Source organism: Mugil cephalus, chromosome 20 (genome assembly GCF_022458985.1).
Source record: "Mugil cephalus isolate CIBA_MC_2020 chromosome 20, CIBA_Mcephalus_1.1, whole genome shotgun sequence".
Lineage (NCBI taxonomy): Eukaryota > Metazoa > Chordata > Actinopteri > Mugiliformes > Mugilidae > Mugil > Mugil cephalus.
Genome location: NC_061789.1, coordinates 5,188,133 through 5,327,769, shown reverse-complemented (window position 1 = coordinate 5,327,769; position 139,637 = coordinate 5,188,133). Strand labels below are relative to the sequence as shown.

General features: G+C 41.8%; 5 protein-coding genes across 6 annotated transcripts; 2 read left to right on the top strand and 3 right to left on the bottom strand.

The window, feature by feature from the left end:
- Nucleotides 1–2,692: 2,692 nt before the first annotated feature.
- Nucleotides 2,693–4,910, top strand: prl (prolactin). The gene is made up of 5 exons (XM_047572388.1): nucleotides 2,693–2,823; nucleotides 3,473–3,585; nucleotides 3,730–3,837; nucleotides 4,307–4,489; nucleotides 4,589–4,910. The coding sequence occupies exons 1-5, from the start codon at nucleotides 2,781–2,783 to the stop codon at nucleotides 4,778–4,780; spliced, it is 639 nt and encodes a 212-aa protein (XP_047428344.1). The 5' UTR covers nucleotides 2,693–2,780; the 3' UTR covers nucleotides 4,781–4,910.
- Nucleotides 4,911–5,016: 106 nt separating this feature from the next.
- Nucleotides 5,017–9,704, bottom strand: mfsd6l (major facilitator superfamily domain containing 6-like). 2 transcript variants are annotated; one of them, XM_047572370.1, is made up of 2 exons: nucleotides 9,541–9,704; nucleotides 5,017–8,325 (listed from the first exon to the last, which is right to left on the bottom strand). In XM_047572370.1, the coding sequence occupies exon 2, from the start codon at nucleotides 8,256–8,258 to the stop codon at nucleotides 6,522–6,524; it is 1,737 nt and encodes a 578-aa protein (XP_047428326.1). In that variant the 5' UTR covers nucleotides 8,259–8,325; nucleotides 9,541–9,704; the 3' UTR covers nucleotides 5,017–6,521. The 2 variants fall into 2 exon arrangements, with proteins under 2 accessions (XP_047428326.1, XP_047428327.1); XM_047572371.1 differs by having other exon boundaries at nucleotides 5,017–8,318.
- A 6,077-nt stretch (nucleotides 9,705–15,781) lies between these two features.
- LOC124998162 (growth factor receptor-bound protein 2) lies at nucleotides 15,782–48,944 on the bottom strand. The gene is made up of 6 exons (XM_047572387.1): nucleotides 48,778–48,944; nucleotides 46,472–46,792; nucleotides 26,706–26,803; nucleotides 22,174–22,296; nucleotides 21,450–21,618; nucleotides 15,782–18,363 (listed from the first exon to the last, which is right to left on the bottom strand). Exons 2-6 carry the CDS (start codon nucleotides 46,547–46,549, stop codon nucleotides 18,178–18,180), a joined length of 654 nt encoding a protein of 217 aa, XP_047428343.1. The 5' UTR covers nucleotides 46,550–46,792; nucleotides 48,778–48,944; the 3' UTR covers nucleotides 15,782–18,177.
- Nucleotides 48,945–50,494: 1,550 nt separating this feature from the next.
- On the top strand, nucleotides 50,495–51,845 carry mchr1b (melanin-concentrating hormone receptor 1b). The gene is made up of 2 exons (XM_047571835.1): nucleotides 50,495–50,555; nucleotides 50,854–51,845. The coding sequence occupies exons 1-2, from the start codon at nucleotides 50,495–50,497 to the stop codon at nucleotides 51,843–51,845; spliced, it is 1,053 nt and encodes a 350-aa protein (XP_047427791.1).
- A 12,372-nt stretch (nucleotides 51,846–64,217) lies between these two features.
- On the bottom strand, nucleotides 64,218–130,380 carry usp43b (ubiquitin specific peptidase 43b). The gene is made up of 16 exons (XM_047572359.1): nucleotides 129,342–130,380; nucleotides 122,878–123,024; nucleotides 103,989–104,092; nucleotides 93,039–93,131; nucleotides 89,098–89,233; nucleotides 88,709–88,853; nucleotides 84,571–84,733; nucleotides 81,983–82,094; nucleotides 77,408–77,511; nucleotides 73,546–73,623; nucleotides 73,322–73,451; nucleotides 70,409–70,751; nucleotides 70,154–70,312; nucleotides 69,550–69,723; nucleotides 67,430–68,533; nucleotides 64,218–66,464 (listed from the first exon to the last, which is right to left on the bottom strand). The coding sequence occupies exons 1-16, from the start codon at nucleotides 129,963–129,965 to the stop codon at nucleotides 66,454–66,456; spliced, it is 3,627 nt and encodes a 1,208-aa protein (XP_047428315.1). The 5' UTR covers nucleotides 129,966–130,380; the 3' UTR covers nucleotides 64,218–66,453.
- Nucleotides 130,381–139,637: the final 9,257 nt, after the last annotated feature.

Below are 139,637 nucleotides of genomic sequence, written 5' to 3'. Positions count from 1 at the left end.
AGCGGAATAAGCTGCCACAAACCTAAAATCTAACGTCCCCATATGAGGACGCAGAGTCTCTTAAAGTGTTGATCAGTTCAGTTGATCCAGAAACATACAAGTCACAAATTGGACTGTTTTGTAACATCCTAACAAAGCCATCATGAGTAGTCATGTGTTTGTTTGAATGGAGGTACTGGACTGTCAAAGTACACAGAGAGAACAAACACATAATATACAGTTCAGAGGTTGGAGATTATCACAGCTGACCTTGAACGAGGAGGAGGGGACACGCTAGCCTAGACAAAGGGTCACGCCAACGGCCAGTCAGGAAAAACCAGTGAACATTCCTTCATTGGACAGTGGGAGAAAGAAACCCTTCCCAGTTATAGGTGACATTACAAAGTTTCCCACTTTTCTTTTATGTAGGACGTGATGTTCACCTTTACTCACCTCTTGAATAATTTGAGACCGAGGTCGACTTCATGAAAAAGCTCCAGCAACACTGGTAGTAAAAGGAACTTCTTTATGAGACGGCCACATATGCGCCGGTCTAATAAAGTTATTGCAAGTGCTGCTGGAGTCTTGACCTTCCTACAGTTTCTTTTTTCACAGTTTCTCTGTGCATGAAATGCTTTATGAAACAATCTCGTCCGTTTAACTATGATGCTTTAAAGTTAGGAAGGAGATTCAGGGGCCGATCCCCGAGGTTTAAACCAGGTCTTAAGTTAAAGGTCTAACTATGGATTGGGTTTTCTGTTCCCTAACTTCAGTAATAGCCTATAGCAGGACCTGGACCAAGTTGTTGCAGTCACTCGACTTTGTTTTCAAAAGGCAACGGAACAGTACTCTTTTAACCCTCTGGCCTTAAAGGTTTATTTGAAACCTTTCTAAGTTAAGTTCCCTGTCTCACTCCTGCGTTTCTTCTTCTCCCCTTGCCCTTATTTGGCCATTGCTGCCATTTTTGGGGACCTGCCATCAACTCGGTGTCACCTGTTGTCAAACATGTGGTTTGTGGGACAAAACCACACAGCCAGATGGTTTCAAGATTCAAGACTATTTTATTTATTTATTGTTATTTATTATACTTTTACACGGGCAGGGGAATAACTTAACTTTCTTCCTTAATCACCTGGGGCTTAACGTTTTGTACGATCCACTGTCAGTCGTAATGAATGTGTGTAAATGACAAACTGAGGGATAATATTGTTGATAATGTTAATGTTAATAATACATAATTCCGAGCTGTTCATATGTTTTGTATAAGGATATTTCATTAAATGTTAACATTTTCATCATCAGGTTATTAAATCATTATTTTACTTATTAAGTCACATTGGAATATATAAGCCTGCAATTCCTCTTTCGTCCACTAGATGCCGCCATTTAGCTCCTACCTCAGTTCGACCAAGCACCGGCTTGATAAAAGGGATAAAAAACAAACAAACAATTGTGAAAATTGTTCTTTTAACTTTTATATTGTGTTTACCCATTAAAATATGTAAAAAGTACCTTTTGCTTGTTTTTATTGGACCAAAGCTTCATGATATTCCCAGGAATCGCTGTGTTTACAAAGTAACTTTTCATCATTTTAGTCAATTCTGAAAGAAAAAAGAAATAATGAAAGGGACATGTGTGGTGTTACAGATTAAATATGAGCCGCCAAGAGTATGGGTAGTTGCATGCATCATGGATGTATCATAGATAATGTTTTTGGTGGCTCTGTGCAACATATTTGCCTCAATTTCAAACAACACTTTCAAACTTGCTCCCATCAGAGATATTTGAGACAAATGGGCGGATTACTTGCCATTTATGTACAATCCAGGGCCTATATTTATAATTTTGAGCAATTGTTAACCATATGTCACTATGGTTAACAATACAGAGTTAAAAAAAAACAAAAACAAAAGAAAATAGGCATTTTATTTCTGGTAGTATGTTCTAATGTTTATGTATTACAGTAAGATAATATAATTACCCATTGTCTTCACTATAACAAAGATAAAGAGTGAATTTGAATATTGTTTTTAGATAAAAACGAGCTGTGTATTCTCAGATAAAAGGTCAAAAAAAAAATTTAATTCAGTGCTTACGTGGATATGAATGCATGACAAGTTAGATTTGAGGGGAAAAACAAAACTGTTTGATAAACATTGAAACTTTTAGGCCTGGCATTAATAATACATGCTAACTGTTGATTGGTTATCCTTGAATATTAAATATTAGGGTTATATTCACATGTCTCTAAGTATCTAAAGAGCCTGAAAAGTGTAAGAGAACATTTTCAAATGGCTCAAGATGGAAACGAATACAACTGATGTTTCAAGATCAAAGACAAGAGTAGTTTTTACCTACAAGTCTGATAAAACGTATCAGCAGGTGTGCACAGAAAAGGTCAGCGGAATTAAAAACTCTATCAAGTGATGTAAAATGGATCGAGGCTCGTGTTACGACATTACCACCGACCATTTTTATTCATCCGTTCAATTAAGATTGTGGAAGGAAACTTTTTCCCCACCACATCCACTCACACACACAGTTATCAACCTGACAGTAGTAGTTTTGTTGCATACATTCAGATCTCCTCCACCAGGTTTTTCCATGCAAACATGCAAACAATTAGCGCACGTTCACCTGGCTGCTGCTGATGCTGCATAGTCAAAGGGTGGCGGCCGGGGAGCTATAAAACGGTGGCAAAAATGGAGCGAAAGGAAGAAACGACGACAAGAAGAAGAAGAAGAAGAAGAAGAAGAAGAAGAAGAAGCAAATACTGACAGATACACAGCAAAAGAACAGAAATGGCACAAACAAGAATCAGCGGAAGACAAGTCTTCATGACAGGTGAGATGACTTATCGTTTCAACGTATCCGACTAAAATATAGAGAAATTTATCTGAATCTGCAAGAGATGATAATTCAGGTGAGATCAGATCTGTGGCTCTAAACATTTTGGACCTAGAAGCGATGAATCCAGGAAATTAGGAAACTGATTTTTGAGTTTACTCTCCAGCGTTAAAATGTTCAGTAGAGATTTAGAGGATAACCTTTCAAGTCACCAATTAAATTGGATAAAATAGAAATAGAAAAGGTTGCAAAAGTAGAGAATGTTGTGCATCTTGCGATAATTCAATGTTCTGCTGGGAAACTTTCGGACCCGGCGTTTGTTCATGTGGATGTTACTTAGACATGTAGCACCCACCTAGAGAAGACCAGGCACCATAGCAACGACACTCCTTGATGGTAGCGACAGGATACAGCCACAAAAACGCTTTAGGAACAACTCAAAAAAACATGGACAGTATGAAAAAGGTGTTCACCTGGCCTCAAAATTCACTAGATCCCAAACTAATTAAGTATCTGTGGGATGATCCCTTACCTCAACCCATAGGACCCAAAGAAATGTGAGACTTTCATTGTCAGTCAAAGCGAAAAAGAAGCTACAGCTTTAGCCTCTTCCTGCAGATATTTAACTGTTAAACCTCTTCTCCAGTGCTCTACATGGTGGCCGTGTGCAGAGCCATCCCCCTCGGTGAACTCCTGGACCGAGCCTCTCAGGGCTCTGACAAACTGCACGCCCTCAGCACCATGCTCACCCAAGACCTGGTTAGTGACGGTCTTCGTCTACCCCAGTTTTCAGGATCTACGTACCACACGAGAGCAATCACATATAATAACCTGCACGCTGCATTATTTTGAAACTTGCATTTTATTTAAAAAAAGAGATTAATCACCTTCTGTCCCTCGCAGGATTCTCATTTCCCTCCTATCGGCCGGGCCCTCATGCCTCGTCCAGCCATGTGCCACACCTCCTCTCTGCAGACGCCCAACGACAAAGAGCAAGCTCTGCAAGTATCGGTAAGTTTCTCTGAACTTCTTATTCTTCTTATTTGCTTATCTAATCCTTGAAGAGATCTGAGGATGAAGAACAAATTGTGGACGTCACCCAAATAACAGAAAAAGTTCTAAAACTGACCGAGATTGTGGTTTTGTAAATGTAAAGCTACATCTAAATTATTCAGATTGCATTCTGAGGTCTTCATCAATTAAACTGTGCACTGAATCCATCCATTTTCATCCACATAGCCAAACTCTGAACGAGGAGGCAACAGGCTGTTCCTCTCCTTAGCATCGTATCACAGTTCCTTATGAAGCTTCCTAAAGTGTTCTCCTAAACCCTTCAACCTGTTCTGGGTCTGCCCTGGGATTTCTCTCTAGTTGCCTTCAAGCCTCCATGATCTCAGGTGCTCAACCTCTGCTAGCGCCCCAAGATCCAAAAGTCTTAGCTCGTAAAATCTTGGATCTCTTCGTCTGTTCTCTCCTCCAGGAGTCGGACCTGATGTCACTGGCTCGCTCCTTGCTCCAGGCCTGGGTGGATCCCCTGATGGTCCTGGCCAATTCCGCCGGCACCCTGCCTCACCCGGCCCAAAGCAGCATCGCCAACAAGATCCAGCAGCTGCAGGAGCAGTCCAAGATGCTCGGAGATGGCCTGAATGTACTATCTAGCAAGGTCTGCTACTGAAAATACTAAAATGATGAATACAAAGTGTGTATTAATAAGATTGTTTTAAGTGTATTGCCTAACTCTTTGTCAACCTTTCGCTCCCAGATGGGTCCAGCTGCTCAGTCCATCTTGTCGCTGCCCTACGGAGGAGGCAGTGACCTCGGCCAGGACAGGATTTCCAGATTGATCAACTTCAATTTCCTGCTGTCCTGCTTACGCAGGGACTCCCACAAGATTGACAGTTTCCTGAAAGTCCTGCGCTGCCGGGCGGCGAAGGTGAATCCCGATATGTGTTAACAAACGGAAGAAAATGGATTACATAGAAACCGCCCAACAGCCCCTGCTAGGAATCAGCTACCTTAGATGATATGCTATAGTTTTATGCATTTTACATTTTCAGAGTGAAAATAAAGTTATGCAGCACACACCTTCTGTTTTTCTGTCCTTTTTTTAACCATGACTTTGTGCAAAACACTGTCTGCATTGATCCACCTCTCAGTGTGAATGAATAGACGCTAAGACATAACGATGAATAACGATCAAAAGAAGGTTTATTGAAGGATTATTAACCATTATTTATACACAGTTCAAAGGTTCACCCTTGTTCCAGATGCATTACTCAAGGGTCTTAAGTGACGGAGCACCTCCCCTACAACTGATACGACGCTTCCCAACTGGTATTATGATCTGCCTTCAAATTCATTTACTAGAAGAAGATGACCAAGAGACCAGAGACATGTTTACAGGAACAACTCATTGTTTCGGCCTCTCCTGGAAACTCGTCACCTGATGTTTTACCCCACGATAGAGCAAACGTGCTCAGAGAAAGAATTCATTTAGTCCAACCAGAGAGAAACAATCAGATCAAGTGTTTACATGGTTATTGGGAGGTAATTTTAAAAGGTTCACACCATGACTCTCGATCTTCTGATCAGCCTGTTCTACCCGCAACAACTCTGAGATGACTCTAGTAAATACAGAGAATTAAAATTATACGACAAAAGATGAAAATATCTAAAGCCTTTAGTATTGTACCATCATTAAAACTGGTCAAGCATCTCTGGGATGATCCACAGATGCACCTCCCCTCAATCCATAGGACCCAAAAGCTCCCCACTGACAATATCAACCCAAGAAGCACACTCAGAAGGTCCATGTCCATTCTCTAATGAGTCACAACTGTTTCTGGAGGCACAAGGGAGACGTACACAATGTTAGGATATTAGTGGTCATAATGTTATGCCTGATCATGCAGCTTTATATGCATTTGACCATGAGTAGCTTCAGCTGCAGGACTCTGATCAATGCAGGCAACAGAATATTAAATTGCAGAACCATTAAATCTGAAGCTAATAAATAAGAAAGGCCCGGTCTGTTTTAACTGTAATTCTCCTCAAAAAACTTAAATGTACAAAGGTGATGAAGCTCCTCTTAAAGATACTAGGGTTAGGATTAGGGTTAGGGGGACTGGCTAGATGTGAGGTACGTTCTGCAGAACAACACTAATGCAACTCAATTAATTTATCCCATTTTAAACACATGTAAAACAAAAAGAGCTTTTTTTTAAGCATGTTTAATAATCTTTTGTTTAAAGAAGAGGCACAAACATGATATCAACGTGCTCAAGTGTAACAGGATGCCGCTTCAGTTTAGCCTCAGCTTGTGCGCACGCCTTGTGTTAACACTCCTTGTATGAGGCTTTGACTTTGACTTGTGACACTTAATGTTGTTGCAGTCGTCAGGTGTCAGGTGTGAAGTTCCTTTATCTGTTCACTCATTATCCTGCTGCCTTGTTTGCTTTATCAAAATGACAAACGCTTATGCAGATACACGAGACAAGGCACGGGAAGGTCAAAGGACGGGGAATACCTAAAACCCATCAGATGGCACAGACGGGATGAGATGTGATTTAAAAAGTAATGACAAGTCAACATTTATGCTGTATTTAAAGTTGTTGTAAATCAAAGATCGACGGGTGTTTTGCAGAATTCACAAGTTTATCAAATCTGGTCATTGTCCTGCTCACACACCGCGGAGCTCAGTGGATTGCGCTCCGTCCCCGGTTGATGTTGTTGTTGTTGTTGCTCCTGTCGTCTTCCATCGCCTTGTCCAACCAGTCTCTCTCCTGATCAGAATCAGTGTCGCTGGCTTCGCTTGCGTCGGCCGCCAGGAGGCGGGAGTAGTTGATGCGGCGCTGGCGGGGGGCTTTCCACTGGAGCAGGGGCAGACAGACGCACCACACCGTCATCACCAGCGCCGCTCCCCTGAACAGCCACGCCAGCCCGAACCTCTGCACCACGAACCCTCCCGCAACGCTGCCAAGTCCACTTCCCAGGTGCAGAGATAAAGAACTGTAGACCCTCCACACGCTCCTCTCGGCTCCAGGCGTGGCAACGTCCTCGCACTGGGTCTTCACGGCCCACCAGAGAGCACCGCTGCTGAAACAGCTCAGCACCTGTGCGGGCAGCGCAGCCCACGCTCCCCACAGGAAGGAGTAGTAGACGCACTGCAAGCTGAGACTCGCAGACGCAACTATGAGCACCCTCCCTGGGCTGAGGAGTTTGGAAACTCTGGCAGCCAGCAGGGGAAAGGCCGCCTGTGAGAGCAGAGCCAGGGCTAAAGAGAGCCCCATGTGCAGCTCGCTGCTGCCGTGATCCTGCATCTGCCACAGGAGGAAGTTCTCCACGGCCGAGCCGGCGAATCCGACCAGGAGGGTGGTGAAGACGCAGAGCAGAGCGCGAGGGGAGGCGTACACCAGCTGCAAGGCCTTCAGGAGACCGTTAACTTTGTCCCGCTTCTTGTTCAGGTAGAGAGGGAGGTAGGCAGCTACGGGCAGAACCAAAACAGCCAGACTGGCGTAGCAGTAGAAATGCACGGCGCTCCTGGACGTCTGAGCCACTATGACACAACTCAGCTGGCTCACCAGCAACCCCGCCCCCCCGACGCCACACGCTGCTCCGAGTAAACGCCACAGCTCGGTCATGGCGTGGCGGTCCGAGGCGTCCGCAAAGTCCAGGTACTCATACAGGCCGTCGTCCGCCGTCCACTCCAGGGGAGCCGACACAAACTCCAACAACGACACGATGAAGAGTATCATGAAGAAGAGCTGGTGGTGGGCGTCCATCCTCTTCAGGCTTCCCAGAAAACTACCCTCCTCCTTCTCCTCCTGCTGAGGCTGCTCTGATACGAACCTCTTTCTCCTCACTGGAGTCGAGGAAAAGCTGCTCGTCGTCGACTCTCCTGAAGCATCGCTGACCACGGACACGTTCTCCAGATGAGATATGTTCGTCATAACTCGGGTAGAGTTTGTATGTTCAAGAGTGGTTGCAGGAAAAGTGACAGCAGACTGGGAGACGAGGGATTTGTTTTGCGTCGGTGATGACTCAGGTCTACTCGTGAGCAGGATATCACCCGAACTTTGAGTGGGATTGACTCTCACGCTCGATGTGTTACAAGCGCCATGTGCATTTTTGTCTGTATGAGGGATGAGCAGCAGAAGCAGAGCAACTGCAGCAGAAGACACGAGACAGACGTTGATCACCACTCGCCTCTTGTTGTAGTGTTTTGAGAGCAGAGCGGCCACGGGGCTCCACACCAGAGACACCAGGTGCTCGGCACCCACGACGACGCCCGTCATCGCGGGGCTGAGGCCCAGCTGCCTGAAGTACAGGGTGAGGAAGGGGAAGAGGCAGGCTTTGGCGCCGGACCAGAGGAAGCTGAAGGCGCTGGCCAGAGCGACGGCTCGCTTGACGTCAATCTGCCGGTTCCTCCTCATGGTTGTCCTCCGGAGCAGAGCGTCGTCCGCTGACAGGTGTCACATGGAGGAACTGGCTGGCTTCAAACTGAGAGAGACACAAAAAACAGGGAAGCTTTACGGTATGCAGGTAGAAGAGCATGACAATGACTTCTGCAAATGTTTTGCTTGACTGGAAATCAATTCACAAATGATCTATGACAACAGCAACGTGTAAAACCTCAGGATAACCTGCATATTTTCAAATGTTTTTGTTTGAAACTGATCCAACACATTACTGAAAAGTAAATGGGTCCCAGTTAAGATAGGCATAACATTATGATCACCTTCCTAATAGTGTGTTGGTCTCCTTTGTGCCCACGCCTATAATAATACCAGGTCCAAAAGTTTCCCGGCAGAACACTGAATTGTCACAGGATGGTCAACGTTATTCACTTCTCTTGTCAGTGGTCATAATGTTGTGGCTGACTGGTGCATGTGGAAATAGATCTAATTCTGCTTCAGAAAGTTTGCTTTTCAAAGTATTTGCTTTTCATACTAAATTAGGGGCAGTTCTGAAGTGATCTGTAATGTCTGATTGTAAATTGTGAGATAGTCACACGAATAACAAGGATTACTTTATATACTTTATATTACTTTATGTAGCCAATAATATAACAAATAAATGAATAAATCACACATTTACACATAGATTATGCACAGATACAGCTGTTTTCATAGGAAAATACTATTGTTCAAGCTTTAAGGTCATTAAGTCATGGGTAAATAATTCAAGTTGAGAACAAACCTTTTTTTAATTTCATTAAATTCAAACATAGACAACGTTTCTGAGAGAAATCCAAAGATATTTTATATTTCTTCCAGCCATTTTTGCTTGAAATCTGACGACATATAATTAAACAGACACTAGTGACATGGAGGCTCTAAAACCGGAAAATGAAGTGTTTATTTAATTGTTAAAATAACTCAAGCTGAAAACATATCCTTGTTTTATTTTCCTTTTAACTCCACCATTAAGAAGGTTCCTGCCTCAGCTCATTAACATTTCATCAGATAAGAGAGGTGGGTTGTTTAAAAGTGTTTAAAAGTGTTCAAAACAGGACGTCTGAACTTTAAAGTTCAAAATGTGCCTCCGTGTTTTATTTGCAGAAACACGCGGATGGGGCAAAGCAGGAACTTGACGGTGAGTAACTAACACCTGTCGGGCTGGATGCACCTGTCTCTGCAGGATCCCGAGATGTGGGAGCGCTCACAGTCCACGTCACCGCAAGATAAGTTAAAGAACACGAAGAGAAACATTTACCTTCTTTTAGCTTCTGCTCGAGGAGGAAAAACGTCCTTATTCTCTCCCACGGCTCATTTTCCGCCTCTGATCCCGACGTCCGCGAGTTACTTTATCTCTTTCACTGTTTTTTCTTTTTTTTTTTAAAGCCGCATTCACCTGTTGCAGCTCTACGGAATCCCGAAAAGGACACGAAGAATAAAAACAAAAAAAAAAAAACACCAGGCTCCTCCTCCCACCGCTGACTGTACATACTACAGACTCGCTGTCACTACTTCCGCCTCACAGTGACGTCACAGTGACGCTCGGTGGCTTCATGTAATTTACACGTGACCCTATTTTTATTTATCATGTTGAACTGAAATAAAATAAAACAACATTTAAGACACATTTAAGCACTATCAGGACCATACGACCCCTTGAGGGAGGGTGTTGTTCCTGGGTTTGGGGGTCACTACTACCACGCTAGCCTTAACCTTCCCTGTCCATTCCAGCTGCTCTTTCAACTCTTGGTACTTCTTTTGTGTTTATTCTTTCTGATGTTGGCGTCAGCTGTTACTGTCACCACCTTCTTCTGCTCTTTGTCCACCACAACCACTATGTCCGGTCAGTTAGCCAGGACCTGTTTGCCGCTCTGGAAGCTGAAGTCTCACCGAACCTTGGCCCTGTTGTCCCACTGGGACTCGGGTGCTTCTATTCCATACTGGGTACAGATGTTCCTGAACACTATCCCGGCCATCTTGGCCTCTGTGGCTCTTGCACTTAGGGTCTGTTCTTGATGCCATGGTTCGTGCCTCTGTGCCAACGTTATCCAGTCACTGATTTTTTCTTGATAGCAGCTACTTTTTTCAATTTGACGGTGGTACAAGTGTGTGTGTGTTGGTGGAAGAGAATATGAAATCAAATCTCTATAGCATTTACACCTAGTATTTATATAAGATAGGAAATAAATGCCACATTTTCTCAGTTTTCAAGATTCAACATTTAAGATGTTTACTGTCATATGCACAGCAAAACCATAGGTTTAAACCATGCAAAGACGTATATTACTTTGCTAGTCTATCTAGCTAGCAGCACCAATAAATTAGATAAATACAAACATACAAAAAAAAACAACAAAGTGCAAGAGAAATCTGATAAGTTAAAAGCTAAAAAAACAAAACAAAAACAAACAAAAAAACCCTGTGCCTTATGCTACAGATATGGCATATTTTATTTTATTAAGCATTTCTGTCTCAAACTAAACAATTATATATTAGTTAGGAACAAAAATGCTGATTTAATGTGACAGAATATCTCAGATCTACAGTGTAATCTCAAATGAAAGTATTTCTCTTGGTCTTTTTCCAAGTAGTGACTTGTGCAGATTAGCCAGTAGGTGGCAGCATTACACTATAAATGGCTCCAAGTACAAAGTGAATGGAAAAACCGTCATAAACTATTATAAATATGTATGTTTGGGAAGTTTAAACCTTTATTTTTTTATTTTTTGTTTTAATGTAAGCGCATGAGATGATTTATTTGATCTGTTATGAGTTCTGATGTCATGTATTTATAAGCAGTATTAAAACGAGCAGTGCAGTACACAGAGTATTTGCATGAAGAGTGGTTCAACAAGTAAAACTATTCAGATGCTGCGGCAGAAATGAGAAATGAAACATGAATGAATGAAACTCCTGTGGTTTCCACGTGAATGTGACCTTTGAGCGTCATCTGCAGGAGGACTTGTTCGCTGGAGCTCATCCACCTGTGTTTTCCAGAGTGGAAAGTAGCAACCTTTGCGTGCCAGATAAATGCTGAAATAAGTGAGCCGATAACTCTATCGCATATCAGACACCTACACAGAGACACCTATTGTTTCCAGGGGTTCGTGATTTAGCGTCGTCTCGTTTTTCCCACTCGGGCGTCAGGGAAGGTCGTAAACAGAAAACAGATTTACGGCCCTGGTTCTTCACGTTGTTAATCAACTTTAAACCTTCTAATACGAAACGATGGCATTAAAAGGCTGTAATTTGTATCTCAGACTGTGAAACACCAGGGCTCTGGATGCATTCACGTGTATTTTGCATCGTTTTACAGCCATTTTGTGTCTCTACATAGTCAACTGATTGACTTTTCAACTTCCTGAATGTCTGGAGTATCTGGAGTCTGGGCTCAAATTGGCCTCAACGTGGCCCCCGAACTAAAATGAGTTTGACACCCCTGGTCTAATCCACCCATGACAGAACAAATCTATTATCATCCTGAAAGTCGTTGTGTGTCTTTATATTCTAAATAAAGACATTCTGGTGTGACCAAAAAAACAAAATAGAAACTAACAGGGACTTGTTGGTGTGAGAGTTGGGGTGTAATTAGGAAAATACGTGGGTGCTGCACACCTGAAACTTGCCTGTCTGTGGTCTGTTAACGACCAGATACTCAACTCGAATTGTGTTAGTTCCCGGAAATGTAACTACACACCACGATGACGCAGAGAACGAGAGCTGTGATTGGTCTGCTTGGTAGTAGCATGTTTCTACTTTAGCTTTTATAGCTGCTTCTCCATCTCTGCAATTTTACGATTTGATTGTTTTGGATCAATAAAGATGGAAGACATGTGGGAAATGTTAGTTGAAGTTTGGAGATACAAACATTTGTAGGACTTTTTTTTTTTTGTTGAAAGCGAAGCAGGAAGTAGAAACTGAAGTTAATCCGACTGGCAAAAAAGACACAGCGCCAACTAGCGTTTGAGAGGCGTTATTACAGAGAGAGTCAGACTGACTCACAAGTATAGATGACTCACACTGATGTAAACTATATACCAGTGATATTCGATACCACTGATTTCCTTTTAAAATTCAGGCTGGTATCGGCGATACTGATCCGATATCGATACTTTGTGATAATTCACCTAATGTGTCTGGTACACCTACAAAATGTATTTCAAACCATATATTCATAAAAAATAGAAGACATCAGAGTAATTTATTTATTTGTTTTAAACTCTGAAGTATATTGAGGCCGTGGCCTCATTTACTTTATAGCCGAACTAATAAAACAACAGAAAAAACAAACATAGACACAATCATACAAAGAGCATTAAATAAATTATTATTTAAGACAAAAACTTATTGTTTTCTACTATAAAATAAAACCTTTCATCTTAATTGTGGCCCTGTCCTCTCCTCTTCTGTCCTCCTCGTCATAAACGCCTCATATTCTGTGTTGTGGTTTAACCTGAGGTGTTTCATAAGGTTTGTTGTGTTGCCACAACTCAATAGTTTAGTTACTCTCCACTGTGTTCTTACATTACCTCGATTGACTGAAGTGTCAAAAGTATCGATATTTTGATTTGAGAATCAATTTTAGAGCATAAAGTCCTGGTATCTGAAGTATCGATATTTCAGTATCGATCACTACTACATAAGTACCTTAAATGAGCCTTGAGTTGGCTCAAGGGGATTTTTCAAAAGGCTGTTAAGGTTGTGGTAGCTTTGAGTGACAGGTGAGCATTATCAAAGGACCTGTCTGGCCTGCGTCACATGACTTCAGTTCCACGTCTTTGCTCATGTATCTCACTGCCAAGATGCTGGACACCCACGCATGATTTAAGATTCAAATTATGTGTGGGGCAAAGATGGTTTGTATATCTTAACATACAGTCAGTGGTTGTTAACTGTGGAACGACTCTTCTCTGCTAACGCTAAACCTCCCTGTCCGTTTCTAAATTAACCAGAAGTTCGGCCGAATCCGTCTCTGCCAAGATGGCTGCGACCGCATCCGACGCACTGAGCTTCAAAACCTCCACGGCCTTCGTTTTAAAGCCTTAAAGTCTTAGCGCAAATCTCGCTGTCACGTATTTTCTCACGACCAAATCCCGATTTAAAATACTCTATTTTTAATCTATCTACGAAACGACCGAGCCAATGCACGGGCGCACGTATCTGTGCTGACTTTAATAAAGAAGCCGAACTGGGCGCAGGTTTCTCATGCTGATGGTAATCTCCTCAACTCAGCACGAAACGTCCTCCTCACTTGCAAATCCTCAAATCAACTTAAAATGTCCACGCGGTGCAGAGAGGACGGGGCTTTCACGGTTGATTTTACCGCTCTGGGATAGAAGCACCATATGGTAAAAAGAGGCAAAAGACCCCCGGGGCAGAGTTCGTATTTTAAAATAATTAACCCAAGAAGTCGGAGTAGCTTATTAGCATTTATTGAGTTTAGTTTATTTTCAATAATCTGGTCAACAGAGGCCACGCTGTCAATGTTTCATTGGGTTATGTTAAGTGGTAATAGACGAAATAGATGCAACGGAGCGAGGTGATATCTTTCAGAAGTAGAACACATTCCAGATGGATGGGCTAGAAAGAGGACAGCTGATGTAACAGTGTCCGTTCAAGGCAAAAAAAAAAGAAAAAAAAAGGAAGGCAGAGAGGAGCCAGATTGAAGAGGAGAGCTTAAGTGGTGCTCTGAGTGCTAAATGTCAAAATGTGGAGCAGACAGAGCAGCAGACCGTGGCTAACGTGCAGTTAAAAGATCTCACTGCTGCAGAGTGCTGCATGCACAGCAAACCCGGGGGGCTTCTCGTCGAGGAAAACCAAATCGTCGGCTTCCTCTTCGCTGCGTCTTCCAACCGATACGTGCACATCTTCTGCACCTCCGGAGAAAAAACCGAGGCACTCGGATGGGTTTCATGATGAAATGTGGCCTGATGAAGTTGGGTTGGTGTTCGGCTGCAGCTCACAGATCAGAGAATTCCATTTGGGTCACGAGGTGAAGGTGTTAAATTCGGAGTGAGAGGAGTTTCTGTTTTAAGTCGTAGGACAATTTAACGCAAACAACACTTGACATTGTCTGGATGGAAAAACTCAACGGACGCTACGATGTTAAGGATAAACGTGTAATTTTAATTGATTTAATAAAGGTAAAATTAACTTGATTTTTTATGTCCCCGTACAACAACCATTTCAGTACAAAAAAAAAAAAAAAAAATGGATTACTCATTACAAGGAAGTTTCAGGTCTGCAAGCTCATTATCATACTGCACCGACCTGCAGGGAAACCACCAGCTGCAAAAGTACAAGGAAGACGTGCCACCGAATCAAAATATGAAACCGTAATTTTAGGTTTAGTATTTTAGCACATCGGAGGTTAATGTTTATTTAACGTGTGCATTTTTTGGGTTAATTACTACTTGTGGCCACAGTAGCTTGTTTTAAAGCTACAGTGAAAAGCTTTCATCTCCCCCTTCTGGCAGCGAGAGGAACTACACAAACAAGTTGACAAGTTGACTTGTTGACGAACGTCTACAGCAGGGGTGTAGTTCAGACATTCAGGATCTCATATCAATCTCACTTTCCCCTTGTTTTACTTCAGAGAAGAACATTATGAAGATGTTTAAAGATCCATTTAAAAAATATTTTTTCAACAAGCTGAAATTTCTTGATTTGAATTTTTTTAATTATTTTTTTTAATTGAAAAGAACAAAAAGTGCAGTTTTAGTTTTGAGTCTCAGTGTTGTGTTATGTCCACGATTATGACTAGATTGGCGCCAACCCTGTTGGAAAAATTTCAAATAGCTTCCAATTTTCACTCTTGGCCAGATTTGACCCTCTAGCGGGCCAGTTTTGGTCCACGGTCCGTATGTTTGACACCCCCGGTCTACAGTTTATATGCCCTTCTCTTCTTTCAGCACCCTCCAACAAAGTGAGAAATATTTAATTCCTCCTGATTGACAAAGATTGTAAACTCATAGAACCTGGTCACATTAGTAACCACTTTTTACTCCCATACTACTAAATCTCCAAAACTACAGTTAGCTGCACCTCCCTTCTGCTCTCGTATTTTGATCTGACTTGTGCAATTTCAACCCACAACGCGTAACAGATGTTTCGTGTGTGTAGAAAATATGTTAGCACAAGCTGGTTAGCTTAGCATCATGACTGAAAACAGGTCCACTATCACATCTGAAGACCAAATTTTATCTCTTTTTTGTAGTCGTAACTAAAGTGGTTGTCCCCCACGCTTGACCAATGTTGCGCCAATCACCTCATTTAGATTTTTACCCCCCCTATAGGGTCTGCGGATGTACTGCAGGGGGGGGGGTTGCAAATTCTTTGGTTGATTAGACATTTTTTAAATATATTTTTTAATGTTTACCCCACAAATATAAATTTCTTTAATTACACATTAACGCAAATCCAACATACTGCAAAATGCTAATAGTTGTGTATTTTTATAAATAGGCCGAGTTTAGAAATAAAATACAGACCACAAAAAATGCATTTTTTAATAATTGCATTTTATTAATTGAAAACAAAAAAACAAAACAAAACAAAACAAAAAAAATAAACAAATGCAAATAAAAAAAAAGAGCAAAAACAAAACAGTATCATTAGGTAAGACGAGGCGAGAGACACTTAAATAAGAAGAGTTCCATGTTGGTGAGGGCAAAGGTGGAGGTGAGTTGATGCTGGAAGGAAGGAGGGATCGAGGGAGGGGGCAGGGGGAGGCATACGGAGGGGGAGGGGGGCATTTGGTGGATGGGACATGTTGGATTATGTACACCGTTTCTCACTGCAGGACTGGCAGGCCCCCGTAAAGAGACACGAGGTGGGGGGCTGGGGGGGGGGGGGGGGGGGGGGGGGGTTGGGACTTTAGGGAGGTGGGGGGGGCTCAAAGTAGCAGGTCGGAGACACTGAAACACCAGAGAGAAAGGCACTATCCAGAGAGAACAAGAAAACCAATAACACTAACACAGTAAACAAACACACACTGGACCAGATCAAAAAAAAAAAAAAAAAAAAATTAAAATAAAATGACAAAAAAAAAAGTGCTTGACCACACGCCACATTGGACAAAAAGAAAGGAAGAGAAAAATAAAAAAACAACATGGTTTAAGCTGATCTCTCAACTTCTTTTAAGCATAAAAAGACAATCTCTCAGTTTTCTGAACTGTTAAATTTGTGCCAGCTGCAGGTCTCTGCACTGGTGATTACACAAAGTGATTATCCAAACTCAGCCCCGCTGCTACGTGCAGGTATAACAACGAGGAGGAGCGCGTATGCATGCACGTAATGAATGCGTCTTGAATATGCATCACGTTAACTACCTGTACACATCCTCGGACACCGCTCTGCGTGTTTGTTTTTTTTTCTTCTTCAGCATGTCACTTCTTTTTTTTTTTTTCCTTTTTTCGTTTTTTAAATGTTTGTCTGTTTTTAAAAATCCCTTGCGCGGTTCGTGTGTGTAGTTCAGTTCTCCGACCTTGCTTCCCTCATGTTTGCGTCTATAGACTCAGTCAGCTACATTCACTGCCCAAGTTTTTTTTTTTTTTTTTTTTAAATGGCTGCAATAAATACATTGGCTTTTCGAAAAAGAATAAAAAGCAATGAAAAGAAAAGAAGGTGGCTGCTGACCTTTGTACAGTTAATACAGCTGTTTGTGCCGTTTCATGGCTCTGCTGGTCAAACATTAAAAAGGTTCCCGACAGGAGAAACTCTCGTTTACTTTCATTGCAATCAAATTTTTTTATTTTTATTTTAACGACCCAACCCCTCCCCCCCATTTTCTTTCTTTCTTTTTTTTAATGTCATGCTTTGCAATCTGAGAGCCCTCAGATATATTCAGAAAGAAAAAATAATAATAATAATAAAACCTGACAATTCAGCACATTCTAGAGCTACTAGGTCTAGGAGAAGATTGAACATAATTTACATATGGAGGAAAAAAAAAACTATTTGTGATGAGAGGTAAAACAGACAAACATACAAATATATAATATATATTCTTAAAAAATGGATTCTCTCTATACTTGATTTATTTATTTATACAGCCGGGAGCTGAAGCACAACGCTCACGTGCCGATGATCTCAAACATGGAAACTTGTATCTGTTGATGGCATCGTTTTAAGTTTTTTTTTCCTTTTTCTCTTTTCTCTCTGTCTCTCTTCATCCTTTTTTTTTGTACATTATTTTTAAAACCATTTCTTCTTCTTCTTCCTCCTCTTCTTCTTTTTTTTAATATTTTTATTCATTTTTTTTTCTTTAAAACAGGATTTATTTATCGGTTTCATTTAAGTGATTAAAACAACATGCGGCAGAGAAAGGAACAAAAAAAAAAAAAAAAAAGAAACGAAACAAAACAAAAAAAAAAGAACTAAAAAAAGGAGAAAGGCAGAATGTTAAGAAGTTAAGGAGAGGACAGAAGCAGCTGTGGCAGCGGTGAAATCGTTTGGTTATCTTCTCGCTTGGTGCGCTATGCTTTAGTTTCTCGGCGTTTAGATTTCCCTCAAAACACGGTTGAGTCCTGGCTGGAGGCGTTCACGGGGGCGGAGGTGAACGTTCCCGTCGGTTTCTGCTCGGCTGCCGCCCACACGGCGACGCCTACCGCACAACTACTCCTGCTCATATCTCTCTCTTTCAGTTGCTTGCGTTCTTCCTGTCTGCTCCTGTTATTGTGGGATGGCCGAGAGAGGTGGTGGATGGGGTTGGTTTTTTATTTATTCTTTTTTTTTTTTATTTGAGGGGGGGGGAGAGAGGGAAGGGTGGTGGTGGATGTGGTGGTTGGATGAGGACTGATGAGATCAAGATCAACGATGATGATGATGATGGTGGTGGTGGTGATGTCGTTGTTGTTGTTGTTTGTTGTTGTTGTTGTTGTTTTACACGGACTGTTTACATGTTCCGGTTGACGGGTGTGACGTAGTTGCGGGGGAACATGCCCGTCTGGCCGTGGCAGCCTCCTTTCCACCAGTTGGGGTCGGAGTTGTCCAGGACTTGAATGAAGTCGCCGCGTCGGAAGCCCAGCTCCCCTTCCTCCTGGGGGTCAAAGTCAAAGAGCGCTTGCACATATGTGGGATGCTGCGGAGGAAAGAGAAGGAATAATTAACGCGTTAGCAAAAAGGAGCTGTTTGCACGGAGGCTAAATTAAAGACGTACGGCCCCAAACATCTAGTTCTCTGATTGGTGGTCAGCAGACCAATCAAAATAAACTGATAAGATACAGTTTACGTGCCCAAAGTACATCGTTCACGCATGTAGCATGTGTTTGCAATGCACCTTAATTTCTATAAAATAAGATTAAGAAATGTAGGTCTTTGGGATTAGCAGGACCTAAGATGTATAAAAAAAATAAGCATCGTCTTTGAAATGGAAGTAGTTTTTGAAACCAGTGTGAACCAAACTATAAATACTTGTTATTTTAACCTCCTGAGACCCAAAGTCCTCATATGGGGACGTTAAGTTTCAGGTCTTATTGCTGCCATCTAGTGGTAGCCAAGTGTAAAAACATGATTCATTCAACAGACGACCCACGGACAAAAGGTGGACGACGTAGAAAACATTGCTGAATTTTTACGGTTGAAACTTATTTATTCTCATCAACGTTTCTAGTTTGACACGACTCACAAATTTAACAAATTTTAGCAATAGCAACGAGCTGCAACGTCGCTAATTAGCAAGTACTCGTTTGAGGACGTTGGGACTTCATTGTTCCGTCTTTGCTCAGCCATGTTCAGGTGTTAAAATAAACACTTTTATATTTTGTCACACACCGAGTGACTTGATTAGAATATAAACAATGAAATAATCCCAGTGTCCACATATGAGGACATTGTTTTCTTTTCAAAAGCTACTACTTCCTGTTTAAAGGTGATGCTTAGTTTTTATACGTGTTATGTTCTTCTGACCCCAAATACCATCGAGAAACAACGAAATCCCAACGTCCACAAACGTGTACTTGTTAATTTGTTATATTTTCATGTCATATCAAACTAGAAAAGTTAATAAGCATAAATAAATAAATGTATTGAGCCTTCGCTAACAGTACATAGCAGACAAAAAAGATCTAAATGAAGCTAAAACATAACGTCCCCATATGAGGACGCCATACTCAGGAGGTTAATTTTCATCTTTTCACGTTTTTCATGTTTGTGGGTCAAACATGCTCCAAAAAAATTAGATTTATTCCAACTAGAGAGAAACCAGCACATCAAGGGTTTGCATGGTTACTAGGAGCTAATATTTTTATAAATTCAGACCTTTAACATTCAGCCTGGGTCACATGATCATTGACGAGAGCAACTTTAAGCATCGACTGTTGTTTCAGAACCACACTATTTTATACCATTTACTATAATGATCCTGCTGTTTTTATTTACTTATTAACAAAAGATTTTCGAGGAAAAACATCAACGTGGTCGCATCAATAATTAACCACTATTCAATAATCCCATTTTATAATCTTATATTTAATGATTATTCAGTTAACAGCCACAAGGACAGAACATCATAAAAGGCTCTCGTTACCAATGAACCAACGTCACTACCGCTTCACTAGCGCTTCTCGCCTTTTATCGTCATCATCTATAGTAGCAGCTGTTCAGAGTTTCCTCGAGGCGACCGAGCTGCGAGGCCCGTCGAGTTGGTGGTGGTCTTTAATGCGAGCCAGAACTCGCCGCGTGTTCACAGTTACCGAGGAGTGAAGTGAAAGGTGTCCCCGGCCACCCCCAAATCTGACCTCAAATCTGACCTCAGAGAGCATCCGGGGTGTGTTTCGCACGAGGCCACTCGCGCTCAGACGCTAATGCTAAGGTGTTACCGAGCCGACACCCTGAGCGGCTGCTTTAAAGTACGGCTCACTTAAAGCAGTGAATACAGTGTTCAGCGTTTAACACGCATGTTCTGATTCTCTCTCATCATAACTGCAGTTTTTTACCGTTTCCTACCAGCAGCGTAGCAGCAGCTGCTACGTCAGTGCCTTTCAGCTGCAGCACGTTCCCATGTGGTTAGGCCGACAACCACCACACGCTTTACCAGCTCGGCTATACTCGACTAGAGTGGAGGAGAAATACCTGCATGAGCAGAACGTGCTCTGCTAAATCTGTAAACGATCATATATCTTCACATGTTTATCTGTTTAAAGAGTGAATAATGTCACGGCTGATAAACATGTTGGAGCTCTTTTCAAAGCCAAGACTCTGAGGTTTCTATCACAAAAGCCAGAATCATCCTAAGTGGAGGTGTTGTTGAAGTTGCGTTGGTTGAATCCTGTAATGACTTTTATCAGTGAAATCATAACAGAACTCGTGCACAGAGCTCTGATTGGTTGGTTCATAAAGATACTGCTGTCCCGTACACCACCCACAGGAATGTTAAAGGTCAGAAAGTGGCGGGAACGTAAAGTAGTGAACGACACAAATCGCTTCACGACTGCGCTACATGCTACCTGAGTTGTCTGTGCCGATTCGATGTGTGAATATTGCAGAATATTTCCACACTAGTAGTAAAACAAGTTTGCATGGATCCAGAAAATGATGCAACTTGCGATTCTAATGAAGAGAAGAATCAAGAAGTTGTAGAAAACCAGTGCAGGGCTCTTAAGTTTTGAACTTAGCTTGGAGTTGGGGTGGGTGAAGTGTGTTTGAAGATAATTTATCTGCATATTACTCCAATAAAGGACAAATTTGTTGTAAACTGAATAAAGAGTTCTCTCTGTGCCAAAAAACAAAAATAAATGAAGCTATTCTTTGCATTTGCATTTGTTGGAGGCCTGGTTACCGTGCGTCCACTTTACCTGGCAACGATAAATACTATTTTCTGATTGGCTGATGGGTCTCTGATTCAGAGAGAAACAGACCAGCATTCATGCGTAACTACTCTGTTTGTGTTATTAATGTGCGGTAACTTTTACCACTTCTCAGCGTTAGAAACGTCGTGTGCAGCATAAAAAGTGAGCGCAACTTCAGCCCGACAAAACTTGCATAACATGATTGTTTGGTCGTTTTTTTGAAACTAGAAAAACCTCCAAACAACCGATGCAGCTCCTGTTTTTGCGCTACATCTCCTTCACTACACCTCGCTCAAAGACGCTCAAAAATTCCAGTATTTCCATTTCGTTAATGAGACCACGACGCTTCAACGTCACCAGCTCGGGTTTCGTCTCTCACCTGTGGGACCTGCTCTATGTCTCGCAGGAAGATTTGCTGATTGCGGGAGACTGAGGTGGAGCGGTGGTAGTCCACCAGCTCGTTGAGGGAGTTAAACTTCACCACCCATAGGAAATACTTCCCGGCTCCGTCACGAAGAACCTTGAAATGCTGCACGTCGTTTCCAAACCTGGGAGAAGGTCCACACAGAACACAAAGGGTTAATAATAATAAAAAAACACACACAACAAGCTGCTTTTGAAAGCACATAGTTAAACGAATGAGTCAAAGACTTCAGCCGGCTTATCAAACAGGTGTGTATCAGACAGATTACTAAGTATTAGTCAAATGACTCCTTGTTACAGACTGACATTCAGTAGGAGCTGACTAGGCTGAATCAGGACGGCACAGACAGTAATTAAGATCCATATCTTGGCAACAACTTTACATGTACGCCGGCTTTTGGGAAGGACAGATAAGAGGAAATGAGTTGTGTCTGTGTCAGCTATAAAAAAAAAAAAAAAAAGAAAAAAGAAAAGGACTTGCAGGGATTAAAACACTCGTCACTAGAGGGCGTCGCTGAAACTGAGCCTGAATGAGGAAGTGGCTTTGGTGATGACTCAAACACGCCAAGTATGGAAACATATGAACCCGATCGGTTTTGAGGAAACTGTATGCTGATATGGGGGACAATATTATACTGTATTTAGAGAGAACTGTGACTCATGTTTCCCTCCACACTTACTTCACGGAGAGGGAGAAGTCCCCAGGTGCACTCTCGCTCTCTCTGATGAGGAAGGCTCCGTCGTGCCTCTGTTTGTTGAGCATCTCCTCTGCTTTGGCTCGGGGGATCTTCCCGAAGAACCACCTGCAGGTAAAAACAGAACAGGGCTTAAGTGCGAGGCCGCCATCACTTCTGCTTAAACCTGCGGACTGGGTGAGGGAACTCGAGAGGCCCATATAAGAACATGAAAAGAGGCCCACAAACGTCGCGACACCTCCAGCTCGCCGGCCAGGTGTGAAATGACGAGGCAGCGCTGTTAACCGCACATCCAACCGAGCTGACCACGGAGCTAAATGCAACTCTTCCTTCATACTCTCACAAGGCCGTCCTTTCTGCTGAGTACCACCGACAAGAACAACAATATTGCTGTTGTGTAATATTTAATTAACATGTCAGGAAATAGGGAGAAAGTTACACAGGGAGCGTCCAGTCCAAAGACGCTACGCCGCCCCGTGCTCAAACCAGGAAATAGATACTCATCTCCTAATTATAGAGGAGGGGGGGAAAAAAAGCTGACATCATAAATAAATATTTTGCCTTCTGTTTCCCACATTTGCATCCATCAACGTTTACTTCTCAACGTGGAGGGACAAAAGCCCCATTTTACCTTCTGACATCCTGACCCGCGACGTCACATTCACACGGGATAAACAAACTCCGTGTTTTACTCAAATTTACATCACGCTTTTACGGCTCTACCACTTTCCGCCTCAGTCCACTGTGTCACAGAGGGTTTTATTTACTTTGCAAATTAAAATGGATAATATAAATACTATTTTATACCAGGAAGGAACTTACCAATGACCTGGTGGTATTTAAACCAGCTCCACATGTGCAGATAAACACATTAATGACTGATGTAACGGTTTCGTCCGTATAAACAGGTGAATAGTTCAGCGACATCTCGACTTCGCGCTCTAACATCCGTCCAAATTTTGAATTATAACACATCCTTCATAAGTGACAAGGGGCCGAAAAAAGCCGCAAATCAAGCAGAAGTTGTAAAAACTCACCTAACTCACAGAGATGTCGATTAGCACTGGATTCGCTTTATCAGAGGACGTCTCTGTGTTATGAGGTAGCTTATCTGGGGTGTAATTTTTAACTTTACAAATCACCTGACGATTCACACGGGGTTAAAATCACAGACAACCTCCGTGATTATCAGAAATCATCGGAGGTCTCCGTGCCGTGCGAACAGGGCTAAAGACGAATTAACACCGGACGTTTCTTGAAACTTAAATGAGGTTTATTTTTAACTTTTTAATACATCACTGGGAGAAACCTGGGACGGGATAGCTAAGGTGTTATAAAGATGGACGCAGAGAGAGAGAAAGAGACAAATGGGAGAGACAAAGCAAGCGAAAGCTCTTCACTGGCGTAAATAATTAAAAAGTACAGTCAGCCCAAAGATGGCATCTTGGCTCCTTTAAACATAGGTGAAAATCAATAATGAAATGGCCAACTCTTGGCAGGACAGCGAGCCTGCGCGCCGAGCCTCTTCCTCCCTCCTCCACCCCCGTTTGATAAAAGTGATAGCAGAGCAATTAATGGAGCCACGGAAACAGGAGGAGGACGACGATTGGATTTACTATCAGCAGCGCGGACATCTGACCCTGCGAGAGGAAATGAGCTGGAGCAGGGGTGGCAAACATACGGCACCTGGACCTAAACCGGACCGCTACAGGGTGGGGTAAATATGCAAAGAGCAAGATTTAGTTTTTTTAAATAAAACTAACTAGTAGACCTCACTTTTCTTGGTTCGTTTTAGTAAGAAGACACAACACAGAGACCCAGAACTAAGCAGCAGCAGCTGCACCTATTTGTTCATAAACGTTGATTGAATTGAAAGGCAAAAATTTGAAGTTGTCGTCATTCATAACTCACAACTCGATTGCGTTACCGGCCCCTGAATTAAAATGAGTTGGACAAGCCTCATCTGAAGCGTACGTGCTCTTCTGCCACACACATACTCTCCGACCTAAGCACTGGTCGAGAAAACACAACAGCTTCAGGGAGGGAGAAAAGATGTGTGTGTTTGTGTGTGTACACAAGCAGAGATGACTTAACTTGGAGCCACACTCTTATTGTGCGCTGCTATATAGTAGCACAGCTGTGTTGCTGTCTGGTGCTTTGGCCCTTCGCCGTCACCACCGGCTCCAGTCACACACATGCTACCATCAACACTATTTCCAGTTGCACTGCAAATTTAATTTAAAAAAAAAATCACCCAGATATAACAAAAGCATATCAATAAAGTTGAATTTTTTTGGGGGATCCCTCAAGGCTCTCGCCTAGGCCCACTTCTCACAGAATAATCTTTACTGTAGAGCCACGTCCACAGCAGAAATACCAAGATTTTTTTGGGGGGAAAATTACTAAAACACCCAAAACCAAGAGAGTGGAAACTCTCTAAATGGAGCTGAACTAAGTTGAAGGCTCCAGATAAAGAACCACAATGATTTACTTGATTAACTCAGATAACTGTCGTTTACCACACTTCCGCGTATTACAGCACTGAGGTCTCCGGCAGTATAAGTAAATCTATAGGGGCTTCATGTTTGCAACCTTTTGATCCTTTTCAACCGATTGTTAAACCAACACATGACGCAACCTAACACAGCCGTAATGCATCAACAGCTCAAAGATGAGATGAGCCCGAGGAGTCGAGGACGAGTTGTTCGGCAGAGTTGGAACATTTACGGAAGAAGCTGAGCATACGCAGTCAACATATCATGTCCAAGTCTATATTACTTACATTTTTATCATTAAAAAAGAGCAGTTTCTTTGAATTTCATGAAATCTTTCACCCGTTTAGTAATGCAGCCTCTTACTTCACCACCTGCATTACAGGAAAGCACCTTAACACATCACTGGTGGTGTAGAAATCCCACAATGTGCTTTTCAAATGGCACCTGACCTCTGTGATGTGGTGGCAACGCTAAACACCCTCGGTTCAATTCAACATTTAGCTAGAATACACTAAAATACACACATAGCGACACATGTGCGTCAATAAAAATGTGTTAAAGCGCTACAACTCTTGAGGTTTTTGTGGTTCTAACAGTTTATCCTGCAGAGGACGGTTGTACACTCTTTAAAATCTAAACTTATAAGCTGAAATGTAGAATTTTTTGGATTATTTAGTCTGAATTTAGTTACCCTAGGGTTAGGGTCATTGTTGTGTCTTTATTAGCCGTTTTTGAGAAAAGACTCGAGAGCAGATGCATCAAACATGGCAGAGATGCTTTCCAATGCGTTCATTCACAAGTTGTAAGCAGAGTAGTTCTGCACATATATACCTAGAAAACTAAATTAAGCTCTAAGTGGGTGTAAGAGGGTTTTAACAGGAGCATGAATGTTCTGACTCAACTTTCTTGACGTCTGGGGTCTAACCCAGAGTGTGAATGGTATTTTAAGTTTACCTAAGTATTTTACGTACTTTGTTTCTCGGATCCTAAGCATCTAATTGGTTTGCTCCATCTGAATTTCACTGTAATTGTACATTGGCAATAAAGATCTACATCTATCTTGTCGATGAACATATCTTCAGTCACTTTTTATTATATTTCCAACTAACCAAAATAATAATTGGCAGATTAATCAATTGAAAAATAATAGTTTGTCGCAGCCTTAGCTTTAAGAACAACTTAAACTGTGTATAAAACACTCTTGAGAACCTTCCGTATAATGATTGTGAGGGTTTATTCTGTGGTGCAGGTGCATCCGTTTTAGCTTTAACGTGACTGAATAAATAAATGTATTCCCCCCCGTAAACCACAAACAGCAAACACCTGAATATTATTGTAACGCTACTACAGAAGGCTGACGCCAACAATAACACGCACTACCCGCCCTGCTACAGAAGCTACACCTGATAGCACCACGGCAGTGAAGCACCGAGGTCAATATTCAATTAAACTTAAGAGGCCTCGAGCACGTTAATAAAGAGAGAGCTAATCTGGCACCGAGCACAGGTCCGGGGGTAATGTCCTCCAAGGATGCTGCCAGGCTTCGTCTAAAGTGGTTCCAACACACAATCTCCCTCTCTCTTTAACGCACACACATACACACTGAGGCAAGTCATCACAAACAAATCTCACCCGACTGCTTCGGATTCAGCTCGGAAACCAGTTTAAAGTTCCCTCGTCCGCCAAGTTTTAGTGGTGGACCTTTGATCTGGAGTCAATTCTTTTTTTTTTTCTTAGACCAATAAAACAGCTCGGGCACAGTTTTATGTTGTGACGGGCTGAAGAGTAACAGCACCATGCGTCGTAAACGTGACACATGAGTTGATGTTGCTTGGAAATAAAATGGATATTCGTCACAGAAGCAAGACGCTCAGATCCAGATATCGCGTCTCTCGCAAAAGATATTCAAAATAACTTTACAGCTAATACGGCCTTTGTCTCGGTCGGTGCAGGACTATACAAATGAGCTCCAAATGCTGCTTTGGTGCGGACTCATATGAGCAGAATGTGACGGATACTTACGGATGGGCTTTCATCTCTATGTAATTCTTGGGAATGAAGCCGTCTTTTCCATTTAGCTCCGCCTTGTACCAGTTCTGATCGCACTCTTCATTTAATACCTGGAAGAAGAAGAAGAAGAAGAAGGGATGTCACTCATTAGGAATCTCAAACAACAACTGCCTCTAAACTGGGCTTCGTGGCTCCTCATTTTAATTTCCTGTTACTTCAGATACGCGTGTGTACATTGCGTTAAAGAGAACTGCTCGGTAAATATTAGGAGACGACGCAGACGAATGAAGAAAGCGGCCCGGAAAGCAGAATTAAATTTGCAAAATGTTTAAGAATGGGCAGCTATTGCGTCCGTGAATGGTTTAATTAGCGAAAATCAGCGGGAAAAAGGTTGGGGGTGCGGTCATGTCTGACGAAATACAGCTTCAGCGAAGGTGTGTCGAACTAGCGAAGCATCCACGTGTGTCAATGTGCCATTTTGTGTTGAGAGACCTTCATGTTACAACAGATGAAAAAAAAAAACTCCTGTTGTTCCTACAGGACACACAATGTGACTTGGTGTTGCTATTTTATATGCAGATCATTCCTAAAAGCAGAAGGGTAAGAAAAATAAAAAAATGTTTTGCACCGTTGTCGTTACAGTTCATTGTACATTGTGCGTGTTATGATTTCAGACACTTCTGCTTTTCGGCGAGGCACAAAATTCAAAGGAAAATTAAGTAATAAGCACAAAGTGACAACATTTACTTGAATGACGCAGGAAAAATGACTGAAAAACAATTCGTTTTTGACAAAAACCTGCACACGTGAACACAACTCAGAGCGTCTTTCAATAAAGCCGCACGGGTCTTAATTCTGTTCTGAAGAACAACTAATGAGAATCAAGCCACTCCTTTCACTATCTTTGATCAGATCTCTGTATAATTTATTATTGTCTTGCATTAGTAACTGCAGCATCACGCAGGAAAAAAACAAAACAAAAACAAAACCGATTCTTCTCAGCGCTTTCCTACATTTTCCCCTCCGATTCATAATTCATCCAAAGCCCCTCCCAAGACAGCTGCCCGGTCGGTCTCCGCTCAGTGCGAGCGACCTGGGTCTGTTTGCTCCAGTGAGCTTGCAGAATGCCAGCTGTCCCTCGTCCTCCCCCAGCTGTGAGCCCTGCGCGAGACCGGCATTTACTGGATGAGGGAGTGGCCCCTGGCGTGAAGACAAAAAGTCGTCCCCGGCCAGGAGACCGGTAGGTAGGTAGGTAGGTAGGTAGGTAACGGTGAACGGGTCCGCATAACCCACGCGGTGGATTTTACACATGATAGGGAGGGTTTGTTATACGCAGCAGAGATGGGAAGCAGCAGATACCGAGGAGCTTGTTTACAGCGGTCAGCGTGAGCCAAGACTCAAACAAAAGGGCCTCAGCCTCTGGGCTGCGTGTTGACACACCAAACCAACCTTCAACACCGAGCACCTACAAAGGCAGATTGGTCTGACAGCGATGCAGCACGAGCCAGGAGGGGCAGGGCTGCACATTTCCTGATGCAATTCCATATCAATTTATTTAAGTCCTGCACGAGATTTCCACAGAACTTGCAGATATCTGTGTGCGTTTCCTGACTAACGCTCTTCTCTGCCATCCTACTTTTTTTTTTTAAATCCAATTAGCTTCCAGGCCGAGGCGACGCTCTCCAGGTTGTGGCTCATGTCGTGTTTTTCGGATCTCTCCCACACGTGGACTAATCTCATTGCGCGGTCTTGTGAGATTTGTTTCTAGCAAAACGAGTCAAGTGAGACTGCAGCGCGATTTCCAACGGGAGGATGCAGGGAACGGCGTGTGTTTAAACATAAAAATCTAGTCACAATCTAGAGGATTTTATCGATCAAATCAAGAAAATCTGTTTTTTTAGTCCCACTGCATTTGGAAAAAGACAAGACAAACAAGCCAATCAGATTTCTATATTCTAATAGTCTAATGTGAATGTTAATATCTATTCCCCGGAAAGAAGATAGGAGCCATTTCATCAAGTAAACAGACACACAAAGGTCATTAAGCTTCATGCTCTTGGTAGTTTTAGCATATTTCCTGACGATCTTTTTAACAGTTGTCGCAACACTTCATCTCGAACCACTGACGTCAACATTAAAACAGTGACAAAGGGAAAAATGAACATCTGAACAAAACGATGGCATCCAAAGCCCAATGTGGTGAACCAACAGAGCTTCCCGTTCCAAGGGGTCAAACCACAGCCAGACAAAAGTGTTTACCGTAAGGAAAAACCTAAAATAGCGCTCTGCTGATTTTCTACTTTTATTCATCCACATTAGGGACACAAGGCGTCTCACAGCGTTTTATTATTCCCGTTCTCAGTTGGAAAAGAAGTGTGCTGAGGAGGAGAATAACAGAAAGTCCCGCATGTGTAACGCCACTAACCCTGTGCTATGTTGTTTCAGTTCTTTATTATTTTAGGTGTGTTTACTTGCAGAACGGACTTGGCTTGAAGCGCCAAAACCTCCACTGGGCAGGTTGCTAGCGCGCGAAGCCTGCTGCTACACGCAGTAGCCGGAGCTATCGCGCACACAGATACACACAACGGCCGATCTCTGAGATCATGTGAACTCCAAACAACCCCGCGGAGCACGCTTTGTTTGTTATACATTCGTATCAGGTGAAGTGTTGGATTTAATTACGCCCTGCGTGTGCCGCTGCTGCTGCAGCCGCTGCTGCTGCTGCTGCTGCACTAAGCGCTGACTCATAGGAAAGCTTCCTTTCAGAAGAACAGCGCCCTGGGCCCTTGGTCATGAGCAACATGTGATGGTGCAAGTGACTGATGTGCTTGATCTGTGCATGCTGGAGTAAAAAAAACTGACCCGAGGAATCAGGCTCAACGCGCAAAGCGTGTCCTCCCCCCGGGGGGGCTGCTTCAGCGGCGAGGCGGCCGTGTAATGTTAGCTGATGAGAATCCCGAGGCCACAAAACGTCTTCATATATTTTTAAACCGACATAAAAAAAGCAACAGGCGCCGTAGGAGTGCTGCGGTACTCGTCGGCGGAGGAGTCAGAAAAGACGATGACTCATCTGCGCGGCAGGTTCGAGCCTACTTGTTGGCAAACAACTGCAACGGTGGAAGTGTCTTCAAACCCCGAAACGCGTCATCTTGACCCATTTTTTTTTTTTTACGAAACAGAAAAGAAACTTTGCGCCTTGGACACTTTGCAAGTCGACATTTAAAGCATCAAATAGATAAATAGAATTAAAAAACGTATTTGTGATAAATTAACTGATGGATCACAAGTCTCTTTCCTATCTCTGCGGTGACTATCTGCCAAACAGTGCAACCATTAGCTCTTCTGAACTGGAATAGCCTTAAATAATTACCCAGTCTGTGACCAGAGTTAATAATAGAGTACAGCGGGTGTTTGCCGGAGCTCGTGCTGTATAAATTACTAAGATGCTTATGTGAATTTTCCAGGACGTTTCTAATCCAAACAGGCGCCGTCTTTACCCCCCGAGACCCCGCGTCCTCATATGGGGACAGTAAGGCTTCGTCGCAGCTCATTCTGCTTCATTTAAACCCGTTGTCCTCAGTCGTGGACGCTTTGGTCGGCCATCTAGTGGTAGCAAAGGGTCAATACATTAGTTTAATCATTAGATTCATTCTACAGACGATCACAGGACAAAGCCCCATTAAAATCTACGGTTACAATGTATTTATTTATGCTTATTAACGTTTCTACTTTGATACGACCGACAAATTTAACAAATTTTATCAATAGCAACGAGCTACAACCGCTCTAACTAGCAAATACTCATTTGAGGACGTGAGGACTTCATCGTTTCGCAGTTCTGGTTTTGCTCAGCCATGTTCAGGTATTAAAATAAACAGTTTCACGTTTTGTCACACATCAGTGACTTTATTATAATATGAATAATGAAACAATCCCAGTGTCCACATATGAGTACAAAGAGTACTACTTCCTGTTGAAAGATGATGCTTAGTTTTTTTTATATCCTACTGATCCCAAATACAAAAGCTCGCGTCTCCGGGGGTTTAATTATAATTTCTCGATATCTGTAGGCACCGAATGACTCAATTTTTTCGATGCATCTGAATGTTTTATCTGTTAGGATCTTCACGATGAATCCGACGTGCATTTGCTTTCTAGACACACTCATATCTGCCCATAACGTACGGCTGAACATTATTTTTATCTAAAAGGTGAGAGACAGCTACCTCTTAGCTCTGCAATGTAGGGGAAGGCTAAAGGAAATAATGTGGTTCAAAATAATTTAAAATATTATGTAATGTGTGTACCTGGGCAACATTTGTTCAACTAGGTCAAAAGGACATCGAGCCTTAAAAGTAACAACGGCTTTCGTTCATAGAGAGAAGGCTGCAGACGTAAACGTGTTAAAAGCGTAACAGAAATAGCTTCCGAGTCTGTCTGGTGGCTTTCAAGGCTGAAAGAATGGCAGCCCACTAGGAAAAGCAGAAATAAAATATTTGCTTGCTTGGCAGTTTTTTTTTTTTTTAAGCCACAGAGAGGAGACAACGGCAGCATTTTGTCTGACTGAGCCTCGGCCTCTGTGTTCCAGGCCTGAACCAGCATTGTGCCGCATTTCTGTGGATGACAAGCATTCCCTCCCTCTCTGTGAAGATTTTTTTTTTTGTCTTTTTAATCTGATTGAGCCACAATAGTTGTAAGAGTTTCTCTCTGAGAGGCTGTAAAGTCCAGGCTGGGGATTATCTGCCTTCACAGCTGCCACTGCAGCCTCCTCCTCCTCCTCCTCCTCCTCCTCTTTCGTTCTCAATCACACTCTCTAAAATAACACGAGCCCACGTGTGACACTAAACATGGTATATTTACCACACAGATTTGTGGTTTTACAGACTTGCTGAATAAATATTGACCGACGTGCTCAATAAACTTTTGTTAATTTGACAAATAGATGTGTTTACGTTGCTGTAGAGAAGCTAATGCGGCATAAAGGGATTTTCCCAGCACCTACAAATGAAAGGTCACAAACTCTTCTGCTGCGAAAAACAAAAAAAAAAAAACAACTTACTACGTGTTGCACAATGCAAGATGGAGGCGTAACGTGAGGACAACAGTTTAAAACAAGATGCTAAATAAACCACGCGTCTGCACGGTCCAGAGCGGATTGCGATAAATCAGGAGCGGGGGATTATACTCCGGAGTGAGTTAATCTGAGCGGGCGGCGGTTCAGTCAGACAGAAAGACAGACCAGCTAAAGCTTGGTCGGGACCTCCGAGGCCGAGGCCGAGGCTTCCTGGATCCGCCGCTCGTTTTAAGTGGACCTCGTAGAGCCCCGCCTCCTCCTCCTCCTCCGCCTCCTCCTCCTCCTCCTCCTCCTCCTCCTGCTGCTGCTAAACCAGACAGCAGCCGCGACACACTTGCTTGGTTATCTAATCGGACCGCGTCAAACTCTGAGTTGCGACATCTCAACCGTTTTAATATGCAAAGTCAAAGGCAGCCACCGTTGAGGAGAACCAGTCGACCACAGACCAGTCAGAGACGTATAAAAATAAAATATACACATGTAAAACTTCCATTGCTGCTACTTCTTTGTTTTTTGGGGCGTTCACTCCTGATTTATAACCACATTCAGAAATGAATTGGTTTTCAAACCGGAGCTGGGAATCAATACCATTATTTATCACCAATATTTCCTCTATTGATTCGATTCCGATTTAATTCGATGAACTGTTTAAGAGATGTTTCAGCTTTGAAACTGTTTTACTCGTATCCAGCGATGACTCGATCCAGGAATTGTTAAAATGTCTGAATTGGACCGGGACCCAGACAAGTCTGATATTTAATCTCTTGTAATTATTTGTTTTAGCTTCGTCATGAACCAAAACTGCGTCAAAACCTGTTATTTTCCCTCCGTCTTAACGGTGGTTGGTTAGCATGAAATCTGCTTAAAACCAAAGAAGAAGAAGAGGGTGAAGATGAAGACGAAGAAGAACGTGAAGACAACAAAGAGGAAGAAGTAGACAACAAAGAAGAAGAAGGGGATGAAGATGAAGAAGAAGAACAAAGGAGGCAAACGTGTCAAACTACATGAAGACAAGTAGACAACAAAGAAGACGAAGAAGAAGAAGAAGAAGAAGAAGAGGATAAAGAAAATGAAGGTGGTGAAGACACAAGGACCATGAAGATGAAGACGGCGAAGAAGAAGGTGAAGAAGAGTGCGAAGAACAAGAGGAAGAAAATGACATCACAGTAGTTGAAGCAGAAAAAGACAAAGATGACGAGAAAGAGGATGAAGAAGACGAAGAGGACGTCAAACAAGAGGAAGAAGTTAACAAAGATGAGGAAGAGGACGACAAAGAAGAGGAAGAAGACAAAGAAGGAAAGAAAGACAAAGAAGACGAGGAAGTGAACGAAGATGACGTCAAACAAGATGAAGACGACAAAGACCGAGAAGATGAAGAACAAGAACGAGACAAAGAAGACGACAAAGATGAAGAAGAATAAAAAGAGAAAGAAGGGGACGAAGACAAAGAAGGCGGTGGAGACAAAGACAACGAGCTGATGAAGATGTCAAAGAAGAATCACATGACTAAACATGTTTGCACTGTGGAAGCTCATCACGCTGGAAAAGGAAGTGAGTCATTCAGCTGTTGGTAATTGATTCAATGTAGATGTGGATCATCATAACTCTGAGTTTACAAGGAGACAGAGTCTCCATATTACATAGAGGGTCACTGAGTCCTGTAGACCAGATCCCAGAACAAAGACCCCACCAAACCCCCCATCCACCCCCCCAATGGAACCGTATATAGGACAGTGGCATATTGGTCTTTAAATAACCTGAAAGTGTTTCAACAGACGTTTCTAAAGTCCTATGGAAGCGTGGATTTAAAATCTCAAGAGATTTAGGGACGAAGGAGGAGGAGGAGGAGGAGGGGGGGGTTTTAAAAACCATTAAAATGAATTTGACCTGTTTTGCTCCCAGCAGGGAAGCGGCAGACTTAGACCAGGACAGACCAGAGCCAGGGAGGAAATGAGTGCCACCCCAAACGCAGAAAGACACCAGGAAAGAGATTAGGCTGGATTCTAGTAAACTGAGCCGTGTAATGCTACAGTAATTAAAATAATGCTGGGGGCCGTCACCACATGGGGGGTAGCATCCTTACAGAGCAGAGACGGTGGCTCACAATGGTTCCTCCGACTCAGAAAGACGAACTGAGCGGTCGACCAGAAGCGTTTGGGCGAATCTTCACTTAGTCTTTGTTAGTCCACCAGCTCCTAAACAAACGTCGCTGCGTTTAACGGTAATTTGCACCGGCTACGTCGACTATAGTCGCCAAACCACGATGGAAACAATTGGGAAAATCGAGTTTTTTTTGACATATTTCAGAGAGTTTTGGCTGATTCTTTACTAATCGGTGCTCAGGAGTCATTGAATCCAGCTTCTTTTGTCTGAAACAGGAGACTGATGCAAACACAACCTAGACCAGATGCTAACTAGATGCTACCGTACTACATCGCTTTTGTAGTGCATTTCCAAGCTGTACACAGTTGGTTCCTGAACATACATATATCCCTATAAAACTTAGTGGCATAGATTTAACTCTTCTGCAAGTTGCATGAATAAAACAGCGTCAGAAAAGTTTTGGACGATGTTGGATTCAATAAATCATGAGAGGGTTTTTTCTATTTAGCTTAGCTCACTGCACTACAAACAACGAAGACACAGTTAAATCCACAGCTCTCTGTTATTATTATATATAGTTATTAATGTAATTTATTAAAATAAGACTTTAAGTTGAATGTTTTCACTAGTGTATGCAATGAACTGTTATTTAAGGCTTGTTAACTAAATGTCTACGTAGAAAATAATCTATAGATCATTTAAAAACAAACATGCAGCCTTTTGTCTATGGGAACCATTAAAAAAATGTAAACCGTCCAGTACTAAAACAAGTTTTTTACTCCGAGAGGTCTCGACTGGTTGAACGTTGCGTAAGTTTTAGTATATAAACTATATAAACCAAGAAATTAAGAGAAATGAATCCCAGATAGGAACACATTTTTAAAAATACATTTTTAAAAAAATTGCAAAAATGGGATTAGCTTTGAACAGATATAACCAGGATAAGTGTCAGCATCAGGGACAACACAAGCAGATCCGACGTTAATCCTGCATTTGATCGTCCCGTGATGATTAAACAATAATTCACGCTGCCTTGACAAACTGTCAACACCGAGCGAAGCCGGCGCGCTGCAGCTCATTGAACGGTTCCAGCGCGATTACCAATATAGAAAAGATCCTTTTTTTAGGGTTTGCTCTCCTTTCATCTCCCTAAATCAATTTGAAGCAGGCAGCTGGGGGGCGGGATCCTCTCCTACGTCACCGTGTTGTTTATCACGGCTTGAATTCTCGGGACAGTTTATCTTGGCAATAACCTCTCAAAAAAAATAAAAAAAATAAAAAAAAAACGTCTGTGCAGTCAACAGATGTGACAAGATTAGGCAATTGTTTGTATTTAAGAATAACTGTTCCACTTATGCAGCGTTAAGATGGAGCTTGTCTGATGTCTGGGTGGTTGTTGTTTTAAGCAGAGCCAAGATAAAGCAGTCGGCGTCGGATTACAGCGCATTAAGCGCTCGCCAATTAACTCGTGCTGGACCCGTTTTTCATTCGTAACCGACTGCAGAGTGTGAACTAAAGTTGAGCTGAGAACTTAGAAAAAAAGAAAAAGAAAAAGTGGAATTATAAGTTTTGGTTTAAATACAGTCGTCTGTGTCTTTATGGCACATCAGCAGGACGCGATGGTGAGAAGAGAAGACCTAATTACAGCTCTGTGACTCAACACTCAGAGGGAGATGAGTGGTGAGAAAGAAAGAAAGAAAGAAAGAAAGAAATCCAAGGTACAGGCGACGACAGGAGACGACAGGAACGGCAAAAAACAAAGCGACACAAGCCGAGAGAGAGAAAGAAGAAAAGAAGAAGACAGAACCACTTTGAAGAATCACACTCCTTGTGATCAGCTTAGGAAAACTCCTGGAGGGCGAATAACATAAAATGAGGGCACTTCTTTTTCAGAGCAGACGAGCTGCGTTTGATTCTGCGGCGTCTTCCATCTGCGGCTGCTTCTGAGCTAAATGACTTTTTCTTCTTCTTTTCTTTTTTTTTTTGTTGTGCGAAACCCTTCCCGCCGCCTCCCCCCCCATCGATCCAGTGAAAGTTGTCGTTTCGGTCCACACGCCTGCACATAAGATCTGACGTCTAAAAACCTGCACGAGCGGTGAATTATGACTTTTTCCCTCCTTCTCTTAATGGGTCTTAAGACGCCAGAAAGACGAACGTCAGAGAGATGTTCCCGGAAAGCGAAGACAGATTAGTGGTGATAACGTTAAGTGACCTCACGGAGGAGGAGGAGGAATTAAAGATGCACAGACGTGACGTGGAGAAAGGTCGGCCATTGGCGAAGCGTCGGTCAGTCGAGACCCGGACCAGCGGGACTATTGTACTATTTGGACTTTTTTTTGAATCGTTTTTCCATAAAAGACCGATCACGCTGACTGATTGCATTCCTTTACGCGAGCTAATCCAGAAGAAGAGAAACTAAAGTGGCGCTTGTTGTTGAAACATTCCAAGACAGAAATATTTTCACAACGTGGTCATCTGGCGCGACCAAACTTTAAGATCAACAGATCTGAGTGGATTCAAGCCTTTATTTTTTTTAAAAAAAAAAAAGGTCAGATCGAGCTTCATCCAGCACCGATCTTTTGTAGTTATTTGTATTATTAGGAATAGGAAGTTTAGACGATGCGACACAAAGACGTGTTTTTGGTTTTACGGCAGCGTAGCATCAAAACTTCTTCCTCTTCTGGTTTAATGGACGTCAGCAAGTGTCAAAGCTGCTAAAACGACTCATCTTAGTTAATTAATAACAATACTAACAAATGAAATGATGTGTTGGAGTAAACACTGCGCTACATTGTGGCCTAAACGTTCAAAATTTCCTGCGTTCTCTTGTCAGGAGCCTCGTTAGACTGGTTTCATAACGGTTTCAGAATCAGTTCAGTCCACACACGTGTGTGCGAGACGCAAACCATGACGGCGGCTACAACCCTTAGAAAGTTCGATGACGGCACCGGAGCCGTACAACACAAGGAATGTCGACGTGATCTGATAATGAATCAAATCAATTCAGGAAATCAGCAGCGAGACTCGAAGCCAGATGGTGTCGGAAGAGTTCGAGCTTCTCGGCTGCTTTTGTTTTAGCGTCGATGGTTAACGCTGATCAGTCAAATTACAACTGAAAACATGTCAAAAACTTCTAAAAATATGTGTTGCACCAAGTTCTTTTCAATACCAAACAAATGGTTGTAAAATTGACGGTGTGAGTTTAAGCCTGTTTCAGCAGGCGTGAGTTCAGCCACATTAAACTCTGCCCAGTTGAGCAGTCGTTCGCTGGGACAATCGCACGTCCGACCACTGGACCCGTCGCCTCGTGTTGACTCTGAGCGGACGCCTCGAACGCAGACACGCAAAATAGCACAACAATGAGAAGGGAAGAAGACAGGAAAAGGCTCATGCAAACACACTTTCCTCCATTACTAGGCTGAGGCAATATTTGCCCTTTTCCACATCTCGTTGTACTGGCGATGGGAACAGATGAATGCTGGTAGTGGTGTCACAAGTACAAAAAAAAAAAAAAATGCTGCTATTCTTAGTGCTCTAAGCTCACCACATGTTTGCCCCATCGACTCTCATCCTTCCTGGCAACTAGCGCTTCACTAACCAGAGCTTTTACAAGCAGAGGTTGTCTAAAAAAACAAAACAAAAGGGTCCTGAAATAGTCGTTTAAATTTAAATAACCAACCATTTATCAGATACTGGGGTCTGTAAATGTGAAACTAAAACATTCCTTTGTTAAACTTTTGATTGGAGCTGATGCATTTGGCATTTTTAAAACGATTGGAGTGGGATTCAATCAAGTCTGAATTTGTCGTAGTTATTTATCTTGGGTTTGTCGGCGTGAACCAACGCCAGCTACTGTTAAAGCCACTTTAAGACGAAAAAAAACCCCAAAATCACACGACTAAAAAACATCTGCTGTGTGGAAGGACTTTACTCTGGAAAAATAAAATCAGGCGGAAAGGCAATTTGTAAATTGCGCTGATGAGGTGGCAGTAGGAGGATCATCACCATTCAGCGCTTTAAACTTGGGTTTGCCAGGGAAAACGTTACAGACCACGTACACCAGAGCAAAGGCTGCGTCAAAACCACAACAACAAACACTGTGCGCCGCCGTTTTTCCAAAGAAAAAAGGAAAAGCTTGTCGGATGACGGCGTCAAGTGAGAGGTTTATGACGTTGCATGACCTGCAAACACTTGTCTTCTGGGAACAAGACGCGAGCTGCCCTCTCCACGTCACATCACCTGTGCCAGAAATATTTACCGGACTTAATAAAGTCGCACCGCGCACATGTGATCAAGGTAAACACAATTAAGTGTGTGTTATCTGAAACGCTTCAGCTGCTCGTAATTGAAAAGAGCTTTGGCAAATAACGATATGACACAGTCTCATTATCAGAATCCATCGTGCTATGACTGTGCGATTCTTCAGCAGAGTCTGAACGACGCAAAGTGAAGAAAGAGTAAAGAACAGAGTCGGAGAAAATGTACTTATCCGGACTCACTCTCTTTTTTTTCTCCCCCCCGAGAGATTCAGCATTTAATTAGAAAATCGTCCACTCTTAAGCAAACGTTACCATCGCACAGTCTCCCAGACTCTGTTGGCAAAGAGCAAAGACTGAATCGCATCTGTATCACAAAAACTGCACAATGAGCAATATAGCGATGGGGGGGGGGGGATTTATTGACACTTCACATAGTCTCCCCCACTGCTGCCTCGCTAAATACAGTCAGGAGGTCCAGAGAAAACCGCTGCCAGCTTCAATTTTATGCGTTTGGAAAGGAAAGGGAAAAAAAAAACGAAACAGAAGTTGAGAGCTCTGATTCGGCTTAAGTTTTCAAGACATGGAGGAAAAGCTGCATTGACACAAATCTGTCCCTCTTCGGCGGTTTGAGTGGACGGATACCGGAAATCAATGACCCATGCGCTAACGTGTGATGAGGACACCATTAATCAGGCGTTCAGAGTGGATCTTAAAGAGAACCGACTAAAAGCTCCATATTCCTCAATAATGCAACTCCCTGAAAAGGGAAGTCGAGATGTTCCCTTTTCCAAGAAGTTTTTTTTGGTGAAGGGTAAATCGTTTCTCTGACATGTTACAGCTACGGCGAATTCGAAAAGGAACCCGGGCGCGTGCTTCTCTGTGTGAATTCAGTGCTGTTGTGCGGTGTGTGCAAAAAAGTGTTGCTGGAGTTTGCTGTGGAGACACAGGAAGTTGCAGGGGGTTGGAAGACACATCAGACAGGATGTGAAAAGGCTGCTACGCCATAGCATTGACACGAGCACAGATACGAGGACGCGCTAACGTTCGGGACGGACTTCACCGCAGGTCTCAGGTGGCGCCAAATGGGCAGGACAATCATCGACAATCCCGGTCTCCTAAGAAAACGGGGTTACGTAAATATATTTCAGACGTTTAGCCGCAACAAGACGCTGCTAAACGCTGAGATGTAAATACCACTTAAATACTAGAAATTTGAAACGGAGAACAGAATCAAACCATTTCCAATTGCTGTGTTTCCATTACCCTTAAAGCCTAAATATTGTAATAAAATGGTTAATGGAAAAACATGAGGTGGTTTTGTGTTGAATTAAAAGTTTATCACAAAAGTGCAACAGATTTTCGCAAATTCCCAGTCACCTGGAGACGATTCAGGGGGTCATGTGACCAGAAATTTCACCAATATCACTTTTATTTTGTGAAAAAGTGCAACAGAAACACGGCTCCTATCACCTATGGTTCTTTAGCCAGGTTTAAATGTTGGATAAATGTCTATAAAGTGGGATATATACCAGCTCTGCTTGCAAAAAGTCACCTTTTCCGCAAATTCCCCGTCACAAATTTCTGGTCACATGACCCCCTGAGTCTCTGGAGATGACTCAGGGGGTCATGTGACCAGAAATTTCACAAATATCACTTTTATTTTGTGAAAAACTGTAATGGAAACACAGATAGTGGCGTAGTTCAAACGTATGACCACCTATGGTTCTTTATCCAGGTTTAAAGTGGAATATATACCAGCTCTGCTTGCAAAAAGTCGCCTTTTCCGCAAATTCCTTGTCACCAGTGTCATTGGAGACGACTCAGGGGGTCATGTGACCAGAAATTGCACAAATATCACTTTTATTTTGTGAAAAACTGTAATGGAAACACAGCTCCTACCACCTATGGTTCTTTATCCAGGTGTAAAGTGGAATTTATACCAGCTCTGCTTGGAGAAAGTCGTCTTTGCAGCTTCGTGTGGAGTAAAGTTTTCCCTTTATACTTCAAGTGTCGTGTTGTATCTTATCTTTCGTTGGTCGACATTCACCTCCCTTAACGGTCATCGATTGTCCTAACAATCTTATGTCCAGTGATGGTTGGCGAGCTCTTACGAAGCTCTCTTTCATTTCCGGAATTTAAATGGATAATTTCATGGAGTACTATTTCATTAATGGCTGCAACGCAATATAAACAGAGTAAGTAACGAGACTAGGGCAGTTTTTTTTTTTAAATAAAAGCTTCGACTGCGTCGGAGGCCGTTTGAAGACGCCGGTAACGGCGGCTCTGAGATCACGCTTCATGAGCAGGGTTCAAAGATCTGTTAATAGGAGCGACTTCTGCCAACGAGAAGGGCTGTTAATCTTTATTTATTTAAGAAGGAAATGAGAACAAGTGTGTTGCGCTCAGGGCAACGAGCAGACCCGACTGTGGGCGACGCACGCCTGCTGCTTTGCCTCCAGATCTACTTTCTGACACAGAAAAACGGGTGAAACAAGGCCGGGGTTGAGCTGGATGGTCGTTCCAATCACACGGACGGGGGGGGATGAAATTGAAAGCAAAGAAAAACACAACTCTGGAAACAGCTGACAGGATTATAAAACTGGTTCATAACAGACCCAGTTACCACTTTTGTATGGCTGTTTGACTTGGATTAAATTTAAGCCCTCGCACTCATGTGACTCATGTGTATCTATGTATATGAGTCACTAGACAGCTGTGATTGGGATAAACGACGATTTAACCCTGTGCTGATTTATTTATTTATTTATTTTTTTCTTTTTTACAGTGTCACCTTGCTCTGTTAAACGACTCGTGGAAAAACACCCAAGTTCTCAGAGCGGTTTTAATAAATAACTTAATGGGAAAAGAGAAAATGTATGAAGTAGCGATAAAAATAAAAAGTAAAGACCTAATCCTTCTTATATAACCAAGAGCAAAAGGAGATAAAACATTCAGTGAGATATATATATATATTAAAAAAAAAAGAAAATAAGATCCTGTGGCCACCAATGGCACCTTCCTCTTTTTTGTGTATGCATGATGGGAAATCACACTGTGAAACTACACTAGTGTGCATTATGCAAATTTGTCATGAGCCCACACTCCCAACATTTGTGCTCAAAAAAAAAAGTTCGACACGTTCACTTCCACGGGGGCAAGTTCTTTTTTTTTTTTTTTTTTTTATTATTATTATAAACCGTGGCTCAAGTTCAAACGACAACAAATCTGTTCTTACATCCAGATTCCGTGAAAAAAGGTTCAACAGTTAACTTGAAACTGTGCGTAAAGATAAAACAGGAAGGCTGTCGCAACAGCTCTGTGTGCCATGTACTGATAAGAAGCAAAAAAAAAAAGTGATATGTAGAGCAAAAGCAGACATACCTAATTTTATCTGTATTTAATATTAACGGCGCGTAGGTTGAAGCGCTGCATTTTTAAAAAGCTAAGGCCCGAGCGGATCGCAGGTTGTCCGTCTGCTTCGCTACTCGATAACTAGCAAATGAGACGACCAAATGTTGGTGTATGACTCAAGGCTGCAAATTACAGGGAGGCCTGGTCCGGTCGACCAGCTGTGAGTCACGGCGACGCGGTGCGTGATCGCTGGCTGACAGTTTGTCAAATCTGAAGGCTGAGCATCTCTGGAAAACACGAGCATCCTTTCATGTGATACCGATGAACAACGTCTGCTGTGAAAAGTCTCAAATTTCTGATTAAAAACAACCAAAATAAATGAAAAAGCAACTCTTGGGTGGATGGAAATAAGTCTCCAAAAGGTCAATTCAATGTTAAAACAATGAAACACAACTTATTTGTAAGTAAGACATTACAATTAGCGATTAAAAGTTGGCAAATGCTTGTATCATAATGATTCAATGAGCTGATCGGTTGGTTTCACACTTTCAGCCACATATTAGCAGATGAATGACGACATAAAAAAAAGGGGCCTTGTCTGAGAGCAAGCTGAAGAAAAATGATTTGTGGCATCGTGCCAGGGCAGAGGCGACCTAACATTTGGGGTTTTAACCCCGTGACTCTTAGTGAGTCATTCAAAGTGTAGCTGCTTGCGTCAACCTTTATTGCCAAAACAAAGCCAACCCAGTGTCTACAGTAGCAAACCAACGAGGTTGTTGGCAGCAAAACGTCGATTCAGAGAGGTACTAAAAAAATCAACCAGTCCCGCAGGGCTTGGACCAAAGTTGAACCAAAAATAGACCAATGTTTAAACAAAGCTACTTAGACCAAGGTTGGACTAAAGATAATTAGAGCAAGGTTGAAATAAATATGGTTAAACCAAGGGTGGACTAAAGACGCTTATTCCAAGGCTGAACTAAATATGCTTAAACCAAGGTGGGACTAAAAACACTGAGACCAAGTTTGGACTAAAAACACTGAGACCAAGGTTGGACTAAATAGGCTTAGACCAAGGGTGGACTAAAGACGGTAACACCAAGGTTGGACTTAATATGCTTAGACAAAGGTTGGACGATAGACGCTGAGACCAAGGTTGGACTTAATATGCTTAGACCAAGGTGGGACTAAAACACTGAGACCAAGGTTGGACTAAATAGGCTTAGACCAAGGTCTGACTTAATATGCTTAGACCAAGGGTGGACTAAAGACGGTGACAACAAGGTTGGACTAAAGATGCTTATTCAAAGGCTGAACTAAATATGCTTAGACCAAGGTGGGACTAAAACACTGAGACCAAGGTTGGACTAAATAGGCTTAGACCAAGGGTGGACTAAAGACGGTAACACCAAGGTTGGACTTAATATGCTGAGACCAAGGTTGGACTAAAGACACTTATTCAAAGGCTGAACTAAATATGCTTAGACCAAGGTGGGACTAAAACACTGAGACCAAGGTGAGACTAAAAACACTGAGACCAAGGTTGGACTAAATAGGCTTAGACCAAGGTCTGACTTAATATGCTTACACCAAGGGTGGACTAAAGACGGTGACACCAAGGTTGGACTAAAGATGCTTATTCCAAGGTAAGACTAAAAACACTGAGACCAAGGTTGGACTAAAGACGCTTATTCCAAGGCTGAAATAAATATGCTTAGACCAAGGTAAGACTAAAAACACTGAGACCAAGGTTGGACTAAATAGACTTAGACCAAGGTCTGACTTAATATGCTTACACCAAGGGTGGACTAAAGACGGTGACACCAAGGTTGGACTTAATATGCTTAGACAAAGGTTGGACGACAGACGCTGAGACCAAGGTTGGACTAAAGACACTTATTCAAAGGCTGAACTAAATATGCTTAGACCAAGGTGGGACTAAAACACTGAGACCAAGGTGGGACTAAAAACACTGAGACCAAGGGTGAATTAAAGATGCTTAGACCAAGGTTGGACAAACTATGCTGAGACCAGCAAGGATGAACCAATGCTACACCAAAGTCTGGCCAAAGCAGCACATTTTAGATCTAATTTTATTGACAAAAGATGTGTTTTTTAATGACAGAAAAGCTTCCTTTGAATGCATTAATGTCAGCGTTTGGTTGTTGCATGGCGCCCGGAGCTTTGGTGTCTGCGACAAATCGTCCTTAAACGAGATCAAAGCCATTAACAGACACGACTCTGTGGCAAGTGTGTGAGACGAAGGAGTGATAATGCGAACGCGAGCAAGACCCGTCGTCTGAAGCGAAAATTCAAACCAGAAATCACAACAGATCTCACAGCATGTCTCTAGCCACCATCTCTGAGTGATACTGAAAGTGGTGAAAAGTTAAGGATGCAAGCGGAGCCTTAACATGGGGGTGTTCTCTCATGAGAGGGACTCTTTGTTTGGACAGCGGAGCTGTTTAGTATTAGTATCAGCAGACAGATAGCACTGGCGATGGAAGAAAAGGAGCCCACAGCTAAACACAGTCCACCTCGCGTAGGTTTTACATGTAGCACGCAGCAGACTGCACAGAATTAAGGGAAAAGCCACGCACATCGGACGTGAATTAAACTGGAATCGCCGTGGACCATTTTATCAGCGATAACGTCGTCGGTCGAGAAAGGAATTTAATGTTATTGATGTTTAAACTGTTACGTAATCAAACTAACTGGTCTAGAAAACTAAGTGCAAAGAGCAAAGCGAGATAAAGAGAGGCCACGCTGATGTGGCTTTATTGGGTGCTTATTTTTCTGATGCTACTTCCTAATGCAGAAGAACGGCAGCATTGCAAAAAGAAGCCTGACATTTGGGAGACTTTGAGATAATTGGTTGTGCGAGTTTAATAGCACAAACGTGCTAAACTATCTCTTTTTGAAAACAGCTACTTGGAAAATAATCGTTGGGTCAATCAATCATAGTTGCAAAGTTCAATTTGCACTATAACACCAATCTAATCGACACAGTGCTTTTATAGAAATAAGACGGCGAGATGCCCTTTTGGTGCTACTCACAGTGACGTTTACACTGTTGAGATATTTCCCTAAGTTCTGCCAAGAAGTAGAGTGTACGGTAGATAAGACTGTAACTGGTGAAAGTTGGTTTCCGGTACTGTGCATCTTACTACTAGAATGACTTGCAACAAAATCTGTGGGTTGAATGAGGTTAAAGAACATTTACAGCTTAAACACGAGCTCATATGTTGTATTTTTTTTTTTTTTTTATTAGATTAAGCTGCACTTTGTCTTCATCTAAATGAAATTCCCTGACAATATAAGCTTAAACTATACTAAATAGCGCGAGCACGGTTTAGCCAATGATAAGTGAGCACGCTGCATCCCGTTTCTCATGAAATGCCCGGGCGTTCGCTGTAATGTGTGTGTGTGTGTGTGTAACACTTATACAAAGCGAACAAACAACTACATATAAGGAACTAAAAAAAAGAAAAGCAGACCAGGATTTTAATTTGAATAAGTCCTTTTGCTTTTTTCCATCTGAACGCTGTGACAATGATGACATTATTTCAGTCATTAGCGGAAATAACTTAACACATGCCTCGTGCGTGTCTGTGGTTTAGACGTACAGATGCGCCGAATGACAGAGCTGCAAGGTTTTTATTTTTTTTTTTGAGGAAACGACTCAAGAATGGGGTAAAAAAAAAATAATAAATAAGAAAGGCACATGAGGAACTGAAACGTACGAGTTGGGCTTTAGAGTTAGAAAAAAAAAAAAAAGCAAACTTTCCGATACTCACCGAATAGTATTTAGTTTAGTCTGAGCTGCCCAGACGCCAATGGGTGCATCTCGTTTTGTAATGATATCAATTAAGGGAGGAAAAACATCTGTGGTATTTCCCATTAACTTCTGGTTGTGATGGAGTTGTGCCATCTGCTGAAAGGCTCGAGATTTCCACCCACCCCAACAAGACAACCGGCAGCTTAAAATCAGAGGAGAAGTGCAGCACTTTCTCTTGTCATATGCAAATTTAACAGAACTCGTATTTAGCTCAGTGTTTCCTAAGCCCAATCTCTCTCCCTCTCCCTCTCCACCCTCCTGCTGAGATAAGAAGTCCTTTCAAGGCTGCTTAAATCTCTCCCTTTTTTCATCCTCCTCACCCTCCCCGGGTAAAAAACAGCAGCCACCCCATCGACAGAACAGTCGCACTTTTAAAAAATGTTGTATCAGACACAAAAATTGCGTGTGTGTGTGTGTGTGTGCGTCGCCACGTTGATTTTCCGTCCACCTGTATGCGGAGGTGAAGCAGATGTTGCGCGTAAAAGCAGTTCTGTGTTATGATGAAAACAGGATGACAGGTCGCGCCGAATATGCGACGAGGCTGAGGGTTTGGAGCGTTTGACAACCGTCACAAAGAGTTTAACTACACGTATATATTCTTCGGAGATACGAAGGTGTATTTAAAACCTCCCGTTCTAATCTCACCGGGGAGGATTGTAATGATTGCATTTAAACCCAAAGCGAAAACCGCCGCGCAGGAAAATTGCAGCATCCACCTCCTCGTATCTCGGCCCTCTCATCAAGGTCGAAGGATGACAAACACTTTTCAGGGAAGCTTTGAATAAAGCTTCTCGGGTCCAGAGGATCTGGACGTGGCTTGGGGGGCTTTCAGGGTAAAGCTCTTTAAATAGTTCATAATGGAAAAACCTTGCAGATTTCGCCTCTTTAATCAGCGAAGCCTCTTTGCGGCGTAACAGTAGCATTGTTTTTCCTCTCCTACGACGGACCGCAGCATCAAAATGTTATTGTTCTGTTGCCACACGTAATTACCATCATCACATGACACAACGGCTTCTTTAGAAAAGCAAAAGTATTTACCGTGCACATTTGTCACAATTGCGCAGAAAACAAACCGGCGGCGGCGTGAAATCTTCCAGAATTTCATAGCTCTGAGTAATACGGACAAGTCTTGACATCGAGCGAACACTTCACTTACCTTGAGGATCTCTCCACGCTTGAAACTAAGCTCGTCATCAGCAGTGGCTTTGAAATCGTATTTGGCAATGGCCTCCATGGTCCTTTTTTTTTTTTTATAGCGAGCAGGGAATCTGATCGTCCGTAGTTGTGTCTCAGAGACTGAATTATATATATATATATATATATGTGTATATAAAAAAAAAAGAGTCACAAACCAAAAAAAAAAAAAAACTCTTATCCAGGCGTGTGTGGTTCGAGTGTTTTACTCCGAGTCTCTCCTCCCGTCAGTGACCCGTTCCTTTAGGGCTTTAGACCTCACATAAAGGTCAGAGTAAGGAACCTGGAACAAAGCAGAGAAAATGTGTTATTACACAATGTTTAAATGTATATTACACTACTGCCGCCTAAACAACAACAGGAATGATTTGAAAATGACTCGGCTTCATAATCCTGCAAGACGCTTTGCTCTACAAGACCCAAACCCTGCTGTCCGTGTGATTAAATAGTTAGAAGTTGGGTGTTTTACAACTGCTCTCCTCACTTTTAATGGCAACTCGACTAACTGACAACACGCAGCCCTTTTACTGCTGTTATTCCGGACAATAGTCCTCGAGGTGACAATAAATCAAAGCCCAGCGTCAATTCCTACATATTTCCTGGATGCCGGTCACCTAGCCAAACCAAAGATTAGCCTTCATTCACTTGAGCTGGGATAAACCTGCAGTTAAATGCAGCTAGGTGATCCAATTAAGCTGTTTGCTAATAAACCGGCGTACAGCTCTGATGGGCTCACACTAATGCCCCGTGTCTGACATGAGACCATTAAAGCAGGTGACAACGCTACAAGAAACTTCTCCTAAAGCTGGTAAACACGTCGTTTGGAAAAATGCAGCTTGATGTTAATAAATCCCAACAAGGTTAGTGCAGCTGCTGTTTAGAGCAACACAACTCAAAGCGTGAGGGATATAATGTCGTACAAAAGACCAAGAGTAAACATCAACGAGGGGTGGATTTAAAGAGGGAAAAAGAGGAAGCTGGAGTCCAGAGGGAGTGTTTTCTACCAAAATAATGGCAGACTTCAGCATCACACGCTTTCACACTAATGCACCGTGTCCGAATATGAGGCCATTAAATCCGACTGCAAGCCAGATGACAGGAGCGGTGCAAGAAACTTGGGGTGAATCTGCAAAACTTCACCATTTTCATGAAACGTGCAAACGCACCACGAGCTAGATAATCGGAGGAAATTAAGCTTTTTTTTTTTTTTTTCCAGGATATGATGCCTGCAAATCTAAACATATTACCGCAGTTGTTGTTCAAAGCATAGCAACTCAAAGTATGAGATGTTATTTAAAACGGAAAGACCAAGAGAAAACGTAAATGAGAGGTGGTTTTACAGAGGAAAAAAGAGGAAGCTGGAGTCATTCTACCAAAAAATGATGGCAGACTTCAGCAACACAACCTTCACACTAACGCACCGTGTTTGAATATGAGGCCACTAAATCTAACTGCAAGGCAAGATGACAGCAACTTGAGGTGAATGTGCAAACTTCCTGATTTTCCTGAAACATGCAAACACACCACGAGCTAAACAAGTACAGTTTTTTTCATGACATGATGCTTATAATTGCAAAAAAATAAAAATAAAACACTGCAGCTGTTGACGAGAGCATAAGAAGTCGCAGTATAAGACGTGTAATGTCTTTTAAAACGGAAACACCTGAATAAAACATCGATGAGAGGTGGTTTTAATGGAGAGAAAAAGGGGAAGCTGGAGTCCAAAAAATGGGGGAGATCGGCCCTCGAGTCCGGGTTATTTTCTACCGAAACGATGGTACATTTAAAAATGTAAAATACAAGGAAAATCTGGCTATTTATTGTGCAGTTATTGTTGTTTTTTGTTATCTTTTTTTTAGTAGGATCGATCCGGTCCCAGCTAACAAGACTGCGCCCACTTGTTTCCAGAAAGCAGATAGCATGCCAACAATAAACCAGTGCGATTTATCAAACTTAGCCCCTCGAAATGTACAACAACAAATCAATTAACCACTACTTTAACAACAGGGGTGCGTTTTAAGATAAATACATGGGTGTTTAATGAAGCCCGGGGCCTAGTTGGTAGCTTCACAAATGAGAAAAGGAAGAAAACACCTCTTTTTTTTCTCTCTCTCTCTCCTCCTCATAGATGCTAATGTTGTTGCTACCGCTAGTTAGCCTAGCCTCGGCTAGCTCCACTGCGTCGCGACGTGAAAAACGACACGAGTTGTGTGTGTATGTGTGTGCGGGTGGAGGAAAAAAAAATCCCCGCGGATAATAAAAACTCACCACTCGAGATGTTCCGTTTAAGTGGAGCCCCGGGCGACGAACTCAACTAGTTGGTTTTTATCCGCTCCCCGCTTCCCTGTAACACCGCTTGTTTTCCACCCCGTCCTCCGAGCCTCAAACTAGCGACTAGCCTCAGGTTAGCAGCGACTATTTCCGCTTCCTTTACCCCAGAACTGGGAGGGTCTCACCGGCTCATGGGGCCGGAGCTCCTCCCTGTCAAAAAAAAAAAAAAAAAAAGTCTGCACCCCCACCCACTCACAAAAAAAAACATCAATTAATCTTTTATCATTTCAGTCTTTTTTTTTTTTTTTTTTTTTTTGTTGCCTAAAACTCATGCTCGTGAACATTTAGGAGCTCGCGCACGGTGTCATGTCTTTTGAAAGCGAAGCCACTGAAGTTTCTTTTCGCAAAAGTCAGAATCACTCTCAGTGGTGTTGTTTTGTGTTGAGTCATAATGACTTTTATCAATGAAGAAAGAAGGAAAATGACATACTGCATGCAGCACAAACACAACTCGTGTACAGAGGGGTGATTGGTTCAAAAAAAAAGCTACTGCTGTCCCATATACCACCCAGATCAATGTTAAAGGGGTTTAAAATGCACCTCGACCCACCTTAAAGCATTAAATTAGCTCCACTCTATGTAGATCGTGTTGCATTCCAGCATTGGGTTGATTTTGTGTTGATTTTGCCTAACAAAGCTACACCCGAGGATTCAATAGACTGTTGTGGACTGTACTGTGTGTGATATGCAGATACCTGTGTAACGACAATAAAGTTTAATCTAATCTCATCTAATAAGACTAATAATAGCACATAGCACAAAGGGTAAAAAAAATAGAAGCATAGGCGTATAACTGAGAAAATTAAAATACAGTATTTTTTAAAAGAGTTTAGCAGATACGTGACATGGGGATAGAAACTCTTCTTCAGCCTCTCAATCAAAGACAAAAGTGTGAAACTGTGTTTCAATGAAAACTTTTAACTTTCATTTTTAAGAAAAATACTGTGGTAAATATTGTTTGGGACAGTTGCACATCTGTTTTTAATTCTCGCTTATGAAAGAACTTGACAATGCTGCCCCCTAGCGGATGGATTTAATCATAGCAGCTTAAAAGATGACAGCAGCTCGCCATCTAAGCAAAACTTCATACGGAAAATACGGAAATGTTAAGAAAGCAGTATTAAAGCAAGGCGCATTTCAAATATTTGAGTTGCAAACTCTGTTTATGATGTCAATATTCAATTCGGCTTTGTATAAGAGAACATATGTGCCACACATTTTTATTTAATACGTAAAAATTAAATGAAACTAAGTGGGGAAAACAAGTAATTTCAGCCTCGCTTATTGCGAAATAAGAACGACAGAAGGAAATATCCTCTGCGCCTCCTTTAGTAAGAGTCATTACTGACCCGTTTCCTAGAATGATATTCCTATAATAATAGAATGAGGCGTGTGCAACGTCAGCTGCGTGGATTTCTCTCTTTCTCTTTAAGGCGCGTTGTAGTAGTCGCGTGGAGTGGATCCCAGCACCAGCGCGCGAGGAGCGTTTCATCCCTGCTATAAACTCTGTTTTTTTTATATATATATAAAAAAATCATATATGATTTTTATAACCGTATTATGACTGTTATTATTTTTAATTACCTGTTTTTCGCTTTATTAAAATATGGTATAATTTAGGGTTATGCAATTAAGTTTCCTCCTGGTACTGGAGATGGATACCTATTATTTGAATTCTTCTTCGTCCTTCAGTTCATCCGATAATCTCGAAGAAGGTAAGTTATTTCAGTTTTTTTTTTTTTTAAATATTTTTTGAAATAAAGTCTGAAACTATTTCATGGCCACAAATGTAAAAAAAAAAACAACAAAAAAAACTTTAAAACAGAAGATATTATATATGATAGAGCATTCATATTTAAGATTCAAGTAGAGTGGTTATAGTAAATTAAAAAGGTGTAGAAAACCATTTAATGAGATTTTCATTGATTAAATATTACGGTGCAGTTTGGAGAAAAAAAATGCAAGAAAGGAGTTTTATATTCAGTGTGTCACTCTAACTTTCCCTTTTCCCAGACTATGAACAGTATAACACTGTGCTCATGCCGAGCATCTTCGGTGTCATATGTTTCTTTGGCATCATCGGGAACTCTATCGTCATGTACACCATCGTGAAGAAGACCAAGTTCGGCTCCCACCAGACCGTGCCGGACATATTTATCTTCAGCTTGTCCATGGCGGACCTCCTCTTCCTGCTCGGCATGCCCTTCCTGATCCACCAGCTGGTCGGCAACGGCTCCTGGTGCTTCGGTGGCACCATGTGCACGGTCATCACGGCCCTGGACTCCAACAGCCAGACCGTGAGCACCTACGTCCTGACCGTGATGACGCTGGACCGCTACCTGGCCACCGTCCACCCCATCCGCTTCAAGCACGTTCGGACGCCCTTCATGGCGGGGGCGGCGGTGGCGCTGGTGTGGGCGTTCTCTCTGGTGTCCATCACCCCGGTGTGGATGTACACGGGCCTCATGCCGCTCAAGGACGGCTCGGTGGGCTGCGCCCTCCTGCTCCCCAACCCGGCCACCAACACATACTGGTTCACCCTCTACCAGTTCCTCCTGGCCTTCGCTCTGCCCTTGGCGATCATCTGCGTCGTCTTCTTCAAGATTCTCCAGAACATGTCGTCCACGGTGGCTCCTCTGCCTCAGCGCAGCATCAGGGTTCGTACCAGAAAGGTGACCCGCATGGCCGTCGCCATATGCCTGGCTTTCTTCGTATGCTGGGCCCCCTACTACATCCTGCAGCTGGCCCACCTGGGAGTCCAGCGGCCCAGCTTCGCCTTCCTGTACGCCTACAACATCGCCATCAGCATGGGCTACGCCAACAGCTGCATCAACCCCTTCATCTACATCCTGCTGAGCGAAACGTTCAAGAGGCAGTTCATCGTGGCGGTTCGACCGTCCCGCAGGGGCTTCAGGGTGGCCCCCGCGCTGACTGAGGACGGTTTGAGGGCGGCGCCGGGGGAGCTGCTCCAGAGCATGCTGCCCGTCACCGTGGCCGTGCACTGAAACTATTCCCGCTAAATATCGCAGTGAAAAACTGGTAATGAAAGCACAGACATTCCGATAAAACTCTCAAACATCTAAAGCTAAAACACTTTTACGCTCTCTAGATCTCTATATAAGGGTTGTTGCAAAAAGTGCAAACGAAGCAGACCTTTCAATGGAAACACGTACAAAGAGAAATTTCAAAAAATAGCGCTTTTATTTTGAAAAACTGTAATGGGGGGGTGATAGTCAGTTTACATGCACGTGAAAAAAAAATGGAATTATTGTCTTAATAGGACTATAACTGGAGAAGTTAAATGCATGTAAACACGTTACTCCGACTAAAATCGGAGTTGTCTTTATCCGATTAAGACACACAGATAATGCGATTGGAATTCAGTTTTCTCCACCATATATATACATTTATTGGACAACTAACAGGATAATGCGCATGCTCCACAACCGCTGCACTGGCGTGTGACCCCGGAACAAAAACATCCAAGAAAGCCGGTCACAGAAGAAGAAGGAGGTAAACAGAGCCGCTAGAAGAACCATCTGAGGGATAGCGCCATTTTATCTTCACCAGAAGTAGCGCGAACATTACGTACGGGATTTAAATAAAAGGACTATTGTTTGAAATGTATATATGCATGTAAACTGGGACAAGGACTGTGGTCAGAAAGTTGAATTTCGAGCATAGCACGATTAAGCTCTGCATGTAAACACACTGACTGTGAATCTTGGTATCGATCTGATACCAAGTAAGTACAGGGCTGGTATCGCCGATACTGGTTACTGGTCAGTTGATAATGATAAAATACGGGACAAATATTTAGGCAAATGAACTTATTTTTCTTACTTAATACAAAACTATTTAACAATATTTAAATAATTCCCCTTTTACTACACACAATTGTTAGAAAAAAGCCATTGTTGCGCAATAAGAAAAAGGAACAATGCAACAAAAATATAAATATAACAATGTAAACAACACAACAACAATGGGAAATAAAGTCAGTTGAACAAACAAACTTCAGAGAAGCCGCGCTCGCATGAACGTATAGAAGAGAAACTGTGACAAAAGTCTCGATCTCATCACGTTAGTATCGATTCGATACTGATACTGGTCTTGGTATCAGTGTTATCAATTGATGTAGTTCAAATATACGAGAGCCTATGTTTCTTTAGCAAGGTTTAAATGTTTAATAGATGTTGTTCAAAGTGGACAATATACCAGCTCTGCTTGCAAAAAGTCATCTTTGTAGGATGAAGGTAGACTTTAAATATTCTGATTTTGATGTGTTTTCTCATTTCTTCTCTCACATTAGCCGACATTTGCCTCCCTTAGCGCTCCTCGATCGCCCCTGTAGCTTGACCCTCACGGACGGCTGGCGAGCTCTTACTGGGCTCTCTTTCATTTCCTGAATTTTAATGGATAATTTCATGGCGTATTTTATTTTGCGAAGAAACTGTAATGGAAACGCAGCGACCGGCAGCTCTCGTTATTACGAAATCTGCTGAAATCAAGCATACACGAGGAAGCTTCTGCCAAGACGTGACCGCGAGATAGATTCAGTTTAGCTTCATCGAGCTGCAAAACGAGAGGAGACAAACAAATAACAGCTCGATTAACCGAAATTATTGCTCCGTGTTCTTTTCCCCAAATAGATTTGACTTCACACGCATCGAATGTGACACATATTTTTTAAATGCTTTGCCAATACGTCCTGAATGAATTCATTTGTGTCGCTGTCTGCAGAATTTTAAGATTCAAATGTGTCTCACGCAGTAACATGACGTGGGATCTGGACCCCACGTGGCTGCGAGGCTAACACCAGGTCATCGTCTAAACAGGAAAATTATCCCGTGTGTCTTTCTCAGAAACAGTAATTTCCCCATCCAGTCAAACTTGGCTGGCAGCTTCTCAGATGCTGTAATTTGACCTATTTTGTGGCCAGTGGGGGGAAAAAAATAAAAAATGTAGAGACTGTTTGCGGGAACACGTTTGAAAGGTCACGATAATCGTATTTATCAGAGGAGCATGCGGCTGCAAGAAGCGGTTGTGTTAATTAGACGCAGAGTGTTAGAGCTTCACTAGAGGACACGCTGCTTCTCATGGACCTGACATGACCCGCGCGCTTCAATAACAAAAATCAAAAGGACAACAAGTGTGACTGTCTGAGTTGAAAGTTTGAGATAATGTAAAACCAGACCAGATGAGACAAGACTTTAAACACCTGACATGTAAGAACCAGCACTATTATTCAAGTTAACGAAGACAAAGTGAAGGTTTTTGAGATGAAACACTTTTATAAACGGGCCTTTCCTGGTTTTATCCGAGAATGTAATTTCGGTTTTAATTGTATTTATTAACTTTGTTTTATGTTCCTGTTTTTAAAATTGCAGACAGTCTGATTTGAAAAATGCAGCAGAAATAGAATATTATCACATTCGCTGTTGAAGAGGTTACGAAGGACTCTACTGTGTCTGTGAGGATTCATGTAGGATCTGGTTTAGACGTTTTCAGTCCTCATCTGAGTGGCTTAGATTTGCTACCGCGCTTTGGAAACGTAAACTTTTTGCACGTATGTTGTAGCTTGATGTATAATTTAACGAGAGCAACAGCACTGTTATACCCCTCTGCAGGAGCCTGATTGTCTGGCAAATGTGAAGGGCGATAAGCAATAGATTTAGAAACAAAGAACTGCCTGTAGGAGTCATTTAGCTCGTTTTAGTTTTTAATTGAATTTCGCTTTAGCCAATATGTCAAGCCAATAAAAGCCTGCACATAGCATTTCATTTTGACAAATCACCCCGATCCACTGTATGTTTTCCAACCATCGATTTCCTGCCTGAACAAGTCGATCGATGTGTTCATATTGAGGCGGATTCCAAATTACGGAAGCCCTAAGCGGCCATGTGTTCACATATTATGTTTTTTCTCCCCTTTTTCTTGTGATAACGAGTTAATTTCCTCTGTTTTACTCAAGACATTTATCTCGTTATCTTGTAAAAACAAGTTTGGCTCACCTTACAGTCGACCTATCGCATTAGGCTATTATTTTACTACCATATAATGTTAGCATCATGGAATTAAACATATCGAGATTGAAACAAAACCTTGTCTTCCCGTAATAACGACATAAATAACTTGAGATCTTGAGAAAACAGAGGAAATTAACTGAATAACTAAATAATATGTATGAATGCATGGCAGTTTAGGGCTTACATAGAAATGAAAGGAAGTAGCAAACAAAAATTAACCCAACTAGCAAAAATGACACAGCGCCCCCTAGTGTTTGGTGTGGTGTTGTTACAGGGCGAGCCAGGCTCTAAAAGAGCTTTTACAAAAACAAGACAATACAATAAGATTGTCTTTATCATGTGTGAACCTCAATTTGCATGGTTTTTATTTGTCAGCAGCTAATGTTTTGCTTTGTGAAGTCCATTAAGGAAACTGCCATTGTCTTTGTAATAATTTCTGATGTCTTTGCAAATTTTTGTAACCGCGCCAACAGAAACGTCAATAAAGAGTTGAATTTAACTGCATCACTTGAGACGAAGCTGTTCTGTGACGGCATGACTTACTGTTGCATCCAAATGTCAGAGGAGAGTCGAAGCATCCTCCTTCATCTTGAAAACAACAGGGGAGTGCAATAAAAGCTAGGATTACTTCCCATCCAACACACATTTGAACACTTGAACATGAAATGACAGCCAATTCATAAACACACACTCATTATGAAGCGGCTTTGGTTCCTGTTAAATACTCACAAAGAGCGAGGGAACGTAACTGTTCCTATGGCAGCAGCGTGATTTTTACTTTTCTGTTGCGAGTATAATTGCAGGGCTTTATCAGAATTGCAGACAAGTGCCATGTGTAGCTTTCATAGCCCTGCAATCACTCCCTCTCCACTGGACTGTAAAGCTTGACGTCAATGTGAGCCATAAAAAAAAAAAAAAAAACAGCAGCACGTCGGGGAAGCCTTACGCAAGCAGGGCTTTTGTTAACAGAAAACAAATCTTAGGATAAAATCCATCAAATAATGACACAAAATAAACATGTAGATATGCACTAGATAGACTTTATTGATCCACAATATAAACTGCTTGGTTTACAGCAGCTCAGTGGCAAATAAAAAAAAAAACATAACATAAAACCAATAGTAAAAATAAAAAATAGGCGTGGGATAGTTAAACCAATGAAATACTAAAAATAAATATGTATTGCATATGTACAAATCAACAAGAAATACAAATAAATATACCTGATATATAAAGGAAAGTACGGAAGCCCTAAATGGCCATGTGCGCACATACTATTTATTTTTTTTTTTTTGCGTTTTCCCGTGATAACGAGTTAATTTCTTCTGTTTTCTCGAGATGTTAAGTTATTTCATTAATTATTATTTCAGAAAGGATAAACCATAATCTTTAGAAGACGGAAACAAAAGAGAGGACTGTACTGTGTTTATGGCATGAGCGCCCACATATATGACTTCCCTAGCTAACCCAGGCTAAAATGTCGTTGTAACTTTACTCTGACGGGATTTTTGACGTCAAACAAGCCTCGTCATCCTCAGAAATCTCTGCGTTCATCAGAGTAATGTTAGCTAGTAGCAAACTATTCCCTGATTATATGTAGTTATTTTTACCTGGAATATGCGGCTTAGTTTTTCTGCAGTCACGTCGTCTTCCCTGAGACTCTTTTATTGTTTTCGATAAACAGTGCACTGATCCATATCCATTAAATTCTGTTACAAAGCACCGTCCTCATATGTGCTCTTACTTTCAAAAAGGACAACTTTTTTGTTTCTGTCTTCTAACGATTTTATTTTTTTGTTTTTAGAAGCAGAAAATGAAAATCGACGTTTTTTTAAAGTTTTATTAGTTTATTCTCGATCCTGCTAAAGAAAAACGCCTTGAATTTCAATTAAAATTTTGGAATTTTAAAATGAAAAATCAAATAACCGTTCTTTTTTATTTATTTATTTATTTAATTTATTTTAATATCCTTTTCGGAACAGAAAATCCAATGTCCAAAGCAATACACGGATTGAAGACAGGTTGTTTTTGTGAGGGTGTTGAGGTATGTTATTCAGATTTCTGTGCTCAGAGGTCAGTTCTTTCTTAACCCCTCTTTTTATCCTGGCGCAGCTTCATCGCAGCAATTTTGAAAATAGCAGCACGCCTTATGAAATACTGAATTTCGATATCCGGCTGACACGACGTGACCTTAATTTCTTTTTTGCATTTTGTACTTTGCAGTTTGTGCTCAAAAAAAAAACCTTTAAAAAATTCAAACATTGAAATGTTTGCTCGTCCCTCGTGGTTTAAAGGAGGAAATCAATACTGGATGCCTTCATTCCGCATGTATTTTTTGTTTATTTGTTTATAATGGATTTCATATTTCTGGCACCACTTAGTGTTTTTCATTTTGCATAATCGATGGAGATCTTCTCAGGTAGCAGCAAGCGTTCCTTAAAACTGAACTCTTTACCACAGCCTCATTACTTTTAAATTCCATATATACTCAGTAAAAAAAACAAAAACTAACAAACAAAAACAAACTGCAGGCCATCAACTTTATGACTGAACACGATACTCCGGGGAGTTAATATGAAACACAAGCAGGCGTTCTCCTTATCTCTGGGTCTAAGCGAGAGCATCTTTCAAAAAAAAAAAACATCACCAGCCATCAAACCGATCTCTGCATGTGAAAAGACAGCAATTACCCTCCCCGTAATGAGTCCGGTCCAACCTCAGGGACTCATCTTCGGGCTTCAAACACCCACGTGACGCGGCTCGTCGTGCCGTCGCCCTAATCAGGGGACAGATATGAGTCGCCCTGCCCATTAGGAAAATGATCTCATGCCATGTGGATGTCAAAACGACGAACAGAGGATAGGCTGACATCAGAGGTCCCTGCCAGGTGGACTGATGTTACAAACAACACCCCTCCGCCTTCACTCTCGCTTTCTTCCTTTCAGAGCAGAGCTGCTTCCTGTCTGTTTTATGCATCACACAGGGCTGAGTTTCATTTAGGAGAAGTTTTCCCTCTAGTAATTTAGCAACAGGTGTGCAGGAAGTTGATAAAAACTAACTGCGTAAACGTCCTCCGAGATGTGCTTGTACGAAATTGTGAAACAGTGATGTCAATGCACACGTATTCAGGATGAATTCAGTTCTGAAAAAGTGGAAAATACATTAAATATAAATGTGTTGTTTCTTTTTTTATTGTTGCTTTGAGTTGGTTGACAAAAAAAAACTGATATCTGTGCAGTTAAGCTAATATGACGCCAATAGCTGGAGCCAGAAGTGGTTATCTTAGCTTATCTTAGCTTAGCACAAAGGTAAGATCAAGGGGAAACAGCTGCCATGTCTTAGCCTAGTAGTGCTCGACTACGATCACATTATTTGTCGTGTGTGTTTGTGTCCTGATAAAAAAAAAAAAAACAAGATGTGTTAATCTAAAAAAAAAAAAAACTAAGCTAACAAAGCTAGCTGTGTAGCTAACAACAACACAATTTCTTTTGAGGACATGAGACTCGTATTATTCGGCCAAGGTGGAAAAAAGAAATAGATTTGCTAACAGAAAGACACAGTTTTGAGGTAAATTTCACTACAGCTTAGTGGAAAGCATTGATGGTCTCTAAGCTGGAGCAATCAAGCAATAGACTGCCACAATGTTTGTCTGGATGTCAGTCACGGTTGCTGTAGTATCATGTCTTACGGGCTACTGCTGGTCTGCCAATTTCAATATGGCTGCAAGCCGACCTAATCTCTCTGATATCAAGGCTGTTTTCTCAGATTTGCATATTGATTGGGTTCCTGGGGGGCTACATCAAAGACGATAGCTAACAATCTAAACATCCTTGTGAAACCAACTAGGGAATGGAACGTCTGAGCTACGGTCACGTGTTTCATCAGCGTCATGTTTGCTACATCTAACCAATATTCACCCATAGAGAAGTGTCAATAACAGAGAATAAAGTTGGATTAAAAGTTAAAATATGCCACAGTGCTCAGCATAGGATCAGGAAAACACGGAGAAAACTCCAACATTTCCCCAGTGAACAAAAACATTATGAAGCAGAAGATTAAAAGGAAGAACTAGATGTCAACTGATTTCTCCCTATTATGTGATGAGGTAAATATCAATGTCTCTCTTTGATGTTTTTTAAGATTTTATATAGAAAAATAAAGTCATACCATCATTAATGTGTAGCTTACTCTCAAAATGTCCAATAATGAATGAAGTTTGAAGATTACCAAGCCTTACGCTAGCCTTATGCTAGCTACTTATCTAGACTAAAGGCTTAGAAAGGTAGCAGCTAGCATCATATATACTGTGAAACTCATGTGTGCATGTAATTTATGTCCATGTAGATAAGACAAATTTAATTCACACATAAGTTTATCTCGGTTAGTTATTATGGCTAGCGTGCTCATGTCATAATGATAATACAAATGATAATACTAAATAACAGTAAGAACAGTTTAATTTTCTCTATTTCTGAGTATTTATAATTTTTCTGAATAATTTCAAACTTTTAACGGTGATGGATGAACATGGAGACCGAGGAGAAGGTGAACACAGCTCCATGACTGATGAGGTCATTGGGCTACAAATCATTTTACAGCTCATTTAAGATATTTTTTATATATATATCAGTAATTGTCAGACGTTGGTAGTAACATTTATAGGCCTATTAATAGTAAAAATAAGACATTTATTTCAACATAGCACATCAGACGGCTCTGTAGAAATCTTTGTTATGTTGCCATCTAGTGGTCACTGGTGGTATTGCTCCCTGCGTCAGACTACAAAAAAACAAAAACAATGTGACAATGTCCAGTAAACCCACTGTTAATTTAAAGTAAGACCAACGTCCCTTGTTCAGAAGCTGAAGTTGAAATTAGGTTTTTACTTGTTGCCGCTACGTTCGTACGTACGTTCTTGATTATGGTAATGTGCTGTACATGCATGCATCTCCCTAGATAAAGAGATTTTTAATCTCAAAAACACTCAAACTAAATTATTCACTTGTTTGGAAACAACAGCCACAACAGCTGCACCATTTTAAATGAGTTCCACTTTAAAAGACAGTTTGCAGCGTTAAGGTGTTCACGAAGACACTGCATGTGCATTTTAGCTTTAGCTTTGTTGAGAGTACAGTAAACATACCCATGTGTGTACTGTCACACACACATGTGACTCTTACAGTCTGATCAGACGGACGAGGGAGGCCAAAGCCACGGCAAGACATCATGACGTATCCTACACTATCGCGGCTCGTGTCTGCAGAAATAATTCAAGGAAAAATTATCATTCTATGCAGGTTTCCAGTCAGCGGCCGCATCTAGGCCGGGACGACATGCAATGAGACGCATTAAGACCGTGCTATTAATGACGCTCATTTCTGTTTCCTCATGAAATCATTTGATTGACACGTGAAGCAGTTTTGTCAATTCTAAGAAAAGGGGGAGAAATAGTCGCACGTCAGTTAACGGGAACGTCAACGTCAACGGGACGCCGCGCAATCCACGTGGCTTTTCCATCACGGTTGATGAAATAAGCGAGAAAATGCAACAATGCCGAGAATCGTTTTAAAGTTTCCAATAAGGCGCACTCTCTGTTTCTAACATTAAAGAAAGCACCACGGAGTGAATGTAGCAGAACAGAGCAGAACATCTTCATATTGCTCCTTGGTTGTCAAAGGAATGAAATGACCAGACAACGAAGCTCCAAACAGTTTGTGTCAGGACTCCAGCCGGGTGCATAAACTCACTAACTGCTGGGTTTTCTTCACAGTGAAGGGGCCCGTGCTTTTATTTTCTTGAATAAAGAGTGTATATATGGCTTTGAATACACACAAACAGACACACACCTCATAAAATCCTGCTAAGCTCAATAACGCGAGCACAAAAACTAATAAAATAACAAACATTTCATGCATAGGCCCTATAAGGAGGAAATGGCTTTTAGTGTTTTAGTGCTGAACACTAAAAATGACAAATTTGACAATTTTTCAGAATTAATGTGCCATGACTGAGAGATTAAAAAATTTAGTTTTAATGGAAGTCAATGGGACATCTTTGTCCGCTTACAAGAGGGTAGTAAATTTTATATCTGATGCTACACAAAAACTAACAATGCAATCAGTATTTTAGATAATTGTGGTCATACCCAAGACTGATGTGGAAAAAAAAAATTAAAAATGCCCCAGCCACCCAAAACCAGTTTTATAAAAAATAGCAATTTTTTTTATTTCTTTTTCGTAAAAAAAAAAGTGACTTCAAGTAATCATACTGACATTTAAAGGGTTAAAATTCCTCAAAATGACTAAGTTTACTGGAAGTTTTGTAAAGAGCTGAAGTGGTTTAAGAGATTTATTAAGAAAAAAAATCAGAAAAAACATTAAGTTTTTATTGAAGTTTTTTTGAACAGGGATGTTTTTGTCCGCTGAGGTTAATGAAAAAAATGACCCAAATGTCCCTGAGAGTCAAACACCTTGCTGCACACATCTGCATAATAAGATGTGTTTTAGCCCACTTTGCTTGCTCTGGTAACTCAAATTAAATAAGAAACATAAACAGAGCCTTTGGTTGGAGGCTCAATCAGCGATGTAATAACTGACAATATCGTCTTATTATAGGCTCAGTGGTTCGGTCGGAGCCTGCCAGACAAATAATACAGACCGTGGTAATTGCTTTGCGGGCTCATGCAACTGAGTAAATTGAAACAATCAAAATGAAAATCAAAGAACTTGAATCGGCCTTAAAATAGACCCACTAATTTATGTGTCTGCCAAGAAAGGAGGAGACGGCCACTAGCGAGAGCCCTCAAACAAACAGATCATGCACATTTACAGGAAAGTTTGACATTTACAACAGATCAATCTTCCAGTTTAACCGGTTTAAGTTCAGTCTCACTTTAGCAAGTGTCAAAAAAAACAAAAAAAAACAACACTGTAAAGTGTGGTGGCTGTACCGTTCAATAGCAATAAAAAGATTGATGGGGTCGTGATTTTACGAGTGGCGTTCGAGTCAGCTGCTGGTCAAACTGCAAACTCAATTATAGGGTGAGAACCGACGGCTCATGTGCTACATATTCAGTGCTGCATATACTGTGTGTAGAGCCTGTTATAAAAAAAACAAAAAAAACAGGCTGCAACTCAGCACCATCAATCAATAGCATTTAATAGTACTCCACAGTGTGTTGGAAGATGGGATAGTGTAGCTTGGATAAAAAATAAACAAATAAATAAATAAATGCAGTATTTCTCTGGAGTGTTTTCCATGTACTGAGGGTTTAATAACATGGGTTTTCTCTGGGTACTCCCTGTTTCCTCCCACCATCCAAAAACATGCTTATTAGGTTAATTGGTAATTGTAAATATGCCGCCGTCTCTCTGCTACTTTATTTGTATCCATGGGAAGATTTGTTTTGGAGTCAGGTGATAACCCTAACCCCAACCCTAACCCTAATCATAACCCCAACCCTAATCTTAATCTTAATCTTAATCTTAATCTTAATCTTAACCCTAACCCTAACCCTAACCCTAATCCTAACCCTAACCCACCAATAAGTCTATAAAAGGTCAATACAATATAGAAAGGAACAGCTGTGGTAAAAGATTTCTTTTTTCCTCTTAACCCTAACCTTACTTTACCTTAACCCCCCTTAGAGGGACTACTAATCCCATCATGATCAGTTTTTATGAATATTTGTGTTTTTATCTAAGTGCTTCTTTTACTATGCGCTTAATTTCATATGCTTATAAGTTCGGATAATTAAACACAAATTACTAACCCCCATTCTCTCTTTTTAAGTACTTTGATTGGGAACAACTCCAATAACTCCAATACCCCCCCCCCCAATTTACACTTTGATATTCCATATTCCCTACCTAATCCTGCCAGGGCTCTAAATCATAACCCCAACCGTAACCCACCAATTAGTAAATAAAAAGTAAATAAAATATGGAAAGGGAAGAATAACAGATCTTGCTGAAGTTCAAACCGACCATCAGAATGGGGAAGAAATGGGATTTAAGTGACTTTGAAGGTGTTGTGGTTGTTGGTGCCAGACGGGCTGGCCTGAATATTTCAGAAACTGCTGATCTACTGGGATTTTCACGCACAACCATCTCTAGGGTTTACAGAGAATGGTCCGATAAAGTGAAAATATCCAGTGAGCGGCTGTTGTGTGGACGAAAATGCCTTGTTGATGTGCGAGGTCAGAGGAGAATGGGCAGACTGGTTGGAGATGATAGAAAGGCAACATTGACTTAAATAACCACTGGTTCCAACCAAGGAATGCAGAATACCATCTCTGAACGCACAACACGTCCAATCTTGACAACTGGTCAATAGAAGATTGGAAAAACGTTGCCTGGTCTGACGAGTCTTGATTTCAGCTGCGACATTCAAATGTCAGGGTCAGAATTTAAACCACATGAAAGGATGGATCCATCCTGCCTTGTATCGATGGTTCAGGCTGGTGGTGGTGGTGTGATGATGAAGGGGGGATATTTTCTTGGCACACTTAGTACAAACTGAGCATGGTTTAAATGCCACAGTCTACCTGAGTATTGTTGCTGACCATGTCCATCCCTTTATGACCACGTGGACCATCTTCTGACGGCTACTTCCAGCAGGATAATGCACCATGTCACAAAGCTCATATCATCTCAAACTGGTTTCTGGAACATGACGATGAGTTCACTGTACTCCAATGGCCTCCACAGTCACCAGATCTCAATCCAATAGATAGAGGAACCTTTGGGATGTGGTGGAACGGGAGATTCTCATCATAGATGTGCAGCCGACAAATCTGCAGCAACTGTGTGATGTTATCATGTCAATATGGACCAAAATCTCTGAGGGATGTTTCCAACACCTGGTTGAAAGTATGACACCAAGAATTAAGGCAGTTCTGGAGGCACTAGGGGGTCCAACCTTTTACTAGCCAGATGTACCTAATAAAGTGATGTTGCAAATGTCCCTATAAGTTTTGCAATGTTGTGACTTTTCTTCTGCATGTCGCACCCAACCCAGTGAGGTCTCACAAAGCTCCCCGGATGTGGTCTGGCATAAAGTCATCTGTGAATTGAAAGGTTGTTGGTGGTTTACCCCGATCGATGGCAAGGCAGATAAGAACTTGAGAGGAGTTCTTATCTGTAAAAACTTAATGTTTCAAAGCCCTCGCCAACAAATCAGCAAGCAGCTGCACTTTCATGGACGGGTCAGGTTGCTGCTACTCCAACCGTCTGGAATGTCTTGAATTCTAAAGAAAATTACCATCGCTGTGAGGCACAGAAGGAGGGGGGAGGTGGTGAAAAAGAGAAATGATGAGATGCCATAAATCATTGAGCTCCAGCGCAGTGATTTGTGAGAAAAAAGCTGTGTTTAATTCGCAATCCGTAAAACTTGCAGTACATTAAGCAGACATTACAGACAGTCCAATGCAAGAACTTTAGTGTGTCGTGTTCAATTCAAACTCATTTATTACTATTCTGACCTTACAGTAACCTGAAACATACACTCTCGGTCTTAAATTACATATAATTACAAGTCAGGTACAAAATATAGGCTTTTAAAAAAGTTAATAAAATATAGTCTAGCCATATATTTCTCAAATAAAGTCTCAGACACAACCTTCATATGCCTTCACTTATGTTTTGGTGCGTTGTTAAATGGTTAAATGACAAAAACATGGAAGGTGAAGACAGGTACAGTGATATGGAAAAACCAACCAAGCAGCTGAATAGTTAAACAAGTGGAAACTAAAGGAAAATAAAAACAAGATTTAACGTTTTTTTTTAACGCTTCCTCCTCCCCGCGGCTGTAAATGATACACGAATGGTGATTTTGACTGATGACTGTGAATTAAATATGCATGAAATTTGCAGCAGGGTCATCAGCTGCTGATTCAGTGGCTTTATTACAGTTTAAGTGAACTGGTCTCATCATCACGTCCTCGTTGCTGCAGAAAATAAATCAGTGAATTCCAAATGAGGGAAAAATGCGTCAAAAAAAGAAAGAAAAAAGAAATGAGAGCTTCGCTTTTCTATCCGGTCGTGATAATGTCGGCGTTTTATTCTTTCTGTAGGGAAAATTCTAAATCCAACCTCAGTGTGGAAAACAATATTTACATTTTCACTTCTCACACACCCACACACCGGAGCAGCAGAGGAGGACGTATAAAATCTGTTTTTATTGCTTTTAAAAGCTACTGGGACACGTAATTATTTCATATGGTTGTGCACACATGTGCCGTGTGTTCATGTGCATTTTTATTGGTTTATATATCCACTTGCTTCTTCTCTGGTGTCGCCGTAAATCCCTCTATGAAACACTTCCAATCAAAACCCACAGGAGAAGCTTATTGTGATGGGACAGGGTTTTTTCTACGGAAGCCCAGAACGGCCATGTTTGCAAATTTTATTTTTTAATTATACAGATTTAAAATGTCCATATTAAATGTTTCATTAATTCAGTCATTTTTTTTCTCTCTTCTTCTTCTTCTCCATCCTCTTTTTTTGGTTTGATTAGCAACAGTCAAACCAGTTTGCAGGTGTATTACCGCCACCTGCTGGACCAGTGTGTCTTTACAGCAGCCTTCGTTTTGTTTACATCTTCTTCACATGGCATCATTATCTAAGCATTATCCTGTACTTGAGTTTAATGCTTTTATTTTAAAATCTCCTAGTGTGGCCACATTTATTATTTCTCCTCAAGTGTTTCTGCTGATTTCTAAATGAGCTTTTAAACTTTAAATCCACCCCGACACCGATGATGTGGAAGGAGGAAATCAGGTGGTGGTCTTCAGATAACGAGATGAATTAAAATAAGAAAACGAGCTCTGGTAGAACGTCAAACGTGGTCGTCCTTGGCTTCCGTAGGTTTCACAACTCTGTCCCATTACACATTTCACCTACTGTCAATCCATAAACTTCTCCAGCAGCTTGCAAAAAATAAAAAAATGTAATAATTTAAAGAAACATAATGATAAATCTGGTCTTTTTTTTTCATTTTTGGCAAAATGCAAAAAATAGCATGTATGCTCTGGTCATGTTGCAAAAATATTATTTTGTTTTACATAAAGAAAGTGCATCAAAAATATATTAAAAATAAAACTAATAATAAATGATAAAAGCAAATGAGTTATGGTCTCCCACTTACAGTGCGGTGTTAGTACGTTCTGCAGAGTTTTAGAACAATTTTTTACATGTCTTAGCCTGTTATCTGCAAACTGCATTCATCCTGTCAGGGCATGATTTCAGGGCCAGTTTCAAACTTTTCAGATAGACATTGGTTTCATGTACAACAGACTTTTGAAAAGAAAGAAAAAAAAAAACATGCACCAAATCAGGCTCCACTTTCAAACTCAAACATATGCCATGTTGTAACAACTCGTTTGGGAAAAGGGGGACGAATCTGATTATCTGATTACAGCAGTATTTTTTCCCTCAGTAATTCAACTCTGCATAGATTTAGTTTAAGACACACACAGGTAAGAACTTATAACAGTACTATGAAGGGGGGGTATAGAAGATGTACTTTGCTCTGTGGACGCCGTGTGAGAGAGGTCCTGGTGTTCAGCAGTCATTCTTCTGGGCTGTCACAGAGGCACTTATTAAGGAAGAAAAACACAAAGAAATTAGTTACAACTTTATATATTTCTATAAAACTCCATATTTAAATACACACAATATAATCTCCATGTTTATTCCATATGTTATACTCTTATATGTTATATTACATCATGTATCAATAAAAATTTGTCAAAACATCAGCATAAGTATTGAAAGTAGACAAAAAGAACCCAATTGAACAAATTAAAACAGAAATATTATACTTGTACATTTATTTATTTAAGAAAAGAAATCACTTGTACATATCTCTGAGGTGCAAAAATAAGTGAACCCTTGTTTTCAGTAACTGCTGTAACTAAATATTTTCGGTAACTGCTGATCTGCTCTCTATCAAAGGTCTTCATTTATTGGCCATTAGTCGACTTTGGAGGAATTTTAGGAGACAGAACCAATTAAGCGCTGAGATGTTGGTGGGTTTCCTCACCTGAACAGTTTGCTTCAAGTCCTTCCTCAACAATTCTATTGGATTAAAGTCAGGAGTTTGAAGTTCATTTTGTTCTTCTTACCTCTAACAATGCTTTTGTATAAAGACTTGAGTGGGATCATTGGTGTCATTGTCTTGCTGCATTACCTAAGGTTTTTCTTAAGGTTTTGGAGTGATCTTTGTTGGTTGACTACTCCTGTGAAGGGCAATCGTCTTAAATCTCCTCCATTTGTTCACAAATCTGTCTCACTGTGGATTTATGAATTTTTTATTTTTATTTTTTTTATCCAGATTCATGAACAACAACTCTTTTTCTTGTCAGAAAGCTCCTTTGCCTGTAACATCATACACTTCTACAAACACGGGATTTTTGAATTTCATTACATTTCATGGCCTTGAAATTAACCAAGAGGTTCTCTAACTTTTGCTCCTCACTGTCGGCTCATTTTCTTGAATAAATAAATACACAAGTATAATATTTACGACTTAGAGAAACTCTACCACTGTGCGGTGCCTACCCAAGGAGGTGGTGCTGTATCGCGTCCGCTGCAGAGTGGCGTATCCGGGCTTGTCTGACAGCAGGACGCGGTGTGCTGGAGGGAGCGTGACTTCTCCGTTCCTCTGCAGGGACGCGCACCTGCGAAAAGTCAAGTCCAATTTTGTCTGGATGTTGCTGGAGCTGTGGGCACGCTTGATGTCCACTGGGTCGTGACTCCCAGCTTTTCCGTTGACGAAGTGCACTCTGCGGGTGTCGTTGCTCTTCCTCTCGTCCAGAGCCACTGCGGTTAGCGTCCCGTTTGAGAGGGACAGCTTGGCTAAATTTGTGCTGGCTAGCTTTCCCAGCTGCCCGTGTCCATTCACGCGCCTCTCTTGCCCCCTGTTTGGTGACCTAGGGATGTCTTTCTTTACGAAACCAGACTTGAAAAAAGACAAAAGACTGTCTTGACTCCGACCCTCTTGTCCCTTCTGACTGGTTCTGTCTTCAGCTTGAATGAAGTCTTTTTGTGCCCTGGAGGGTACTCCTGTCTGGACCTTGGATCTTCTCAGTGTAGAGTCTCTGCTTGGGGGTGCACTGTGGCTGATCTGCCCTCCTAAAATTGCCCCTCTCATCAGCTGGAACTCCAGAGTCCGGCCTTGCTCCGGCCTACCTCTCTTAGAGGATCTCTGCTTCAGGGAATCATCATCTCTGCCTTTGCCATTGGTCCCGTTGCCGATTCCGTGACTGCTGTTTCTCTCCATACAAGATCTGCTCTGTCCCTCCGGCATTTTCGGGGAGTAACAATTGTCGCAGCTGAGTCTTTCTGTACAGCTAAGGCTGCTGCCGCTGGGTGAACTGCACTCCTGTCCTATCTCAAAGGCTCGTCCCTGGGCACTCCTCAGCGGTGGAGTGGCCACCAGTGTGATGATAGGGTCTTTGGTACATCGTGGCCGGCGCCCGGACTCCAGATACTCCACCAGCTCTCCAGACTGGGTCTGGGCTGAGTGCTTGACGCGGTCTTTGGGCCCAAAGGACCACCGCAGTGGGAGAACTTTATTCAGAGTTTCCTTGGGCCTAGTCGGTGACCTCATGCTTACACTCCTGCCTTGTGTCCCTCGAACAAACTGCCGGGTTTCAGATCCAGCTATAGGAAAAAAATGGGACGCATTAGCTTGTCTGAGCAAATACTGTACAAACTATTTGCAGATAACATATAAAACATTAAAAAACATGCCCATTAAAGTTAGTTAAATAAAAATATGCCTATTTTCCTGCATCTTGTAAGTTTAGTGTAGCTTCGCATAAAGACTGGAAACTGTGTTTAAACAGACTTTAAAAAAAAAAACTGCACATAAACTCTCATGTGGCATGGTATTGTCACCAACAAAGCCAATTCAATATACTGTAACAATTCAGAATTGTTAAAAATATATATATATAAGCATTGCATTTATGAAAAGCAGTGTACCTTAAGTTCATTTATTTTCTTATCCCTATTTGCATGGGATTAATTTTACCTGGAGACCAAAGGCAATTTCTAATAATCACGGAGGTCATCTGTGATCTTTATCCCATGCAAATCGTCGAGTGATTTGTAAAGTACAAATTACACTGCAAATTACCGTCATTAATTCTTGTAACACAAAGGTCCTTTGATAAAACGAAACCAGTGTGAATCGACATCTCTGTGATTAAGGGGTAAGTTTTTAATTTTTTGTGACTTTTGCTTGACTTGCAGCTTTTTTTCCTGCATCTTGTCTCTTAAGAATTATGAAGGATGTGCTATAATTCAAAGTTTGGACAGATGTTAGAGTGCAAAGCCGAGGTGTCGGTGAACTATTCACCCGTTTAGACTGATGCAATCATTAAATTAACCATTTATGTGTTCATCGGCAAAGATGGAGCTGATTTAAATAGAGCCTGGTCATGGGTAATTTCTTCCCCGGGATGAATAGTATCGGAAATGTATTTTTATTATCCATTATAATTTCTAAAGTAAATAAAACTGCATCTGTGAAGTGAGGTGGAAAGTAGCAGAGCCACAACAACGGAACGTAAGTTTGAGTAAAACACAGAGTTTGTTTATCACAGGACAACCAAGGTAAAACTAATCACGTGCGAATAGGGTTTTATACAAGAAATACTATGTGGAATACGTACATGTCTCTGCTGCTTTTTGCGGTTCATCTCCAAACACTGGCAACTCAGGGGACTCTGGGGCCTGTGTGGGCTCCAAGGGCACAGGGATGGGTCCACCTGACACCACGCTGCCCCTCTTACTGCCCCCCGTGAGTCGGACCAGCCAGTGGTCAGAGGTGGACGAGCTGGTGGAACCTACGAGAAAAAAATAAATAAAAAATGACGTTGTGGTCATCAACATGCACGCCTACACAAGAAACTAAAATATCCTGCCGAGAGTCGGCCTTATTACGGATCACAAGGCATTATCAGTATTTCCATCTGACTGTGAAAGCTCTCATTATGCCGGAACCAGGAAGAAGAACGGCTCTGTGTCTGCAGGAAAGGTCAAAGAGGTCAGTTTTTCCCTGCACTTATCAAAGGTCTTCATTTATTGGCCATTAGCCGCGGGCAAAATGCAAGGTCGTGATACCGAAAACACACGATCGCAGGACAAACTGTAGATAATGCCGTAAGGTGTAATGATACTCCCACGCCCTCGTCATTATCTCCACATCAAAGGGTGAGAATGAATGTGACCTCGAAGCAAACAGGCCGCCGTGTGCCATTTTAAAAACGGACTAACCGGTGACGGAGGAACTGGCCGACCAGGGGGGGATCGTGTTTCTTCTCTGGTAGAAGAGGATGTAGGCTCCACGTGTGCACACCTCCGCCTCTGGAACCGGCTCGGTGGTGCTGTCATCGTAACTGTACCACTGGCCGTCGACAGAGTTCCTACAGAAGGCTGCAAATCCCAAAAACAGTGAAGAGACATATATCAAGAAAGTGACCTCACACATACTAAAACATTATAGGAAACTTTTTTGGCAGTTATTCAGACCTGTGTAATGTCCACCATGCATTCCACCATGGTGGTTGCACACGGCGTACAGGTCGTACAGGAAGTCGGGGGGAGCCAGGTCCGGCCGCCTGGGCTGCTTCCAGCCCGGCGGAGGAGGGGGCTGGTGGGCGCCGTGGCTGCGGTGCACCATGTGCGGCGTCATGTCCAGGGCCGCCAGGGGGAAGTGCACGAACGTGGTCAGCTTGTTCCTGCGCTCGCCCACCTGCCTGAAGCGCTTCAGGTGGAGGATGAGGATGTCCGGCAGCGTCCAGAGGCTCATCTTCACCATGCCCTGCTGCAGCTGCTTGCAGTGGGGGCACTTCCAGGCGTCGTCCGGGGCTAGCTGGGGGGAGGGAAGACAAAAACACCTTCCTGAAACACAACCACGTCACTCCTGTTCTGGCTCCCTGTTAAGTCGATTTTAAAATCTTACTCTTTGTTTTTAAAGCCCTAAATGGTTGAGCTCTAGAATATATCTCTGACATGCTATTTAATGCCCAGACGTCAGCCTCCAGGTCTGAGCAATGAAGCCCATGCAAAACTGCAGTTCATCGAGTGGCCACTTGAGGCTCCAAAAAGGGAGCAAATCCCCACAGACCCCCATGTTAAAAAGACTATTTAAACTTAAAGTTTAAAATTCTGCATAATTAAGGGCGGCCCCGCTTTGAGTGACAGGTGGTAGCCTGAGCTAACATGTAGTGGAGAGTTGAGTGGGTGGGTCTCAATGTTCAGACTACTTTAGCTCCGCCCCACCTCGCCTCAACCCCTCCCCCCAATGACCATATTTGGAGTATCCAAGCGTGGGCTGAGTAAAGCTCATCCAACATGGCAACCACAGGCTCTGCCCACTTTGGGCTTCATTTTTGAGGTTCAGAATCCAATGGGTGATTTCACAATGGGTTTGTCTATAGAATAAACAGTCAGTGGTCTGGTCCCACCTATTGTTTAAATCTCAATTAAAGTGCTACCTTTTTTTCTTTTGCCTTCAGTTCGGTCTGAGGCTCTGTCTGGTCCCTTTTAAAATTAGAATTAGAATTAGAAAACCTTTATTTGTCCTGCATTGGGGAAATTGCAATTTGAATTGCAGAAAAATAACAAGAGTATAGAGAGAGGACTGCATTAAAGATAAATAATAAGATAAAATGGAAACTGATTTTATCGTTCTCCTATTGTATTTTACCTTCTCTTTTATTGTACTTTTAGTTTATTATTTTATTGGTGTTTCGTTGTTATTGTCATATATATATGATCCATTGTCATATATATTATTGTGGTTGTAGTTGTATGGAGGCAGATGCTTTTTCTGCTCTGACTGGAAAGCACTTTGTGTCTACTTCTGTTGTTTTTTTTTATCTTTTTGTTGTTTTAAATAAAGTGACTGGACTTCCTGTAAAACCAGAGTCTGTAACTGCTGACCTGCACCCCTTTCACACAAGCACAGGAAATGTTGCAACCTTTTATTTTTCAACTTTTCCTCTGCTCACCATCCTGAATAGTGGGAAGTGATGACAGGTTTTATCCAGCAGGGCCATTTATTTATACCCTCGCAGAACATTTCACATTTCACAGATGCATCGTCAGTGACTCGGTGATGAGATCTACAGAACTGTGTTCATGGTTGAGGCGTTATAGATGTTTAGATTTTAAAATTCTGCATTCTGACTCAAATATACACACTTCCTGCATCTTCACTTTGCACTTTTTGATAAACCATTGCAAACTTTGTTATATTGTGTAAATGCAAATGCAAAAAACAAGAACATATATGAAAATTAAAATATATTGTTATAAAAGCAAAGATGAAAACTTACAATCAACACAGACACGTAGAACGTAGAAAGGCTGATTATTTGGATAATTTAGAGCAACATTTATCAGCCTGAACATGGCACAGATTGATGGCTGCAGCTCCACCATGTGGTAACAGAAGGTAATGTCATGTGTGAGAAGAAAACGGAGACAACTGGACTTAACTGAGTTTTCCCACTCATCCAAGTAAAGCAATCCACCAACGTAAAATTGGAAACCCCTCTTTAAACAGGAAGGGTGGACTGAGACACCACAGACTTAACATCTGTCCTCAAGACGTCCCAGCTAGATTTAGTCTTTGGAAGTGTGGAAGTTCTGATCGATAATGGGTTATCACCACCTAATCTAATTTCAACAACTTCCTCTAATTGCATTGCAATGTGAGCTTAAGGCAGGCAACCAATAACAGATTCACCAAATAAAAAATCCTACACTTATCAGCCACAACATTAAAACCACCGACAGGAGAAGCGAATATCTTTGACCATCTTGTGACAATTCAGTGTTCTGCTGGGAAACTTTTGGACCTGGTTATTCATTCGTGTACATGTTAGAGCAGAGCAGGCACCCCCACCCCATAGCAATGACACTCCCTGATAGCGCACAAACAAAAAAACATTAGGAACAACTCAAAAACATGAAGAACAGCACAATGTGTTGACCTGACCTCAAAACCACAAACTGATTAAGTGTCTGTGGGATGATCCACAGAGCCACCTCCCCTCCCATGTCCATACTCTGATGACTCACAACTGTTTTGGAGACACAGTATTAAGAAGGTGGTGATAATGTTATGCCTGATCGTTGTATAACTCCCCACGTGTCATTTGACACTGTAGAGGATAGTTGGTCCAGTTAGTTTCACTTTATTTTACTGAAAGTTTGAAGGTTTGAAGTTTGAAGGCTACACTATCCCATCTTGAACGTGCTATTAAATGTGGCTGAGTTGCTGCCTGTTTTTATACAGGCTATACATATCTGCAGCACACAGTTTGTAGCGCATGAGCCGTCTGTTCTCAGCGTATGCATTCAGGTCAAGAATATAGATTTCTTCTTTATTTATTAAAGACCTATTAAACCTAAGCCTAAGCTACGGGTCAGTACCTGCTCCTCTTTGGTGTAGAGCTGGAAGCACTCATCTAACGTGCAGCTGTACTGCTGGACGTGCTGCTGCTGCTGATTCCTCACGCTCTCTGCGTCCTTCACCACCTCCTCCTGAATGTTCCCAAACAGGCTACGGTACAGAAATGGTTTGTTATATAAAAAGAAAAAAAAAATATCAAGGCTGATACAGAAAAAGAAAAGCAATGAAGCCATAATGTACCGACCAGTCTTTAATCCTGTGTTCCCACTCGATGATGAGCTTCACGTGGGGAGGTCCTCCTGAGCCGCAGAGTTTCAGGACTCTGAAAGACATTAAATAAGACACAGTCCAAAATTATCTCTGTTTACTTCCACTTTCTAGCGACTGTTGCAATTTTTAACACATTTATAGTTGATTTGCTGCACCTCCAAACTTGTCTGAATACATGTGTTGGAGTTTTTTAGCCACTAGGTGTCAGAGTTGTAGAGTTTAATAGAGCCTGAGGGTGTTGAGACATACAAGTTTGAATTAGATAGGAGCAATTACACAACAATACACAATATTTCCCTGTTCTTTTTTTTTATATTATAAGCCACAATACTTTTACCTTTTACTTTTAACTCTTTAGTAACTAGCACAAGAAGGCGCACAAATCAAAATAATCTTTACCTACTTTTACAAACTCAGGAAAAACATGTTTTATTAGTTGAATTCAGAATATTTTGGTAAAGACAGAACTTTCATTTAGAGTCTGGTTACTGGTTTGCTTAACAAAATTAAGGAAAAGCCCAAGGAACCAAGCTAAATTGAAATCTTGAACCTCATATACAGTTTAATAAAAGGAAATTAAATAAAAAAATAAATAAAAAAGCAGAACTTTACCACGTGTGATTTATGAGGCCGTAAATCAATTCCCAATTTAAGACTAAGAATCTACGGCCATGCTAGCAGCTCTGCAGTTAGGAAAAGAAGTGGTTTCAGCTAAAAAAATAAAATAAAATAAAAAATAATTTTAGTTTAGTTCGGTCATATTCAGAATATGAATACAGATACATTTCCCCTCAGACCTCCACACAGTAAGTTAAGTATGGTAGTATGAGGGAATAACACAATATTTGCAGCAAATTTCTATTAAGAATCTCTTTAGCTTTATATGAGATGCAATAGACTTTGATATTTGTTTTTTAATATAATCAATATGCGGTTTCCAACATAATTTAGGGTCAATAACTTTATTCCCATAAACTCTTTCTATTTCAATTTCATCCATCATAATTTTAACCGTATTATTGACTTTACGATTTCCAAAGATTATATATTTAGTTTTATTTACATTTAATGACAATTTATTGACACCGAACTGCAACTGCATTGCTAATTATGCTAATTAATCTGACTTTTCCAACCTTTGGTGGCACTAGAGTAAAATTCTGCAGGATTCATCCTCTGGGGGCCATGAATGCACAAACAACATGTCTCAACAATCCATAGTAGTGACAGTAGTTGAGGTATTTCAGTCTGGAGCAACCGCACAGACCAAGCATTAGCATTAACAGATCCGAGCTAGCATGACTGAAAAGGCTGCCAACGAGACACTCTGTGAGTACAAAGAAGGGATGCCGTCAGTATGTTCTCTAATTTAATAAAGATATGAGCTTGACATTACACATAAACAGTTTACAGAGGCTGACAGAGGTGAACAAAGTAGACTTAAAGACTGGGACTGTGCATTCTTTGCACCGTTTGATGTGGGTTGACTTGGGGACAGAGCATATTTCTGAATCATTACAGTTCAAACTCTATCATTACACAAGTTTCTAGGATACAGTGTGCCGTGCATTTGCATTTCAAAAGATTTCAAAAGCGTTTGCCCCCATCAGCACCATTCAGCGAATGAATGAACTGTTCTTAGCAGCCACACAAATGGAAGCCCTTTTCAAGACTTTGCCAAATGCCTCTTTGAAACAGCAATTCACTTCTGCAACTGAAAGATGTCAGACGTGTGTTTGTGAAGGAGGACAAAATGACTGCGCGGTTTAGTCGTTGCCTGTAACAAACAGCGGCTTCGGAATGTCTCCAGTTAATCATTAAAGAATTCCAGATTTAGCTTTAAGTCGCGTGCTAGTGTTTGACATTGTTATGTCTCAACACTTCACGGGAATTGGATTAGAGTAAATTTAAATTACATTAATACATTAGATGAAATTTGAAGACCTGGGAGGACTCGGTCTTTTAAAGAACACGTCAAGAACAATCTAATTATCTATTATTCTGGACTGTTGGTGTCACGATTCTGCAAAGACGTTCTGCTCGGTTCAAGTCTGGGTGATTTGTCTGAGCCGTTTAATCAGTTTAATCAATCTCAACTTTTTCCCCCTGTATTTTGCTGCATTCATTCATTCATCATGATGCTGCCACCACCGTGCCTTACAGTGTGCATCTCATCGTGACATATGACATAGTGTCCGGAGTTTTGGCCAAACACATTTTGCATCTACTGTATATATGAATGACAAATATAGCTGTTGAGGTTCTCGCTTCCTTGTGAAGGTTTGTGTACGTCCACATTTTAGACAGAGAAGACAGAGGGTTTTGAGTTAAGGAAGACATCCATGTCAAACTGGAAAAGCCGTCTCTGAACAGGGGAGGCGGCCATGAGTCTACAACACAGTCTAAACATCTAAACTCAAGAAGTTTATGACTTGAAAGTAAAACTGAGTCAACATGGTTTCACCTAATTAAAGGTTAAGTATCTGGTCGTTAGCAGACCCTAGTAATGAGAGTTTCTGATGGACAACCCCGACAAGAGTTCCAATTTAAATCCTGACTCCACCTCCAGTCTTTTAGGAATGAACAAGCTGCTTGGATGAAATATCATCAAGAAACCCTACAAGTTCAGATGCCCTAATTTCAGCTAATTTCTTTCTAGATGTTTTGCTGCCGTGCAACTGTGGAGGAACTGTAAGCACAAACAACAGCGCAGAGTTAATTAAATTTTAATTAATTAAAGATATAAAGTGTGTGCTAAACTCTGGAGGGAGAAATATCAATTAACACGTCCGGCACAGAACAGCAGGTCTAGTTTGAACATGTTTGGAGACCAGAGATCATTTTGTGTGATCTCAGTCCTCCATCAGCACTAACATGAAGGAAAAGAATGTTTGGATGTGTCGTGATCCATTGGTGCAAATGGATTATAGTATTAATCATTATGTTTTCATTAGTTTAGAATCATCTGTGACTGCAATTGTTGTGTTTCTTTTAGCTTGGCTTGAGCTATTCACGACACCTGAGCCGGCATGTGCTGGCAAATTTTGTAGACTGAATAGAGGGTATGAACGTGACATCACAACAAGCGGACGTCTCCATGGTTACAGCCACTGTGTGGCAAAAAGTGGCAGTTGAAAGAAAGGAGAAGTAAATATATCATTGCATTATGAGGAAATAACTGGAATCCAGGCACAGAAACCTTGTGTTGTGGTTCACATTTAGTGTAATATTGATTTATGCTGTATTTTTTTGATGAAGTCAAACCTTAACTTACGACTTAAGTTACGTTCTGGAGGAATGTCAGATAAGTTTGTGGATGTTGTTATTTTGTCGTAGTTACAGTCGACAGTAACTATTTCAGTTCAAACAAAAAATAACAATAAATCAATAAACAGAATATTTGCCATCACTCCTCATCCTCCTTTTAACGCTACAGTATTATTTGGCTAATGTCACTTCTCAGTAAAGCTCTTAGCGTTAGCATCTTTTATTTAGCTACATTTATCATAACTGCAATGACCTAAAACTAACTTAAACTAACTGAAACTGGAGCTAATCCACTTTTCCAAATCCATACTAGTTCGTATAGATCATTGTTGAGTCCAATTGTCCTTCAATCGATCTGATAATCTACATCTTTTATGGGCTCGTTGTATTTACTGCTACTATTCACCGTGTTTTGCCACTCAAGGGGGCGTGGCCCCAGGTGGCAGTGACGTTAATGCATAACGCAACAACACTGTTGCGTTGGTTGCAATCTACAACCACACCACTAGAGGGCCTCTAAATCTAACACACTGGTCCTTTAATGTTTCATGCATTTTTGACCCCCTCACCTGTCCACAGCGGGGTGATAGAGTGGCCGTCCATCCTGAGGCGACAGGTAGCTGTAAAATGCCGATCCTCCCACCACGCGGATGTTGAATAGCACTCTAGTATTCTGAAAAAAAAAAAAAAAGACATTTAAGAGGACGGCGTAAAGACATGGACAACATCTGGGTTTATTAGAATGTTAGTTGCTATTTGGACTTCATTATGGTGCGTGTTTTAAATGACACAGTAGACAAGATGGGGGATTGGCTTTCTGTAGCATATATACATACAAACGCTCTCACGTTTATTGTCGCCGTGATGAAACACAGCAACAACAGATTGTCATTGGTTTCCATATTCATACGTTTTCATGTTTTGCAGAATAAATCATTAATGGTGCCTCCGAATAAACCATCTTTAAGACTTTATGGGAAACATCAGGGTTGCTGATGTGGACAACAGTGGCCAATTTCTCCAGGCTTTAGGTCTTAGGCCTTTAGTCTTTAGACTGAGGCTCTATCCACATGTAGCACCTTAACTTGATTTTCCAGTAGAAATATTAATAAAAGCCAAGATAAATATAGCTCTCTCATATCCCCCACACCTGGATTGGAAAGCTGAGAAGCAAAATGAAATAACAAATATGCTACCAATATCTCTGTCATCTGCTGAAACACAAATATATTACTCTGAGATCTGCTTAGATCCTACAGTTGCTCCAGGAACGAAGGAGCGCTTCGCAGAAATGAAACTGATTTCCTCTGGTTCTTGTATGAAGTAGAATATAGCTGCTGGCTGAGCTCAAACGCAAACATGACTACTGTGAGCACAGTTCATGCTGCAAGAACCCAGTGGAATTCGCAACACATCTGAATTATTCTCTCACACATGCAATATGCAGCGCTATTTAAATGTTGCAAGAACATATACTGAACATTTTTGCACTATATTATCCTCTCTCCTGCATCCTGGTAGCATGTGTTTGGATACCCCGCAGGCATCCAGATTCCCTGAGGCGCTCAGGTGCTTTTCAAGAGAATGAATAAACTATCTCTGTGCGTTTGTTTTCCATGTCTTGCACTGAAAATGAAACTGCGCATGAGCAGAATAAAGCCAAAAAAAGTTTTCTTTTCATTAAAGACTTTTGTCAGGCTTTTTGCATTGAAAGGCTTGCGTGTGCATGTGGAGACCGTCCAGCTCCAGCTTCTCGTTTCATGAAAGAAGGGGAAGCACCTTCACAGACGCATAAGATACATGTATTTGCATGTACTTCAAAAGTTCTACAGACTGCTTAAGTAATATCAACAGGCCTGTGCATTAGATAGCTGAGGTTAAAATACCCCAAATACCCCACTGGACTTGTAGAGTTTCTTGACTTCTATTGTATTGTATTATTTGTTTTTGCACCGTCTCTTGTTCTTGCACTGTTGGCACCCTTGTCTGTACCGTTTGTACTTTTTGATCTGGGTCTGGATTGTAAGAAACCTTTAAATCTCCCTGAACACCAGAGATTGAGGTTGAATTCATAGAACCCAGGTTGCATTAATAACTACTGCTTCAGACTACATCGAGTTGCTGTAGTTGACTCCATCTTTGTCTGTTCCAATATTTCATACCTGGCAAAAAATGCTTTCATATCCCTGGCTGACGTCGAGCCCTTTGCGGATACGTTGACACAGACCTTTAGCCGATTAGCTTGATTAACACTGTGTGTCAACTTGTTTAGCAAGGGTTTGGATTTATCAGATGTTTGTTTTATTTGTGTAAATCCTGCACTAGAACATTTCTGCAGAATCCCTGTTTTAAAGAAACTGTGATGGGCAGCATTTCAACAAACCCATAAAGCTAACATTAGCCTAATTAGCCAGCAGGATTACTACAGTGGATAAAACCTGTAGTCTAAATCGATTGTCAAATGCCGCAAATTAAAGGCTTGCCACTTCGAGCCTGAAATAAGCAATCCGTTCTTAATTTAATTAACATTTTTAGGGATAGCAATTACGGTAACTTGAAGTCAGAAACGCAAATGCTGTTGGTATTTATATCCCCACCCTTACAGGGCGACCTGAAACAGGGACATTATTGGGTGTGTGCAAAAGGCAGTGAGCTTGAGGTAGGAGAAATAATGAACAAAGGAGTCATCTGAGTCTGGTTGGGCTTGTGGTTAAATTAAATCCAGTGTCCTCTCAGACGTAGACACTGGTGAGGGGAAAATCCCCGTTCTTGCTTTTGAACAAGGTTAATCAGCGAGAGTAGTGTTAGTAAGTGAGGAATGTTTGGGCCCGACGATGCCAAAGATCTCAAATTACAAGCCGTGAAAAGAGCACAATTTTTATTAAGATATGTGTCTCACACCTGGCAGCGGTCAGGGCCGGTAACGGCTCCACAATGAATCCCATTTGTTTCTTTGATAGAGTCCAAATACAAATGCTCCTCTGTTGGTGTCGGTTGAAGGTCTTAAATCGTATCAGGAGGTCTGCTTTAGAAAGCATCCAGGAGGACACTGTAAAAAAATTAAGCTGTTGAGCAAAGCTGTTTTTGAACTGCATCTTTGCCGAAGCTAAAATTAGACAGAAGGGGAAATATCCACTTGTGAACGTAATTTGACTACGGATCCTGTTGAGATGAAGGATTTGGAGCAAACATCTGCTCTGAGAGTCGCTCGTTTATTGGCAGAGGTGGGCTCCAGCAAAGTGATTATACAGTACGAGTCTGGCTTTAATTAAACGGCTGACAGTGTAGGGAGGGGGAAGGGGGGGGGGGGGGCAGCACAAAGGAGACAACATATCTCCAGCAGAGCCGCTGAAAACGTTGCACCTGACTCTTCTCAAAGAGCCGGGCGTTGAGCGAATCAACAGTTTGAACGTTGACTGAAGGAGCAAGAGAGTGGACAAATTTCGCCGCCGTGGACTCAACGATCAATTTGAGCGTCACGCAGCTTCACGTTTCCACCGGTAAACAAGCAGACCTCATTTCTTCCTCAACTCTGGCCCAATCAAATCTCATTAACATGCAACGCGCGGCAACTGTCACGGCAATATATATGCAAATACGTCCTAATTTACAATGAGGGGATGAAATTGGCGGCGCTTAAAGTGACCCCATAAATTAAAAGTTTATTAACGCAGAAGACGGCGGCTGACAAATGACCGTTTTTGTGTGTGTGTGTGTGTGTGTGTGTGTGATCCCCCGCGATTGAAAATATGCCGCAGCGTGAGGGATATTTGCTTTCTAGCTAACCCTAAACCTAGACTCACTGTTGGTAGATATAAAGCCACGACAAGCTGCTATTTGTATGCTAATTATGGAGTAATCGCAGAGTGCAAACTAACTGGGGTACGCCGCTTTGTGCAACATGGCGTCTTTACCTTTAGCCCTATTGGTCACATGCATTGCAGTCATTTGGCTACGTTTCTTACCTCTCCTACCTTTTCTAATAATCATCTTGCATTTGCATGTACAAATGAATTCTGTGTCATACTAAATTACATAGCAGTGTGGTTATCTGAACACGGGGCTGGTGTAAGTGCTGCAAGCGGGCCGCAAATACGCACAACTAGCCTGAAGCTACGGTGTCTGTTTTATTGGCAAATACTGTTTATATCTGAGCTGTGTGCATCCAGGAAACAAATCAATGTCGCATTTGAAGGCTGAGTGAGTTTTTAATATCCCCGTCTGTTGAACAGCTTGTAAGAATGTCCAGTATGATAGATTATTAATCCCGCGAGAAATTCGGCATCCATTAGCTTAATCGCACAGAAACAGATATAAAGATATCAATACGTAACGCTGAGGGAAAAATATAAAGCACTGACACTAATGACCACAGTCCAGTTGAGTCTTATGTCCTGAGCAGGGTTGCCCCAGTTACCTCGAAAAAGTAATCTGATTACTCCTTTAAAAAATGGCTCTGGCCTTTTTTTTGTAAACTGAGTCTATGTTAGCCGACTAGTCCAGTTTGTGATCCAGATGCAGACCCAGGTACTTATAGGACTGAACCAGGCACCTCTACACACTCCCCATTAATGGTAACAGGCTGCAGATGAGGCCTGGACCAATCCACTACCATCTCCTCGGTTTTTGCTGTATTGACCTGAAGGTGGTTCGCTTTGCACCATGAGACGAAGCCGTTTACCATATTCTTGTCCATCTCTGACACAGCCCACAACTGCAGTGTCATCTGAGAACTTCTGCATCAAACAAATACACAAAATGTACACATGACCCTCACCACATGGTTTTGGGAGCAGTGAGAGGACACCAGCTTTTCTTTGTCTGCAGCTTGTGCTTTGAGTTCTCCTAAAAAACACACCGTCATTGTGTGGGCATGCTTCGCTCCGTCTCGGGCCAATAAACCTGATTTGGAACAGGTGCGCCAGCCGGCACGGCAGGAGGGAATCTGTGTCCGCTCTCCTGCCGGTGCCCAAAACACACCCGCCCACACGCTTTTACTTCTTCTGTATCATCATTATTATTATTATCATCACTGCACAGGTTTGCATTGTTACTTTTTGTTTGTTTTTTTTTGCATTTGAGAACAGAAGAACTAATTTTTCATCGTCACATTTCACTGTTTTTTATTAGCAGGCGTCCGTTACCTGCGCCGGAGCTCCGTTGATCATCAGGTAGTAAAGTTTGCTGAGGATGCTCTGCTGCAGCTGGTCCCAGGAAATAGACCGGTCCTCCCTCATTAGAAACGGAGGTCCGAACCTTAAAGGAAATTTGTCAAAAAGGTGAAAAGTTTAAAGCAGTTCAACCGGCCCTCATAAACTCCAGGACCAGCCTTCCTGTCTCCTTATCCTGCTGCAATGTGAATTATTGTTATTATCAGCAATAGTGCAGAACTCCTATAACGGCGCAATCTATGGACGGACAGATGGAGACAATAAGCGAAACGATAGATCACTTAACTATGATATAATGTCTAATTAATGGAAGGCAGTCCTCCATTGTACACACGTGATTCATTGTTATGGGACCACGTGAGCGTGCGTGCCCACAAAGAGACACAAAGAGAGAGGCATGAAAGCCACAGTGATGCACAATAGAAGGATAAAAAAAGAAACACGAGCTTTGCTGCATTTTTTTTTTTTTTTAGATTCATGCAGAGACTCTTTTATTTTATAAACCACATTTTCCACAGGCTATTCAAGGCTGGATTTTCTGTTCAAGAACCTAACCGTTTACATTTACTGTAAGCTGTACGTGGCATCAAATGCAAATCCTACGACATGGGAAGGTGCAAGGCATGAAAACTGGGCTAAAAATGAACTTTAAATTTAGTTTAGTTAAATTTAAATTATTTAACTGGAAACTGTGAACCACATTTTCCACAGACTACTGTAGGCCGGATGTTCTGTTCAACTATTTAGATTTACCGTTAGCTGTGGCGTGAGAAAGTGTGCTGCAAAAGAAACCAGGAAATGAAACTAAAAATGTACTTAAATTTAATTAAACTTAAATTATTTAACTGGAACCTGCGAACACTTTTCAAATCAATATGTTTCTACAAAGACAATTATAGGATTGTGCAGTGCAATATTTAATTTTTTTTAACCTGCCTCCAGACATTCGAATGGGCATCGAGGTGGATGAATGAAAGCGACGTGGATGAGAAGCTGCAGGAGTCCTGCAGATACTCAGACTCTTTTATAGCCTTTTATTTCATAAACCACGTTTTTCACAGACAAAACCCTAAACGTTAGAGGAGTTAAGTGTAAGCTAATTCTGTGCATATTTTGATTACTAGCTAATACTTATTCTTTTATTTATTTTATTTTAATCTAATCATTTTATTTTATCTTTCTTTTATGTGCAACTAAGCCACTGTGACCAGGTAATTCCCCTCGTGGATCATTAAAGTCTGTCTAAATCTGACAAATGATGCAAATACAACAACATGGCAAAGAGTTGGAGAGAAAAAACGAACTTTAGATTATTCTCGATTTAAATGCAAACCGCAAGCACATTTCAAATCAATACCCTACTACAAAGAAATGTCAGGGACTATGTGGTGCAGCGCTTATGTTCCTACATGCATAAGAATGAGCATCAAGGTGCAACAGAGGTGTACTATCATAAAACCAAACCACAGAGAAGTGATGCAAAAAAGATTTAACATCACATGCATGTATCTGTGATGCTATTCTACACAGAACTGAAAGTGAAAAACAAGCATCCGACTCCAATGTCATCCTCTTGGCAGGGCCCGGTCCTCCAGCTGTTGCCTGATGAGAGTGGGACAGGTGGGTGGTTTGAGCGGCGGCAGTGGCGGCGGAGAGGCGTTTGAAGGAGAAATCAACCCCCGCGGATGGGATCGGACGTTCTCGCAGCCTCTATTGATCTCTCTGGAGAGGACGAGGCAGGATGGATCTCTGCATCGTGCCAGATGTCAAGAGTCCTCGGTGGCTTGGTTTGAAACTCGTCCCACCGAATTAAAAAAGGCTTTTCTCTAACGTGACCTTGATGCGCATCATGTCGGTGGGTTCAAAACATGCACAACAACAGCACAGATTTTATTATTTTATTTAACCTGAGCGTCATAAGCCTCACCAGACTCAATACGCTATCTGTTTTTTACTATGAGCTGTGTATTCTGTATAAAAATGGACAGTGGATCAGCTCCTCAAAAGTGAAACCCAAACAAGTAGAGCTCCCCCTGGTGACTGGCTGCAGTATAGACCCCTTCACAGCTTGTAAACAGTGTGACATATTTTGAGGGGCGGGGCTTAGCTGGAGGCAAAACATATCAAACACTCTGATCGTACTGCTTAGACCTCCTGTAACCTTGGAAAAATAGCCTCCATTTGACCAATGCAAGGAAGTGGGGACATATTGTCCATATTTACATGCAGCCTATGGTTACAGAGAAATACCACTGCCTATGATTGGATAGTCCTACAACCAATTAGAGCCATGTTGTTGCATTTGTCAGATGCCATGTATGACTACGTAACTGCCAAAGCACACCCCAACAATATGATTGGGTGTGAAATGAAGTCAAAAGTCTCCAGGCTATACAGATTCTGCACTTTCATATCCAGAGGTTTAGGTACCCCTTAAAAGCTAAAGCTTGACAGATCTGCCATGCCTAGTTTCTATCTTATTTATTGCATTCTAGCTTATTTATTGCTGAAGGTTGCTGTGTAAAGACAGGGTTCAGCGTATGGTCAAATGAAATAATTACCTGACAGCCTGTTGGCCTGCCCCTGCAGCGTTGCACACCAGTAGCAGGATCTTGACAGGGAATCCCTGGTTGAGGAACTCTGACGATAAAGCCCCAGATGAAGGTAACCTCTGACCCTCAGGACCAGTGGAGTATGGAGAGGACGGCAGGCTGTGATGGTACCCTGGAAGAGAATGGAGGAGATAGTCTGAGATACTAAAATGAATTGAATAAAAAAAAAAAGAGAGAGACTGAACACTGAAAATGTATTTGAGAAACATTCTAGACAAGTCTAGCTGATCACGTTTTCCATTTTTCTGACAGGAGTCTCACTTTCATCAACTCTGTGAAGAAAGGTGAACTGATTTCTCGCACTGGAATTGTAATCATTAAACTTAACACCTCCAGCAAGACGTGAGGGGCAGAATAGGGGCGTATGAAGTGGCGAGGCATTAGCTTTCTATTCGGGGAACGGTGATTCAGAGGGGAGAACAGATGGACCAATGGCTGCCTGCACTCTTAGCAGGAGGCACTATCTGATGCAGCTTCTGCTCCACATCATATCCTGGTGGGGTGCCAAGCGACAACACTCCCCTCGCGCCTCCATCGACGTGGAGGAGTGCGACTGACTGACTGACTGAGCGAAAAGCTGAGATTATAAGACCCCCCCCTTGCGAGATGCAACGTCAGCCGACAGCCTCTAGGCTCAGGTCGGACCTTCATGTGTCCGTCGGTGATAAATCACACGGTAAATTAGACTCCCGGACTCAGATGAGGGGTTATTGATTGACCACGGTGGCGCTGCCTTACCCAGCACCGATGCTTACACCTGAGTTACGATTCATCACTGACAAAAGCAAATGCCACTGCTGAGCGTCACGTTCCTGAGAGCGCTAATAATTGGGGAGTGAAAGGCGTTCAGATGTGCGCTGCAGGAAGGGCAAGACCTGTTCAAAACTAATCACAGTCTACATGTAAACTCCCCAAAGCTGCGACATTAAACCTCTGATTGCAGTGTCTTGACCCTGAGAACGAGAGCAGCCTTTTCAATTTATTAATGTCACTCTAATCAGGAGAGTGATAAAACTTGCTCAATCATGAGCTGTAATTTACATGAGCGGCGACCTCTGACAATCGTGGGGATGATTTATGGGCGAAAATCTACTTTTTCTAAATTCCCTGCGAAACATGTTTATGAAACGGCGGCGAAATGGAACCCCGTCCTGCTAAGATTTAAACTGGGATGATTGAGTGGAGGCCGACCTCTCGCTGCTCATTAAATCACAGTATTTTTTTTTTTCCATGGGCAGCTTTCAAATGACAGTCATCTGAGCTGTTTCTAGACATATTTCTCAAGGCTCCTGCCACTGCTTTCACCGTTTCCGTGATAAATAACGTTCCAGGGATGAGATGTGTGTATTTCCTTGTGTGTTTTTAACAAAATGAGTGTATTCCCACCATGGAATTATTTCCCCAAGGTTGTATACCTCTGCCCACCAGCTAAGTTACAAATTATGATGTGTGATGATATGACTTTGAAGGACTGTATATATGTATATATAATTTGTAGGAAAAACAGACAACTTGAAAGTTTGAGACAAATTTGAAGAAATTTCCTCCAGGTGTTCTCGATTATTCATGGGCACAAGAATGGGTCGCACGTAAGGCTGCAGTCACTGTTGACTTTCTAATTTTAATTGGTTCATCTTTGCGTCCCAATGAATGTTTGTGCCAAATTTGAAGAAATTCACTCAACCATGTGAAGCCTTAAGTTCGGTTTATACTTCTGTGAGACATAGATGGCGTAACCTACTTATGTAGCCTACACCGATGCGAGTCATTTATATTTGTGGGCTTGTCAGTCTGGCTCACTCTGCAAAAACTCCATCCAAACACTAGTTGGCGCTGTGTCTTTTTTGCCAGTCGGGTTCATTTTTGTTTCTACCTCCTGCTCCACTTTCAACAATATCAACTAATGTTTTTGCTGAAATTTCGCCAAAGACGAGTACACCCGAACCTTCACAGTTAACCTTTTCTTGATGTGTTCCATTGTTTTTGATCCAAAACAATAAGCAAATATCAAATACTAAAACAGAAACATGCTACTACCAAGTGCACCAATCACAGCTCTTGTGGTCTGTGTTGAGACGTGTAGTTACATACGTAGTTAACATCTATGGAATTAGGATTCAGGCTGTCGAAATTGATCTATTTTTGTAAATGAAGTGAACCTGGCAAACAATAAATAGATAGTCCCACAAAAAAAAAACTAAACAAAACTCCAGCTAAATTATGTCATTGTGAAGAAAACTGGCAACAAATGAAAAGAAGACAGATACTGTTTTCTGTCTGTAACAGAGATAAGAGCTCATGAAATGGATATTTAAGAGCGAAAGCCAAGTATCTGTTCCAAGTTTTGGCAGGTGATTCGTCATTCAAGCCTCTCCCTTGGCACGGATATTCCTGACAATGATATTGTGCTTATTAATAAAACCCAAACAGAGAAGATCTCTCTCTCTTACTCTGGCATTATTATTTCATTAGTATTACATTATAAACACTGTAATCAATTAACATGCATCGTTATCATACGAAAGACTAGGATGCAGATGGGAAATTAAGTCGTCAAAGTCAGGCTGACAGAAACCTCCACATTTCCATCGTTATAGGGAAGGATGGCTAATGTGTTTAGCGTTCTTTGTGACAGAACACGATCATACGAGGAAAAAGATCGACACGATGACTCAACTGTGCAGAAGAATCTGCAGCGTCGGGGAAGATTAAGTTTAAATCTGCTGCAGAGAAGTTGTGCAAAGGTCACGCCGTCCTCGGATAATTCTGGGATTTATTTTAACTCGGGACTTATTTCCGCATATACAGTATAAATGATGTATGGAGCTGCAGAACGGCTGAAATGTAATTGGTCGTTGCTGCAAAGGACTGACAACCTCATGGAAAGGATCGTTATGGAGATATACCCTGATCAGCCATAACATTATAACCTATATAATCCTAATATTGTGTAGGTCTATGCCTCCAAAACAGTTGGGACTCATCAGAGAATGACATGGGCCTTATGAGGGTGTCCCGTGGTGTCTTTTGTGGGGGCCTTCGGGGGCTTACGTGTTGAGGGGAGGGGCCTCAGTGGATCATCCAACAGAAACTTGACCAATTTGGGATCTAGTGAATTTGGAGGCCAGGTGAAGGTGTTGCACTGGTCTTCATGTTTTGTTGAATTGTTCCTAAAGCATTTTTGTGGTTGCATGCCGCTGGGGATGGCCACTGCCATCAATGGGGGAGCAGTGGGGGTGCCTGGTCTGGTCTAGGCGGGTGTTACATGTCTAAGTAACATCCACTTGAATGAATACCATGTGCAAAAGCTTCCCAGCAGAACACTGTATTGTCATAAAATGGTCAACGTTACTTCCCCTGTCCGTGGTCATTATGTTATGCCAGATCGGTGTACATACAGAGGTTCAAAGCTGCTAATAGTGGCATGCTAGCAAAGCTGACAAGAAGATGATGTGCCATCCAGTTACTTCCTTATAAGATGACCACGTCTTACATGTATTCTCAAGGGTCAAACATGTCACCGTGGCTGACGGGTCAATCTCGTGCACACTCACAAAAAAGTGATGTACTGAAAAGGAGGCATTCAGTCTGTGGTAGCAACGCACAGACTGTCACCTGGGCAGAAGTCTCCCATGCAGCTGTTGACCAATAACTTTAAATTAAAACACTAAAAGTCACAGTTTTCAGCATCAGTGCTGACAGTTCTGGGACGTGAAGGACAAAACGCGACGCAAAGAAACAAAGGGGCACTGAAGCGGTTCTGAGCACACATTTTATATTTTACACCGTTTTCAACCTCAGAAGCACATGAAAAGAAAGCATAAATCAGAGGGAAGGTGTAATTCACTGATCTCTTTATGAAGCTATATACTTATTAACATGCTCCCCGAGGGCCCCCTGCAGAAAGGTGCATTCCCTGAAGGTTTCATTAAGCAAAGTAAAAGAATGAAAAGCGCTTTGTTTGCTCGCGGATCTACGAGCACGCCGACATTAAAGCGCCGGTAAATCCATTCAGCTAATTCTCAACTCAAAATAGCCAATGAAGATGAAAACCGATGGCAGTTTCCATCCGCGGTCGCGTGGCTACCTGAGATCCGCGCAGAGCCTCCTCTGATGTAGAGCGGCGGAGCCTGGAAGGCGTAGATTACGTCATTCTCAGATATGCTAGTTAGATCGTCCTCATCAAAGAAGGAGCGCTGGAAGCCTGAGGAGTAAACTTCTGTCAGGATCACCTGGAGATAGACACACAAACACCAGTTAGTTCCTTAAAGCGGTGCCAGGGTAAATCCTATAATGCAACGGGTGAACCTTGACTCCACCTCTGCACTTTTATTCCCCCTAATCTCAGATCAAGCTGAATGGAAAATGTGCCAAGACTAAATCCAAGGTATGCAATGAAAGGAAAGAATAAGCCTCTATAGTGTATGTGGAAGCTGTGTACGGTTCAAGAAGTGGTTTATTCCTGCTTTACGTTACCTGGTCTGGGGAGATTTTCCCCTCGTCCGCCACCATCCTCCTGAGGCAGGCCACAGACCCGAACAGAGGCACGGCAAGGCCGACCCGTAGGTACCTCTGGCCTTTGGTGCTGAACACCAGGATCACACAGAGCGGTCTGACGGGAGACAAAAGCAAAGGCTAGCAATCAGGCGCGTCGGGAGGCATTTCCATTTTGATTTCTGTGCCATTTCTCTACCGCCGCAGCGTCTTCTACGGCCGAGAAGGGACAAAAGAAGACCTTCATGAATAAAGCAGCAGATTTTAACATTAATAATGGATCATTAGGACTTGGTTTTATGTGTGTGAAATAATGGAATCCCTGTTGCATTTTTAAAAACGGGAAGCGCTCGGCTCTGACCTCTCCAGAGGCAGCGCTGACATGAGCAGGGTGCTGGGACATAATGGCTTCTCTGGACACGAGGAGGTAGAGGAACTCTGTCAGGTACCTGTGGGAGTCTTTAGACTGCAATCTGTCGCTGGTCGCAGAGAAAGTCGCAGCCAAGAGAAATTACAAAAGTTCAACTAGTCAGGATTTCGGCATTGGGGCCGATCCAAGCATTTTAAAAAAGGACTGGATTGGCCTGATCCTCGGTAGTTATTCGTTTTAGATCTGCCATAAACCAAAACCATGTCCCTGTAGCGTCAAAATGTCTTGTTCTTGTTCTTCTACAACTTTTTTAGATGACTCTTGAGCACCTTCCTTTGAAGGTTTATGGGCATGGCCAGCGTCGGAAAGAGACGTCAGGGACTGGCCCCTTTACTTGTTGGACGGATTATGTATCATATCTGACCCGGGGATCCTGCAGGAAGAGCTAGAGTTTGTTGCTGGGGGGTACATCAGGAGTTCCTTGCTTAACCTGTTGCCACCGAAGCCTGGAACCACCAAGCTGACAGATAACTCTTGGACAGCATCTGGATTTTGGTGGCATCGTTCATGCTGAGAAGTTATAGAAGAACTTTCTGTCTTTCTTTGTTTCTTGAAGTTCTTTAATGTTGGTTTTGTGTTACATAGCCTTAACTCTTTAAAATCAAATGGGTCATCCCAAGCGCACTTTTGATTAACGTGATCACGTCATGGTTTGGGCCAAAGACTGAATAATTCCCTTGCGTATTTCCCAGAAGGTTATTACACTCTTATAACATGGAGTCAATTGTAAATATATTTAAAGTTCTCGCTATTCTGGGGAATAAATGGGCAAAACCAGTCACTCTCAGGATGTTTTCTGACTTTTTTTTATAGTTTAAATAAGCAATAAAAGTCCCAGGGGACATTGAGGCTGTGGTGTAAAAGGGTTAATGTTGTTTCCGTGTTACCCTTGGTGGGTCAAAACAAGAATAGAAGATGTCAGAAATTTTCCTACCAAAGGAAGTTAGAATCATTGGCCTGGCTTTTGGTTGGGTCCCAGTTTTTGAAGTTTGTGTCCTGCATCGAAATACTTCAATACTTTCACAATAACATTTATGCTAGCTTCCTAGCCTCCCGTCTAATCACTGTTCTTTCGGTTTCCACTTTTGAGCAACAAATACAGACTACTGCCCCCTGCTGGTAAGAAGAGTTATTTATTGTCAGGCATGTACCAGATTGATGGTGGCTGTGGTCTTTGCGGCCCGTTCAAGTGCAGGTTTTTGGTCCATAAACAGGCGATCAATGTCACAGTCGGCCTTTGTCACCAGTAGTCGATGTTGGTTTTGTGTGTCATGGCCTTAATCTAAAACCTTAACAATTTGCGAACATTGGTGACAAGTGTGGGAGTGTCCTTACGTTTCCCTTTAGAGTGACTTGTTTGATTATTGGTTTCAATTATGAAAGAAACTAAGGTAAATTTTATGTGTTCTCTGGGTTACAATAATCACTTATTATCAAGTGTTTTATCAACCACTGGCTTCAAAAAGTCAACAATTTCCATGGGATGTACTTGGTTCTTTTTTTCCCATGACTCTATGTATAGTGCAAACAAAATCCTCTAAAAGGAAAAGAGTGCATGATTGCCAAGGGACAGAGTCCGGTGTTTGGATTGCCAAGCACAAATGCTGGTTTGGTAACAAACACTGTGTGTTTGTGGCTTATGGACATGATGATATGGGTGTGATAGAGCTCAACTCTTCACACGGGGAAATATAACTGAAAAAAAAGAAAGAAAAATCCATCTGTTTTCTCCTCTGTTTATCCCTCCAGAAGAGTTTCTCTTCTCTCTGCCACAGACAAAAATGAAAGAACGGCAAATGTGCTCCCGCAATCTGGCGCACCTTTCAGGACGAAGCGCTTAAGAACAATTTTCCCAATTAGTGAGGACGTTGGCTGAACTTTTACGAACCTCTTCAAAGACTAAGTACTGACAGGAAGGAAATAACTAGCAAAAAAAAAAAAAAAAGATACGCCTGGACCTTAAAAGATCTGCCAGTCTGATCCTTAATTTTATGTTTATGCAGTAGGTTTGGGCAACTTGCAGACCCGTCCTTTCAATATGTGCCTAGTTTAAAGCCAATTTGCAGATACCCAAAGGTATATTTGGTTTCATTCAAGCACAAACCTGGAAAACTGGAAAACTAACACGCTTTGCGAAAAACTGCAGTTCCTCTAATGGCCACTTGAGGCTGTCTCCAAAAGTCAGTCAATCCCCATGAAGCTTCTTGTTAAAATGTCCGACTTTACAGCAGAAATGAACATGCTAACCACCCCTAAGGCTAATTTCTCCATTTGTGATTTGTTATTTGTAAATAACTCAATTGTTTGAATTCTATTAAAACTTAAACTAATGAATAATCAAAGACGGGGCTGTATTGAGTGACAGGTGGCTAGATGAAGCTAGATGAAATAGAGCACGGGCAAGATGGCGACGGTGTGTGCCGCACATATTGAGCTTCGAAACTGCCCTTCAGAAATCCCACGTGAGGATTCATTCGTCTTTATACTGTGTTATACTTTATACTGGTTTGGTTCATTGTTCAGCCTTTTTTGGGGATTTGGCAAAGCTGAATGGGCAAGAACGGCCTAATTTGGGCCATGAGTACGGGCTATGTTTCCAGCCTAATATTGTGTAGGTCTCTATTATACCTCCCAAAAAAGGGTGTAAACTTGGAAATCCAGCTAGCAACTTCCAAAGTAACAAAATCCACCAACAAGCACCTTTATAGCTCACAGATTAACACTGTAAAATGTTTGTCTGGTACATAATCCCCAGTAAAACCCAGTTAATTAGTAATTAATTGGCTGCTGGCTCCAGTTTTATATCAATCAAACACATTTTGCACTCTGTCGGTCTGATAATCCAACTGTCCTCTTTGGCTTCTGGTCCACCACTCTAAAAATCTCACCTTTTAACAAGACGACACATGAGAAGAGGCCTGTTGTTGGAGATTAAATCGTATGTTGTCAACACATCGGCAGCAACGAAGGCCAAAAACAAATACTGTGAGCACGTTGTGGGTAATTAAGTGAAAGCCGGATCTCTATTGAAAAGCCAGATGTTTACATGTGCAACATTTGTGCCAAAAAAAAAAAAAAAGAAAGAAAGAAAGAAAGACGCTGGCACTGATTGATACAAATAAAAGGCGTAGTGAGGTCTCCCTGTTTTAAAAATGTCAGGATTTCCTGGACAGGCTGACCCCTCGTGTTAACCTGACACAGAGGCTGAGTGCTTATTGTGATGTAAAGTTGAATAAGACATTGTTCCTCGATGCTGGGAGGCTTTTCCACCACCTTTAAGATCTCTATAAGATACCAGCCCCCTTTCAGCTCCACAATGACTAGAGTTCCTACTGTATGAACAAAGCTGGGTGTTGACCAGTTTGTTTTCTCACTTGTTTTTTTACAGCCTGGAGAACTAATTTGACATTTTGCAATTTGGCCGGGAGGCTGATGTAAAGCTGAACGGAGCCACCAAGGCCTGATTTTGTTCGATCGAAGCGGTTGTGCTCACCTGGTCTGCCTCAGAGGGATGGGTAGGGAGATGCAGAGGAAAGGGTCAAAGGTGTTGCTCTGCTTCAGGCAGTGGGGGCATGTCAGCGAAGATCTAAAGAAAAGGAAAGAGAGGACAGTCAAATCACTTGACACCACAGACAGTATGAAGACGGACGGCGAAACAGCTCCTCCAAAGCGAAGTCAAACAATGTAGAGCTCCCCCTGGTGGCTGGAAGCTGAGGTATATGTCATAAAACTAAAAACCTAAAATCGACCAAAAAATCATTTTTCAAGGGTTGTTTCTGTCTTTTTAGGTAGCCCCTATCACTGCTGAACCAATCACGGGCCGAGAAGCTATTCAGCCCCCCAGGTGAAGTTCCAGACGCAGGCTGCAATGTAATATTAGCAGAAGAGAAGCTAACGGTGCAGCTAGCTTCCATTAGCCAACTCCTGAAGCCGACATGGCTGGTGATTCACAGTCGCTACTACATTAAGAGATGTTTAAAGTTAAAACTTGAATTATTTTCTTTATCTGTCAATTATATATGACCTAAATATATATATATACTACTTAGGTATGTTCATTTCAAGTATGTTTATGCCACATGTTGCAGATGTTGATAAAAAACTAAATATTTGAACCTGTGTATTATTTGAATAGCGTAATATTGAATGCAAAATTATAATAATAATGTATATTTATAGTTTAATATAGTAGGTAGGGGGTCCCTGCATAGTGTCTCCATCAGTTTGGGGGTCCTTGGCCTTGACTTAGATGACAGACCTTCAAATTAGCCTCAGAGTCCTCATGATTAAAGCCTGGCAGGAGAAGAGATGGATTTATCTTGTTACACAAGTGATCAGCGCGAACACAGCGAACCATTCAGACGCCTTGATCTGTGAAAAGGAATAATTGATGTAATGTGGGATAGAAGAAAGGAAAGATGAGTGATGTAAGGGGGGTAGAGAGGATACCAAGGAAAAGATTAGGGGGCAATGTGGGTGTAGCAGGTGATCACGCTAACAGAAGGGTTTCAGTTTGTTGCGCACGTTTTTGTCGTTGATGCATTTAAAAGGATGAGAAAAGTGAGGAACTACTTTAAATTCTCATTGTGCATCGAATGCTCAGAAATTACATAATGCAGTGATTTTTTTTTTCTTTCCCCCCGCCAACTGTGACTCCCTTTTGTTCATGATTACACTTCTTTCATTTAATCCCTCCTGATCTGTAGGCGTAACTTATTCCAGTGAGCTAATTGTCTGAACAATGAGTCAGAGAGCCCGCTGAAGTTAATGGGCCGATTGCTGGAAGCGATTCTACTAAAACTGTCCTGCTGCCACTAAATTAAATCTTTTCTTCGGTATTTTCAGCTAATCTGGGAAGGATTTCCTGGATATAGCTTTCCATAACACAACCAAATAAAAAAAAAAAAGGAAAACGCCATTTGCTGTATGGATAATTTGTCAAAATGTAAAGAAAAAGATATTTCTTTAAAGATGACGCATGGGCCTCATCTGTTATTTGGAGACTTTATATAATTCTCTGTAAATACTGTTTAAGTGCTGCTTAAAAGTTTCAGAAAGCCTCAGAATGTCCTGAAAGTACAGAAAGAGAATACAGTCATACAAATAAAAAGCAGGAAAATATAGAAATATAGAATATAGAAACATTCAAGATGAGTTCAATTTGACCAGGAGGACAATAGGAAGGTAAAAATATTTATCTCAGTTTGATTTTCACATATTTATTAAAGTGTATGATGTCGTGGACGAAGGAGCTTCAAGAAAACCTCAGAAAAATACTTTTTGTTGTTGCTAATCATGTTATAGAGCACAGGTCTTCAACAGGGGGTCCGTGATCCTTAGGGGGTCCACAGAGGTACTGCAAGCGGGTCACAAAATTTTTGGTTGATTAAAAAAATATAAATATATATATATATAAAAAGGCCTAATTTCCCCCCTCAAATTAAGATTTATTTAATCGCACATTAACATGAATCCTAATGGATAAAATAGCTAAATATTAAATGCAAAATGATAATAATAAAAATGTATATTTATAAAAGCACTAGGCTGAGTTTAATATAGAACACATGTAGTAGACAGGAGGTCCGTACTTAATCTCTCCACCAGTTTGGGGCCCTTGGCCTGAAATAACGCTGAAGACCCTTATCTGGAAGCCGCCATGTTGGAGGCACTCGACAAAGGTAAACAAAGCACATGGACTGAAATAGATGGTGGAAAATGGTGAATTATTGACGTGTTTTTGGCTCTACCAATTGGGCAGACCGTGAAAAACATTTCTGCGAAATAAACATTTGGAATTTTATTCACTGCCAAAAGTTATCAGAGTTAAGGAGGCGCTTCTGGTTAACGAAGCCAAAACAGGATCTAGGAGGCAAAACTTTGGACAACATCTGAATTTATTCGGCCTTTTTCTTGGCAGGTAATTGACTCTTAACTAATTTCCAAATGTAATGATAATAATATAATTCAGATGATCTTTGCTGATCTGTCATGTGAACAGATTTCACCCAATCTGAGTCATACTTTCGATAAAGGTCAGACCTTTTACCTCGAAAACAAAACAGCAGATTTTAGCTCTACGTTTTAAGAATGGTGTTGCTACTATAGCAGGCTATTAAATGTGATCAGAGTCAGATATAAGTCAATAATGCCACCTATGGTAGATTGATATGAATTATATTAGTCAACATTTCAATTACCTGACAAGGAATGGGCTGAAGTTTTGCCTGTAGATCCTGGTTTAGCTTCGCTAACCACAAGCGCCTCCTTTAGTCTGATTTTGGCATTGTCATCTCTGATTTGCATCTATAAAATTCCAAATGTTTTTCACGGTCTGCCCAACTGGTAGAGCCAAAAACACGTCAATAATTCACCATTTTCCACCATCTACTTCAGTCCATGTGCTTTGTTTGTTGACTGCCACCAACATGGCGCCTTGAAAAGCCTTGATAAAACCATCTTAAAGGAGTTTGGAACCCACAAATCCACAGCCAGACAGATCGTGAACAAACGGAGGAGATTTAAGACGACATCACCCTCCACAGGAGCGGTCCACCGGCAAAGATCACTCCATTATAGTCCAGGAGGTCACAAAGGATCCCAGGGAGGGGCCCCTCATGAGCCATGGTGTTTTCACGTGAGGAAACCCAGTTGAAACCTTTAGTTGTTGTTACTGAAACAATGTTTCACTTCACTTTTATTTGAGCAAATCTGCACAAATGATTAGTTTTCTTGACTAATTAAAAGCACAAGATAAGTGTTTGTTTTATTTCTTTATCTGGGATCTATTTGTCAACCGTTGAGTCATTTTTGAAGCAGAAATGTCGAAAAACGTTTAAGCTGCATTGTATACCTACTGAGACACCAAATCACCAACACCAAATCATCATCACAGTCATGTTCTGCCCCTTCAAGTCGGCGTAAATCACCTCTATTAGCTGAATTTAATCCAAAACATCAACCAATATGGCACATACAGCCATAATTATTATAATGGCTAATTAAAGAACACTTAGTTTTACAGATGCATATCCGAAAATAGAAGTATGACTAAAAAAAAAGGATATTTACCAATAATTTGAACTTTATTCAAATACAAATAGTAGATGCTTTGCGCACGCCTAGTATATGTATATATACATATATATATATATATACACATATATATATGTGTATATGTATATGTGTATATGTGTATATATATATATATACACATATATATATATATATACATATATATACACACATATATATATATATATATATGCACTCCATGCATACAAATCATATATATATGTGTGTGTGTATATATATATATATATATATATATATATATATATTTCAGTTTAACTCCTCAAAAACTGTCAATGTAAAGCTTGTAACCTGCACTTTATGCCCGTACTCATCATAAAAGTGTGACTTGAATGTATTTTGATAAATGGACCTAATTGAACATCAGTCTATGTACAATGACTAGATTCTAAACTTAAAATATAATTTCCTTCCTTGGTGCATAATTGAAGCCAGAAACCATTCTCCAAAAAATATTCCTGATAATAATAATGATAATAATAAAGTATGGTTGTAATTTGCAGGTGTGACTGTGTAACTGGATTTTTTTGGTTCGGGTACAAACATTCCCAGTGATTTAGCTTCACTCTGAGGATTGAAGCAGAACAGAACACATAAAGAAGAGAAACCACCTGGGTTACGGCGCTAATGTCACCGCTCTGATTTAGCTTTTCATTTCTTTTATTATCAGCTCGGCGGATATAAATCCCAAAGTATGCGAGCAGGAATAACTTTTTTTTTTTTTTTTATTGCTGACATTTTGATTTGCTGCCTCTTTTGCGACAGTATGAGACACACCGAGTTTGAACCTAAATTGTTAATAGACTCGTGAAAAAAAGCGTTACCCGGCAGCGAGTTTAAGTAGGAGAGACCTGGAGCTCACATGAAGGAAGAGGTTACTCAAAAAAAAAAAAAGAGGTGTCAAATAGGGTTTAGATAAAACAAATCAACCAATTTCAAAGATCAGATTCTGTTTTTGTTTCTTGCCATGGGAAAGTAAAGCACAGATGAACTGCTCAAATGTGTTTTCCTTATAGGAAGGCACCTGACAGACCCAGCAGGGGAGGGGGAGGAGGAGGAGGAGGGGGAGGAGGGGGAGGAGGAAGGGGGAGCGAATAAAGCCCTATTCAAGCAAACCCAGCTGACACAGGCTCTTAGTGGATCTCTCCCTCTTGGCAGAGTAGAATGGCTGCCCTACGGATGTCTTATTCTCGCCAGGAAACAGTGCGGGCAACTGCACTCCATGCATACAAATCACACTCTGCCTCCACTAAAACATAGATGCGCCCGGCGCTGCTGCTCTAAAACACTTAAAAAAGAGAAAAGGAGGCGAAGGAGGAGGTGATATTCTGGTCATGCTCTAATGGAGGAAGCGTGCAAAGGTTGAGAGGTATCTACCCCCCTCCAACCCCACCCTGTCTGGGATGGAGCCCTCGGCCTCGATGCTTTCCACTACAACGCACTGGTAAAGCTTCCTGAGGAACGCATGCAAAGAAGATGACAACAAAAACTCGCAGGTTAAAATGAGTTAATTTATTATTCACCGACTGAAATCACAAAGTAACTAGATGGAAATGGACACTTGGTGCCATTTGAGCTGGGTTCCACTTTTTTTAATCGCTCCACTCACGCTATCATGCGTCAGACAATCCTGTGTTACATGTGGAGTCAATGTCTCCATTCGAAGACGTCTTTTTTTTTTTACCTTTATAATCGGTTCAGTCCAAGTCTTTGGCAGCTTTGGAGAAATTCCCAGAAGGTGCTGAAGTTGTGTTACAGACCAAACTTTTTTTTGTTTGTGGTTGCAGAATTCTTTGACCTTTCAGCACCAAATTTGGATTCATCGTTCCTCGAGTACAGAGGATTTTTGTTGTACCAAAGTTTATAAAATTTCGCCCGGGAATTCTTAACATACTGCATTCAGAAAAACAGTCAGAGATCAGTGATAACATTATGACCACTGACAGGTGAATTCAGTAACTTTGACCATTTTGTGACAATTCAGTTTTTAGCTGGGAAACTTTTGGACCCGGCATTTGTTTGGATGCTACTTAGACATGTAGCCTCCACCTACACCAGACCAGACACTAGGATAATATAGGATAATAATATAATAATATAATGTGGATATGGTTCAAATATCATAAGGTGGATGTAGAACAGACTTGTCCCATATGCAAGGTTTGCAAACAAAGATAATGGCTAAGGGATAGAAACACAACAGATTTATTCCACCACCTGAAGTACAACCACAAGCCGACGACAGTCAGCAAATCCTCCGGTAAATTAGGGTGACCAGACGTCCCTGACTTCTGTGGACAGTCCCCGTTTTACATGACCTGTCCCCCAGTTAAAGCTGTCCCTGATTGTAGCGTTTTATGAATGAGAAAAAAAAAGGTTGTGCACAGACTACAGTTATTAAGGTAGTCGGTCGCAGACACAGCCGTTTAAATACGTTTAAATATGAATAAATATGTAAAAATAAATAAAACCGTAACTGTCCCTTGTTCTGTATTTCATCTTGAGAACAAATTTAATAATGTTTTATTGGTTATTGTAGTCCATTCCATATGAGAGGCAAAGCAAGTGATGGAAAGATAAAGGGATGTTTTTCACATTCTACAGTTTTCTCAACAACTTCCAGCTGAAACCTGTAGTTAAGCAGATTATTTGACTATGTATGCACAGAGAAGCCAAAAGAAATCTCTTGCTGGTGCAGAGTGCAGACTGAAAGGGTCCCACACCGGGCTTTCAACATTTCAAAACACCCAAACCTTCCTCGTATCGAAATAAAGGTCACACGCTCTGATTTGATGATGAGACAGAAGGGTCTCAGAGAGTCGGGCCGGCTCCCCTCCCGCCGAAAATGCACCACGTCTGTAATCTGAAACGCTCGGCTGCCCGTCACTCGGCTCCTCTGCAGTGCTTGACAGACGAGACATTTTCACTGCAGTCTCCACCAGCTCCAACTCAGCCACACACAGTGAAACACGGCCACCTTTGAGCTAACACTGGATTTTGACGTGACACTAAATTCAACACAACATGATGGAAAGATGTGTCTTTTGATCACCTCCAGAATGTGATGACACATAGCATAAATTAACACCGGAGAACGACTTGGCTCGGCTAAGTGGGACGGTGACTCGTCTGAACATGTATAATGGCCGTGATGATTGCGTAGTGACAAACAGGGGCTATTACAAGGATAATTCTCCGGTCTGTCAACTCTGGATGCAGGATTACATCGGACACCGCGTTGCAAAGTGTTGCACAGGCAGTGCTGGAGCCTCGGGACTCGTTCAGAGGAGAATGGAGGGAGAAGAGTCAAGAAATATTTGTTTAAAGTCTGACTCCAGCGGTGGTAATACATTCATAGAGAACTCATGTCCGTTTAGAAACCTCAGCCTTGTGATTCATGAAGTCTGCACGGCTAAAATAGACGGCGCACCAGCTGTATGTGCTGGAGTTCCTTTTGTAAAGTGTGTATTAGGGGTGGGACTCGATTAAAAGAATTAATCTAATTAATTAGAAGCTTTGTAATTAATTAATCTAGATTAATCACATTTTAATCGCATAACAATTTTAGTGGACGACTTAATCAAGTAATGGACGCAGACATTAATATTGTAAATTCAAGATCTTTTAATGTTTAATGGAAAGTGCATTTAATGGTATTTCAATTCAAAACAGTTGAAAAGGAGATAAATAAAAAATATCCCTGGCAAAAATTGAATGGTCCAGAAGTTAAAGTGCCATTTTAACTTCTTTAAGTACTTTTTCAGAACAGTACTGACTTTAAATGGTAATAAAAAACAAAACAAAAACAACAATTAAACACAAAGTACAACTTTCTGCCTCTTTCTTCTTTTGGTGAAACAACCTGAAATAGCAATGCACTTTCATCCGACTCCATTTTAGTCTTAGTTAGCTGCTGTTAGCTGTTAGCTGTTAGCCGTCAGCCAGAAGTAAAAATAAACACGGCGTGACTATGTGTTGTTATTTGCTCATTAATGTTATTTTTTTCTAAGCATTTGTCTCAATTAATTAACACAATACAATTAACATAATATATATCCCTATATATATATATATATATATAGAAAGTCAATAATATGTCAAAAAGAAAAGTGCATCAGCTACAGCTAGCTGCTAGCACCTGTACATACACTGGGTCTTGCTATCAGTGCAGGAGGTTGCGTTGACGCTGGCTAACACCCAGGTGGAGGCCAAGTGTTTGCACTGGTTATTTAATTCACTGCATACTTTTAGGGTTGTTGCTTTTATTACCATATAAAATGTTTCTGACAGTATTAATCACATTGCTGCAGAAACAGTGTTTTCCTCAGTAACCGTGTTATTGTCCGCACTTGGATAGTTAAATGCATGTGAATTGGAAAGTCGTGGGGTGCACTGTAAATTATGGCTCCCACGAGAGCTACCGTGTAATCCGAACCCTGTACATGTACAGTATGTATATGTATATTCTCCCTGTACCATCTCCTCACCCACTCTCTCTGGCTGGGACGGCGTTCGAGAGAAGAAAAGAGATTTTGCCTGCCAGGCTGCTCGGACCGCTGCTTCCTGCGCAGACACACCCGAGGTGTCACAGCTGAAACATTTGACAGTGAGGGTAGCAATTAAGAGATGCGCTCTGACAGACGTATTACTGGCGCTCGCACTGAGCTGCCAGTTTTCCGAGGAATTAGCAGATGGAGGGAGGTACTAGCGCCTCAGCCCGGAAGGACTACACTTTGGACGTTTTGTTAATAAAACAAAGAGTCTAAGAACTTGACAATCGGCCTGTTTGCTATTGGTTTGTGGATGGATGGATGGATGGATGGATGGATGGATGGATGGATGGATGGATGGATGGATGGATGGATGGATGGACGGATGGACGGACGGATAATGGACGGATGGATAAACTCTACAGCTGTCAGATGTGTAGATTATATTATTTATCTCTTGGATGACTGACCGATGGGAGTCACGAGGACTTCCAGCTGCATGAGGAATCTTGATAAATACAGAAAAAAAAAAAAAGAACTCATACTGTGATTCAGAATACAACAGAGAAAAATACTTTCCATTGGCACAGCTAACAACCCTAATTATTTCAGCACAAAAGGTAAGCACTCTAAATAAGTGCTTGTATAAAGGGATTTCTCTCTTCCCTGACAGCCACCGAGGTTAGTGAACCAGGGCAGTTTTTCATCAGGCCTTTTCAGAATTACTGCTCTTGTCTGCTTGGTAATTACTGTGTGAGAGTGCAAAGATTTATTGTCCTTCTAGCCTGGCACCTGTGTCTAAGGCGACTTCTTCTCTGTAAAGGAAATAACGACATCTTCATTACATCTGCTGTATTTGGCCATTACGGTCAGATCTGATCAGTGAATGCCACAACACATATACGCCTGTAGGTGGATAACGGATAATGTGGCCCAGTCACTACACTTGTGTTTATCCACTGGACCGTGCTTAGGCAGATGTGTTTGCAGTAGCTATTTAAGCTCTGACCTTTGCGCTGCAGGGCAACTTGACATTTTTGAACATCTGACAGCGTAACTTGCAGAGTTGTTGTACTGTAAACAAAAACTGCATGACACCTAATGATTCTTCTCAAAGATCTCGGGCAAAAAAGGACACGGTGCATCCAAAAAGACAAGCTGATTCTTTATTTCTAAAAACACCTGGTATGGAGTTGGGGTTTTGTCAAGACAGAAATGTCAAGATTTCCAGGTGACAAGGGTGCAGATGACCAAGGGCTCTAGAGCCCTAGGGTTAGAGCAGTGCTGTGAGCGCAAGCTAACATGGCCATGGGGGTGTTGAGTCAAGGGGAGGTTAGGGTTGGGTTTTTCATTCCAGAGAGAGAGAAAGCCCTGAGAACCAAGCCCCTTTCACACTACACGAAAAACCTGGGTCAACCCGGAATTTCCACCCGGGTCAAATGACCTTGCAGTCAACCCCGGATTTTATTGGCTTGGATTCAGTGATTCAGTTGATGTACCTGCTCTGTTTTGGTCTACTCCCATAAGATCAGTCTTCCTGTTAGTCTCCCCGAAACCAATCTCTGAAGGGCAGAGATTTTTCTTTATTTTTTTTTTCGAACAAGCAAATCAAATGTGTTGTTACACAATCTTCAATAGAAACACAAAGGTGAATTAGCCCTAGTTCATGTTCGGGAAATTGCACCGATTGCTGAATGCATGTACAACACTTTTTTTTATTGATCATGGCAAGACTGTGAGATCTGGGAGCTGCTCTGCATCTGAGGAGAAGAGGAGATTCAGCAGCAGATATCAAGCTCTGTGCAGGACACAGTGATTTATTCTAATATCAGCAACCTTTTGAAAGAACGGGGGTTTGACCGGTCCATTCTTCAGATCATCAACCAACTGAAAGGGTTAAAAAAAAAATAGGAGTGGCATGGGACGTACCATGCTGTCCATTGTTTGCATCGCAGTGTTCCTAAATGTGTAATGATGATGTTGTCGATGCGACCCGGGACTGAAAATCTCATGTCAACTCAGTATTTTTGATTTTCTTGGCTTGATGTCGTCTACTCCTACCTAGATGAACAATTCACCAACCCATGATTCCTGTTATACTCACAAACTGTCACATAAGATCATCAGCTATGATATATTATTAGATTGTACGTGTTTCCTTCAGCTTGATATATGTATCTATGGCAGATGTTTGTTTATCTTCTCTGTTTGTACCCGTCTGGCCTTTGGCAGATGGGTTCCTCCATATGAGCTGGCTCAAGGTTTCTTCCTGTTCAAAGGGAGTTTTTCCTTGCCACTCAGTTGCCCTCAGGCTTGCTCTGGAGGTTGCAGGCCGTTTTTTGTAAGGCATCTTGAGACAACTGTATTGTTGTATTGTTATTGGTGCTATAGATAAAACTGAATTGAATTGTCTCATCTGTAAATGAAGCAAACGGTTTTGAATCGTAATAACTATTCAATGGGTTGTTAACGTCACCATTTATTGGGGAAGGAAACCACAAGACAAAACCTCAAGTCTTTAACGAACTGATTTGGATGAAAATATCTTCAAGAAACTAAAGCTGACCTCAAATATATATGTTTCCTGTAAAAAACAAAACAAAACAAAACAAAACAAAACAAAACAAAACAAGAAGCTGGGCAGGCTCGGTAGTCTTTGAGAGGAAATTACAGGAAGCTACATTTGGCTATGGCCTTTAGTGCAGTCAATAATCTTCACATTACCGTCATAAAAGTTCCAGATAAATCTCTGTGAAGTCTTAGCGGTCACCAAGGCTTCAGAGCGCTGCGTCTAATTCGTTGCTAATGCAGATTTAATTTCTAACACAGGCAAGGGTTGCGTGTTTAGAAGACAAACTCACTTGTATTGTGCCTGGAAATGTTCCTGGACAAAGCTGTGCTGGACTCTGGGCTGCTGGGACTGGAACGAGTCGGGACACGGCACCTCCTCAGCTCCACCGGGACCCTGCAACACAGAGAGAGGTTAAACAGATCCATCACACTCCGCAGAAGGCTTTGAAGCGTTATCCGAAAAATATAGAGGAAATTCGTTCTGTTCAGACAGGCTGAGCGAGAAACAGTTTTGCAGTTTTAGCACTTTTTTTTTTTTTTTTTTTTTATTTGCAGTAAAGTCACATCCAGAAGTGGTTGAAAGCCATGACCTAAACATAAACCCATGAGAAGCCCCTGTCTTCATCCCTTTATCCATTCACCTACAACAGAGGGGAATTGGGCCTTGGATGAGGATAAAAGAAGAGGAAGAAATGTTCAAAAACAGAGTCTGATCCCTGAAAGACTAGCAAGGTCATGAAAAAAAAAATGTGTGGGATGGTACACACAGGGAGTGCCTGAGGAACACGGCTGTCTGCAGAGCTGATAGAATTAAAGCATTTAAGATGGCCTTAAAAAGGACAATTCAACCAGAACACATTAAAGAATCATTTTCAATTAGTTTACCTCAACATTCTCATTGAACAGTAAGAAAAAAAAATAGTACATATCATGTTAATTAGCAAGATTTAGAGGATTTAGGAGTTAATAATTCATGCATTTGCAGAGCCAAGCTACTTCCCTGTATGTTAGCTAGTTAAGCTAAGGTAAATAGAATAACATTAACATTAACATTAACATTAACCATTAGCTAAACAAAAGATAATAAATCACCTTTACATTTTAATCTAAAAAAAAAACTAAAAAAAAAACATTTTGATTCGATGCTCTCCAGATTTTAATTTGTTCTTTAACATTAGAGAAAGTTCTTGTATCAACTTCAACCATTCATAACTGTTATCAGGTTTAAATGCATCAGGGAACATGTTACCTGTTCCAGTTTTTTCGCCCCAAAACTATGGAGGACCAATGCTGTCGTAAATTCACTTAGAATTTTGTCTTTTCTTTTGGATAGAGTCAAGCTAGTTTCCTACTCAGACTATGAAGCTTAGCATTGCTAATTAGCTTTGCAGAGATTAACAGAAAGGTAAAACTGAAGTAAATTAAAACAGAAATATTAATGTCACATTTTATAGACGGATTGATGCATTTACTTTTGGCTTCAGTCAGTCATAACTGTCCTATGGTTTAAATATTTGTCTCCAAACTGTGGGGACCAAAGCTGTCATAAATTTCTATGTTATTAGAGGTTCTTAGTTTTGTATTTCAATCACCATGGAACAGTCAAACTATTTTTGCTATGCTTGCAGTGTAATTAATTCAATTCAATTCAATTTTATTTATATTTTATTTATAATAACAACACAAATTGTCTTTACAGCCTGAAACCTTCAAACGGCACGGCAGCAAGGAAGCTTAGAAGCTTAGCACTGCTAACTCGCTGACATTGCTTACTAGCTTAACTGTAGTTAACAGAAAATTAAAAGTAAAAATGGAAGAAATTTAAAACAGAAATGTTAATTTGTGTCACTTTCATTTATGATGTATTTTTGATGCATTTGATTTATTTTGTTGTTGATTATGACAGTTTAGGGCCTCCATACAAACCAGAGATGCTAATCTTTAGACTATATGATTATTTAATGTTGATTTAACGGTGTATGCTTCCTTCTAGTGCAAATAAACCCTTCTCAACGTCATTTATTTCCTTTATTATGCCTATAATAAATATGGAGATAAAGCACTGTCATGTCAAAAAGTCACATGGACATGACATCTATGCAAATAAGTGCATTTAACATGTGCTTTATGTCTTCGAACAGTATCGACTCCATTTACACCTTTTCAGTCAGAGAAAATGCCCCGACGTGCATTCCTCCCGTGGTTCTGCTTAAAAGGCCATCACATGACATACAAGCACCTTGTTAACATTTCCCCCCCTCCTGCTCTCACACAATCAATCCCACAATAGCTCGGTGTAAAAGTCTGGTACTTGAGAACGCATTAAGTCACATCATCTCGGCTCTTACGGCAGGCTGGCCCCTTGGCAAACGGAAACGCACCCGTCCGTGTTTGTCTGTTGACACACGCTCCGTTTGCTATTGCTCAGATTTCCAGCCGCTGTTCCCAGGCTGGCAGCTCGACCATGACCCGCGCACACAAACGGAGCTGAAAGGGGGTTTTGAATTTCTTAACCGGAGCGGGAAATGGAGCCTGAGAAATCACTGCGAGGTGCACACAGACAAACAGACAGAGGAGTCCTTTGCCACTATTTCAAATCCTGAGTCTTCTCGAAGCTTTTTTTTTTTTTTTTTTTTTTTAGCTTTTTGCGTCCGAGGCTGAAACCTGACCTCTCTGCTGCACTGTGCATCAACAGACACATACAATGACAAACTATTCTCAGGCAGGTTCAGGGGGTTTTCAACATTTGCGTCATAATTACCTCCTCTCATGTCTGGAAAAAAATAAATAAATAAGGAGTTCAAGCCGACCTTCTAGTTACGAGCTCAGCTACAAAGTGCAATTTAAGGTGAGAAATTACGTGAGAGGTAAAGAGTGCAACCCTTCATAGTTTTTTAATCAAACACACCAAGCCCAGGCACAGCATTTCACCCCCTCTTTCCTTTCTGCATACTTGGTAATGGATTCCATTGCTATCTCTATGTAGATAACAAAGCAGTGCCGAGTGCAGACACAGTTGTTCTTATCACCTCTGAGAAATCCATGCCCAGCTCTGCCAAGTGAACAGACTGCAAGGTGTCAGCTGAGTGTTTACAGCAGCGTTTAAGCTCAGTAAAAAAAAAAAAGAAAAGTAAACGGCCCGCTGTCATGTGATTCTGACGAGTTTAAATAATCATAGCCAGATATCAATTCCCACGGAGTAAATCTGCGACTGCCGCCGGCCAAAGAAATTGTTTTATAAGTTGCGACCTGACCCCGACAGAACAGAGGGTGCCATCTCAAGAGATGCCAAGCGCCGGTTTGAAACTGAGATGCTATCTTTGAAATTGCTTGTCAGAAAAAATATGCCAACGTCAACCTGATAAAAACGTAACTAAACAGTCTGGCCGCGGAGAGAGAGAAAATATCTGCGGCGCTATTTATAGAGGAGGGGAGGGAAAGGAGAAATAGAAGAAAGCGCAGGGTGTGAAATTCCAATATTTTTTCTTTCTCTCCTGCACATTCTGTGCAACGTCTAAATACGGCATGAACTCTGGAGGAGACAATATTTTTGTTCTTGTGCAGACGGCGAAAATGCACCTCACCTCCACTCCTGAATTCTCATTTTCAGTTCGCTCAAACGCTATTTATTCTCCCTTCCCTATCGTGTCAATATTTCTTGGTTAGCGCTTTAACTTTTATTCCATTACCACTCCCACTGTGAGCCGCTTCGTCCCAGCTTGTTCGGGTTTAAAAATAATTCGACAGGCGAAAATTAGCTTTGGCCTAATCTTGCCGCTTTGATAATTTGACCTGTTGCTAGCGCCTGCGGCAGATTTGTCTGGTTTGTCTTGGACAAGGGGCCTTGCAGATTGGTTTGTTGTTCTTGGCATAGCCATCCGGCGGTTATTGAACGACATTTCTGGAAAATAAAAATGGCAAGTTCTGGTGTTCGTGCCAGTACATGGAGGTATTCTGGAGACATGTTGGGGCATAACTTACTTTTAGCAGCAGGCTCTGTTATGAGACTACGACTGACCTAACCCTGGTGTCAATAAAGTTGAGCAATGGTGGTTTCCCAACAAATCATTTAAGTTTTGAGAATTTTGGTCCATTTAGAGGCTTTTTGTGTGTGTGTGTGTGTGTGTGTGTGCTATAAATATATTAGACCAACAAAGCCTGGAAAAGATGGAAAAGAGGTTCTCAGTCAGCTTCCAAGTGGCGTTGTTTGTAGGTTGGCTTCGACTAAAAGGGACAAACTGTGATGCTTTGAAAAGCTAAGCTATTACTCGATTCCAGCTATAACTGTATTGGGCTGTAATCATGTAACTCTGAAGTCAAGTTGGCGGTATAAGAAACAGAACACCAAAAATAAATCGTTTGCCAACAGACAAGGAGAAAAAAAATCCATTAGTGTTAGTGGTGGTGCATATAAAAACAATCCTATGACAATGATGACTGCTAAACTTCAAACCCAAAAACGGTGCAAGAGGTGAAGATGTGCAAAGTCTATGCGAAGAGTTAGCAACTCGTGAGAGCACACACATGTCATTCACAGTGACCACATCCTTAATTACGCCTTCAAGCCTTCAAATAAGTTAAACAAGTGAGTTAATTATAAAACTGCTAATGTACAATTGTCATAAATGGAGAAAATAGCTATGGAGATCAAAACTATTTTTCGTACCAGGTTGTAAACATGCTAAACGTTGGACCTAGCCTCAAGTGGCCATTTGAGGAAGTGCAGTTTGTAGCACTGCGCCGATCCGATCAAAAAATGTTTATGAAGATATAGAGTTGATGAACCCTAGCTCAACTTTCCTGCTTCTCAGGCAAATCATTAACTTTTCTACATCAGAGGTTTAAAATAAGATACATGTAATAGTGAGGAATGCTGGCAAAAGTGACCGAGAGGAGAAAATGTCTCAGAATACAATGGAAATAAAACCAAGGCCACTCAGAGCGGGGGAGAAACATAAATACAAAAATGTGCAGCTGCACAATATCCAAGATATGTAAAGCCTGAGAAGTGTCTACCTCCACCTAATCCTTAAGCCTCAATGCCAAGTAGAGGGGGCATGTGCCGGCGGCCGAGGAGCAGGGAGAAAATTAGAACTCAAATCCCTCACTCTGGCTGACACCTTAGGGTGCTGTAATTGATTTCTGGGATTTAGATAAATGACAAAGATACAGCGTGCAAGTGATTGGTGGGAAGGAGCCTGGCCGCTGACTCAGTGTTGTCAGGAGGCCAGAGTTCACAAAGTCTGAGTTTTAAAGCAGAGCGAAGAGAAAGAGAAGGGCCAGAACGATGGAGAGAGCTAATTGTTGTTCAGTTAGCTTCTTCACGTTGGACAGCTGCATGAAAATGGCAACAATAGAAACTATCGACCGATTAAAGCAAGGATTCAAATTAACATGAACATTACTTGCCGTATGAGAGGTGTGAAAATTATCGCTCATGCCGCTATCTACCACGAAATCACTTATATTTTTTGCACAGACGGCTTCTCCTTAGTCTTATTTGAAAAGGGTTCTGGCAGAATTGCAAAGAGCATCTCCCAAGTCTCTGTTAAATCCAAAACTGTTGACTCCTGGACATCTGTACTTCAGCGTGAAAGCTCGAAATCGCAGAGATTAGCGGTGCACTCTGTCCCATCGGGGGGAGGCTTTCAATAATTCACCTAAAAAATGTTGCTGGGAGTGATTCATCTCTGCGAGTAGATTCACTCCAAAGGAACTCGGGCACTCTCCATCCACTGTGGCGAAAATCCAGGAAATATGGACACCCCCTCTCGTCCTTACAGACCACCTGTCTCATCCTGATGGGTTTTCAGGAACGTTGGCCTTGGAGGGGGAGATAGATCGTAAAGGGGGACGAGTGTTCTTAGTAATGGCCCTGATGTGAATAATTTAAACAAGCTGTAGAAACGCATAGGGGATGAACATGGGCTGCTAGCGGAGAGAGCACTACAGCGGAGTGATTGAGAACGAGCCCCAACAGCACCTCAATCCCCCGGTCATCGTAACAGGAGCAGAGGTAGATGTAGATAGACGTAAGATATTGAGTAAGTAATGGACAGTTTGTCTCAGCGCAGCATTATTTAAATAGTCCCCATAATACTGATGATAGAAGCTTTTCTCGCCACGTTTCTAACCCTAACCCCTGGTGATCACTCTGGATGGTGTGCACTTAAATTCAAACTTGTGGTCTGCGTCGTGTAGTTACATTTCTGGGGAGGTGCACGTCAGCTACGACGTTAGTGTGTGTAGAGTCTACGTATGGTCTATATATGGACATCTATGCATGATCTGCATATGGATGTCTACATATGGGCATCTTTGTATGGTCTATGTATGGTCTGCGTATGGTCGTCTCTGTATGGGTGTCGTCTAAGCATGGTTGTCTACGTATGGTCTACATATGGTCTATTTTATGGTCATCTACATATGGTCTATGTATGGTAATTTATGTATGGGCATCTATGTATGGTCTACGTATGCTCTGCATATGGTCTACGTATGGTCTATGTATGGTCCTCTATGTATGGTCTATGTATGCTCTGCATATGGTCTACGTATGGTCTATGTACGGTCATTTATGTATGGGCATTTTTGTATGGTCTACGTATGGTCTACATATGGTCTATGTATGGTCTATTTATGGTCATCTACATATAGTCTACGTAATGGTCATCTACATATGGTCTGCGCTGTCGCCGTAGATACAGCGTCAAATTTACGCAGAAGCCTAATCAGACCAGAATCAGAAGAAAAGGCTTTATTGCCAAGTGTATTTTTACATACAAGGAATTTGCCTTGGTGTTGGTTGCACAAAAATATAAAACAAGATCAAATAAAATAAATCATACACATATACACACTCAAATATACAAAAAATATATTCACTGTATAAACAACAAAAGGAACATTTACAGTGGGATGGTGTTGGGTTTGATGTGTTCATGGGGAGGTTAGGGTTAGTCTGTATCCATGGTAAACCACCTACAAATGTTACAGAATTAAGTTTGTTTATTGGACTTAATCCAGTAGCGCAGTGCTTACGTGATCTAGGAGATCATAGGGTAGATGAGGAAAAGTACGCAACATTAAAAGATCAATATCGGATCAGGGGTCAGAAACACTTGTTCGGGACATCCCCTTATGAAAATAATAAACTTCAACATGATGATGGTGTTGCTGATAATGCCAACTGTAAACTGCTGTTACCTAAAAGAATGCAAAGTAATTATACGCTGACACCAAAATTATACGTCCGGTTTGCCTGATTAGAGCTTTGTTGAAGCAGCTTTGGCACCTTTGACATTTCAATTGACCCATGTGACAGTCTGGAGGAGTCAAACATTACAATTCAAGGACAATGCACTCTACTACTCCTACTCCTTTAACCATGCATACAAACATCCTCAAAAAATATTCAAGACTGAAGTGTCAGCCAAATCAAAACCAAGTAGTGGTTTGACCAGTAGTAGGTGGTATTCTGTTTATCACATTAGACCAGTCCCTAATGCCAGAGAGATCCATCGTGAGGCTGCCGTGAGGGCAAAAACCTCAAGATAAGAGGTCTCAGAATGAATTTCATAACCACCTGATTAAAAAGGGCGAGCTTTCAACAAGAGAGGTGAAGGAGTCAGAGCAGAAACCAAGACAACGAAATGAGAAGTTGATCTGGCTCTATTCTTGTGGCCTTAAAAGTCTCGGTGCATCATCAGCTCCACCCATAGCGTGGTTAAGTGCTGTATGTCCACCAACCACACTGAGAACTGTTTCAAACGAGTCATGTTTTAAAAAGAGCTTGTGAGCAAAGTGAGTGACACTGAGTAGTTCATCAACGTGACCAGAAGACTGACTCATAAATAATGGACTCTGACTAAAAGAAAATGAACCAGAGTTTGAGTAGAGTAGTAACAGATAGACGGAAACGTTACGACGAGTCCCGGTTCCTCTACAATAGTCTCCTCTATCCCATCTATTTTTGTCCTCAGCAGTTTGCCGCTTGCAGTAAGAATGATGCTGGCTTTATTACCTGCCACTGCATTTTCTCTGAGTTTAAGTCTCCCAGTGGGTTAATTCTGTTCCTTACCAGGAAACAGTCTGAAAGCTCTAAATTGCTCACAGGTCTAAATGTGCCTTTGAGTGATTGTCTGCCTGTAGTGGCCTGGAAATATGATCGGGACTGCAGAGTGACATTCTGCAGCTTCAGGGATGTACGCAGGCAACTTTCTGGAGCCAGAACAAACCCAGCTGGTGGAGGTTTTGGGAATTGTTTGTTTTCTTGCAGCAAGTTAGAAGAAATGGTCAATACTGTTTTGGAAAATCTGATGCTAGAACACAGTGTGGAAACTGTAAAAGAGCTTCAGGGAGTTATAATACCGCTTATGATCACAAATCGCTTATGAACTTTGTGTCAAAATATTCTGGCGTTGTTTTTTTTGTTTTGTTTTTTTACAGGAGATTATGTGACAGACGATTCTGGGTCAAATGCATTGCATATTGCTGGTAGATGGTAGTACCACGCTCCTAGACAGACTAGTGAGCAGTGCTGACCTTCTTAATGTCTACTCAGGAGCTCAATGTCTATAGTTGATAGGGGTAAATTTAGAAACAGCAGTTCTGTGAATGGCCACTAGAGACTGGTTCCAAAAGTGAGTCAATTCCCATAATTCTCCTTGCTAAAATATACCAAAACTTTATAGCCTACGCATCATTTGGTTTTCATCGTGGGGCTGGTTTAAACTGAAATGGAGAAAAAAATACCTTTGCACAGTTGGACAGACCTTCAACCAATCACAATTAAGGCTAACGACCAAATGCCCTAATTGTTCTTTGAACTGGCTCTTTTAAATTACTATCCCTCCATAAAGCCCCGCCCAAAGGATTTGATTTGCCTGTAGTAGTAGACCTGAATAATCAGTTCCCAACGGAGAGACTCCTTATTCTTTTGATATACATTACATAAATATGTATATATTATATTCATTCCCAAACACAAAGAACAAAAAAACTAATTTTAACCTCAGCTTCTGAACAAGGTCCAGAATACAAGGTTTAAAAGTAGGACTGTCATCTACTATGATACCAAGACACTTATGATTGCAGTATCTTCAAGATTCAATTGACAAAAGGTATTTTGCACAACATCAAAATTGATGCAGAAAATTCAAGAAACCTTTGGCAAGACTTTCAGCACAACAATAAATAACTGTATCGTCAGCATACAACTACAAACTTGTTAAATTTATACCAAAACTTTAAGTGACAGATGGGTATGGTCAGAGATTGCTAGCTTTCTGCTTCTTTTTCACCTGCCCGGCTCAGTTCTACTCATGTTTTACCTCCTAGTCCGTTATTAAATTAGTCTGGAACGAGGTGGTGTCTGGTGCTACCAAGATGGTGACCAACACAGACACCACACTGAGATTCAAAACTGCTTTTAAGTACGTTGTTATGGTATTTGTAGTTTAGAGACAGTTTCCTGAGGCAGTTTGTGGGGCAATAAGAAAAAACAGAAATACTGGTTCAATTTAAATATGAGCAACAATTATACTTTGAAAGATGAATGGAGGACATTTTAGTTTTAGTGCGTTAAACAGCAAAAACATTTGAGCCCATTAGCTTCAGCTGATCAGACCATAGCTCACCGGTGCCATATTTACGTCCCTCGACTTTTATTCCTCCTATAAAAATTGAAGAGGGCAGAGAAGCCGACTTTTTAAAACCTTGTTCCCCTAAAACCTGGGAACAAACTTTGCTGGAGAACAGAATCTTTAAGATGATTTATTCCACCTTTCACAGCAGAAGCAGCAGCAGCAGCAGCAGGAGGAGAGGCTGGGGGAGAAATTAATTCTAATGAAGGCAGGCCTGAGCTGATGAGGTTTATTATTACATTCCCTCTTCTGCGGTGACACAGATGAGGATAAAACGACTACGCACATCAGCGCAGACGTACAGTAGCATCTGGTACAGTTTAAAGGCCAATACAGTTACGGCGTTAGAATGGTTTGAAAGGACCATTATTGTGGAAATAAACACTACGTTTCTTAGTTTGATTGATAATAATTCCTCTTCTTTTCTTTCTTTCTTTTTTTTTAAAAAAAAAAAAAGAAATTCATCTTAATGGGCAGATTCAATTTACCTCAAGGTAACACATTAAAAGTGGACTTGCCGTGACAGGCTCGCCTCCCTGCTTAAATTATTTCTACCAACAACAGTTTAAATCACTCCACTCTGCCCGGATTCAAGTAATTCAATTGAAACACTCTTTGGGAAAGCCTCCACTCAGCAATCTGAATCATTTAAATTGTTGGGGCCCGGTGCTGCACGGCTATCAGTCCCCACAGGGCAGTGAATAATTTGTGCGAGTAAATTTCTTCGCGTTAAATAAAGAATTGGGCTGTTAGTTTAATGGAGCTCTCAACAACACAAAAAACAGTTAAGTATGTCATTCTTCGAAGACAAATCACACACTGACTTTTTTAAAGTTTCGCTTGTTGTTAATATTTTAGTTAACGTTTTACTTTCGAAGTAATTAGACCCACGTAGCCTCTGTGAGAACTCGACATGGAAACACAAAAGCAAACACTAACCCCGTTTCCTTTTATTTAAAAGTCCTCCCGCAACTTAATGAGAAAACGTATTTCTGGGGCTGAGCTCCCCGCGGAGCATGAGTGCAGTTTATTGCAATGTCCTTTAAGTGTTATTTAAACCACCAGTGATGCATTGTGCTGTCTGGAGCAGTTAGACAGTTGGAGCTTAATTGTGTCTGTGCCACAGTGAGAAACCCCGGGCCTCCATAACCAGCTACTCTATTTTGTAGGAAGCAGCTTTCAGATTTATTTTTAGGAAACAAGAACCTCCATAGCTGACAGACATTCCAACTTCACTTTTTCAAAACTCCCCATACCACACTGAAAACTAATATGCTTACTTAACAGTAAATTAAGTTTGGGATATTTATTTTTATTTTTTTTGTCTTTTTCCCCCCATAATGTAGGTGTCCTGAAGATGAGCATTGTAATATAACATGGTCTCCACCATGTTGGACGTGCTGGGAGGTTTGCTGCCCGACATTCACACATACACACCCATCAGGCATAACATTATGACCACCTTCCTACTATTGTGTAGGTCTCCCTTTTGCCTCCAAAACAAGTCTATGTCCATCAGAAGAGAATGGACATGGGTCTTCTGCTCTGATGCCCTGTGGTGTCTGGTCCTTTGGGTCCTCTACATTAAGGGGAGGGGCCTCTGTGGATCATCCCACAGATACTTGATCAGTTTTGGTGAATTCGGAGGCCATGCGGTTGCAGCCTCCTGGGGATTAATGCATCCATCAAGAGGTGGGACGTTTCCCAGCTACATGAAGTGTCACAAGATGGTCACCTGTCGGTGGTTTTAATTTTGTGGCTGATCGGTGTACACCTGTCATCTCCGCGGGTAACGCGAGGCCGAAGCCAATCAACACTGATCTGGGTCGAAGGTGAGCGAGAACCGCAAACACAGACCGGTCATAGTCGCACTCTGCCCTTCAAGCTGCTTTTCCAGCTGGTTGGCTCCGAGCCACAGGAAGCATTTCAGCTTGGCAGGGCAGACAGAATCAAAGGCAGAGAGGAGAGGAGGAACACACAAATACACACACGCACGCAGCAGCAGCAGCAGCAGCAGCAACAGCAGCAGCACAACAGCAGAAAACACGCAAAGATTCACAACAGAACCGTGACAAGAGGGTTGAACAGCAGTGGCCACACACACAGGCAACCGCTCAGCTCCGCTGTGGGCTTAGAGGTGCACTTATGGGCATGTACCGCCGGAATAATTGAAAAGAGACCAAGTTTTTTAAACTTTAGTACAACGTCTGGGTCGCTGTCTGGATGCGTGTCTAATTTCAGCACCCAACCACCCACGTGGTATGAATCAAATCTCCAGGAAGGAAAGGAGAACAACTACTAAACAAGGGAGGGTCACATTGGGATTGTTGTGCCTGTTATGTATATTTTTTTTTTTGTCAAACACTCATCATCAAGAAGAACACAGAGTATACGTAGAATCTAAGATTAGTTTGGGTGATCTTCTCTGTTGTCAGGAATCGGAAACAGTTGAGGTCAAAGACTTGCTCAGAAGGAGGTGACATGAATTAGACGAACTTTAAATAACTTATTTTGGTGCAGTTCTAAAAAGAAAATAGATTCAGGCTAATAATAATAAAAAAAAAAGGACACCAGTTGACTCTCACTGTAACAAACTTTTACAAAATGTAAACATAAAATTATCTCATGTGTGTAAATTTTGTCAAAATGCTAAAAAGAGAAGACTTGTATAAAAATTTGCAGCCGTGCAGCTGTTATGAAGAGATACTGAAACTGAAATGTTTATTTATATAATGATTTACTTTTGTACCAGGTGTTATTTTGTCTTTTTAAGTTAGACATTTGCAAAATGGAGCTCTTCGAGGTTTGACCACAGACTGTAAAATAAATGGACATCATGACACCTCCCCAAAAATGAAGCAGAAGTGAGTACAGCTCCCTCTGGTGGCTGTCTGGAGTATAGACCCCCTCACAGTTTGTAAACTGTGTGACTTTTTTTGAAGGGTGGGGCTTAACTGGAGGCAAAACAACACAATAGCTTGTAAACACTGGTTAGCATATTTCCACGTATATTTTAGAGAATATACTAATACACTCTCCGAGACCCTCAGTATTATTTTAAAAAGTTGACTCGGACTAATGGGACTACATTCACTGACCCCTACACTCAATAGATGGACGGTTTGACCAAAGGAGGACACAGAGGGGACAAAGTCCCCGGTCTGTCTTTATCAAGTGAAGCCTCTGGAGCATCCTCCACCCTGGGAACATACAACTAATGTTGAGTTAGCTAGCGGTTAGCATTAGCATTAACATGGAACAAGAATCCCCCAAATAATGATTAACTTGACATTATCCAGCTTCCCTCTGTTTTACCTCCAGCTAACATTGTGAAGTAGGCCATGAAGGAGTCTATAGGTGAAAAGCTCCGCCCCCTCCATGTTAGTACATGGGACTTATGATTAAATGATTTATTTTTCCAAGGACGGTTTCCATGTTTTTCTGAGAACTTTTATTAAAGTTAATTATTTAATGATATAAAACAAGATGTGACCTCTTTTACGCCCAATCTATAGGTGTAACATCATGATGATTGATAGTGGCCAATGACTACAGCTCTGTGAAGCAGAAGAATGTGGTAGTAGGAAAAAAAGGAAAATGAAAGTGCAGAGTTCATCCATCTTCTTCTATAGTTCATTGTTACTATTAAACTAGATAAAAATTCTTACTTTACGTACTATAATGCTTATTTTATTGTTCAGCAACAGAGTTCCTTGAGTAATTCTCTTTCTGGAACTCACTTGTGTGCTGAGCAAAGCCCACACAAAACCTTCACGTGTCTATTGAAGTTCTTCTAAGGATGTTAAATTAAATCTTTTAAAGTCTGACCCTCGTACAAACCAGTGCCTTTGTTTGACCAGCCACAGCTAAGTTTTACCGTTTCCACTGCCATTTTTGTCCCGCACAATCAAAGCGATTTCTCTCCTTACAGCCACTCTCTCCGACTGTCACTACTGCTTTATCCTCTGCCGCGGTATTGGAGAGAACTCAGACTCACCTCTCCGTCTCTCAGGCTGCACAACAAGTGTCTCTTTCTTCCTGCCACTTACAAAGACCTACATTTATAAAGCTGTGAGTGAGAGATTCACACTCGCGCTGCGTTTCCTGAGCGATAAATGATCAACAAACCGAGAGAGAATGTGCGGTGCATGAGTCACATCCATGGGGAGTAAACAGTAAATGTGGGAATGTCTGATTTTGTCTGCAGGATGTCACCCTTGATTACAAATATAAGACGCTGTGCCTCCAACTACAAACCAGTCAGACACTCAACACTGTGATAGAGTCAACCTGAGAGGACGCAGAAGGACGGTGGTGGAGGGGTTATACCCTCAGCTTCACTTTTTTTAGATTCAGACTTTCCTTTGATAAATGGTAGCTAACAACACATCGTTAAAAACAATCGGCATAGGCACACAGGCTCTTGAACTATCAGCAGAAGAGGACGCCAACTCTTTGGTTGTGAGTGGGAACGTGCCTGGACTGGTAAACCGGTAAACTGGCCGTGACCCCGGGTGACTCTGCCAACCAGCAGGCTAGCTGCAGAGTATGGTCACATGGAGCTAAATAGTCCAACTGAAAAAATCTTATTCAGAAGCCCAAACTGAATGCAAATGCCCAGATGCTATTGAGAACCCGATCTGGGCAAAACATCTGGAAGTCGTCAACGTAAAAAGACGTAAAAGACACAGTAGTTGCGTTTCCATTGCAGATTTTTTGCCAAATTTAAGCGTTATTTCTGTTGATGAGCTGTGACTCACTGTGAGGAAATGAACTGGTCACATGACCACCATGAGTCATCTCCGGTGACGGGGAAATGAGAAAAAAAGTGTTTCCCTTTGCGCTTTTGTGATAAACTTTTATATCAATACGCCTGAAAAAACACCTCACGAGAGGGTACAAGTGTTTGAGTTTCCATTACTAGTTTTTTTATTGGGATATTTCTAGGGTTAATGGAAACGCAGCAATTCAGAGAGACAGTCTCTGACTACATTTGCGCAGTTTGTGGTTCTGAAACAGCAGAATTGAAAATTAACATAAGCAACAGCGCGGGGCCATAAAACTTGGGAGTTATCTGATATGATGATTGAAGACACAAGGTATCAACACCATCTCCAACTGGTACACACAAAATACCAACCTACCAAGCATGAAAAATGATCAGCTATGGGGAGTTTGTTTTTCTTGACCTCCTCAAGAGCTGAAGACTGTGCTAAAATAATCGTCTCTTTAAACGGCGGATCAAATCACATCCACTGCCTCTGGTAAAACTGTGAATCTGAAAACTGTAAGCACAGCTCATAAGGTGAACAATAAACGCCGCATACCAAAGATGATCCTGGATGACGCTTTAGAGAGGAGGTTTAGAGGAATGTGAATTCTACCCTTTTTCTTGCAGCTGCCCTTCTCCTACCCTCAGTGAGGCCCTCTCTGTCCTTCACAAAGCTGATTCGTGGGAGGGACAGTGATATCAGACTGCATACCACAGCTTTACTGTACATTCCTGCAGAGTTATAATACGTAAGCGCTGTGAGGGGACAAAGCCGGAGATAAGGCAGGGGGCAAACCGTGATTCACGGGGAGACAGAATTACTGGAATCATTTCCCTTTCACTGCTGACACAGGGTATTTATCTGACCGCATGTTTCCTCACCGATAAAACTGAAATCCTTAACAACCTTGATGTCTGCGAAGAGCCCAGTCTGGCTGATAGCAGAAGGCCTGGACAAACATAAGAGACAACCGTCACAGGAGATTTTCTGCTCTGGACAGAGGCCATAGTGTTGATGTCTCCCCCTCTTTCTCCCACTGCAAAGGATATGCAGGATATACTATTAAAGCATCGTGTCATTGTGAAATAATCTTTTTATAATGCATGTCAGATGTTTTTAATAATCCCGTAAAATGGAAGAAAAACTGACAAGGCCTTAACACACCTTAACCCTAGCTCTAACCCTAATCCTAAGCCTAGGGACTACACTTGGAGGCCACTACTAAGAATTGTACCACAAGCAGCTCAACATTTTCCTGGAATCTGTTGACTAATAAAAAAAAAAAAGGTACATGTTGAGTAAATGTGCTTTGGACTGGTCAAACTTCTGCCAACCTATGAAACAGCACAGTCAGTGTGAGTCATCTCATTTTATCGGCTTGTATCTGCACTCTCACTGTTTTGATTAAAACTCAAACCTTGTGACCACAGTGGAGGCTGCGAACAAAGGCCGACCGCCTGCCAAGATCCGGTTTTTAGCATATCCACATGTAGCCATATTGATTTTAGAGCCTCTGGACAGCGAAAACCGGATCCAAACCACCACTGGAGATGGTTTGAAATGAGTCCAACTGGATTTGTTGAAATTTAAAGCATGGGCAGCTTTTGCATCACTTGCAACAAACCCTTAGTCTAAGATTCAAAATGCCTTGAGAACACATTCTTTCGTCCATCTTCCCGCAAGGGTCATAACCTTCTGAGAGAGGCGCATGTGAAATAACCATGATGACACCATATTGGCTGTAAAGCACAAGGTCTCAGCTTTCAGAAACCGATAGCTCAAACTGTGACGTAATTACCAAAGTCCACCTGCGACACTTTCGGTTTTAAAGGGTTAACAGCAACGCAACGCGAAGAACAACAGACCGTGGACCGATGCCAAAATAAATTGTCTGCTCCATTGGCAAAGTAGGAAAGAATCTGTGGGAACAAGACCGTTACCGCAGCAACCTGCGAAGATAGGTTGGCAAGGTCCAAACGCACAAATCCAATTTCGATCAATAGAAAATTGACAACAGCCAAAATAAAGTACACAAATGCTTGGTGTGATCCTTGAAGCACTGCAAAAAAGACGCCCCCGAACCAGACACACTCAGGAACACAGCTGTGCTTTAAGATTTTAAGAAGCACCATTACAGTAACCTGGTGATGTTCATCAGGTAGTCACCTACTAATTATCACAGAGTAGCACTGAGGTTGATGGAAATAGTTTGGGTTAGGTTCTGGAAAAGTCAAGTTTAGAGGACACTTCAGTGACTCCAATTAATCTTGAAAGAAAACTGAGCTGAGTAGTGTATTTAGAGGTTTAGTCATTTTATTCTGGACCAAAGGGACATTACTGAGAAATGGCAAGGTCCCATTTTGTACCCTTTGCCCTCTGTATCCACACTTCCATCTGAGGTGTTACTACTGTCAATGATTAGCTTGTTTGTGGCATTACCAATTTGGTTTTGTTATTACAAGACAAAGGGTCTAGTTAAGTTTTCAGACAGGACTCAGTAGCTTGAAACTCCAAAATACCCAACAGACATGCTCATCTTCCAGATAATAAAACAATTATCATGGCTTGTGTTTTAGAAACGGGTTTACCCTGCCTTAGCTTAGATTGTTTCTTGGGGTATTAAGAGATTCTGAGAGTACTCAGTTAGCTTCTCGGTTGCGTTACCAAGTAAGCGCTACGTCCTAAACGCCTCGCCCGCTATTCTGGGTGTTAACAAGGGGTGACGGCATTTTCACCGGGGGCGCCGCAGACTCATGACGGACCTTATCGGCAGCTTTCCAGTCCCGACCTCCTGTCATGTCCTCTGCAACCACAACCAACCCCTGCCCCATCCCATTCTTCCCTTTCATCCTGAATTATAGCAGCGAAAGACTCTGATAAATGATATCAATTGTTCCATCTAAACAATAGACGTACACAAAGCCCCTGGGAGTCACAAAAGAACTTTTGTTTTACGGGGAGGTGGTTAAACTTCTATATTCTCTGAGTTACACCAAATAAACATCACTCAGACTCTGTCAAGGAAGACAGGAGATGCTATTATTAAGCCAGAGATAAGGAGTTAGGTTTCGATGAGCCAGATTCTTTGGCACCGTAATAATACGCAGTGTTGACAGTGCAGTAGTCACTGCAAGAAAGGCCTGTGTGCGAGTCGCACTCATATTTTATAGAAAAGGGCAAATTTTATTTCAAACTATTTAATGTATAGCCTTGGGATTGTGAGACTTCCTGATCTCAGTATCTCATAACGATGATGAAAAGACAGAATTAACGAAGCACTGCCTTGAGAAACAAAGGGCACCGAGTTTGAGTAGATTTATCTGCAATGACTCACCGACAGCAAGCGTAGCGCTCCTCATAAATTGGTTATCGCCCTAATAAAACTACACACACATACACACCAAAAAAAAAAGAAAGAGGGATGTCTCTTTCAAAAACATGTTTTTAATAATACATGAAAATTCTGCTTTAATGGTTCACAGCAGAGCAGTTCAAAGTTCCACTCCAGGAGTATCAGGATGCACCGTGGCTGCAGGCGCACCTCCAGGAGGAGACGTGCTGAGACAAAATCAAACACCAAATTGCCATACTTGTACACTTCTTGTCCACGGGCGATGCATTAGACACGGAGCAAAGTTGCACACCATAGATTAACACTGTTTTTTTGCTCCATGTGAACTGGTCTGCGGAGCAAAGTCTGAGATCTGATGCTATGGTGATACTATGTGGAGCATTTCTGGACAACCTTATAAGTCAGGTTAGAAGTACAAGCACGGTAACAAGCAACACAAACATGGGTTTATATGGACTCGTGTCAGGCGAGGAGCCCAGTGGTGATCAATTGTGTTGGAATACGTCACTAAAGATGAAGCCCACACTACCCTGACCTGAAATACAACAAGCAGCGCAATACACACTCATCTAAAAAGGCGTTCGCTAACACTAGCAGAGGAACGGTCCAAACGCCTTCACCAATATAGCACATCAATGATTTACTGGTGAGTTTCACTGTTAAAGTTATTAGACCTTTAGCTGCAGTACACGGAAAAGGCTTCAGAGAGATACTGCATGTTTTGAACCTGGCTACACCATCCCATCTTCTAACAAACTGTGAAGTACAGCATGTTTTTATACAGGCTATACATATCTGAAGCATGCAGTATGTAGCCCATGAGCTGCCTATGGTTCTTCAGGTACATGTAGGTATTTCACTGTTGCAAAGCATTATTTCCCACTGCTTAGAGTTTTCCAAGAAACCGATAAGTCTCTTTATTGGTAAAAAATTTAAAAAACTCTGCAATTTAGATGAGTAAAAGCATCAAAACACAGAACGTCTCAAGTCAAGCTACAATGCTGCACACAAAGAAAAAGGATAAATCATCCGACAAGCAGATAATGGATGATAACTAATGCAGAGAGAGTATACGAGAGTATACAACAGGAAACTGTTAGCAGTTACAAAACGATTTTGATCCCTCAGGTTTCATGCAATCAGATGTTCGCTATGTATTACGGCCCAGGAGTTCATACATATTTAATGCATTAATCGTGTATTTAATCATGACTCATGTTTTAGTAATGGATAGATTAGGCATGCAATTTGATCTACTGTTTCCCACATGGTTAATATGTAAACGCTGGACCCTCGCTGGATGTGACACCAGGCGCCTTCCTTCTCTCGCCCTGAAATTCCTGTTAACTAACACCGGAAACTTTTCTCATCACAAAGCAGAGTGCTACCTGAAAGATGGCCTCATTCTTACCTTTCCAGGAGGCTTGGGCTTGTTGTTGTTATTGTGGGAGGCCAGAATGACGTCTTCGTGGACGCGATCCAGCAGCCACAAGAGGAATTCCAGGGCGTCGTGTTGGGAATTACCACGGAACTGCGACCCATACTTGGACACGATAGTCTGCAAGGAGGAAAAACAGGCAAAATGAATGTGCATTTAACGACAGCTACGGCGCTCTGGGAGTTTTCATTTTAGGCTACGACGCAATATTCTGAAAACCATGAATTCAATAATCCGATACACATAATCCCTTACTTTATTTTACTGCAAAGTTCATTCAGTTGGCTTTTATGATGCGTTAGAATGAAAACCGTGGTTGGTACCTGGGGAAGCCCAATTAAAACCTCTAGCTAAAGTATCATCTGTGCAGAATTCCCTCATAAAAACAGGAAATCCAGAGCACCGCTTGTTTACTGCTTTTGGTACAGCTGAGGCTCCTGAATGGGCAGCTTTACCCGGGCCTTCTCCACAGAACGCTGATCAGAGGAATCCTGGAATTGCAAATTTGCACTAACACTCTTCATGCTTCCCTCGTCTCCAAGAGCCCCACGCCTCCACTGAGGCAGAGTCATTTTAGATTTGCAAACGTTGCTTCTGTCTAAGACTTTAAAAACAGGCTTGTTAATAAAAGTACTACCTTCTCCGAGCTGATTTGCCTCAATAATAATAATAATTACAGTAGAGGTGTGAATAACATTTTACCCAAAGAATGAGAATGAAGTGCTGCTGGTTCAATTCTTGAGAAAGGACGGAAAAGAGAATGAATTATGAGGTAAGCCACGACTAAAGTATGTCACTAAAAGTTGCTTCCTTGCAGAATTTGTAAGCCCTCACATGCATTTTGCTTTTAAAACATTAAAAGCGAGCTGTTCAGCGTGACCCTCAGGTAAGAGTAATTGGATGTGGAGTCAGGAGTGCATCTTCAAAACATGAGGAAGGAGTAAAGGGGAGGGAAAAAAATCATAAAATCATAAACACACACACAAAAAAAAGCTGCTGGTGCAGTTTTGGCAGAATGATAAGGTTCTCTAATCTTGTCTTCTTATCATGAAAGTAAAGATTCCCTTATCTTGTGTATCTCCAGGACAATAAATGATACGATAATGGATGCAATAAACGTAAGTAAACGAGAAAATATAACTGGAATCACCGGAAGGTGAGTGTTTGCCTCCGCCAGTAAATTATGTCGGTTACATCATGCAGACTTTGACAGTTTGGATCAAAAGTCATGTGAATTATTGATATATATTATTGGTCACAGAGACCTTAAAGCACCAAATCACATCACACTGAAGTCCAAATGGACGTTTATACCAAAGAGGTTCCTCGGATATGGCGTCATAAGAATGGAAAGGACAAGAAGTCACGGTGACCTTAGAATACCATAATTTAATCACATCACTCTTGAGTCCAAGTGGACGTTTGTGCCAAATTGGACGAATTTCCACCAAGGTGTTCCTGACATCACAAGAAGATGAAGGACAGTAGATCAAGGTGGTTTTGACATGTGACCCAAAGGTTAAAGGTCCCATATTATACATTTATTCAACAATTTCATAAAGGTGTCAGACTCTAACATCATTGTTTTCAACGTGTATTACCCCAAATTCAGCCCTTCAGCTCTTGTGAGCTCTGCTGAAAACAGGCTTCTTCTGTGTCTGCACCTTTAAATGCTAATGAGGTTGCTAATGGTGTCTGTCCACGCCCACTCCACGCCCCGTTCACGTGGAGAGGATGCGGCTTTCGCTGGCGCTACCATGTGCTAATGTTTACGGCGGATTTATGACTATGGCTGGTAGAGACGATCTCGTTTAACCTCAGTTTGAACCAGAAGTTCAGAGTCTACGGCTGCAGAAGGACGTTTCTAAAAAGATAGCGCTTTGCTCGTACCTTTGCGAGGAGAAAAAAATGGCGCCCGCTCGGTAATTTTAGAGGCCGGGCTCTTGTATCTGGGGGGACGGGTCAAAGACAGTATCCACTACCACTTCGCTAAAAAGTAGAGCAAGCAAATGAGAGAAGTGACAAAGTTTTTTCACTTCTGGGGCCTCATGGGGACATATTACTGTTAGAAAACCTTTGTAAAGTGAATTTTGCGTAACATGGGACCTTTAAGTTCAGTCAAAACTGAAGTAACACACTCAATTTATCACATAAAAACACCCTATGAAACCTTAGGCTGCGAGACAAATCCTTAAACTGTACGTTTGCATCATATCGGCATTGTGTGATTGTACAGACAACCCGATAATGCCTCCAAACATGGCTACCGTCATCATAACTGGGTAAAATTTTACCAAACAGCTGTTAGTTGATACAACTGGACGCCTGTTTCTCAATCGAGAAGATACAGAATGCGAACTACGTAGGCATCCAGACATCTGTTAATTCAAACCCTACATGTGGATCATATAGTCTCCGTTTACTTTTCTTTCTGCTGGTGTGAATGGCACACCTCTGATTCTGGAAAGTCTCAGGTACGCACTCCTTTTATAGAACAATCCATTTATAGCCTGAAACATATGTGTTCTCGGGATGAAGGCATCGTCTTTCCACACACATATATATATATATTCTATCCGACTTGCAACATACAGCAGATTGGACACGATCACGCTCTCTTCAATCTAGTACAGCGGCGTTTTAAATTCAGGGTTGTTGTGAAGCGATGCTTTGATATTAACCATGAACCGTGACCTGCGCTAACCTAAAACTGTGCTGCAGCCACTCATTACGGCAAAAGCAATAACAGTAATTACCATCAGCTCTTTGAAGGTGGCAATTGTCTGCGCGATATAATTGAGGCAGTAGAAAAGGCCATGTGTTTTTTTTTTACTGCCGTCTGTGGCGTAATGGTCACCAGCGCTGACATTTACCCATTACCGGATTCCCGCTCGATGGACGGATCACCTCAGAAATTAAAAATGCTCGTACGGCTGGTTAGATTATTTTCAGTGTAGGTAGGGATTTCGGCCTTCGCTCAAGACGCCTAACCTCTGACGGGATGAGCCCCACCAGATCCATCCTGGACATCTTTCGTGAATCATGTGACGCACTTAGAAACATTGATAACCTGCAAAAATCAACAGGGACACGGCAAATATTGTCACGTACCCGCGAGCGAGACCCCGCTGTCGTCACGGCGCGCTCGTCCCAAACGGGGCCTATGAGCGCGCGGCGCAGGGAGGACGACATTCCTCACCAGGCGTCGGGCCCTCCTCGCCTTAACTCCCCTTCTTTCTCAGGCCTCTCATGTTATGGAAACCAACACGTCGGCTGTTGAGTAACTGTTTGAGTTTCAGGCTTCATCCCTACCCAGGCCCCTCAGTGCAAACACAGCGCTCTGTCAGAGATGCGAGGGGAGGGGAGGGGAGGGGAGGGGGGGCGGCTTCGGAAAGCACACCAGGACTGTCCGGATCAAACGCACACCACATGTGCCGCTCCCAGGTTGAAGGAACTCAAAACTTAAACTTGCAACCTTAGATATCACATCTGTGCAGCCCGGGATACGCTGGAGATGTTTTTTATTTTATTATATATCACAAAGAAGCTCAGCGGTGCTTCATCTTAGCCACCTCCATTGTCCTACGAGCCAGGTGGTACTGGAACGCGTCCAGGTATTCTCCAGGACTTCGCCGCCACTGAGGCGTCCACGGCTCATTTAAGACAATTTCATCAAAATCAGGATGAGTCTTCATTACTAGAGCTATTGAAAGGGTAATTGTCGAGATAGTGATCCCTTTCAACGTCTTCCCTTTTATCAGTTCTGATCAAAATTCGTGCGATGTGGCGATAGGGTATTAAGGCTATTAATCTCCCTGCTCCGGGGGGAACCTTTCCAACATCCCTCCGACCAAAAACACTGCAACGGAGCAGTTAAATTAACAGGATGAATTAAAAGACCCCTGTAAACAAAGGCCGATTGCCTTGTGGAGAATTGTTTATAAGTGGTTTGTGCTGTCTGGAGTTCCCGCAACTGGGAGCTAATTCAGCCTCTCGGACACAAACCTCAGAGCTATCTGATCATTTTGTAATGCCTCCCTCCCGGCAGCTGTGGTATTACTCAACAGGCAATTTCAGAAGGACCCGGGCTGCACGAACTCTGGACCTCCTATCGTCACAAACCCACAGCCGGGAGGCACGGCGTTTTGTGTGCACGTGTGTGTGTGTTTGCACTTTTTACACAAGGGGCGTCTCATCACACACACACAAAGGGGAGTGTTTCCCTTTTCATCTCTGCAAGATGTTTCGGCGCCGTTCTCTTCAGATTGTTGTGCCGTGCGATATCGAGAGTCCCGTGAGATAAGACGGAAATGAAAGTGTGGGACTGAAGATTTACTGGCAGCGTGAATACTGGTTGACAGGAGGGAGGGGGGGAGGGAGGGGGGAGAGGGGGGGTGGTTTTAAAAGAGCACAACAGACGAGGTGGCAAAGGAGAAGATGTAAAGAAACGCTTTTGAATTGATTCTCTGCCTCGGTGACTATCAATGCGGCAGTGACGGAGTGTGTTGCAGAGCGCGGGGGTCCCGGGTCGAATCGCATTTCTTCAACTGATTCGAATCACTCTGATCAGAGAGTCCAACTGAACTGTTTGCGCGGACACTAATTATTTAAGAGGATTTGCATGTTTACCTGCTCTAAAACATCAGCCGCAGCGTTCATCGTCAAATCTGTTTCGTCCCCCAACTTTCTGGTTCAAGTTCGAGTCAATTGAAGACGAATTACACGTTTTCATATTTTGTGACGCACAATCAATACACATAATTTAGATGCAGCTTTAACCTGTAAGTCTGTTGAGGTGTACACCGATCAGCCACAACATTAAAACCGCTGACAGGAGAAGTTCATAACATTGGCCATGTTCATGTTTCTGCTGGGAAACTTTTGGACCTGGGATTCATTCATGTGGATTAGACACGTACCACCCACCTAGACCAGACCAGATCCCCCACCCCATAGCAATGACACTCCTTGATGGCAGCAGCCATCCCCAGCAAGAACACGCTTTAGTAACAACTCAAAAAAAAACATGAAGAACAGCACAAGGTGTTGACCTGACCTCCAAAGTCACTAGATCCCAAACTGATCAAGTATCTGTGGGATGATCCACTGAGACCCCTACACTCAACCCATAGGACCCAAAGGCCCCCAATAACAACATCCTATTGCCAGACACCACAGGACACCCTCAGGAGGTCCAGGTCCACTCTCCGATGAGCCACAACTGTTTTGGAGGCGCAAGGGAAACCTACACGATATCAGGAAGTTGGTCATAATGTTATGGCCTCATGTTCTCTTCTCAAGGTCTGGGAGAAGGAGTGAACAACGTGACCTCCAGCGGATAAGAAGTATGGAACAGGTCTACCCCGTGCAGCCGTTGCTCATTTCTGCCGCTCTGAGAGCTCAACTAAACACAGAGAAACACCAGAGTGTTCGGATTTCTTATTTTCCAGGAGGAATTTCCACAAGTGTTCTCAGCGTGGCCGCCCCGGCCGCGTTCATCTTTTCCAACACTCGTTTAAAACAACTCTTTCTGTCCCTCCTGGAAACCCGTGGGCTCACCTGATGTTTAGGTGAGGGCGCTCAGAGAGCAAAACGACACGACCATGTGCACTATTTTCCTACTGGCCACTCACGAACAGTTCCAACTCGGGCCCAAATGTTCCCTTTTGACAATCCAGCCCGTTCTGACCGAAATGGCAACATCTCAATCAGAACGTTTCTATTCTTGTTAAACTCTAGTGTCTGGGGCAGCATGGGTCGAGATATTCCAGCTGGCGTCCTCTCAGAGCAATAATTAGCGATTTCCAAGAATAGATCCATTGCCCCCCCCCCACCAACCCCCTCCCACCCTCCCCTGCTTCGTATTATCTGCTTCTTGCCTTGGGCCGAGGCTCAGAGAAACCCAGAGCGGAAAAAAAAAAGAAATGAAAAGGCTGCAGGCAGATAAAACACGGTTGCATGCCTGCACCTCTATCACCGACGTGGGTACAGAGCAGAGTCTCCACCCTCTGAGCGTTAGGGTTTATAAACGGGTATTTAAATGACGCCGACTGAGTCGTAGGAAGCTGGAAATAAAAAATAAAGTAATAAGACACGGTGGATGTGAGGCATCTGCTGACCTCCTGACCTCACGCTGCTACAACACGGAGCCACGGCCTCATTATCACCTGGCAGGGGAAACGTTGAAGTCAGAGGGCAAAGCTTGTTACCGCTCCTGACACCATGTAAAACCTGTGGCACCCCAGCGACCAGGACACTCTGGGTGTCTGGATAACATGTCATTAAGGTTTGAGCAAACATGGCACTTACGGTGCCCAGTGGCGTACAATAATAATAATAATAATAACAACAACAACCTGTGCCTGCTCTGCTATTACGCACACTCCTCGCAGAACCCGCATGCACCTGCACACTTTCCCCCCTTTCTTTACTGATACCTTGAAGTCCACGGAGAGCTGCGGGGTGTACTCCAGAGTCCACAGAGCCCTGACCAGCGACGCCAACTGCTGCGTGACTTCTCCTTTGGCGAGCCGCGTCTCGTCGCCCCCCCTCAGCATCCCGTTCACTCCGGCCTGGCTCAGGTCCATCCTGTAGCGCTCCAGCCCCAGGTACTCGGCGAGCAGGTCGGTGTTGCTCAGGCACTGGACCACGGCGTTCATGAAGCAGGTGTTGCCGTGGTTCTTCAGCCCCAGCACGCCCGGGGTTTTGTCCCCGTACTGGCAGAGCAGTTTGTCCCTGCCGGCGCACAGGGAGGACGACGTGCTCGAGGTTTTGTTCGCCCACGGCACTTGTGCATCCTGGTGGATCATTCCCGAGCCGGCGCTGAGGGTGCAAGGTGCGCCATTGCGAAAGCCCCCGTCGTCGTCCTCCGCCGCCTCGCGCGCGTCCGCGTCTCCAAAGTGGGCGAAAGTGCCCAAAGTTTTGATGATTCTGTTCACGAAGCTCCCCACGGACCTCAGCGATTTCTTCCGGAACAGCTTCCCAGATTTCGGCTTCTTTTCTTTGCGCTTCTCCTCCCTCGGCGTCGGCATTTCCTCCTTGACTGCGCTCTGCTTCTCCATGACGGCGTCCTCTTCCCTCCCTCGCCGATCTATTCCGAGACTAGTGGTAGTGGGAACCGCGGCTCCGGTGTGTCACGTCTCTGCCGGTGTCCCTCGTCCGGGTCGCGGGGGGAAAAGCGCACGGAGGTGCCACCGCCATCGCGGAGCCGCCAGGAGACACAACGGCACACTGTTAAACCAGCCCGCTCCGACACGAGACCTCCCTCATCCATCCCAGCACTTACTGAAGGCGTTCATCATCGCTCCGACACCGCTGTCACAGGCAGCGTCTCGTCACGGCCGGCGCAGAGCGAGCCGCTGCGCTGCGTCCACTTGCAGCACTGAGCGCTCCCCTCCCATCGCACTCAACTTGGAAAATGCCCGTGATTGTGAGGCTGCCCCCTCCCACTCCCACGCCCCCCCTTCCCTCCCCTTCCCTTCCCTACCAGCACATGGGGGAGATAAGAGTGCCGTGCACAGCCTCTTGGACTCTTGGTCAAATCAGACGCACTGACACAGACGTCTCCTTTTACTTGTTGCAGCTGTTTTCATGAACGCATGACTGCTCTGCCTTAAACATGAAACTTGTATCTGGTTGTTGTTCTGGTGAAATGTTGGAAATAATTAAGTGAAACGTTTATGTCACCCGAAAATCGGATTTTAGTTTAACTACAAACAACCCAAATATGTGGAACATGACATGGGATTTAATTCAAACCAATGTTTCTATCTTTAAAATCATACTTTAGTCCGACTATATAGTGGCATACGTACACACTAAAATAAATAAATAAAATAGACGTATACCTGTTTTTTTTTGTTTTGTTTTGTTTTGTTTTGTTTGTTTTTTTGGGTTGAACTACAAACTACTGAAATATCTGGGAAAACATTTACCAACTGTAGGCAGGAGAGACTGTGCAGAAAGTAAAAGATACAGTTGGACACTTTTGCCTTAAGGCTGCAAAAATGTATAAGTTTGAAGGAAATATGAGATTTTAGTTGAACCACAAACAAGTCAAACATGTGGAACGTTACATTGGACCCCATATACTATGGAGGACCAACTCTATGGAGGATCAACTCTGCTAATATTAAAAATAAATGAATAAATAAATCACTTAATATATATATTAAAAAATAATTATTGAAATAAATACGCCTAAGTATTTGCCATAAATGCTATCTATTTACTTATTTCATTTATTTTTAACTGTGGCAGAGTTGGTCCTCAATAATATAGAGTCTTTAATTCAAAATCATACATTAATCTGACTATATACAGTCATGCGTACGATATACATAACATAAAAATCCACTCTGAACAAAAAATCATTTATATCTGGTTGTTTCTTTATTCTTTTTTTGTTGTTGTTTGGTGGAACTATAAACAACTGAAAAATAGAGAAGTGAAGATGCGGTTTTCTACATTTCTGCATAAATACGATTCAAATAATCAGAGAGCAGCTATAGTTTTAGCAACTCTAGAAAGAAGAAAACTTATTTTCTTGTGAATATATATATTTTAATTCCTTTAGGCTGCAAAAAGTTAGGAGGCAATATGAGATTTTGGTTGAACTACAAACAACTCAAATAAACTACTACAAATAAATGTGTTTTTCTTTCAAAATCATACATTAATACGACTAAGACGAGCCGTAAGCATGATGTACATAACATATCAAAACCATTCTACAGAAGAATTAACCCGTATGACATGCATTAATGTTTGCTTCTTATGGTGACTTATTGGTTAATTTTTCAACTTTTGGCTGCGAATGTTTATTCATGAAACCATCTGAATTTGGAGGCAAAAATCAGGTTTGGTTGAATTACAAAACATCTGGAGAAACATTTACCAACTCTGTGTAGCAGAGAAATGACAAGGAACAAAAAAATGATAATAATAAAATAGAAAGAGTCAAGCATTATTACCTCAACGTTATTATAGAGTAAAAACATTCCACACCTGCTGGTCTTGGATGCATGATGTACAATTCAAAAGTGATCTTAATTTCCTCCCATTTCATGTGACCTTTGCTACACATCATTGCGTTGTTTGAGTGGAAGCCTCAATCGATATGTTCCTTACAAACAAATCTTAATCTGTGCACGATGGTTTGTCAAGGTGACATTAGCCACCCAGGCGTTAGACTCCTTGCAGGCCTCCTAAAAAACAATGAAATAGAGTATTTACTGGAGTTCTATTCAGAAATAGCATCCAATGAAAAAGCGGTCAGCGAACCTGTGCATAGGTGACCCCAGGAACCTCCAGCGAGAATTCATTAGCTAAGCCTCGGATGGGATTTATCTCGGGTTACGATGCTCTGGATTCATCACTGGGCCATGAAGCGTGGGGAGGCTTATCTCTTTTGCTTAGATATGCTTAATCACACAAGACTGGCATGTTTAATAGCACTAAAAACTGCAGATTTATTGCAGCAGCGAGCGTTTTGACCAACGCCCAAAGGCAGCGCCGAGGCTTTGCCAAGAAAAAGAGTCTCGTACACCGCTTCCATGCGGAGCGAAGCTGGTGATGTTATGGGGCACCTGCTGTTGCTACGGATATGAGCTTAAAGTGCAGAGTCTAAGCTGTGATTTAAGGGTATTCATATCCACGCTGGAGGAAAGTCCTTCGCGTTCACGGGCTCAAGATTGATTGGGTGGGTTGACCCAAAAGTGGCTTCGTGGACAGATGTGGAAGCTGAACAACTCCATCGAGGAGACGGTAGGATCAGGAGTTAATGTTAATCGCAAAACATCAGTGGAGAAATGATTCTTGTTTATTATCAGTAAAGCAGGACGGAGGCAGTGTGACGCATCGGCGTGAGACTGGGCCAAGTCTTTGCTCAGAGACTCGGTCTCCTACGCTGCTTCACTTAACGGTGGTGATGAGCTAGCTTGGCATGGCTGGCCGGAAGAAAATACCACACAATTCAGCAGTCCTGCAAACCAACAGAGAGATTCCAGACCAAACAGAAAAATGGAATAGAAGAAGAAGAAGAAGCTGGTTTCTAGGCTAGAGATAGTGACGCCACTGTATGAAATACCTGTTTGGGTCCCTGGAAGGTAATAATTCCATCAGGAGCTCTAAGAATATGTAATTTTAACATAACTACGCCTGTGATTATAACAATAAAAACAAAGTTTGTCTCTTGTGTCTCTTATGTTTTGAATCGGTGATTTTTTTTGTTAACAACCTGAATGTAAGTGGCTCAACAACTTACGCCCGTTGTGCTCCATCTGTGGTCCGATCCCGATGAAATGAATTCTGGGTAAATCTCACCAACCAACCAGCTCCACTAAAAAAGAAATTGGAGAAAGTGGGAACGAGTGGACCTTATGGTAAGAATTAAGTTAATGTTGGTGATATATTTGGTTAATTACCGCAGTCTTTCGGGTTTTATATTTTTTTTAACTGGAGACTCTTGGTGTAATTTAACTAACAATACCAACTGGTTTAAAAAGGCTTTTTATGTGAAACTGATGTTAGCAAGTTGTTTTTAAAATACTTGATTCAAGTTTAATTTCAAGCTAACGTTTGCAGATGACTGTAATTTATAGTAAGCAGAGATGTGTTTTTTTCCTCTACGTAACGTTAGCTTAAGGAGCTAACAACGGCTACAATGGTTAGCCGTTAGCTAACACCGTTAGCAAGAGATTGTAGCCTCAAGTACACTGATAAAAATACGGTGCTCCATCTACTTTAAAAAAGTAAGTCAACTTTTTTTCATCATTTTATCCTGTAGATCAAACAAGAGTCTTTGTTAGCACAACATAAATTCTGTAATTAAAGTCTGTTTACTTTTGCAAACGATGTTCACATACTATTAAACGTTGCCTTTACTCAGTGTTGAAAAACTTGTGTGAAGTCAACTAAAAGTGAGCTGACATCGTGCAAAAAGCTACCTTACCTTTTGTTTAAGTACATGGAGCACTGTATTTTTATCCGTGTACGCAACTCGTGATATTTTATGCTGAAAGAGCCACAAGTAACTTAAACCAGTCAGAAGAAACCACCACTTGAATTTGAAGGCTTCATGTGTAAGGCTTCACGGTTAAAGCAAACTTTTATCAAGATGACAGAACTGGATATAAGTTGGATATTACCTTCTTAACATCATAAACCTCAGGCTCCTTTCTCTGACCCCTGCTAAAGTATGTTAGACCATAAAGAATACACCCAAGCTGAAAGGATAAAATAATACAGTATAACCAGACAGGGTAGCTGATTAGAATTATCGAGAAACAAAGAAAACAAGTTGACATTTCAAAATAAAACAGGAAACAAGGAAAGCCACGCACAAAGTCCACATTAGAAAACAGAAACCCTTCTAAAGCTGATATAACGCTAATAAATTTCAGTTTGAAAGACGAACAATTGGAACAATTCTGTGTAAACTTTCAGAGCTAATGTCTCTTTGTTCGTGAACCTCAAGAAAACACATTCTTGCACCAAGACTGGTGCTGACATATAACTTGCAAATGAAAATGACAAAAAAATAAATAAATCCAGTTCCATGTAATGAGCTACTTCCCTTCGATAATGCAAACCAGCCACGGACTTAGAGTCTAGGTTTCTTCTCTCTGTGTATGGCCTGCGTTTGATTGGTAAGAGGCACATCTCACACAAAGTGATAGAACCTGAAGAAGGAAGAAAAACACATTAGATCACATCAGGGTCAGTGTTGCGCCTTTAAGTGGAGATGTAATTTCCCTCTGTGATGCCGCGAAGAAGGAGCTGCCTTCCTCAAAGATGAAGTAGGCAACAGAGACCATCTGGTCGTCTGAGTCATGTTTGCAGGCTGCTCTGGGAACAAACACACCCTCAGCCGAAAGAACAATGCACTATCGCTGTCATAATGTCCTGTTACGACTTCCTTCGAACAGTAACGTGCAGCCGGGGAGCGAGATCAGTTCCTTTAGCGCCTGTAGTATAGTGACCCTCTGGGTCATTTGCTGGAGGATAATCAGTTCCCTACGGAGAGATTTCAGACCGACTTTCAGCCACAAAACAATTGTTAGTGAGGGATTCCTGGCTTGTGGTCCTATGTGCTGAGGGGATGGATCATCTCACAGATACTTGATCACATGTATGAATGCCTGGTTCAACAGTTTCCCAGCAGAACATTCAATTGTCACAAGGTGGTTTAAATGTCATTTACTTCTCCTGCCAGTGTCAGGGATTAATCAAATATTTCTGATTCTGATTGAAGTGCATCAATCAGAAGAAAACGCCAACAGCACCAACAACAGCAAGGCAAGAAGCCCCAGGAAGCCCCCAAAGAAAACCAAGGAGGGACTGGCGGCTCCTGGTCGATTCCCGGACATCACTGCAGCAACAACACTCCGGACAGACGTGGCCTTGATGTCCGTGGCAAACAAGCAGGTGGCGCTACTTGAGAAGATCAGATGGATCCTCGGCTGGATCACCCAGGTGAGGGGGTGACCCTGGTTACATCACTGAAGATGTGTCCAGGTTGAACCGCAAGGTGTGTCTTAGTACTTAGTACGAAGTAGTCATGTGTGGATACTTCCCATACCAGGTCAACTGTTGTGGCAACACAACAAACCTTGTGAAACGCCTCCGGTTAAACCACAACACTTAATACGAGGCATTTATGGTGAGGAGGACAGAAGAGGAGAGCACAGGGTCAGAATTAAGTTATGTTTTCATTTTATTTAGGATTAGTAGAATCTAAAGAATAAAAATAAAATAAGCATCATCTTTGACCTGAAAGTAGTGTTTGAAATAAATTATGTGGACACAGGGATTATTTCACTGTATATTACATTTTATGTGTAACCAAAATCTAAAACTTTATAATTTATTTTTTTTTTTATGCAAAAGCAGACTTGGAAATGATGAAATCCCAACGTCCTCAAACGTGTACTTGTGAATTTGTTAAATTTTCATGTCATATCAAACTAGAAAAGTTAATGAGAATAAATAAATAAAAGTGTATTGACCCTTCGCTACCACAGTGTCTCATTATGAGGACAGCAGGGCTAAATGAAGCAGAATAAGCTGCAACAAACCTAAAACCTAATGTCCCCATTTGAGGACGCTCATGCACCTGACTCCAAAATACCACCTTCAAAAAGAGTTTTCTCTCATATCATGTTCATGTCCACATGAATGAGATGAAGTAGGTCTCACGTTTATCCAACTTGTACCAGAAGGGACATAGACGTTTTACCTGCTGAACATCTCAACCATTTTCTCTGAGTGTGCTTTAAAAAGACAAACCAAAAATAAATTTAATTGAATTCAAGGTTTAACCCTCCTGTTATTACTGCAGAGGTACGAGAATCAGTATATATGGAAAAGTTTTGCAAAAGAAAGCCTCAAATCCAGGCGACAGGAAGTCGTTTAGGAGACCTGAGGACAGGTTTGCTAATAAAAAGCTGATAAACCGTTAAACTATAAAGAATACATCCAAGCTGGCTGTCAGTCTGTCCTGTTACCGCTGCCTCGGTACAGTAAAATACAACCAGGAGGCGAGGCGCTTCCTTTGATTTGTGAGCTTCTTTCGCTGGTAATGACCTCCTCTTTGCCGCCGCGCTGACCGCTGTTATTCACCATCACCCGAGTCCCAAAAAAACGCTGCTCACACAGACACAGAGAGGAAATCCACACTACCTCGTGTATTTTTACTGCCCTAACTGTTTGTTTTTTGGAGGTTTAACGTGATAATTGTCTAAAAACTCATCTAACCGTTTCTGTGATTTGGTTTTTAGCAAAAAAGAAAAAAAAAGAAGAAAAAGAAAAACAGAAGGGGCTGAGTGGGCGAGTTCTGGCTTCCACCGAGGTCCTGGATTAAGCAGGCCCCATCTGAGCCTATAACGCATTCCTTGTTGATGCCTTTAATCTTAATGCATTTGGCAGAGGCTGTGCGCTTTCTGGTGGAGTCCAGGAGCTCGCAGGAGTCCCGGTTAAGACCCCTCCTCCTCCTCAACCCCCCCCTTCACGCCCAACACAAACACATGCACCTGGACGGAGAATAGACAGTCGTCGGCTTAGCGGCGGCACACGAGGCGACTGATACAGTACCCCCCCCACCCCCAGAGACGACGGAGTCCGGGCCGCAGAGCTATTTCTATTCATGCCCTATTTCATCCACCACCAGTCCTATTTCCACTGCATCCGAGCCGTCATCGGTTACAGCAGGAAACGAGACACATCAGAGCGTAAATCGAAGCTTATCAACTCGCAGCGAGCACTGAATGTTCACTAGATGTCAGCCAGGATTATTAAATCTTTTTTATTTTTATTTATTTATACTTTATATTGCAGGCAACAGCTGTTAAGTCCAGTGAAGAACAGGGAACGTATTCTTGCAGTTTCTGCAGTAAAGATATTATTGTCTGGCAAATGATTCTAGTCGATGTGTGTGAGTGTACACGGATCAGGCATAACATTATGACCACCTCCCTAGTATCGTGTAGGTCTCCCTTGTGCCTCCAAAACAGTTGTGACTCATCAGAGAATGGACATGGACTTTCTGAGGGTGTTAAAACTGAATTATTATTTTACCTTTTGGTTCTTTTCACCTTACAAAACATTCTTGACAGATGACACACAGCACTCAACATCTGTGGATCATCCCACAGATACGTGATCAGTTCAGTGAATCTGGAGGACAGGTCAACACCTTGCACTGTTCTTCATGTTTTTGTTCATGAGTTGTTCTTAAAGGTGTTTTTGTGTGTGTGTGCATTGGGTGTGGGGTTTGTTTGGTCTGGTCTAGGTGGGTGCTACATGTCTAAGTAACATCTACATGAATGAACGCCAGGTCTAAAAGAATTGTGACAAGATGGTTTAAATGTTATTTACTTCTCCTGTCAGTGGTTTTAATGTTGTTGCCGATTGGTGTAGATACTCAATTTGAGGGGGTTTCTGTAATTATTATCATCTTGATGGACAAAAGTTTATAAAAAATTAAGAATTCTAGATGAAAAGGTGAAGGATAAACCTGCTGTCAGGGGGACGGGGGGGGGAAATATGCACTGATCCTGGATGAAGAAATAAAGAAATCTGCCTGTTTGTGAGCTGTTAGGTGGACGATGTGAAGGAAAACACCACTGAAATCCTGCTGTATTTATAACTAAGTGAAAGGACTTACATATATAAGCACAACATTCCACATATTCCAGTTAGAGTTCACAAAGTTAAACTGCATGGAGGCTGCAGCTTCAAACTAATAGCACTCTGGCTCCCTCTACTGGCGACTTTCCATTTAAAGCAAAAATAAGACTGAATGTTTCACACATGAAGGTGCTACTCAATAAATACACATGACTGACAATAAGTGGCAGTAATCACAACTCACGAGGACCAGTTACTTTTGCCAGGCTCTGTTATTTACCGCGTTGAAGTCAGAGGAGAGAGGAATTCTGCTGCCTCATCACAACTCATCACATCCACACGCAACCAGCTGCTGCTTTGGGAAAACACCTGCAAACGCAAAATGCAAACTACAGTATTTTATAAATCTAGCAGCATGATGCTGAGTCAAGATACGCTTGACCTCATAACTGAAAGAGTCAGAACAAAGTCATAGTCACAAGTCTGTGTATTTATTTATTTATTTATTTATTTTGGCATTTTAGGCTTTTAGAAAAGCGTTGACACCTAAAGCATCATAAATACAACTCTGGGCAGCTTCATGTTTAAGTTGAATGATAAAGTCACAGGTTTCAGCTGGTTTTCAGACTCTATCTCACTGTCTTTGGTGTAAACTCCTTTATAGAAAACGAGGTTCAACCTACTAATATAGACATTTTTTGTGTGTTTGTCTCTCTGTTTTTGTGCATCTCACTCAAAGAATCTGAAATAAAAATGCTAATTTAACACCATGGCCATCGAGGTAGAAGCATTGCATTACCGCATGCAGATGACATGCGCAGTGTGACTTGTTAGCTCATTTTAGCGTGCCTAATAAATTGGCAGTGACGTGGCTTTTGAGTATTAATGTTCTACATGTGGGACGGCTGCGCATTTATTAGATTAGATTTAATGCCTGAAACGAAAGATAAAATGCAGCGTAATAAAAATAGATGAGGTGAAGTGGGATGAGATTAGCAGGTTCAACATGTTCAAGCACACAGCCAGTGATATAGTGGTTTCTTTATTATGTTGTTGCTGTTGTTGTGGTAGTGAGTCTCTGGGGAACCTCCTTTTAAGAACAAAACTGGCATCGGAGCAAGAGTCGCTGAGAAACACAACCAAAACCTGGTCTTGAAGTCCATAAAAACGGACGTTATGAAACATTTAATTACGGCTAACGAGCACCCGGCGCTTAGTCTTAAAGGTAACAAGCCAAAAAAATGTTGTGAACTACAACATGTGGCACTTGAGCTAATTTAACCAACAGGTTGTAGTGAAGTCAGGCTGTGGGAAAACCTCCAGCACTGGCTTGCGAGCAGCTATTTTGAGACGTCATCTGGAAGTAATTGACTGCACCTGCTTTTAATTAGGCTCATTTGACACAGAAACAATGGCGCCATTAGCAAGCGATACGCTCCTAAAGCGCCTTTCCTTTTTAATACATTTCTCTCAAGACGTTGTCACAGTAGGAAAAGTGTAAATGATAATATTGATTATGGTTGAATTTAGCAGCTGGGTTTGCCAGTTTGTGCCTTTCGAGAAGGCTAGTAGCTTAGCATGATGCTATTTTATGAAAGGTAATGCCA

Bases quoted from the DNA above. Each gene is read 5' to 3' on its own strand.
- prl (XM_047572388.1), top strand. From the start codon at position 2,781: ATGGCACAAACAAGAATCAGCGGAAGACAAGTCTTCATGACAG. The intron at 2,824-3,472 runs GTGAGATGACTT...CCTCTTCTCCAG, and splicing joins AAGACAAGTCTTCATGACAG to TGCTCTACATGGTGGCCGTG. The intron at 4,490-4,588 runs GTCTGCTACTGA...TTTCGCTCCCAG, and splicing joins TGAATGTACTATCTAGCAAG to ATGGGTCCAGCTGCTCAGTC.
- mfsd6l (XM_047572370.1), bottom strand. From the start codon at position 8,258: ATGAGGAGGAACCGGCAGATTGACGTCAAGCGAGCCGTCGCTCTGGCC.
- mchr1b (XM_047571835.1), top strand. From the start codon at position 50,495: ATGGATACCTATTATTTGAATTCTTCTTCGTCCTTCAGTTCATCCGAT. The intron at 50,556-50,853 runs GTAAGTTATTTC...CCCTTTTCCCAG, and splicing joins ATCCGATAATCTCGAAGAAG to ACTATGAACAGTATAACACT.
- usp43b (XM_047572359.1), bottom strand. From the start codon at position 129,965: ATGGAGAAGCAGAGCGCAGTCAAGGAGGAAATGCCGACGCCGAGGGAG. The intron at 93,132-103,988 runs GTGAGTTTGTCT...CCTTTTCTTTAG, and splicing joins CATTTCCAGGCACAATACAA to ATCTTCGCTGACATGCCCCC. The intron at 73,624-77,407 runs GTGAGGGGGTCA...AATGTCTTTCAG, and splicing joins TATCACCCCGCTGTGGACAG to AGTCCTGAAACTCTGCGGCT.
- LOC124998162 (XM_047572387.1), bottom strand. From the start codon at position 46,549: ATGGAGGCCATTGCCAAATACGATTTCAAAGCCACTGCTGATGACGAG. The intron at 21,619-22,173 runs GTAAGTGTGGAG...ACCTTCTCCCAG, and splicing joins GACTTCTCCCTCTCCGTGAA to GTTTGGAAACGACGTGCAGC. The intron at 18,364-21,449 runs GTGAGAGACGAA...TTTCCTCCGCAG, and splicing joins ACATAGAGCAGGTCCCACAG to CATCCCACATATGTGCAAGC.